Raw genomic sequence first — 131,973 nt, 5'->3', positions numbered from 1 at the left:
TGAGAGGTAAGTAGGTGTTATCTTCACTTGAAGTTGACAGCTGAGGAAACTGAGGCAGACACATCAAGTGTGACTTGCCCAGGCTCACAGAACTAATACATATCTGATACCAGATTTGAATTCATGTCTTCCCAATTCTAAGCCCAATACCCTATGCCATCTACCGGAATTTTTTTCACAGCAATAATTATATATGAGGCAGCTGGGAGGCATGGTGGATAGAGTGCCAGGCCTGGAGTCAGGGAGACTAATCTTCCTGAATTCAAATCTGGCCCAAAGCATCTATTATCTGTGTAACTCTGGACCAGTCCCTTCACCCTGTTTGTCTCAGTCTCCTAATCTATAAAATGAGTAGGAAAAGAAAATGGCAAACCACTCCAATACTGCCAAGAAAATCCCAAATAGGGTCACAAAGAGTCAGACATGACTGAACAACATAATAATTATATGTACAAAGCAACGTCCCACATTAGTGAGTAAATACGAAATACAAACATATTTGAGTTTCACATTCCTTCACTATTATTTCTTAAATTATCTCAGGATTTTTCTTTTTCATCTTATGTAATGCAGCAGCATGATTATATCATAAGAGTACTCAGGCTGTATTCTTTCTGGCCCCAAATGCTGTCTTTTGTGAGAAGGAACCCCATAGTTCTGGATCACAAGCAAATTTACTGGCAACTGTCCCAGCTGTTTTTTTTGGAAAATGTTCAAGGAACATTCTGTTTGTATTTTTGTACAGTTATGGAGAGAGGATGTGTGGCAATGTAGAGGCCTGGATCCACCTACTTCTGTATAATCAATGGAGATTATAGGACTCAGAGTTAGAAAGAAAACAACAAAGGATGCAATCAGTGCCCTGAGAGAGAAATGAACCTGTTCAAGATCACCCAGTGAGAAAGTAGCAAAGCTGAAGAACTCAAAAGCAGAATTCAAAAAGGGAATCCGAACTTCTAACTTTAAATCCGTTGCTTTCTTCTAGGTACCCCAAACTGGCCCAAGAGTACAATATATTCATGCATTCAAATCTGACTTCCTATCAGCTACCCATCCGTAGGGCCTGGGGGTCTGGGCTGTTTAGTAGGATTGAGAGCAAAACACAAACAAACAAACAAACAAAAACAAACAATAAAACAACTTAAAATCTTTTTTAACCATTAAAAGAAAACTTTCTTCTTTTTATCCCAGCTTAAAAGATAACTCTTCAGAGTTCCACCTTTCTATCAACATTCTCTATACAAAAATTCTTTTTCCCTTTCTGGAAACCTGGTGACTGGAATAGAAAGATGAATTTGTGGAAGATGTCACTAGACCCAGCTTAGCTTCTCTGTTGCCAGAGTGAAACTTGCTTGCAGTAAGAGGCCCCTCCTCTAGGTTGGTCATCTCCTTCTTGCATGCCCCAAAAGGCTAGGATGAGAAGAGTGTCCTGGAGCCTCACCAGAGGAGGTCAATATAGGACTGGATGACTTTGGGGTGGGTCAAGATCCAGAGAGATAAACGTTTTAGGACTTATGAGAAAGGAGGAGGCAATCCACAAATGATAAAGGATGGGCAGAGCTGCAAAGGAAGAGAATAAATATGTAACTGGAGAAGTTAAAGGGCTGAGAAGTAGGGGGCAAGAATTCAGGACTGCAAGAAAGAAAAGCAAAGGGAATTGATTTCACTATGACAAGGCAATGGAGCCTATAGGCGAAGGGACAAAGTGGAGACACTGGCCAGGACTTAAAAGAAGAAAATTCTAAAAGAATTGATGAATGTGATGTCAGATGGAGAGAAGATAGGGGAGGGGAAATAAGGAGAATGAAAATAGGAAAGCAAATTGGAAGGTGGTATACTATGAGAGGGAATAGTTTTAAGGAAAGGAAATAAATGAGAACTGGGGACAAGAAAGAAAGAAGGTAGAGATGAGTTTAAATGGGGTCCAGAAGTCTGAGTGCAAGTCTTGGTAGGTTTGGGAACCTGAAGTTAATGGAGGTTGAAGTGATTTTCCCAAGTTATATAGCAAGTAAATGTTTGAGCTCAAATTCAAATTCAAATTTCTTCAAGCTCAATCAAAATTAATTTCTTTCTGTCCACTATATTTTACCATGCCACTTGTTTAGATTGGTCCTTTTAGTAAAATCACACTTAGAATATGGTGTTTAGATCTAGGCTCTACCTTTAAGGTGAATATTGAGAAATGGAGGCACCCGAGGGAAAATATGACAAATGGTACTAACCTTGTTAAAAACAATTAAAAACTCATATTGGCTAACATTTACAAAAAAGGAAAATGATAAAAGTTAGAGGGGATGTGGAAAAAAAGGAACACTAATACATTGTTGCTGGAGCAATGAACTGATATTCTGGAGAGCTATCTGGAATCATGCCACAAGGGCCATAAAAATGCACACCCTTTGACCCAGAAACACCACTGCCAAGACTGTATCCCTAAGAGATGAAAGACAGGGGAAAGGATTCTACTTGTACAGAAATGTGTGTAGAGGTTATTTTTTTGGTGGCAGAGAATTGAAAACTGAATGAATCCCCATCAATTGAGGAATAGCTGAACAAATTGAGGTATATGATTGTAATAGAATACTATTGTGGCATAAGAAATGACAAATGAGGTGATTACAAAAAAAAAAAAAACCTGGAAAGATTTATGTGAAGTGATGTAAAGTGAAGTGATCAAAATGGTGTTTGATGATCAACCATGAATGACTTAATTATTATCAAGAAGAAAAGGAACCAGGACAGCTCCAAGGAATTCATGATGAGAAAGGACATCCACTGCCATAGAAGGAACAGATGGAGTCTGAATGCAGACTAAAGTATACCATTCTTCATTTTATTTCCTTCATGAATTTTTCTCTTGTGTAAATAATATGTGTTTTATTTCACGTGATGACCATTGCAATATGTATTATATGATAACATATATATGATCTATATCATATTCCCTCTCATCTTAAGATTGTGAAATGTCAGAAAATGATTATTAAAAATTGTATTTATATGTAATCTGGAGAAAAATAAAATAAAAGCTCAGAGAAGTGTTTTAAAATTTACAGAGCATTTCACTTTTAAAAATCCTATAAAGGGGGCAGCTGGGTAGCTCAGTGGATTGAGAGTCAGTCCTAGAGATGGGAGGTCCTAGGTTCAAATTTGGCCTCAGACACTTCCCAGCTGTGTGACCTTGGGCAAGTCACTTGATACCCATTGCCTAGTCCTTACCACTCTTCTGCCTTGGAGCCAATACACAGTATTGACTCCAAGATGGAAGGTAAGGGTTTTATTTAAAAAAAAAATCCTGTGAAGTATTTAGTCAGTCAGCAAGCATTTCTTAGGAGCATTCTAAGAAATAGGTACTGAGGATATGTGAGGAATAAAGATCAGCAAGGAGCACCATGAAGGATATAGCCTAGATCTGAATGATTGCATAATTCACTCCAGAATTTTGTTCTCCTCCCTCCCCCTGTTATACCCAGTGAGTGTGGTCTCATAGCAAAGATTAAAATTGAAAACGGTTTATGAAAATTAACCTTTGTTTTGACTATTTGTGACAAGTACAATGCTTCAAATCTATAGCTGCGCAGCCTTCACTAAGAAAGGGGTTTATTTGCTTCACATCTTCTCTCCTTGCCATGGGCAGCTAGGTGGCACAGTGAATAGAACAAGGGGCTTGGAATCAGGAAAACTCATTTTCATATGGTAAAATCTTGCCTCAGATATTTTCTAGCTGGGTGCCCTGGGAAAGACGATTATCTCTGCTTTCTTCAGTTTCTCATCTTTAAAATGAGCTGGAAATGGAAATAGCAAATGTCTCCCATATCTTTGGAGATCATGAAGAGTCAAAAACAGCTGAACAAGTTCTCTCTCACCAAACCTGTTTTGTATAATTACATAGTTTAATTTGATTGCTCTTTCTGGTTATACTATTATAGCCTAAATATGTTGTTTTCCATGGTTTTGCTTAGTTCACTTTGCATTAATTTATATACCCTTCTCATATTTTTGAATTCTCTATATTTATTATTTCTTATACCATAGAGTATTTGCTCACATGTATATATATATGAATAATGTGGTATGTCTATTATAAAGAATGTAGTATATATAGTATATAGAATATAGAATATATATCATATGTAATAATATAATATATTAATTATATAATATATCATCGTAATATATATAATGTATAGACCACATTTTCTTTATCCATTCCCCAATCTATGGACAGCCACTTTGCCCCTCTTTGCAAAAGAAAAACTTTTTGAAGAATATGTTTTATATATGGTACCCTTCTTTTTTGTCTTTGACCTTCCTTCTAAAGATATATATATTTAGCAGGCAAATATCTGAGTTGATAGGTATGAATACATTGGTCACTTATTTATTTTGTAAATTTCAAATGATCCAGAATGGTTGAATCAATTTCCAGTTCCACCTAAAATGTCATATGACTCTCTTTCCAACAGCCCCTCTCATATCAACTACTTTCAGAGTGTATTTTTGACATTGGACAAGTGTGAGGTGAACATCAGAACTGTGCATTACTATGCTTTGGAGCAATCCTTGATGTGGCTGTTAATCATTCGCAGTTTTTAAAGAACCTGTTTTCATAGACTTATCATTTTATCCTTAAGGAAATAACTCTTGGACTTACATATTTTTGTTATATACGTATATTTTAGCTATCAAACCATTACAAGAGATATGTGATGTAAAGATTTCTCCACCAGGAAACAGTTCACCATATTATTATGTTGTTCTTGTATAGGGCTACGATGGAGGCATCTGAGTTCTGGGGGCATGTCTTTCTCTTCCCATATGCTGGTCAGCACTATGTGGAATGCCTGGAGCACCTTTCCATTTAAGGCCTTGTACACCTTGGTTGGGATCCCGTCTTTACCGGGTGCCTTGCCTGCACTCATTTTTTTAATGGCTTTATGGACTTCCTCTATTGAAGGAGGGATGTCAAGTTGTTCAATGCAGTGGTTTTGAGGGATCTGGTCAAGGGCGCTTTGGTTGACTGAAGAGGGTCGGTTGAGAAGCTGACTGAAGTGTTCTTTCCACCTGTTGCTGATGCCTTTTTTAGCTTTTATGAGAGTGTCACTGTCAGAGAATAGCAAGGGAGTGGTGGTGGGTTTTAATGGCCCATAGACAGTCTTGAGGGCACTGAAAAATTGTTTGTAGTTTTTCATATCAGCAAACCGCTGGATTTCTTCTGCCTTTTTTCCCCACCATCGGTCTTGCATCTTCCTGATCTCACGCTGTGCCGTGGCTTGAAGAGACTTGAATCTGTCCTTTTTAGGAGCAGAGTTTGGGTTATTTTGCCACTCCATAAAGGCTTTGTTCTTTTTGCTCAACAGGTCTTCAATAGCAGTGTTGTTCTCATCGAACCAGTCCTGGGGGTTGCGTTGTTTGGGGCCTAGGACTGCCTTTGATGTTTCCTTCACTGCGTCTCTGAACTAGTGCCATTTCTCGGTTGAGCTTCCAGTGAGTGGTCCCTTGGCAGACAGCTTGTTGTCCAGGCAGGACTGGAATGTTTGCAAATAAGATGGATCTCTAAGACGACTCATGTTGTAAAATGTGCGAACTGTCTGGGCGCGTTTTGGATGACGAGGCGCAATGCGCATTTGAAGAGTCGCTCTAACCAATCGGTGGTCTGTCCAGCATTCAGCTCCTCTCATGGCTCTGGTGATCTTTATATCCTGGATGTCTTGCCGGCATACAATGATGTAGTCAATGAGATGCCACTGTTTTGATCTTGGGTGCATCCATGTTGTTTTATATTTGTTCGCCATTCTGAACACAGTGTTTGTGATGGTGAGTTCAAACTCTGAGCATTTACTGAGTAGCAGTAGGCCATTGTTGTTCATTTTGCCCACGCCGTGTTTGCCGAACACTCCCTTCCATCTTTCATGGTCCTGGCCAACGCGGGCGTTGAAGTCTCCCAGTAGTATCAGCTTGTCATTTGTGGGCACTGAGTGCAGGACGGCACTCAGGTCAGAGTAGAACTGCTCTATGGTCTCCTCTGTGCTGGTCAGTGTTGGGGCATATGCGCTGATGATTGTGGCATACCGGTCTTTGCTGAGAGGCATATATATATATATATATATATATATATATATATATATATATATATATATATGTATATATGCATATATATAACTGTTCTATTTATATATCAACACTAAATATGTATGTGTATCAGTATTTATATATTATCAGCTATGGTACTTTTTAGGCACAATGTAGTTTACCTTTTTATCTCTCAACACTGTATATTTTTATTTTTGCTTTGAAATCTTAATAGCATTTCTTATTGTTTTATCTTTTCTATAATCATGCCATCTATAGGGAGAAAATTATTTGAGTTCTCATTTATTGCATGTCTATTTTTAGATGATTTTCATGTGCAAAAAAAACTGGTTTTGTTTTCTTCTTCATTCTGCCTCTCTCTTTTCTTTCATTGGATTCCTTTGATCTTTGTTGTATAAGGTTATAATTTCTGGGCTTACATGTTTTTCATTTATATACTTTGTATTTATTTCTTTTTATCTCTTTATTCTTTTAAGGCAGTAGTTGTTATCTGTGATTAACCAGTAATATTGCTTATACTAGGCTGATGTTATCTATTCCCTTTACATTTTTTACCTGCCCCACCATCTGGTTTCTGCTTCAACTTGTGGGGTGAAGGAATGTTCGGACTTTATCATTGCTGATGGGGAACAAAGCAAGTACAACTCTGCTTATTTTGGCTATGTTGAGGGTATGTAATTAACTGAGCATGAGCATAATGAGGAAGAACTGTTTCATCTGATTGAATAATATCATATCAAATGATATTCCATCAGGAAGTATTTGTCTTGTAGGGCATTTTTGTATTGCATTATGAATTCAGGAACACAATAATGCAATACGAACTAATCTACCAACTTGGAGGTGATGTTTATTTTAGTAGTGTTTTGTAGTCTGTGAATAGAATTGGATAAAATAGATGGTAAGGATACAGGTTTGGAGAATGGCATAGACTATGTCAAGGGGTTTATAGAGTCCATCATTTTAGTGATTGTAGCATTTAAGGGATGGACCATAGAGTTTATTTTGGTTGACAAATAATTATAGTAAAAGAATACAAATGAACTGGCAAGATTGGAAGGTTCAAACAATAAAAAATCCTAGAGAGAAACTAATGAGAGACTTAGAAGATGAAGAGGTTATGGTCAGAGAGAAGTTGCATATATGTTGATCTCTCAGAGATGGAGTAGTAATGTATTATGACAAAATATACTATTGTATAAATTGTAATATTAGATTTAGTGACTTCCATAACACACTTTTCAACCTTTCACATTTCAGAATGTTTAATATGCATTAAGTGTTCTTTTTTCTACAATCATTTTTGTGCCATTTGGTATGAAAATAATAAGGTTTTTCTTTTTTGATACATTTTAATTCTTTTTCAAGAAAGCTACAAATCATATCAGATTTTAAGAGTGTCTTTGATGAATAGCCCATTTTACCAAGTAAAGCTATGATTATAATTTATAAATTTTCAATGGGGTCTAAATCAGATGAGTTCTCAGGATTTTGAAGCAGGTTCTCAACCCTTTGAAGTATCTGAATCTCTTGGATACTTTTCTAAAAATTCATGACACATTTATGGGACATGATTGTGTTGCTGTATTCTATCTCTATTTGGGAATTTCTGTCATCTTCAATGGAGATAAAACTTCCAGGCCCACAGGAAACTTAAAACTATATATTCTAAATCATTTTGGGGGACAAATTATTTGCAATATTATAATCTTTCTAATTTTTTTAATATTTTATTTTTAAAAACTCACTTGGATTTCTGATACTAGCTTTGCTTTAGTTTTGAATGAAAAAAAAAATTCATCAGTAAAAATGCCTCTCCAATCTTTAGTCTTCCTGTCTTTGTACTGTCTTTCCCATAGGATGTATTTGAAGTTAGCATACATTAAAAATGAGCCTAGAGAAGGTGGTTTTGTGTCTTGGGAGTAAGAATTTGAAAAGCAGATGGTGTAAGTTACCCAGTGTTGTTTTATAGGGCCACAGGTTTTAGGGTCAGGAGCCATATGTAAGGTCAGCTAGTTCTATTTCATTTTTTTAAAAGCAAAAACCAAGACAGAAAAAGGTCAAATGTATTGCTCAAGTCATTATATAGAAAGGGCTTCAATTGGGAGTCAAGATTCAAATCCAGGTCTTCGCATTCCAAATCCAATTTAATTCAATCTGACAAGTAGATATTAATTCCATTTAACACAGTTTATACTCATCTCAGATTTCAGCTTTAAGTTAATCCACAAGTAGTAAACTGTTTTCTAGTCCACTTTTCCTGCCAAAAATGATTTATTCATTAACTAAGGATTTAAGTTCAAATTCTAAGCCTTCATATTCTAAGGTGTTATAAATATGGAATATTTTCTTTTATTTTTCTTTTCTCTCTCAGTTGGTACTTTAAAGAGCCTAAGTGTCTATTATATGGAAAAGCTAAATACAAGAGAAGAGACATGAGAAATATAGTCACTGTCTTCAAAGAATCCTTGTTACCAGAAGAAGCTTATATTACTTAGATCTCAAATGACAATTCTGAATTGAATTTGAGTTGCTAAGACAACAAGCAATGATGGGAGGATTGAATAGAATATTTTTGCCAGTTTGAGATTATTGTATTTCATTGCATACTCTCTGCTACACAAAGCATTCCCAGTCTATAATAACTGATTCTCTGAGTCCAATGGGCACGATAAGATAAATTGTATTTTGTCACGTTAACAAAAAATGATCAAAGGTTACAGTGTAAGTATGGAAGTTGGAAGCCAAATGTATCAAAGAGCATTTAACCTAAGACCCATGAACTTAATATTTTTTCATCAAAACCATGACTATTTGGATATCAAGTTGTGCAGAAGCAAGTTATCACAAGAGATCGATAGTTTCTAGGCATGAATCTAGTGAAATTATGTAAAAACTATTGTTTTGCAATTGTGTACCCAGTCAAAAACTTATTTTTGTGAATTGTTGTGAAGCTGATTTTCTGAAACAAAACTAGTATGTACATAATTTATTTTAGTTCTAAGGAAGAGGAATTGAAAATTAGAGGGTAAGAATCAAGGTTTATTCGGGACAGACTGAGTTTTGTACCTACTACTGGGATTTCTCCTTCTGTATCTATTAATTGTATTATGTATTATGTAAATTATGTATTATGTAGTATGTATATGTATGTAAAAATTATGTATTATGTATAATGTATTAATTACCCAGGGTTCCCAGTCCTTGGTAGTTAGATGTTGTAATGGAGAGAGTATAGGGTTGAGGAGTAAGAGTGTAAAGGGTAAAAATGAGGGTTGTTGACTGAATATATTATACTAGTCGTCACCAGGGATTAAAATTCAATCCCAATAAAATAATCAAGTCAGTTTGGGGTTTTCATGGTGGTTTAATTACAATAGTAGGAAGAAATTAAGAAGAAGATAGAGAGGAAAAGGAATTGGACTGCTCTAGCAAGCCAATGGGCCTTCTCAATCTAGCTTGGCTTCCAGTCTCGAAGCCTCCTCTGAGATGAGGGGCCGCCTATGAGGATAGCTCTTTAGGAGGTAAAAGAAAAGAGGAATCAACTGAAACCACTCACCAAGCATGCCAAGAACACTGCCACAAGCTCCCAATACTGAAAAACTCCAATGTCTCCACAAGCGCAAGAGCAAGAGCCAGAGCCAGAACCCAGCAAGAGGATTTGATGCAAAATATATAGGCAGTTCTTTACATCACTTCCTGCATCTCACATGTACCAATGGTAGCTTAAGCTTGCCTTCGGACAGCCCAGGGGATTTGTCAGTTTTTTTTTTTTTTGATCTGTCACTTGCTAGCACTTGTCAGTCATAGGCCATCCTCCTCCACACTTAATCCTTAAGTAGGGGTGTATACCTTCCTGGTTGCTAGAATTCTAAGACTAAGCAGGGTGGAGTAAATCTAAAATTCACAAGAAAACCTAAGTTAAAATTCAGACTCAGACAGTTACTAGCAGTGTGACCCTGGCAAGTCATTTAACCCTGTTTGCCTCAGTTTTCTCAACTGTGAAATTAGTTGAAGAAGGAAATACCAAACCATTCCAACATCTTTGCTAAGAAAGCACCAAATCAGTTGAATAATTCAGCTGAACAATGCCAACTAAGTGCTAGGCACTAGTTTTGGAAATATAAACCCTGAAATAATCCTAATATACAATTAGCCAGAGGAAACAAGTACTTATAAAAGTACATGATGCATAAAAATAAAATTAACAAATACAAATATAGACAAGAGTTTTTAAATATAAGATTGAGAATAAGAGAATGACCAGTTAGGGAGATCTGGAAAGGTTTCATACAGAAGATGATATTTCAGGTGCATCTTAAAGAAAGAGGACAGAGGTAAAGAAGAAATGGATTCCAAGTCTGGGAGACAGTAATTGCAAAGTCAAAGAAATAGGGAGATGAAGTTACATGAATGAGAAAAAAGGAAAAGGCCATTTTTGTTAGATCATCACAGAATGAAGAAAAGAAAGGTAGGAAGATACATTAAAGACTATTGTGATGATATCTCCTGAAATAAGGAGATACCTTTGTCAGTCAAGTGAAGGGTTCAGATTTGAGAGACAGCTTAAAGGTAGAAAAGGCAAAATCTGTCAACCAATTGGATTTGTGAAGAGAGAGAATGAGGAGTAGAGAAAATGTTAAACTTGTAGACCTGGGATACTAGATATTATGGTTCTATCTTTAAGAGAAAAGGGGAAGTTTAGAGTTAAGGAAATATAATGCATTCTGATTTAGACATATTGCATTTAAAATGTCTCTGAAGTCTCAGACATATAATGAAAAAGAAGAATTTGCTACAAATATTTGTACATGACAAATGTGGGATTTTTTTTTTTGCTTGATCATGTATATTTGTTAGAAAGTTTCTGCTTTTCTTCTTCTTTGGAGGTAGGATAAGGTTCTGTTTTTCTTCTGTTTTTCTTTCCTCTTTGTAGGATTGAAGATAGGTGGAAAATAAAATAAATGTTTTTTAATTAAAAAAAATACTTTAAAAGAATGAAAGAAGTGTCCCATAGTCAAATGGTGATGGAAGGCTGAAAATAAAGGGAGAGAGAAGAACTGATTTTATAATTCTGAGAAATCACTTGTATAGAAATGATATTAAAACCTTTAGGAGTTGCTGAGCTTACCAGAAAGTATAGAGGGAAAAGAGAAGAGGGACCAGATAAGAACTTTGAAGAACAAGTCCAGTTAGATATGTATGTTGAAACAGCAAAGATGACTGAAGAGAGGATAGATGTGTAGGAGGCAAACTACAATTTAGTTAGAGAAAGAAAGAAAGAAAGAAAGAAAGAAAGAAAGAAAGAAAGAAAGAAAGAAAGAAAGAAAGAAAGAAAGAAAGAAAGAAAGAAAGAAAGAAAGAAAGAAAGAAAGAAAGAAAGAAAGAAAGAAAGAAAGAAAGAAAGAAAGAAAGAAAGAAAGAAAGAAAGAAAGAAAGAAAGAAAGAAAGAAAGAATAATCTAGGGTAGAGGAAAAAAGAGAGTATCAAATGCTTCAGATAGGTCAAGAAGGATCAGGATTTGGGGAAAGCCATCAGATTTGACAATTAAGATATCACTGATAATTTTAGAGAAAGCAGTTTCATTTGAGGGATGAGATAAGAAGTTACAAGGCAAAGAATTGAAAACTAAGAGAGAGTAGTGTAGACAACTTTTTCAGAGAGTTAAGCTGAGGAAATAAGAGAGAGAGAGAGAGAGAGAGAGAGAGAGAGAGAGAGAGAGAGAGAGAGAGAGAGAGAGAGAGAGAGAGAGATTGAGAGCAATGGTAAAAGGAGTCTAGTAAAGGCTTTTTTTAGGGGAAATGGGCATATTTGAAGGAATAGGGAAGAAATCAGTTGGTAGGGAAAGGTTGAGGATTTGAGAGTGGGAGGATCTGATTGAGGAAACAATGAGACTAGAAGGGATCAAGTGCACATGGCCTTGGCAAGAAGGGGCATTTCATTGGCAGAGACTGATGAAAAGGAAGAATGAATGAGAGGAGAAAAGAAAGCTTACATAATTCTAAAAGAGTGTTTTCTTCCCCGAAATCTGGCAAAGTAATACAAGTATTATCATACCCACAGTGCAGAAAAGGAAACTAAAACCCAGAAAAGGGAAAATGATTTGTCCAACTGATATCCAAGTTGTCCAGGTCTTGTCAGGATGCCTTCCAACTTCAAGTTCTGTACCCTTCCACTAGCCATGCGTCCACTAGCTACCATGCACAAGTTGGCACAAAGTCTTGGTGTAGTTAGAGTTTAAATATTTACTTTGATCATTCAAGGCCACAGCAAATTTCTGACTCCAAAACGCTTAGTCATTATGATTAAGGTTTGAAAGAGTGATAAGCAGAACTATTTCTGTCCCCCACTCAAAGGAACTAGCTGAGCAGAGGCAATGAGTGCCCCACAGTGGACAGGAGATACCCAAATCACCAAGTCTCAGTTTCTTCATTTTAAGGAAAAGGGATAACAGTATCATCTCCCTCAAAGTAGGGAGACTCAGATGAAATAACATGTAGAATGGGCAGTCTTTTAACTGAAAAAAAAAAAAGAAATATGGATCTTTTCCCCCTCCTAATTTCCAGAAATAGGAGCAGAAAAAGATTTCTGCCTTGTTCCTTTTGTTGGCATTTTGCAAAGAAATAAGTTCCACAGTAAAAGAAAAAGGAAAGGGGGAAGAGAGGAAAGGGAGAATGATCTCAGTTTAAAGAGCCAAAGCAGCTGCTTACTATTGCCAGAGTCCACTTTTGCAAAATTGTGAATTCATTTGCAAGAAATAAACTGTCTTCCTGACCTGCTACAGGTTAAGTGAAATGTTTGTGTTGTTTTTTTTTAAGATTATAAATGTAAAATCAAGGCCTTCTTACCTACTGTGTTGTAAAAGAAGTCATGTCATTTTCTGACTCTTAGTTTGGTTCATCCAATCACATTCCAGTATGCAAATGACCCTCAGTCAGTTCAGAGAAAAAGGAACTATAAAGCCATGGGTTCTGTCAGAACAAAATTGCTCAGCCTGTCTGCCACTGAACTTCCCCTGTCTGTCTAAGACAAGCCCAGAAATGTCTTCTAAGAAACAAACCCCAGCGAATCCAGCAGAGGGGACCCTACCCGCCCCACTCAGCAACTTAAAAATTCAACACACTAAGGTGAGTAGAATCATACTGCACAATGGGTACCTGTCCTTGGGCAGGCTTAAAAAAATACTCATTTAGAAGTAGGAAGGTTCATTAAAAAATACCCTTATTTAAAGCATCTTATATAAATAAGTACTAGTTATGCAAATGGGGATTTGGTAAAGAATCTTACCAAATACAAGATATTAAACTGGAAAAATAACCTTATAGGACTTTCTTGGGCTCTTCTGCTCCAATCATCCAGTTAACAAGTCTTTTTATAGGAAGTTTATAGCAAGTTATTTAACAGGCATAGTTAATCCCTGTGTAGCCTCGTATGGATGTACCTGGGAGAGCAGGAAATATTTTAGGGAGGATTATTTCAGTGAGCACATCTGAGGGGAAGAGTTGAAGGAAACCCAGCATAATGCCGTATGCATTATGAAAATATTTATCTCACTAGCCAAGCTTATTGCTATTGGAGCAGATGTCCAGTAGCTAATTAGTCAATGTTACTAGGAACATCAGCCACAGCAGGCCTGGAACATTTCCACTTAGGAAATGAGGGCTAAAGTGAAAATAAGATAGAGATCCAGCTTTATTACGCCTACAAATGTTTCTGTGATGTGTGCTCATTCCATGTTGTTACATAAAAGCTTGCAAATCAGATTGTAGGGTCTCTGAAGAAAGATTTATTCATTTCCTATCCTGTTTCTCAGAACTGGGGATGGTTTGTTATATAATTTGAAATTCTCACTTTAGCTGCAGGGCAAAGCTAAAAAGGAGAGTATTATATCTAGAGATCCCCATTTTGCTTTCTGAACAAACCATTTTAATAACAGAGAAACTGGAAGAGGAAAAGGGAGGGACTCGTTTTAAAGCTTGAAAAATGTTGGCATTTTAAAATTTAGCATGTTTGTTTTCATAAATATTGCATGAAACAACTTTGATTAACTCAACATTTTCTTTTCTTTTTTGGAAAGTGTATTCCATTCCTTTCAGAAGTGCTTTATTTAGGGGTATAAATTTACTTTTAATTGTAAATCAGGTTTATGGATGCCGTTTATAGAGTGAATTCAGTAAAAATGTGTAAATATTAGAACATGATATTTTTAAAGTATAATATCTCACCAGATAACTGACTTAATTATGGTTGCTTATTACAAGCATGTCTGCCATAAATAGATAAGTGAAATGACATAACACCATAAATCCTGAATTCTCTTTTTGTTTACAAAAATGGAGTTAGAATAAATATTATTTGTCCCTTCTGATTTTAATGTTTTGATGATGTTGGATCTACTTCTGGACTCGTGTTATGTTTTAGTAAAAGCTTAACTTGCTATCCAAACTTATATGCATAAGATGCAGCCCCCTTAATAGGTGGGGATGGAGAAATGGCAAAACTTTGTTTGTGGTCATTAAGAAACATCTTGGTAATCTGTAATTTTTTTTATATCCTTACCTTCTGTCTTAGAACCAGTATTGTGGTTATAAGAAAGAGTGATCAGGGCTAAGCAGTAGGGTTAAGGGACTTGCCCAGGGTCACATAGCAAGGAAGTGTCTGAGGCCAGATCTGAAGCTAGTAGGGTCTCCAACCTCTAGGCCTGAGTCTCATTCACTGAGCCATCCAGCTGCCCCCAAGCTGAAACATTTGTACAACAGTTTGGTTTGCTAGTTTAGGCCAAGAAGAGTTCATAAAATATTTTTTTTTACTTTGCTTATATATGTCAAGGAAACTTTAATATTATAAGTTTTCATCTTACAAAAAAAAAATAACAATACATGAGACTTCCAGATTATATGACTGGCTAACAAGATGATAGATTGGACATTTACTGCATAATGAGTACTAAACTTTCAAAAAGAATAAAAACTCTCTTCACCAATATTATAAGACAATGGCAAGTAAATCAAAGCCTGATTAAACAGAATCCTTTGGATTCTCAAGAGAAGAATAAAGAACAAAAAGCAATTCCAGAATGATTCCAAATGATAAAAAAAAGAAGGTGGGAAAAGACAAATGTCAGAATCTGTGCTTCTCATGAAAATAATTAGGTTGGGGAAAATTGAATTCAAGGTGGTAATATTTTTCAAAGAAGTGAAAAAGAAAAGGAAAAGATAATAACAGAAAAATCCAGAAGTGAAAAAAAAAATCTAGCAGGCAAAAGGCCAAACACTAAGAAAAACATGGTATCTATATATTTCAAAGGCAATGATGTCAAATACAACAAGCACAGATTCAATATAAGATTTTGGAAAGGAGGAAAAATCCCTGAAATATGTGCATACTATTTTGTATTACTATAGCACATTAGCAGGGAATTTCTGAATACACAAATTAGAAAATGGCACTCAAAGATCATACACTTGTGTAATCTTCAATTCTTTGAGGAACACAAAGAAGCTCAAAAAAGAAATGAAAAGTCTCTTTGAATCAAAGAACAAAAAGTAAGATTATAAAAAAAGGAAAGAATTATGGAAAGAATGAGATAAAAAATAATTAAGAAAAAGAATCAAATGAACTTGGAGAGAATAACATGGAGATTTTTAGCTACTCACCTAAGTGATAGAAACTAGGGAAAATTGAGAAAGAATTAGATAATTTAGAGAAATTAGGAAAAAGAAATCAACACATTAAATATAACACCAAAACTAGGGAAAAGGTTTACAAACAGGAAGGGTAGTGAGATGGGGGAGGAGATCTTGTAAAATAAATGTTTCATCAAATAAGATTAAGAAAAACTAACCATTGGGACAAAGTACTAGCCCAGGAAAAGGAATTTTTTCTTCACAGCAGTACTACAGACACAAATGTAGGAGAATATAAAATTAACTCATAATTTTAATGGTATTTTTAAAAACCAATTCAATAAAATGATAGTGTAAATGGGGTAAGAAAACAAACCAGTAGCTTACAAAAATATATCTAAAAATGAATACATGCATAAAATAAAACTGATAGGCATTTTAACTATAAATGAAGTGAATCCCCTGAAGCAGTTGCAATTATATTACCAAACCAAGCAAAAACACAAAATCATAACAGAAATAATTGAGGAAATTGCTTGATAATTAAAGGAACTATGGATAACAAAGCGAATAACAAAATTATATTTTCCAAATGACTTGGCATCTATGCCAATAAGGGAAATTATTTACTAAATTAAAAATGGTTTATATGCTAATATCATAAGAACTTAAAATTTTCATGTTCATTTCTCTCAATTGAACAAATGTAAAAGAAAAATAAAATGGAAAAGTAGAATTGAATGAATTGTCAAAGATTTAGAGCTGAATGATTAATGATGCCTCACAAAAAGAACCACTAAATAATATACATATCAATCAGGACTACATGATATTTTAGAAAAGTAGACTATGTTTTAGGATATGTAGAATTTGCAAATAAATATAAAAAGAGCAGGTGTTAAATATATGCTTCATAGACCACAGCACCATAAATTGTAATTTATTAACTTAGCACAATCAAGATATATCATGTAAACTATGAAAATTCAAATGGAGACTTAATCATAAAATTCTAAAGAATGATTGGGTCAAAGAGCAAATAGTATCTAAAAGATTGAGAACTATAAAAAAAAACAATGCTAATTATGGACCAAAACAGCAAAATTTTTGAGATGTGGCTAAAACAATCCTTAGAGGGGAATCTACAACACTATGCCACAGAAAAGAGAAAGGGAGAGATTTTTGAAAATAATACAAAATCAATAAAACAAGAAAGTCAAATATGAAAATAATCATAGAAAAGAAATCTTAAAATTAGAGGAGAAATAGATAAATTGGAACTCAAAAATATAGAAGAGATGAAGCAAAATGATTGCTATTCTTTGAAAAGACTAAAAATATGGTATAGTGAATACTTGACCAAGAAATTTCATAGATTTTTTTCCTCAATCAATCATCTCTAAGCTTTTTTTAAAAATTTCATATGACCATTCTTGTTTATTTCATTTTTAAATTATCATAACCCTTTGGTTAAATTTTAACTTCCATGTTGGTTACAAGTATATTGATTCACTTTAGATTTTTATTTTATGGCCATTAATAGAGATCGGCAAACTGTGATCCAAAGGCCAAATTTACCACATATTCTGCTTTTGTCTTGCCTATGAGCCAAAAATGTTTTCCAAATTTTAAAATAAAGTTTTGTTGTATTTTAAAAAGCAAAATTCATATTTATATCCTGTCTTTGTAATACCAGGTGGCAGGCTAAATTTTGCCCATGCATTTGACCTACTTGTTTATTTTGAATCTATCATTTAATTTAGTTTAAAATGTTGGTCTAACCCTAATTCCTGCCAGATTACTTTTTGGTTTCTTATATAGTGCTTATCAGAAAGTGAATTATTTCCTCAATAATTATATCCCTATATACATACATGAGCAACATTGAAAAAAGAGGATTAATAAGCTGAATATGCATTAAAATTTGAAAACTAAAAATAAGCAAACCCTAAGGAAGCAAAAAAGATAAAATCTTGAATTTTAAATTCATTATTATATTAAATTATATTTCATTTTATGTAATTTGATTAAAACAAACAAAAAAGAATGTATGTAATTTTTATTTAAAATAATTGATATATAAAATTATTTACTAGAGTAGATGGGATGGAGTAATAAAGTCTGTAGGTCAGTTGTACTACTTTGCTTTCTTTACCAGAAAGATGGCATATAGACCTGAAAGGGAAACAATGAGAAGGGAAAGGCTTTTGAAATTCTCAGATTCTTAGCTTCTGTGCCACTGGCCTTTTCTTATTTTTCTATGAAGAAAAACTTGTGGTACCTTCCATAAATTTCAGATTGTTTTAACTCATATATTAAGGGGGAAGGGATTTTTTTTTATACAGATGTTCTCTATGATCTCTGAGCATAGCCCACTCCTTAGGTATGTATCTAACTTGCTATAAAAATTGATTTTACTGTTTCTGTCTCTATGAAGATTTATCCATAAGCAGGGAATGACGTAGAACCCTTAAAATATCTGCCAACTATGTTGGCAATTCTACAGTCAGAGTCACTCCTTTCAATTTTCTGACATCTTCTTTCCCATTGCAAAGGTCCCTACAAAGGGAAAATGTATTTATTCCAATGTGCACTGATTCCATAAATCCCATATCCAGAGTTGGATAGCAAGCTTCATCATGAGCTTTTTGGAATTGAGGATGGTTGTTGTTCCATTCAGTGTTGTATGTCTGTCATATTGTTATTATAAAAGTTGTTTCTCTGGTTCTGCTCTTGTCACTTTGCATCAGTCTATACAAGTCTTCCCAAGCTGATGCATTGAATTCTAAGGTTAGAAATTTCTTGACATTCTATTTCAATTCACAGAATACAAGTGAGTTGTCAACTTGTAGTCTCTCTTTGATGGCAGGCATGTTTCTCTGCTCAAAAAAAATGGAATGATCAAAAGTACAAACTTAAAACAAAAATAAATTAACTCATGAAACAAATTAATAACCATTCTTGGTACAGCAAGGTGGCTCAATGGATAAAGAACCAGACCTGGAGATGGGAGGTCCTAGGTCCAAATCTGGCCTCAGATACTTCTTAGCTGTGTGGCCTTGGGCAAGTCACTTAACCCCATTTACCTAGCCCTTGTCATTCTTCTTCCATGAAACAATTTGTGTCTATTCTAAGACAGAAGGTAAGGGTTTTTTTTTTTTTAATAACCATTCCTAACTTTGAAGAATTTCAAGTAGTCCTTTAAATAGCATGGCCCCTAATGAATTTAAATGGCTAGCTATAGACTGGTACCTGCTGGAGAGAGAGATAAGAGTTAGAAAATTGAAACTGAATTATTAGAAACTACTTTTATTGGAAGACTAATTAGAAGTTGAAATAATATAAACCTGAAATCATAAATTGAAAATTAATGAATAATCCTTAATATTTGCAAATTTGTCCTACTTGAACCTTCCTGGGTGTGCAACTACATTATATAAGTTGAGGGATGCCTATATCCTGGGTGACTATTCCACTTTATAGTTATTTTTAGCTCCTGAAAAGCTCAAAAAGACAGTGCATACAGTTGTTATTTTAATTACCAAAGGAATAAAAGGGGACAGCCAGAGCACAATCCAAAAGGACTAGACTTAAAGAGCTCTATGGCCAGTCTCGGTTGCATACATTACAGAATTGTTTATGTCATTATGCATTACAATTAAAGCACATGCCCCCAAACAGTTCAAATAAAATTCATATACTTGCCTAAACTTGAGGTCCCATTGTTTTGATTTGCTCCTCTGGATTCGGAGGTGTCAAGCTTTTTTTTTTTTTTTAAATATATTTTATTTGATCATTTCCAAGCATTATTCGTTAAAGACATAGATCATTTTCTTTTCCTCCCCCCCCCCCCATAGCCGACGCGTAAGTCCACTGGGCATTAGATGTTTTCTTGATTTGAACCCATTGCTTTGTTGATAGTATTTGCATTAGAGTGTTCATTTAGAGTCTATCCTCTGTCATGTCCCCTCAACCTCTGTATTCAGGCAGTTGCTTTTTCTCGGTGTTTCCACTCCCATAGTTTATCCTTTGCTTATGAATGGTGTTTTTTTCTCCTGGGTCCCTGCAAGTTGTTCAGGGACATTACACCACCACCAATGGAGAAGTCCATTACGTTCGATGATACCACAGTGTGTTTGTCTCTGTGTACAATGTTCTCCTGGTTCTGCTCCTCTCGCTCTGCATCACTTCCTGGAGGTTGTTCCAGTCTCCATGGAACTTCTCCACTTTATTATTCCTTTTAGCACAATAGTATTCCATCACCAACATATACCACAATTTGCTCAGCCATTCCCCAATTGATGGGCATCCCCTCGTTTTCCAGTTTTGGGCCACCACAAAGAGCGCGGCTATGAATATTTTTGTACAAGTCTTTGTGTCCATTATCTCTTTGGGGTACAGACCCAGCAGTGCTATGGCTGGGTCAAAGGGTAGATATTCTTTTAGCACCCTTTGGGCATAGTTCCAAATTGCCCTCCAGAATGGTTGGATCAGTTCACAGCTCCACCAGCAATGAATTAATGTCCCTATTTTGCCACATCCCCTCCAGCATTCATTACTTTCCTTTGCTGTTATGTTAGCCAATCTGCTAGGTGTGAGGTGATACCTCAGAGTTGTTTTGATTTGCATCTCTCTGATTATAAGAGATGTAGAACACTTCTTCATGTGCTTGTTAATAGTTTTGATTTCTTTATCTGAGAACTGCCTATCCATTTCCCTTGCCCATTTATCAATTGGAGAATGGCTTGATTTTTTGTACAATTGATTTAGCTCTTTATAAATATGAGTAATTAAACCTTTGTCAGAGGTTTCTATGAAGATTTTTTCCCAATTTGTTGTTTCCCTTCTGATTTTAGTTACATTGGTTTTGTTTGTACAAAAGCTTTTTAGTTTGATGTAGTCAAAATTATTTATTTTACATTTTGTGATTCTTTCTATGTCTTGCTTGGTTTTAAAGCCTTTCCCCTCCCAAAGGTCTGACATGTATACTATTCTGTGTTTACCCAATTTACTTATGGTTTCCTTCTTTATGTTTAAGTCACTCACCCATTTTGAATTTATCTTGGTGTAGGGTGTGAGGTGTTGATCTATTCCTAGTCTCTCCCACACTGTCTTCCAATTTTCCCAGCAGTTTTTATCGAATAGTGGATTTTTGTCCCAAAAGCTGGGATCTTTGGGTTTATCGTATACTGTCTTGCTGAGGTCGCTTTCCCCCAGTCTATTCCACTGATCTTCCTTTCTGTTTCTTAGCCAGTACCAAATTGTTTTGATGACTGCTGCTTTGTAATATAGTTTTAGGTCAGGGACTGCAAGGCCCCCATCATATGTGTTTTTTTTCATTATTTCCCTGGATATCCTTGATCTTTTGTTCTTCCAAATGAACTTTGTTATGGTTTTTTCTAAATCAGTGAAGAAGTATTTTGGTAGTTCAATGGGTATGGCACTAAATAGATAAATAAGTTTGGGTAGGATGGTCATTTTTATTATATTGGCTCGTCCTATCCATGAGCAGTTAATGTTTTTCCATTTGTTCAAGTCTAGTTTTAGTTGTGTGGCGAGTGTTTTGTAGTTGTGTTCATATAGTTCCTGTGTTTGTCTTGGGAGGTAGATTCCTAGGTATTTTATTTTGTCTAAGGTGATTTTGAATGGGATTTCTCTTTCTAGTTCTTGCTGCTGAGCTGTGTTGGAGATATATAGAAAAGCTGATGATTTATGTGGGTTTATTTTGTATCCTGCAACTTTGCTAAAGTTGTTGATTATTTCAATTAGCTTTTTGGTTGAATCTCTAGGATTCTTTAAGTAGACCATCATGTCATCCGCAAAGAGTGATAACTTGGTCTCCTCCTTGCCTATTTTGATGCCTTCAATTCCTTTATCTTCTCTAATTGCTACTGCTAGTGTTTCTAGTACAATGTCAAATAGTAGAGGTGATAATGGGCATCCTTGTTTCACTCCTGATCTTATTGGGAATGCATCTAGTTTATCCCCATTGCAGATGATATTAGCTGTTGGTTTTAGATAAATACTGTTTATTATTTTTAGGAATGACCCTTCTATTCCTATGCTTTCTAGTGTTTTTAATAGGAATGGGTGTTGTATTTTATCAAAGGCTTTTTCTGCATCTATTGAAATAATCATGTGATTCTTGCTAGTTTGCTTGTTGATGTGGTCAATTATGTGGATGGTTTTCCTAATGTTGAACCAGCCCTGCATCCCTGGTATGAATCCTACTTGATCATGGTGAATGATCCTTCTGATCACTTGCTGGAGTCTTTTTGCTAGTATCCTATTTAAGATTTTTGCATCTATATTCATTAGGGAGATTGGCCTATAGTTTTCTTTCTCTGTTTTTGACCTGCCTGGTTTTGGAATCAGTACCATGTTTGTGTCGTAAAAGGAGTTTGGTAGAACTCCCTCTTTGCTTATTATGTCAAATAGTTTGTATAGTATTGGGATTAACTGTTCTCTGAATGTTTGATAGAATTCACAGGTGAATCCATCAGGCCCTGGGGACTTTTTCTTAGGAAGTTATTTGATGGCTTGTTGGATTTCAATTTCTGATATGGGATTATTTAGGAATTCTATTTCCTCTTCTGTTAGTCTAGGCAGTTTGTATTTTTGTATATATTCATCCATTTCTCCTAAATTGGTGTATTTATTGCCATATAATTGGGCAAAGTAATTTCTAATGATTGCCTTAATTTCCTCCTCATTGGAGGTGCTGTCCCCCTTTTCATCTTTAATGCTGTGAATTTGCTTTTCTTCCTTCCTTTTTTTAACTAGATTGACCAGTACCTTGTCTATTTTGTTTGTTTTTTCAAAGTACCAGCTTCTTGTCTCATTTATTAGATCAATAGTTCTATCACTTTCGATTTTATTAATTTCTCCCTTAATTTTTAGGATTTCTAATTTGGTTTTCTGCTGGGGGTTTTTAATTTGATCGCTTTCCAGTTTTTTCATTTGCATTTCCAATTGATTGATCTCTGCTCTCCCTTGTTTGTTAATATAAGCATTCAGGGATATGAATTTACCTCTGATTACCGCTTTGGCTGCATCCCAAAAGGTTTGAAAGGATGTTTCGCCATTGTCATTTTCCTCGATGAAATTATTAATTGTTTCTATGATTTCTTCTTTAACTAAACGGTTTTGGAGTATCATATTGTTTAATTTCCAATTGGTTTTAGGTTTGGTTTTCCATGTACCATTACTAATCATTATTTTTATTGCCTTGTGATCTGAGAAGGCTGCATTCATTATTTCTGCTTTTCTGCATTTGTGTGCTATGTTTCTGTGACCTAATGTATGGTCAATTTTTGTGAATGTGCCATGTGGTGCTGAGAAGAAGGTGTATTCCTTTTTATCCCTATTTATTTTTCTCCATATGTCTATTAATTCTAATTTTTCTAAGATTTCATTCACTTCTTTTACCTCTTTCTTATTTATTTTTTGATTTGATTTATCTAAATTTGATAATGGTTGGTTTAAGTCTCCCACTAGTATGGTTTTATTGTCTATTTCTTCCTTCAATTCTCCTAGTTTCTCCATTAGAAATTTGGGTGCTATATTATTTGGTGCATACATATTGATTAATGATATTTCCTCATTGTCTATAGTCCCTTTTAACAAAATATAATTACCTTCCCTATCCCTTTTGATCAGGTCTATTTTTGCATTGGCTTTATCAGATATCATGATTACCACTCCTGCCTTCTTTCTATCAGTTGAAGCCCAGAAGGTCTTACTCCATCCTTTAATTCTGACCTTGTGGGTGTCAACCCGCCTCATGTGTGTTTCTTGAAGACAACATATGGTAGGGTTTTGGATTCTAATCCATTCTGCTATTCGTCTACGTTTTATGGGTGAGTTCATCCCATTCACGTTCAAAGTTATGATTGTCATTTGTGGACTCCCTGGCATTTTGATTGCCTTCCCTAATTCTAACCTTTTCTTCTTCGGCTCTACCTTTTAGTCCAGTGATTTACTTTGAAACAGTCCCCCTTGTCCCCTCCCTTGATGTTTCCCTTTTTAGTCCCTCCCTTTTTGTTCCCTCCCCCTCCCCCCTCTCTTTCCCTCCCTTTTTGTTCTCCCTCTCCCCCTCCCCCCCTTGGTTTTCCCTTCTCCTTACCCTTGTTGGGTAAGATAGAATTCAAGATCCCAATGGATCTGGATGTTTTTCCCTCTCAGAGCTGATTTCCCTGAGATTGAGGTTTAAGTAACGCCCCCCCTCTCTTCCTCTCCTTCTTATAGGAGTTTTCTTCCCCTCCCCTTCCCATGTGAATCTTTGTGTGAGAATGATTATTCTATTTGGTCTTTCTTTACCCCCTATTTATACATTACATTTTTTCCCCCACATGTTAGTATACATAGGTTGATATAAATGTAGTCCTTATAGAAGAGAGTTTGAGTAAAAGAAGAAGATAACATTTTCCCCTTTCCTTAATATTTACCTTTTCAGGTATTCCTTGCTCTTTGATTTTCGGTATCAAACTTTCCACAGAGCTCTGGTCTTTTCTTTGCAAAAAGTTGGAAGTCTTCTATTTTGTTGAATGTCCATACTTTCCCTTGGAAGTATATAGTCAGTTTTGCTGGGTAGCTGATTCTTGGTTGGAGACCCAGCTCTCTTGCCTTTCTGAAGATCATGTTCCATGCCTTACGATCATTCAGAGTAGAACTTGCAAGGTCTTGGGTGACCCTGATTGGCATTCCTTTATATCTAAATTGTCTTTTTCTGGCTTCCTGTAGGATTTTTTCTTTTGTTTGATAGCTTTGGAATTTGGCAATTACATTCCTGGGAGTTGTCTTTTGGGGGTTTAGTGTAGAAGGTGTTCTGTGAGCTCTGTCTGTGGCTGTATTGCCCCCTTGTTCTAGAATCTCTGGGCAATTTTCTTTGATTATATCTTGTATCACCATGTCCAGTTTGGTGTTTATTTCTGGATTTTCTGGGAGTCCAATTATTCTTAAATTATCCCTTCTCCCCCTATTTTCCAGATCTATCACCTTGTCGGTGAGATATTTTATGTTCTCTTCTAATTTCTTGGTATTTTGGCTTTGCTTTATTGATTCTTGCTCTTTTACACGATCGTTGTCTTCCAGCTGCCTGATTCTGGCCTTTAAAGCCTGGTTTTCTTTTACAGTTTGGTCAAACTGGTTTTGTAGATGCGTGAATTTCTTTTGCATTATTTCCAACTTTTCCTCCCAGAAGGCTTCCATCTTTTTGGTCATTTCTGATTCAAATTCTTCATAGGTTTGTGGAGAGTTTCCATTTCCTTTGGAAGGTTTTGGAGCATTTTCTTTTATATTATCTTCTGTCTGCTCTGTATTTTGTATTTTGGCTCCATAGAATGTGTCCAAAGTCGCCCCTTTCTTCTTATTTTTCTTGGTATTTTGGGGCTTCTGTGGTTCTGTGGAGTTTGCCATTTCTGAATGTGGAGGATTAGCTTTTCTTATCTCTGGTGATCCGAGGCTTTAGTCCTGGGCAGATGTTGGTTCTATGAGCTTTCCCTGGGTTAAACTGAATATGCCTCACTGGAACTGGAATGGAAGGGTCAGACTACGAGGCCACACTCTCCCCCTAGCTCGCTTTCAGGAAGTTGCCTTCAGAATCGCTGACCGTGAGGCTGTTTTGTAGGCCTGCGGGGGGATGGGCTGCAGCTTTCCCAAGCTCTAGGGCAAGGACTTTCACTGCGACTTGGATAGCAGGATCCAGTCCGTGAGGCTGTCTTGCCCGCCCTGAGGGTTGCTGTTGTTTCGACCAGCTCTCTGCAGCGGAAGCCCCAGGCAGTAACTTTCACCCGGACTCGGGTAGAAGGCCCTGAGGGTTCTGCTCTCTGAGCCCGGCAGGGCTGCGGCTTCCGGGAGCCTTGGACTCTGCGCTCCTACCCCTGAGGTCCGAGTGATCTCGGGTTCTGGCTTTTGAGGGGAGCCGTACCTTTTGAACCGGGTCCAGGTCCAGGAGGAGGGTTCCCAGGGTCTGTGCTGTTGATCGTTTTGAATTTCGGCGCCTTAGGAGCTTATCGTTTGAGATCGGTCGGGAAGGGTTTTCAGGAGATCTGAGCTTTAGCTTTCTCTAAGCCACCATCTTAACCGGAAGTCCTCGGTGTCAAGCTTTTAAGTAAATATTCTTTGTAATGCTGGTGTAGAAAAGATTTTTGTACTTTTGGTCCTATTATAATCAATTTATTTTCATTTTGACTGTGTAGCTTTTAATTGAAACATACTAATTGGGCTATAAACTCCAAAGACTAAAAAGGAAGAAATTATGACTTTAAGACATTTGGAATATAGATACCAGCTTTTTGCTGGTACAATTTTGTTCTATTTTGTCAGGCACAGGATAGATGGATGTGCCTCCCAAAGAGAGAAATTATTTTACTTCCCTCTCCTCTTCCCTGATGAGCTAAAAAAAGGATAAAGGATTGCCAATTTGTTAATGTTTAATTTAAAAAAAAAAAAACTGAAAGTGTTGTTTCGCATTTGCCAAATTTTTGTTTTCTTACATTTTCCTCTATTTTCATTCCTTCTTTTATTTTCAATATTTTTGGTTCTTTTTCATTTTATATTCCTCATTTTGTCCTTTTTTCCATACTGTTTTCTTAGTCTTGTTGTTGCTTCCTTCTCTGATTTTTTGTTGTATTCTTGCCCTCCATAAGAGATAATTAATGATTTCTGGCAAAATCAATAATCAGAATAACACAGTTTATCTGAATACAGATTTAAAGCTGGAAGGAACTTTAACAGTGAACTGATCTAATCCCTTCATTGTTTTAAATGAAATAGTGTCTTAGAGTTGAGTTAGGGATATAGTAGGCAAAATGGATAAGGCAAAAGGCAGAGCTAGGTAAAGTACAAAGTGTCAGAAGCAGGATATCAACCTAAGTACTATAACTTTCCTCTGTACTACTTGAATTTTAGTCTTCCTAGTGTGGTGCAATAGAAAATGAATGGGATTTGGAGTCAAGGAACTTGGGTTTAAATATTAACCCTGTCATTTAATACCTCTTTAACCTTAAGCAAATAAATTTTCCTCTGGAGCTCAGTTACTTCATCTCTATAATAGATTTAATTAAATGCCTCAAAAGTGCCTTCCAGCATTAATCTATAATATGTAAAAAAGTGCTGCTAATCAATCAAACTTGCTTTTCTGATTTGTTGTGAGGGTAAAATGCCCTAATAGGTGATAAGTAAGCAATGGTAAGACTTTCAATAATATTTAATAATTTTCAACACATTTTCTTTCCAATAGTCATGTTCAGGGCTTTGAACTAGAAGTCCCTGAAGAGCCTCTCCCAGTTCTTTCTATAATCATATTATGTCTCCATTAAACTGAAGTTAAAGCCTCTATACATGTCTGCTGATATGTTGAGAGACAGAATCAGATGAGGGACCCGACATCTATGCTCCCTCCCTTTGCAAAGTCTAAAAACCATACTTCCCCATATCTGAAATTTATGAATGCTTCAGGAAGCTTGAACCTTCCATTAACAAATGCAATGCAAACAATGAACACAAAATAAATAGCCCCATCCAAATGAAAGAGAGATTTTCTGTAATAGAAAACAAGTGAACTCACAAAAAAAAATCTATTAAAAGTTCCTCTTCTTTCCTACTTTGTGTTAAACTCTAATAACAATAATAATAGCTTGCATTTATAGAACCATATCAGGTTTTTAAACAATATTACCTACATTATTACTTTTGATTCCTACAATAACCTTTTGTGATAGATACTGCAGGCATTATTATAACAGACAGTTTTACAAAGAAGGAAACTGAGGCCCATAGAGTGTAAGAATCTTGCTTTTGTTGCATGGCTAAAAATGGCAAATCTTGGTTTCCAAGTTGACCCTTCCCAACTCTAGTTCTGTAATGTTTTCCACTGTACTGCTCTTGTCTAAGTGATTGCCTCTCTAGTCTACACCTGGTCCTGCCTATTACAATCACCTGCTCTGAGTTTTGGTCCCAGAAGCAGACTGCTATGTGCACCATACAAGTACCACTATGTAAACCCTAGGAGCCTCAGGTTCTTTGTTTGTAAAATGGGATTATTATACTCCCATTTTACTTTATGGGATCATGCCAAGTTTCAAGTAAGACTGTATATGTGAAAAGGCTTTCATGAACAGTAAAGTATTAAGTAAACATAATGTTCACAGCTTTTATTTCTTTCTGGATCTTGATTGAACTTAAATGAGGCTAAGGTTCCGTCTTTCCCTTATCATCTATTTGTCACGTCTCAATATTTCTCTATTCATTCTTGTACTACTTAGCCAGGGAAAGCTGATACTTCAATAAATGACTTGAGGTCTCCCATCATTAACTTAATATAATTAGAAGGTCCGCACAAACTTCATTTACTAGATAAATATTGATATTCTCTTCCTGGTACAGTGTAGCCCAAATTTTAGTGCCTGTGAGAAGTGGGCTATCAAGTTATGCTGCCTGGGAGAAGAGAAGCTGTAAAACTACCTGCCTTCCCCTGAAATAGATCACTTAAGTGATATGGAGGTTGCAGATGAGCCAGCCTGATCCTGCTGCTTTGGGCATTGCATTATAGCCCGTCTCTTTAGAAAAGGGCCAAGAGATAGAAGGTTTTCTCCTAGCAGAGTTCATTTCCCTGCCTTTAAGTATACTTTGAGAAGAGGATCCGGCTACAATTTAGACCAGGTTGGCCTCTATATGGCCCGGGAATATCTTCTCTTAAGCAGGCCATAGAAGTAAAGCAAGTGGAGTCACACTTCAGAAGCAAAGATTGAGGCCCAAAACACTGAGCATCAGGGGAGAAAGGGAACAATGTTCAAAACAATCATCGGGAATGTACAAAACAGAAACAAAAAATCAAAGGAATAGACAACATGAAGGTCTGATACAGGAATGCCTCCCTCAGACATAACCAAAGAAAGAAACTCCTTCCCCATTAAAATAATAGATTAGATAGCCATAAATATTTTTTTTTTTTCAACCCTTACCTTCCATCTTGGAGTCAATACTGTGTATTGGCTCCAAGGCAGAAGAGTGGTAAGGGCTAGGCAATGGGGGTGAAGTGACTTGCCCAGGGTCACACAGCTGGGAAGTGTCTGAGGCCATATTTGGACCTCCCATCTCTAGGCCTGGCTCTCAATCCACTGAGCTTCCCAGCTGCCTCCCATAAATATTTTTCAATGTGACAAGGACAAGCAGCCTTGATCATGCAAAAAATAAAATCTTTTGAGCCAAGTTCCGGAAAACAAAACTGAAAAATCCAAAGACTTTATGGTGTTGCATAACAATAATCAATCAACAAATATTTTGACAGACGCCAAATTGGAGGCTACATGGCAGAGATGGATAGCTGTATTGGCCAATAGTGACCTCAACTTACATCCCAGATCAAAAAAGACTAATAATGCTCACCTATAAATCCTATTCCAAATGCCATAGAAAAAAGAAACTGTGATGAAACTTAAAGTTGTGAAGATTATGTGTGATATCCAGAAAGTAAACAGAAGGGTAACTGAAAACTTGGGCAGTGTGTTGGCCTTACATGTGAACCTGGAACAAGCACATCATTCTATACCCGTGAAAGCTTACACAATAACTTTGAATATATGGACCAAGAGCAGACCTGAGATCTAGTCAGAAATGCATTTTAATGGTGAGACCCCTCCCTTGCTTTCTTGCTCCTGGAGTGGGGATGGAATTTTCAGCACCAGCATCAGACACAAGGAATGAGTAGAAGTACTAATTCTCACTGAAGATCAAAAAATACTTTGGAGGCACTTTGAGGTAGGAAACCACAGTCCACTTAAGTTGATAAGCAGAAGAGATTTTTAATAAAGATAATTTAATAAACTAACATGAATCAAGACCCTTGACATAAAAAAATAAGTTTGAAAGCCAAGAATCTAGGGAACATGGATATGTATTATCATGTATACCATATGGGCCCCTTTTTCATCCTTTAGCAAGGACATTTAGGGTTCCTCTTTGTCTCCAATATCCTTCAAATTGTCTGTGAGTGGGATATTCCCCTAACCCACCACCATTATCTGCTTACATGTGTATGTCTAGCTGGAGACATCTGTCTTGTATTCCTCTTCTCAGAATTCTAAAAAAAATCTAAAAAACTCATCTTGTTATTAAGAACATAAAGTACAGTAGAATCATATGCAATTATACAGGTGGCCTTAGCCCTCCAAATCCTTGCAAAAACTTGAAGAACTGAGTGAAATCATTTTGGAACTTTATTTCACCATTATAAGACTTGTCTACAGTCCGAGATGACATTTTCAAAGTAGATATTATGGTTTACATTTTTATGTGCCCAAAATGAAGTAAAAGGAAAACAAGGAATTGCATAACTGTAATATCTTTGAGTTGGAAGGGTAGGAAAGTGATGTCACTGAGACATAAGAGGTTTTGAGTGTTTCAACTTTAATCACTATGGGAAACTTTCCAAGGCTACTACTGTAGGTACATAACTTTGATTTCCTTTTATATTTTCCAATAGATATTCATAAACAATGAATGGCATAATTCAGTGAGTGGTAAGAAATTCCCAGTCCTGAACCCTGCTACTGAAGAAAAGATTTGTGATGTGGAAGAAGGAGATAAGGTGAGTTTTCTTACATGAGTTATAAGAAAAGCTTGCTTTCTGTCTTCAGTCTAATTTTACAAACCATTGTGTATTGATCATATCATTAAAAATAACTCAGTGTACTGGGCAGGATGTGATTTAAATTTGGAAGAAATAGAAACCAGAGTTGAACACCCTTGCTTTTACAGATAAAGAATCTGAAGCCCACAGTGAATGACAACTGCTCATGGGCAGCAGTAGGTACCAGAGAAGGTTTAAAGTATAATTATTTTTACTCAAAGTCCATTTACTCAAAGTCCAATAAAACTTATACCTACTAGAAGGTCAACAAATATTTATAAATATCCTAGGCTTTTCCTCATAGATAATTTGTCAATAAATAATCCTCTTGATATTCTTGATTGTTTTGTTCTTCCAGTTGAATTTTGTTTCTATCTTCTCTACTTCTCTAAAATAATTTTTGGTAGTTTGATTGGTATAGCACTGTGCCTGACATAGAGTTGGTGCTATGTAAATACTTATTCCCTTCCCTTTAAGTCTCATAAAATAACATTTTTAGCCATTAAAAAGCAACAAAACATAAAGATTTTCAAATCTGATCATTTACATCTCATTTTTCCTACTGGCATACTAGATTCTTTTTGTTATTACTAATTACTAATAATTACTGCTCTGGACCAATGTTGGTAAGAATAGATGGTAAAACATCATTTAAAACACTGAATATATTATGGTATGTTTCCTTGTACCAAAAGATGTACCAAAGATGTATAATGCACCCAAGAATTAACTCTTTTTTTCTCTTTGTAAAAGATGAGAGAATAGACACATCATTAAATAAAGGAAGGAAGAGTCCTCAGTTTGAATCCCAGTTAGGATTCTGAGTGGGAACTGAGCCATTGTCCTGAGTTCTCAGATTTGAACAGAATAAATTAAAAAAAATATAGATGGGCCTCATCTCCAGTCTACATGTTTCTATTATCCATTCTGGTGAAGCAAAATGGGAGGGTAAAATACAACTAACTTTAGAAAGAGCTATAATTGCTTTCCCATAGGATCATTTTAAAGATATATATATATATATATATATATATATACATATGTATACATATTTACACATATATCTATACATTCATTTATAGGCATTTAGATATATATGTTATTTTTATGTGTAACCTTTATTTCTGAATATTTTTATCCCTATTTCCTAGTCAGAACCATCCCTCCCTTGCAACAAAGAAATTTTAAAAGAGCCCTACCTGAGTGCTACTGCTGTTCCTCCACAAATATATTTGTTCCTGCTTTCATGTCTATTATTTAGGTGTATCAATTGGCAAGCATTTGTTAACTGACTACTGGGTGTCAGATACTCTGCTAGTCGGCCATTCAGATCTGTTCATGCACCTCCAGGCACTTACAATCTACTAATGCAATATCTATTAGAAAACAGAAATTCATTAGAATTCCAGAATACCACAGATTTTCTATAGCCACAATTGAAACAGGTAAAAATTGCTTTTTGAATTACGAGACTACATATTCAACCACTGCCCTCTTTATAGCCATGCTGTCTTATTATAATGTTAACCAGAGGAAGGCAGGAACTATTTAATTTTTTGTTTTTGTATTTGTAGCACCTAGCACAGTGCCAGGCACATGGTAGATACTTAATAAGTTCTTTTTTTTTTGTTTCTTTTGGTTTATTTTTTTTAAAACCCTTAGCTTTCATTTTATAACTGATTAATATTAGTTTGTAGGCATAGAGAGCTATAAACACTTAGCAATTGCAGTTCAGTGACTTTTCCATGATCACACAGTGAGGACTTGTCTAAGGTCAGATTTGAACCCAGGATGTCTTGTCTCTAGGCTTGGCTCTTACTCCACTGAACCTCCCAGTTTCTCCTCAATAAGTGCTTCTTAAACTATATCAAATAGAAGATTTCTGATTCATTTGAGAAGACTGTATGGAAGGGTGCTGCCTTCTTTATTGTTCATGGCTAGGAAGGCCAATAAGCTATAGCTGTGTTGAGGTTAGGTTCTTTATGTGGGTAGCAGTGGTAAGCAGAAGTGTAGTCAGAGGACCTGAGTTCAAATCCTAGTTTTCTACATATGACCTTGGGTGACTCACATAACTTCACTGGACCCCAATTTGCTCATCTATAAAATTATATCCTTGGGCTAGATTACCACCGAGATCAGTGATCTTGAAGAGTAACTGCATGATTTGTGCTTATCTACCTTCTCTATCAGTGTCATTCTTTTCTCCTAACACCTACCAATCTCCAGATACTTCAATAATAAAGTTTCCCAACTATATTAAATCCTATAATTGCTATTTCTTGGTGATATTTGCATCATAACTCAAATAAAGGCACCTCTAATAGTGAAATGGCAAGCAGTGCCATGGATGTTGAGGCAGCAGACCCCCTCGAAACACACTACAAATGTCACCTGTTAGTAAGGCTAACCATGGGCAAGAAGACAAATGGAAACCTAGAACTCCAAGAGAACGTGAGAAACCATTCTAGATGCCCCAATAATGGGTTTATTCTGATTGAACAAACTTATACAAAGAATATCATCAGATTTCTAAGGTTTGGTGTTCTCTAGCACTATTTCTTTAATACTAATAAAGAGTGCTTCTCACATCAAAGAGACCCTCTAAATTTACAGAAAATAATATCTGCTATAGGTCAGTTTGACAGTTTGCCAGTCAGGAGGGGTGGTGTGATTAGAGTGGATAGAGAATTGGCCTTGGGGATAAGAAGAGGTGGGTTTAAGTCCCAGCCCTGTTACTTACTGGTTTTGTGACCTTGAGCAAGTCCCTTAACCTCTTAGCTCTTCCAGGCACACAAACACACACACACACACACACTTATAATTATTATGTGTTATTCTGTTATTATATGAGATATATATCTTAATATTATATATTATATGTAACATTCCAGGTAGTTATATAAGACTAAATTCTAAAGCAGGTAGAGGTTTTACTTTTAGAGAGTGAATGTTTTCATTCAGGAAACCCCATACCAATAAAATCATAGGACTCCAAGGACAAAAGGATGACTATTAAAAAATATATATTATAAGGGGCAACATCCCAGTTCCTAAGATCTATAGCATCAAATGATAAGTATTCCAAAGTACCTGCTATATGTAGGATATGATGTAACTCTAAGGTATATAATTTGGGGTTTAGGCTTTAAAAGATTTAATGGATTTTTAAAAAATGAAAAATATGGAAATAGGTTTGGAGCAATAATACATGTATAACCCAGTTTGTCAGCTTCAGGAGGGGAGAGACTAATGGGGAAGAAGAGAACACGAATCTCATAACCTTTGAAAAATATTTTTAAATAAATAAATAAGATGTGACCCTGAGACTTGCCTAAAATACTAATATAGCTGAATTTGCCTCAGAGTCCTAGAAGTCCTGGTTACCATTTTGTCATTAAGATGGTTATAGATTACTTCAACATCTAAAAGTTAACTTGCACAAAAAAATCAAATGATCTGGACCACTTTCCTATTAAATCCCTCAAGGCATTCAATTGTTCACTTAACACTCAGTACTCTTCCTTTAGTTTTCACTGTTCAGAGACAGTCTAACAACTCAAAAAAAAAAGTAAATGGTTTCCTTTGAGCACATAGGTAGGTTTGCCTTCTGTCCAATGATTTTGCAGACACATGTTCAATGATAATTGCTGTTATCTGCATTCTGCATTGCTTAATGACATATGTCAATTTGGTAAATGGGCCAGTCATTGGAAACTTAATATTCTGGAAGTGACTCTAGATACTATGCCAAAATGTTTTAACTAATTAAATTGTGGGTAGAGTAGAGCTCACAAAAGCCTATATACAAAGTTTGTTTTGTTTGATTTTGTTTTCCTAAAGTAGCTAGGGACAGGGTGGAGAGGAACAAATAGAAATAACAAAGTACCCACTGAGATGTGGGTTGAAATTTTATCTTTTCAGTTCAATACTTCCTTCAGGTTATATTAACTAATTCTGAAGGCAGCTTATAATAATGCTATATGACTTCTTTTACTTTCCACATAATCATCAAGATCCAAAGGGAATACTCATTTTAAAAAGTACCCATTAAAAAAGGAAATGTCTGTATCAGGTGTAAAGGGAATCAATAAATGTGGTTTCAGAAACTATTTTTTAAAATAAATTTCCATATTTAGTTTGACTTTAAATGATTTTAGAATTATTTTAATAATTATCCTAGTGACATCTCTTCAGTGTTAATGTTTTTGTAGATGCCTTATTTCTCAATTCTAAATGGAAAAAATAACACTGAAACCCTCATGTAATATGACTATGCAAGAAATATTACAAATAAAGATTAATAAGAGATAAGCTATAATAATGGTGTGGAAAAGAAACAAGACTAAGAATTAAATTAACTAGAGCAAGTCACTTAACTGCTAAAACATGGTTGTCCCATTTTAAAGTTAATGTAACACATATCAACTTCCCATTGATATTTTGTAGATAATACTAGTACTAGATAGTACTAGAGATAAACATGATGAGAAAATATGAAAAAAATCTTCTATAAGTGACCATGTTACCCTCCCCACCCCCTCACTACCCAGTAAACTTCCATAGTTTCTATTTCCTTCAAGATCAAATATGAGATAGCCTCCTTGGCATTCAGTCCTTCATAACCTAATCGCAACTCCCTTCCAGTCTTCTAACACTGTACCCACTGTCATTTATTCTGCAATTCAATGACATTGACTTTCTCACTTTTCTTTCTTTGCATTAAAAAAACTTTATCATACTTTGAATTCTTCAGATTAATTAGAAGATAAGCTTAAAACAAACAAAAGAACATCAGATTAAGGAAAAATATAAAACAAAAGTAAGATTATATATTGTATAGTACACATTTTATTATATAATATAAAAATACATTATACATATAAGATGACCTATGAACATTGGTCAGTATGTCAGATGGATAAATAGGCATATAATTTAGAATCTGTTTTGTTCTGTGTTCAAGGGATCCTTTAATTTTTGCCTTTGTGGGAATTAGAGAATAATTGTGGCCAAGCACTCATTCCTTCATTTTCCTATCTTCAAGAGCTAAAATTTGGGTTAAAATTTTATCTATATGCTATATTTAAATATTTTTAGTCTACAAATTCAATGGTCTTTTAGGAATATCAGAATAAAATAATTTCAGAATAAAAGCCACATTTCCTGAACACTCTAAAGGAAAGGGTATGACATCACTTATTCTTGCTTCTTCCCAAGTTAGAGAAAAGATAAACACAAATATTTACATTAATATATTTACAAAATATTAGCACAAATACAATATCAAATAAAAAAACAGTAAATAGAAGTCACAAAAATTATAGAGATTAAAAGAGTAGATAAACTATTTAGTAATTTTCAGTTTTGTATCTGACTCCCGATTATCCCATTTGGGGTTTTCCTAGCAAAAATACTGGAGTGGTTTGCTATTTCCTTCTCCAGCTCTTTATGCAGATGGAAAGCTGAAGAAAACTGGGTTAAGTAACTTAACTAGAGGTAATATAACTTGGTCACATAGCTATTAAGTGTCTGAGGCCAGATTCAAACTCAAAAATAAGTCTTCCTGATTCCAAACCCAATGCTCTGTCTGCTGCATTACCTAGTTGCCCAGCTAACATAATACACAAAAGTAATTGAACTCTTTAATTTAGGAAGAATATTAAGTCAGTGCAGAAGTCTCCACTGACATTGGGAATTATGAGAAATAATAGGAGAAAACATTCCCCATGTGTCTGAGGTTCAGGTTGCTCCCCTTTTCTCATGCAAAAGTTCACACCTATTTAGTACATCTCTGTCAAACACTGAATCTCCAGAGTCTCTTCACACTTAGTGAATTTCAGGGACTAAAAGTTCTCCTAGACAATCAGGAGTCACAGTTCTCTCAAAGGTAGCCTTACAGGACTATCCTTTAGGAATTGCTCCAACCCTGTCCTTGGGCAGGAATATCATGCAATAAAGAATTTTTTTAATTATTTAAGATGCAGAACAAACAGCTGCAAAATATTCATATCACCACAGAAGATCACTATTATAGTAATTAAGTAAAATATGGGGAAAGAACTCCAGTGATATTTTAAAATTATATTATTGATGTCTCTGGAAATCACTTCTGATAAAAATGTATATGATCCACTTTTTAAAAATGTTTCCCCTCTCAAATCTTTGAAATATAATATGAATAGTATTTTATATTCCCTCCATGAATATATAGATAATGTTTTATTTCTTATATTTGTAATTTGTGATATCTGATATTTCTATATGGATGGAGATACACACACACACACACACACACACACACACACATATATATATATATATATATATATATATGTATGTATTTGTGGCAGATCTGATACCCTTATGTAGATATTGCTATCCTTATTGGATATCCCTCCATTTCAGTTAAAAGCCTAAAATTTTTTTGGGAATTGGAGTCCTCATATTTTTTACCTTTGTGTCCTCAGTGCTATGAAATTATAAGTTACTTGATAATTGTTGTAGAATTTGAAGTAGAATTTAATCTACCCATGAAGATGGCAATGCTTATAAATGGGCATGAATTGCTCTGGGTGAAGCTTCTTCCTGGGGTTCATTTTAGCATGTCTGTCTCCTTATCAAAACATTTTCCTTATAGAACTTCCTGCTAGCATTATTTAGAGGATCAAATGAGATAATATTTCTAAAGTGTTTCTCAAAATGCCTTGCACATAGCAGATGCTTAATAAATTTTTGTTTCTTGATTTCCACCAGCTAAAGCTACCTTATCTCTCCTTCAAGGAATCTCTCCTTGCTACGAACTTATCAGATGCAGCCATTTCAGTCCAGAGGAGAAATTAATATTTCTAAACACACATGTCAGGGCATGGTGGAGAAGTCAGAGATTTCCCAGAGTAGTACAGCCAAGTGAGAAATGAGGATCTTCCTTGCTTTTCTCATACAAGGCACTCCATCTCTATCCTCTAGGCATTTTTCAGTGGATGTCCTCAATGCCTGGAATGCTCTCCCTCTTCATCTTTGCCTCCTGGCTTCTCTAACGTCTTTCAATTCCCAGTTAAAATCTTGTCTTCTATAGGACACCTTTACGATCCCCACTAATTCAGGCACTTTCCCTGTCCATTATTTCCAGTTTAATTTGTTTATAACATGTATGTACACAGTAGTCTGCACAGTCTTCTCCATTAGATTGTAAGATTCTTGAGATCAAGGATTGTCTTTTGCATTTCCAGCAAACCCAAAGCTTAGCATGGCATTTGGTACATAACAAGTATTTGATGAAAATTGATTGATTGATATGAGACTCAAGTGTCGATGAAATATGCAAAACTTCACATATTATGTTAGTTTTCATTCATATCTGTGAAAAATATCTGAATCTGTAGGATAATGACTCAAATCATCATCCAAAACATAAACTATATGCAAAGAAAGCTTAACATTACTGTGAAGGGAACATAGCATTATACTGACTTTAGTCTATAAAAAAAGAAAACGTAGAAAGTATATGTTGAGTACATTGAGCAGAGGGGAAGAAGTGGAAAATGATTAGGAATTGTGGTGGTTCATTGCTATCATGTACTACTTTTCAAGACTGATTACTTAATTTCAGTTGTGTAGCAAGTCAGCAGCAAGGCAGATGATAAAATGCAGGTCCCCTTATTGACTTTTCTTTAGCCCCCATTTATTTATGCTATTTTATTCCTTCCAGAAATTTATAATAATTACATTGTATTAGTGTGGCTATTATATTCCTCATCTAAGTGTGTGGAGTAAAACTCTGGGGGGGCCTCATTCCCCCATGAATCACTCTAATGAACAGACAGGAGATTTGATGCTGCCAGAGTTCACATGGCTTTATTCAGATTCGTGGGTGTAGAGGGGCAAGGGTGAGGAAACGCTGCCTGGATGTAAGTGGCAGCATCCTCACAAGGGGGGGATAGGGAAAGAGAGAGAGAGTGGCCCCACAATTTGAGAGGCCTTCAGAAGTAGTGGGCCCAGGTGTCTAGATTTCCTCAGATTTTATAGGGATCCAACACAATGCTATCTCCACCTTCCCCTCATCTGTATCTTATTCTACCCTTCTTCTTCTATCCTCCTTAATCTTTCTCAACACTTCTACATGTCTTTTCTTTATCTTCCAACATTTCCAAGCATGTGGGAATATTCCTTAGGTTTGCAATTTTTAGTTGAATCAGGTTTTTATGCCTGTCCAAGGATGTGAAGCTTTGCAACAATTCAGGCTGAAAACACTCTTTGAAACATTTCTCTGGGTTTAGCATAACAACATTCCTTGGGTTATGCATTCAGGTTGAAACATCTCTTGGGCTATAGCAACATTACTTGGGCTGTAGTAGTCATTGCAATCATTTCTTGGGAACATGTAGTCAAGATTATAACTTGTAAGTTTTGAGATTTCTCTCATAGAAATTTGGGACACCCAAACTTCTTCCCACAGGAAAGAAGAAAGGGGAAACAGTCTCTTAGCCACATTTGAAGAGAATATCAAAGGCCTATAGTAAAATTGATATTCTCTTCAAATGTGGCTGAGAGACCGCCCCCCTTCTCATATCAGTTTATATAATATCATATATGTATATACATACATATATGTATATATATATATATAAAGCTACTTGGGGAGGGGGTTTCTTCTACTCTTCAAAAGGAGAGATTAATATCTCCTAGTGGAGGGCACCTAACTTCACTATTTTTCTATAGGAAGTTGCCAATCTATGATTACTAATACTAATCAATGTATATTGGGGAATAATGCACAATTTCATCCCACACATAAGGATGAGAATTCTTAATTTTAATTTTGTCATCTTTGTCCTAAAAAACTAAATAACTTTATTTTGCAGTGGATAGATCTCAGAATTTAGAGTCAGGAAGACCTAAATCCTAATATTGCCTCAGTTATGCATGCTATATGACTCTGGGTAAGTCACTTAACTACAAGGAAAGGTACAGGTTTGTTTAGTAAGAGAAGTATAAGATGTATTCTCTTGTAGCATTCATTATGTTCTTTCTGTTCTCGGTGACTTACTTTCTTTTTCCCTATGAAATGGAACAGAATCAGATTGTATTTAACATAAAAAGAAGCAGAAGGTATGAAATAATGCAACATAAATATCTATAAAGGACTGTTGTAATTAAGGTTTATATTCTACTGTGTTTCTTGCCTATCAGTTCTGCCTTGGGTTGTTTTAAATGTCTCTCTAGGTGCCAAATTAAACTGATATAAATACTAATTATCCTAAATATCCTAAATTATCCTAAATAAAATGTTAAGCAATAAAATGTAGTTGTTTAATGCGATGAATAGATTTTATATTTGCTCTTAAAATCTTATCATTGAATTAGGCTCAATTAAGTGATAGATATGATAGAGCAAATTGAGAAGAAAAAGGAGTGTGAATTTTCTCAGCTGCTCTCATTAAAACTGATTGTGTATTAGAACATTAAAACCCCAAACAAAATGCAGAAAAGCAGCAAAATTAAATATATCCTTTTCAAAATATAATGAAACAAAAATTACATTCAAAAAAAGGTCTTGGAAACATAGATTAAAATTAGTTGGAAACTAAATATTTCATTGTAAGGAAGGAATGAATCAAATCAATAATTTCATTAAAGATAATGACAAAATGAGACGACATACTAAAATTTGTGGGATCCAAAGTATGTCATGTCACAATTTTCTAAGGAACACTGATGTCCCATGCTATGTGTATAGCTTTGATATGAAGAAAAATCTCAATGTAACAAATTCCCCCTAAAATATTAAATATGGAATTCTACATACAAACATATGTATATGTGCACATTTGTATGTATATATATACATGTATATATGTATACATATATATACAGAGAGCGAGCGCAACAAGTTTTGAGTAATGGATGAACACAGCATCTCTCATGAAATAAGCACTGCATCTGAAATCAAAAGATTTGGAATCAAATCACAGTTGTTCCACTGTGTAATATGGACAAGTTCCTTCAATTCTCTAGGTGTCATTCCTCCATGGTAAAAAAAAAAAAGGAAAATAGGCTTTTACAAGTCCATTCTAGATTTGCAACAAATTAACCTTAGAGAAATAGTAAACTTTTCATGTAAAAATAGAATCAAAATTGTCAAAAGGTCCCCTCTAGCTCAAAATCTATAATCCTATGATTTGAAGTTACAAAAATTGACATCCGGATAATCAGCAAATCTGTGAAAATAGATATGATGTTTACTCTTTTTCTATGAAATTTCTTCTAATGCTCTTTTGTCTGAGTGCTTTCATATTTCTTATCCATCATATGAGTTCCACCACTATGTACTGTGCCAAGGTCAAATTATATTGGAAAATGTTTCAAGTATTTTTCTTCTAAACTTAGCTTTCTTTAACTTTTAGGAGGATATAAACAGGGCAGTGAAAGCAGCAAGGGAGGCTTTTCAGTTTGGGTCTCCATGGCGAACAATGGATGCTTCAGAGAGAGGACGGCTTCTGAACAAACTGGCTGATTTAATGGAAAGGGACCATCTGATCTTGGCAGTAAGTATACACCAGATAAAGCAAAGGATTGGTAGAAGTCTTCATTGTACTCTTTCTGTCAGCTAGTTTTATTTGCAATGATGACTTCATGATCTCAAAAAAAAAATCTTATTAAATTAAAAGGAATGCCTTTTGAGAATATATTCTTTTCTTTTCTCTGATGAAGGAAATCTTACTGACCATTTCTCTTCTAAATATTAGTAGTAGTAGTGATAACTAACTGCTTATATGGAAACTTTAAAGGATTATAAAGCACTGTGGTTATAAATCACAGAATTTGAAGTGTTTTGAGAGTACCTAGTTCAATCCTTCCACAACTTTTCAAAAAATGTCATCCAATTTTGCTTGAAGACCTGCAACCATTACTCCTAAGGAATTCCATTCTATTATTAGTTAACTTTAATCGAGTCTAAAATTGCCTCATTGAAACATCAGAAACCTAGAACCAACCAGAAAAACAAGTCAGATTCCCTTTCCATGAAGTTTTCCTTCAAACGCTTGAAATCTTGGCTATCACATAAACGAACTGATACAGATGGACTTTTCATCCTACCAAAAGGTCTCAAATCCTGTCAAAAAAAATTGCTTTCTAGCTCTATACCTTTCATACTTTTTATCTGTGAAGCTAATTCTTTAAGAGCTCTTGTCTATGACAATATTGTTTCTGTTTCTGCCTCCATTGTTTGTAATCAAAATATTCTCCATTATGTTCTTCTTCTCTCTTCAAGAATTTACTTATATAATTATTTCTTTTTAAACTACTAGATTCCTTTACCTCCTTTTCTGTCTATCCTCTTTCTATGAAAAAAAAAAGTTTCATTTTGCATACATATTTTTAGTCATGTACCTCCTCATTTTTCCTAGATTTGGTGGTATCTATGAAGTCAAAATAATCTATTTACATTACACTCTCCTGTTCAAATCGATTGTACCCATATGTTGTATAATACTGTATAAAGGCTTGAAGCTATGTATTCTATTGCTTACAGTTTTCTTGGATTCTGTGTTCTTTGAAATTCTGGGCAAACTACTAATATTCTTTCTAAACTGTCACTCTATATGGTAGTATTAGTTTTGAAAGCAGTTTGGTCTCTCTTTTCAGTCAAACACTCGATCAGATTTGCAAAACTTAGACAACTGATTTTTAGCAACCCTTTTTATGTATATCTCGTCTTTAACCAAGATCCCATAACTTGAATTTTTTAAGTCATGCTCCAGATATAAAGCCATTTAATCCAGTTTTCATACATCTTAATAAGATTTTTACTATCCTTCCAATGTGAGATTGGTTTTAATTAAAATTTCACAGAAGAAATTCAGTTTTAACAAGATTATAACTTCTTTAAAGTTTATAGCATCAGCAGATTTTAATATGGGAAAAATGTTAAAGATCATTTACTCCCAGATGTCCTTACTTTCTAGATAAGGAGATTGAGAATCAAAGGGGAAAATAACTTCTGTAAGCCCACAAAGGTAGCAAGTAGTAAAGGTATCATTCAATTCAGGTGATCTAATTCCAAATCCAGTATTCCCTTTATGTATAAGGAGTAAAAGTTAGATTTTATCACATTTATTCACCCAAAGCATTATATAAATTATCAAGAGTCTTACAAACATTTTTGTCCTTAGAGATGGTAAAATAAAATCAATAGATGAAAAAATATAGATCTAATTTGAATTCATAATGTGAGTTTAAGTCTGTAAATTGTATCTTTTGGGATACAGATAACATTTTAATTACTTAAAGCTTGGCAGTAACAAATTAAGGAATATGACTCCCAAAACCAAATCTATGGAACTTCTAGAAATTTAGAGCTGAAAATTATCTTAAAAGACATGTAGCTTGAAACTCTTACTTTTTTGGGAAGAAAACTTTTTTTTGTGAAGAAAGCATGCTTAGGGAGTATTCTCATTGAATCTTCCCTCTTCCTCTCAGGAGATTTTAATTAATCCATTGCACAAATCATGCATTAAACTCTTATTGTGTACAAGATGAGACACAGAGTATTGACAGTACAAAAAGAAAATGAGACTTAGTCTACTAAAACAATAAATATTAGAAATGCTAGCTATCTTGTCTACCAAAGATATTGTCAATATCAATTGGTGTATAAGATCAAAGGGAAGAGCATGAGGATTTATTTAGTACCTATTATGTACCAGGTAGTTTGCTGTGTTTTTCTTTTTTACACATATCATCTCACTTGTTCCTCAGAACAACCCTGTGAAGTAATAGCTATTTTAGCATTTTACAATTGAGAAACTGAGGCAGACACAGGTTAAGTGACTATGGTAATATGGGTAATAGATGTCTCAGAGTGGATTTGAACTTGGGTTTATCCAATTTCAGGCCTAGAATTCTATCCATTTTACCACTAGAGACCTGACAGTTGATCCATTAAAGCAATTAATAAGAAAATAGCTTATAAAGTGTAAAGCTCTTTATAAATATTATTAGTATTATCAACAACTTTGCAAATCAATTGCAATAAAAACTCTACCCAATATTTTATATGAAATAATCAAGATATAATTTTAGAAATTATGAATCTTCAGAATGCAAATTATTCATTTTCTGACTTTCAAGTGTCTGTTATGTTTGAAGCACTGTGCTTAGCAGAGGAAGAGATACTACAATACTCTAATTATGACATAATTGCTTTCTTTATTAAGTTTACAGTCCACTAAGCTGAAAGGGAGAGAAGGAGAATATGTCATATATAGTAATCTTTCTTATTGATAGACCTGGTCATGTAATCCTCAATAGTTCCTGTTACTCACCCTAACTATCCATCAACTGCTACCAAAGCCATCTCTAATACTGCTTTGTTCTATGTATTTTCCTGTCAATACGTGAAGAGTAAAAGATCATCTGATTACATACTTCAGCACTGATGTGTCTCTCAGGGCATGAAATAAGCCCCTAAAGAAGTTTTCTAGAGTAATCACAACAAAGAATATGTGATTTCATCAGTGGAAGGAGCTTCTGACCTGCTAATTCCCTCTGTCCTATAGGTGATTTATTTTGGAGTTAGGAGCTACAGTATTACTATAAGCACATAGAGCTTGAGACATGACCAGGGAAATGCTACTATTAGAAAGTAAAAGAAAGAGTTAAATCTAGTTCTTCTTGAATCTAAGCCTCCCACTCTCCCTGGTACTCTGTACTCTCCCTTCATTACAGTAGATTGTTGTCTGAAATAGTATTAGTTTAATATTTCATTTTAATATATTGTTAAGTATATGAAACTCAATTTGGGGTCTAATCTTTCTTTCTAGACAATGGAATCAATGAATAGTGGAAAACTCTTTTCCATTGCCTATCTATTGGAAGTAAATTCCGCTGTGAATACTTTACGCTACTATGCAAACTGGGCTGATAAAATTCATGGTCATACAATCCCAATAGGTAAGTCAATTTGAGAAGCACCTTAAAAGTATCTATATTAGCATTTTGAGCTAAAGTTATTTTTGGCATAATCTCCAGCCCTTTCTTCCTTTTCTTCTAATCCGTCCTCCTTTGCTTAAGGATTTTTGGAAGTTTCCTTGTCAAGGCCAGCCCCTGCTACATATACACTAGATCTGTGGTGGCAAATCTATGGCACACATGCCAAAAAGGGAATGCCAAGTCTTCTCTGTGGGCACACAAGCCACCTGCCAGAGTTCCTTACTGGAAAGTCAGAAAGATTCAGGCAGAGCTGCTCCCTTACCCCTCTCCACCATGCCTGATGACATTTTTCAAATCACCCACCTCTCTGCCAAGCAACCCAATGGGAGAAATACTTTCTCTGTCTAGGGTAAGGGAGGAGGGCACAGGGCCCACAGAAAGCTGTCTGTAGGGACGTGGGGTACATACAACACGTGTTCTGGGGGGATCATGGCATGTTGTCTCTAAAAGGTTCTCTATCACTACACTAGATCTATTCCTTTCCATTATATACAGCTGGTAGTATTCTACATCACCTCCATTCTCTCTTTAACCTTTGATTTAAAAAATAATCAAGTCTCCTTCATCCTTAAAAAACTTTCACCTGGGGGCAGCTGGGTAGCTCAGTGGATTGAGAACTAGGCCTAGAGATGGGAGGTCCTAGGTTCAAATCTGGCCTCAGACACTTCCCAGCTGTGTGACCCTGGGCAAGTCACTTGACTCCCATTGCCTAACCCTTACCACTCTTCTGCCTTGGAGCCAATACACAGTATTGACTCCAAGATGGAAGGGAAGGGTTTAAAAAAAAAAAAACTTTCACCAGATCTTAATACCCCTCAATGTATCATCCTCTATTTCTCATTCTTTCTCAGCCAAAATCCTAGAAAAATTATTTACATTAGTAGCTTTCAGTTCTTCTCTGTTTACTCCACAGTCTTTGCTATGTTCATTCCATCCTTGTCACTAAACTAAAATTGTCTATAATTGCCAAATCTCATGCCCTTTTCTAAGCCCTAATGCTTTTCATTAGCTGAATTTCACATCATTAAACCAATGTCTCATCTTGGATACTCTCTCCTCTCTGCATTTTTATGATATTATTCTCCTTTGATTTGACTCCTACTTATCCATCTAAGTGGTCATTCTCAGTTTCCTTTGCCTGATTTATCCATATCACATCTTCTATGTATATTCTTTAAGACTCTTATCTGACACCTCTTCTTTTCTCCCTATATGTTCTCTTTTGGTAAATTCATCAGCTTCTATGGATTAAATCCATCTCTAAATAGACAGTTCCCAGATTTATATAGAGTGAGAGCCACAATCTATCCCCAGAAATTCAGTTCCATATCACCAATTACCTATTGGATATTTCAAACTTGATATAACAGAGATAACAAATTGAACACATCTAAAATTGAATGTATTATCTTTGCCCTTAATGCCTCCTTTTACTGTCAAATGTACCATTCTCCTTCCTCTATGTCATATTCATTATCTTGAACTCCTCAGCTCACATACACAATTAGTTGCCAAATCCTTCCAATACTATCTTTATGACAATCATTGCACCCAAACTCTTCTCTCCAGTCACACAATTATTGACTTGGTTTAGGTCTCGATTATCTCTTCCCTAGATTATGGAAACAGACACCTGATTGGTCTACTTCCCTTGAATCTTTCCTCACTCTAATCCATGCTATACATTATTGCCAAAATGATTTTTTTTAATTGCAAATCAGACCATATGACTCCTGTATTTAAACAACTCCAGTGGCTTCTTAACTCTTTAAAGATCAAATATAAACCCATCTATTGAAAATTTAAAGTCCTGGGTCCAACCTATCTTTCCAATTATATTAGACATCCCTTTCCTATTCTATGCATTCTAGATAAACTGATATTCTCTTTTGCTCACTCATGACACTCCATATCCCTCTTTCTATATACCTCTGTAATGGCTGTCTCATAGTCACATAAAACATTCTTACATTTGCCTCAAAGAGGCCTTTTCTTCTTTAAAATTTAGTTCAAGCTCCTACATGAAGCCTTTCTTGGTCTTCCCAAATTCTTTTGTCCTCTCTGCTAAATTATTTTGTGTTTACATATTTTGTGTGATTATTATTATCATATATGATATCATCTTTATATGTAATACACCCAAATATAAATATATTTCTATTTATTCATTTTACATTTATGCTACATATAATATGTGTACTAGTTGTCTCCCTCACCAAAATGTAAGCTCATCACAATTAGGAATTTTTTCATTCTTTGCATGTTTTATTCCAAGATCCTACCTAGTCTGTCACAAACTGATGCATAATGACTATTTGGGGAGGGATTGTTGATTAATAATGACAAATTACAATTGCCAGGATATGTTAAGTTTTATTTCAATCTTTCGAAAAATTCAACAAAATTATGTCACTAAAATATTTGGAAATATTTTAATAAATATTAAATACATTAAAATAGAAAATATACTGAAATACTATAATTACTGAAAAGGGTAGCATTTGAAACATAAATATACACCCGCACATGGGTCAAACTTTTCACCATTTATATTAAATGTTATGTCTCAGTTTATGAGCTCTTTTTCATTTTTAACCTGCAATGAATGATGCATTATGTTTATGTATCAAGTAATAGTTATCTGACATTCATTCTTCCCTTGCTCCAATAACAGACAGAGAGACATAACATTGGCCTTGTTTGTACTGCTGATTAAAACTCTTGCTGAAAGTTAATGAGTCTGAGGCCTTGAGTCTCAATTTATATAGATGTGAAAGAATGCATTTTTAATTTATTTTTGGAAAACAAGAACTGTCAGTAGAATTAACTAAGCTAGAATTCAGAAGAGAACAAACTTAAATGGCATATGATATTCTAATATATTGAATTACATTTATTTCTGGGTTTTGAGGCTCAGATTTGTTCTTCATATCACTGTACTTATTCTATTTTTTTCCCTTGAAAATTCAAGGAATATCCTACCGTAGAGTATCTTCCATTATAGGATGAAAGAAAAGTAGGATTATGGGCTCTAGCTTGCCCAGGAAATAGGAACCAATTTAGGCCAGGTGTATCTGCAAATAGAATAATAGAGTCTGATGGACGTTGTACCACTACCAAGGGAATTTTATCATGAATATTTTAGAAATCTTGAATTCTCATTTGAAGTCAAATCTTTGATATACAACTTCCAAAATGGCATCTTATCATGCTCCCTTGTCTACTTGGCTCCTCATATGCATGTCATTCCCTGGTTTTTTTTTCTATTTATTTTCTAAAAATCTATGCAAATATGTTTCAGAATGGTTCAGTGGTTGGGTTACACCACCTTTTGGATCCTATCCAGCATCTATCTATGTAGTTGTTCTGACATGACTTGGATTCATGCAAGTTACATGAAATATTATACAGAATCATAAAAACCCCAAGGGCAGAACAACTGCCCTTGTTTGTTTTCCCTCATTATTTCAGAACAATATATGTCTGATATGTGTTTTGTTGTCCTTTTCATTTATTTTAGATGGAAAGTTTTTCTCATATACAAAACGGGAACCTGTTGGTGTCTGTGGCCAAATCATTCCTGTAAGTTGCCTCCACCTATAAGACTTTGAGAACTCTTTCATTAAAGAGTGAACCAGTTTCCCTCTACTGCACAAAGGGGTGTTTAAAACTGTAATAAAATATGTAAGCTGTAAAAAGCATGTGCAATTAGCATATTGTACTTTATTTTCCCTTTGGCTCAATAATTTCCAGAATATAAACCAGGAATCCTTGAAACTGTTTAGGTCACTAGAGTATTTTCTAAAGTTACAAAATCATTGCATCTAATTTATAATCTTATTATAAGCATAGAATATTTAAAGACTTATTATTTCAAAGGTGGATTTGTTTGTTTTGATTTAAGTGATCTTTGTTACATTTCTATTCAGTGTGTTTCAAATTTGCAATAAGTTCTTTCAATTTAGTGTGAGGTAAGGCAATAAGGATAGAGATTGGATCTAAGATTTCACTGGTAGAGACAAGAAGGTGTCTCAGTGGATAGAGAGTCAGGAGGACCTAGGTTCCTATCTGGCCTCAGATACTTCCTAGTTGTGGAACCTTGGGCAAGTCACAATTGCACTTTTCTGCTTTTATAGTGGAATTTCCCTTTGCTCATGCTTGCTTGGAAACTTGGACCTGCACTTTGCTGTGGAAACACTGTGGTTGTTAAACCAGCAGAACAGACACCTCTCACTGCTCTTCACGTAGCATCATTAGTCAAAGAGGTAAGTGTGCTAAGTCAGTGCTCAAAACAATCTACTGTATTAAAAACTGGATTACTGCTCTCCCTAAGAATCATTTTTCTATCATCCAAAGCCCTTCATTTGTATTACATGAAGCCTATACTTCCCCTATCTGCAAATCGACCAATGGACCCTGGCCAAATATGAAGAAATATAAAAATCATTGATGCTGACTTAGGATAATCAAGACAAATGTAACATCATGATGAGCATTAAAAGAAGAGCAAAGAGGAACAATAGAGGATAAAAAGATAGATAAATAGATGGATAGACGGGGAGAAGGAATATGTATATACCATTCCCAACTCACTCCCCTTTCTTGCATAGTTACTACTGTCTCTACTCTATACTTTCCCAGTAAAGGAAAGTGAAAAAAAAATATTTTATCTTCAGAACTCACTGAAGATTTTTGCCATGAATAATTAATGAATGAAATCATAGTTGGAGAAACAATGATCATCCCTTGGCCAATCTAAATTTTCTTTTTAAACATATTTTACTCTTCAAGGATAAAATGGACAATGAAAAGAAAGCTAATTGATAGAGATTTCTTACTTGGGATAGTTATCTTCTATAATTAAATTACAAAACTTTTTGTATCTGTTACCATATTCACATTTCCTTTACTTAGTTTGATGGCTCATGATGAAAATATATTCAACAATTGTTGTGGCTAATGGGCTTGGTACACTACTGTAGGATGGAGTGTTTGGGTTCTCTTCTTTCATCTGTTTGCCAAATCCCTCACAGATAAATGTTTCACTACTTTAAAGGGAGTATGAGAATACTCAGGAACATGAACCAGTGGATCAAAAGTGAATCCTCCTAATCAGACCTATGCATAATAGTACTAATGCCACGCACTGCACATAGAATATTATTGGTATTCAAAGCATTTCTACACGTGTCTCCTTTAGCCACTTGTGAAATTAGAAACTTCCATGACCATCTATCTGAATGTGACATACTACCACAGGAAAGAATAGAAACTCTTTCTAAAAATGCAGCCTTCAAGTACCACAAATAAAATATATGGGGTGGGGGTAAGGAAAAAAAGAATGATAAATAGACATTTTGAGGTGTTTTTTTTTTCTTCATGGGGAAGACTGGAAGCAAAGTGTCGTGAAGGAGAAGTGTTAGACAAGGAAGTAGGAATATCTGAGTTCAAAACCTACCTCAATCACTTACTAGCTGTGAAACTGAGCAAATCATTTTAATCCTCTCAGCCCCAGTTTCCTCCTCTGTAAAACAAAGATAGTAATATCATATAGTTTGCAGAGTTATTTTGAGAATATAATCACATTCCATGTAAAGTGCTTTGCAAACCATAAAAAGTTTTATATAATTCTTGGTAATAATGGCTGAATAAGTAGTGGTATATGATTGTGAAGGAATATTACTGTCATGTAAAAAATGATGAGCAGATTAATTTATACAAAACATGGAAAGACCTACATGAAATAATGAAAAGTGAAATGAGTAGAACCAAGTGGACATTAAAATGTGAAATGTAATATAAAATACAGCTTCAGAATTCTTGCTTGAAAAATAACTTGTGAATGTCTACATCTAGAGAAAGAACTGATAGACAAAACACAAAAGGTAAAGTTTATGTATATATATATACATATATATTTGATAGATATATTATATTGTGAACTGATCCCTTCTCTAGTTAAGGGAAATAAGAGTGGATGGAAGATAGTCTGGGAATTTTAATGTAACTAGCAACAAATTAAATTTTTTCAAAAAATAGATTAAAAAGGGGATGGTGATAATCATGATGATGATGATTATAAGGTGTTTTTCTATCCATTATAGTTTTAAATCTTTCTTCTTAAGGATTAATTTGACTTTCAATCCTTTAGGCAGGATTTCCACCAGGAGTTGTGAATATCGTGCCTGGCTATGGACCCACAGCTGGAGAAGCCATTTCTTCTCATATGAATATAGATAAAGTGGCCTTCACAGGGTCCACAGAGGTAAGACAAGTTACATATCAAGGAATCCCCAATAGTTAGTTTAAGTAGCCATTTTGGGGTTAAATTACATTTAAATTATATTCTTTTCTAATGCTTTCAAATATGGTTTGGAGTGACAGAGTTTAAAAAGAGAACAATCCTCAGTTTAATTCAACAGGCATTCATTAAAAATTTTCAAATATTTGCAAGACACTGTGCTAGGTCTGAGAGAATACAAGCCCCCTGAGGGCAAGAGTTCTCTCTCCTTTGCATCTATATTGTATCTAGCACAAAAATTAACATAAAGTAGACATTTAATAAATGTTGCTTAATTGATTAATGAAGACGCTGCTATTTCCCATGCTTCCTCTCCCATACCATCATGGACAGACAAGCATCAAAATAAGCATGAATTCTGTGAGCCTACACCAGCTGATAGAAGTCTAAGCTGGGTTCTCCATGTTACTGGACGAGTCACATATGGATATATAAAAGCTGACTGTGATTGCCAGCAAGACAAGGTTATGGCCACAAACTGAGTATTTATGAGGAGGGTTATAATATAATAAGAGATACAGTGATGGACACACAATCGAAGACTTGGAAGTTTTAAATGATGTCTCTTTTTAGCTTTGGGATGTTATTTCAAAGGGATTGTTTATCAGGTCTAATAAGCTCTTACATACCTCTGGTGCATTAGAGATGTCAAAACTTACTTCTCACAATAGCCCTGCAAAGAATAGCATAAGCCTTGAAGTCAGAAAAGTTGGGTACAAGTCTAGAGTCTGCCAAAAGTAACTGTACAGATCTGGCAAATAATCTCCTCTATATAATAAAAAGATTACGTTAGATAAACTTTAAAGCAAAGCCCCTGCCTATTCTAATAGTGTGTGATTTGGGCATATGCAATACCCAGAATGCATCCACTGTGCTAATATGTCCATTTTAATCATTTTTTTAGTTATAATACCCATTCTAAGCTCCCATTATGCTCTTTGGAAACATAATTCTACCTATGTTATTTTGTGAGAGTTTTTAATTTCAAATTCATGCTGTGCTTTACACAAATTATCACATTTCATCTTCACAAAAATCCTGTGGGGTAACTACTACAAAGATTTCTTCCCTCATTTTGCAGAGGGGGAAACTGAGGCTCAGAGAAATTTGAGTGTGTTATAACCACAGATATTAGAAGTACTGGCAAAGGGCAGCTACCACAGCAGCATTTAGGGACATCTAATATTTGAATTAAAACATTAAACTAGTTTAATGTAACTAGTAAGACAAACAAACAGATCCAAGAATTTTGTGATAGTCTATAATAGCAGTTAATAAGTTACTAGCTTTGATCGATCCATTATCTAACTGGTAAAGGTGGTTCTTTAATTGGCACAAATCACAACCCCTCTATGCCTTCTTATTCTGTACATTTCTTGTACATTTTTCCCATAGAAGATTTACTCAAAGTGCTAGAGGACCTTCATTTGTTACTTTAGTATATTCTCACACACAAAATGGACTTTCCATCTGTTGTCTCTTAATCTTCTTACCTACCCATTTCCTTTCCTAATCCTACATGACCTCAGTTTCATTTCTCATACCTCCATGAGAATCATTGTTGGTGATTTTTTATTCCCACTTATATTTATATACCTTATATCTTTCTAATGTTCTTTGGATTATTTATAATTCTAATTCTTTTGAGAATATTGTTGATGGAGAGAGGGACCTTTTCAGGAGCAAACCACTTGGGATTTATGAAAGCACTATTCATTTTCCCATATGCAATCCAGTCTGATCTCTACTATTCAATTCTCAGTCTAACTCATAATCTATCTACAGTGATTGCTGAAATTATATGTACAATCAGACTTATTCAACAGACTTACTTATACAGCTCTATGACATAACAAAGAACACATATATTTTCATATGCTTTGCTTTTATTTCAGTATTAATGGACAATTACCATACAAATTAAAAGCTAAGCCTTTACAACCATTCATTCATTTTTTCCTGTTGTTTGAATTAAAATGGAAAAGTATTACTAAAATATAGCATTCTGGGCATTAATTGGTAATTAAGAACTTTCTGTGTTCTTACACCAAAACTGAGTTTTGAAAACAACTTATTAAGTATTAGGTATATAGTAGAAGCTGTTTTTCTGGTATTATATCATAGCAAGATTAAAAATAAAAACAGAAATATCTGAACGCAACCAAAAGACATCTTATAATGCTTCCTTTCTATGTGTACCCTATTGTGTGCTAGTGAAGAGGTGATTGAAATAGTGGACTCAGAGAATGAAGGAGATGATAGAATCAGACAGTTTTCAATTTTTTTAAGATATTGAAAATCATTTGGTCCAATTTACCATCTGAGAAGATAGAAAAGAAAAAATCATTTAAATGGGAGAATTTTATGAAAAATCCCAAACTTAGAAATCTGAGAATTATGGGTGGGAAGTAACCAATTTTTCTATTGGGAAACAATTTCCTTTTTATGTTCTTTTTCAGGTTGGCCTGCGAATCAAAGAGGCTGCTGGGAAGAGCAACCTGAAGAGGGTTTCACTGGAGCTGGGGGGGAAGAGTCCTTGCATTGTATTTGCTGATTCTGATAGTTAGTATCATCAGTATTTTTACATTCTTTTAATTTTACCATACTTCAAAACAATCTTTGACTAATTTGAGCTAATTATTTCTAGCTAGATCCCTGGGATGTCTTTTCTTCTTTTTTTACTCAATAAACATTTCCCCTTTTTATCATTTTCTACATTCAAAGTACTTTGGTTCTGGAAGAAAAAAGACAAAACTCAAAACAATTGTTCCCTTATAAAGTCTTATTTTCTACTTGAGTTTCTATTAGAAGGAAACAAATACTACATATTCTTTCTTGAGTGAAAATAACCAAATGAACTAGACCAAACCAAACTAGACAGCACTAACTTATACTTTGCTTGTCTTATAGACCTAAGACCAGCAGGAACACTGATTTTAAGTGTAAAAGATACATGATCGTTTGACTCATGATTCTGTATGATGTGTTTTCTGGTACATGTTCAGCTTTTTATATAAAATTATCCTATTGCATTCTTTGTACCAATCTGAGTGATGCTTATTTTTTAACTCTTTCCCCCAAAAAATTAATTGAGAAGAAATTTAAGAAAGTGAAAAAAAAATTCAATCAAATTAAAGAAAACTGAGTCCTTAGGCTATTAAAATAATGATGATGATAATGATGGCAATAGCAACAACAGCACTAATTGGAATTTATATAACACTTCAAGGCTTGAAAATGATTTACAAAGATTATCTCATTTGATTGTCACAACAACTCTGGAAGATAGGTGCTATTATTACCTACATTTTACAATTGAGGAAACTGAGTCTAAAAGACTTGCTCAGGGCCATACAGCTAGTGTTAGAGGTTAAATTTGAACTTAGGTTTTCTTTATTCTAAGCTCATTACTTTTTCTACTATGCCATTTATTGGCCTTTAAGCTATCAAAACATATTATGGGGAATCTCTGAAACTGAACACTAAATAGAATGCATCACTTTTGAACTTGGAAATAAGTCAATCTTAGCAGTATAGAAAAGTTTAAAAATATATGTAACACCAAAGTTAAGCTTCAAGGAAATATATTTAAAAGAATACATTCTAGAAAAGGATACAACAGAAATTAGATTTGGACCAACACCTCATGCCATATATGAAGGTAGTGTCAAAATGGATACATAATTTAAAAATAAAAGGTGATACCATCAATAAATTAGGAAAGCACAAAATAATTTACCTGTCACTGTGGATAAGGGAAGAATTTAGGTTAAAACAAGACTGGGAACATTATGAGATGTAATATAGATAACGCTGACTTTGGTAAATTTTAAGAAATTTTGCACAAACAGAATAAATGCAACCAAAATTAAAAGGCAAACAACATTGTCTTTTAATTAGAATTAATGATTTTTTAAAAACAACCATACGGCCTTTAAATTTGCATTTAACTGTCTCAATAATGTATGAGTATTTTGAAAAAGTAGATGCATTTTTAGTTAATTTGCATTTCTGTCTGGGGATCAAAATTAAAAGATTGCAAGTCAAGAAAGAAATTTCAGATTTTATTACAGTTGTCCCTTTTGCCTTCGTCAGAGAGCAATTACTCAAATATTTTCAAAGCAATGTTTTGATGCAATGGAACATTGGAGACTAGAGAGTCATTTCAGGTTTCTCACACTTTATCCCACTTTATCCAGGTCTAATGTCACCTCAACAAATATTCAGCAACAAGGTCCCAAGGAAGCTAGAAACTATGTGTTGTGTATTTTAAGGATTAAAAACCACTTCCTCTTTTATTAACAAAAAAAAAAAATCCTCTTTTAGGAATACATTCTTTTTTGACTAATCTGGGTGATTTTTCCTTTATAGTGGATACTGCTGTTGAATTTGCACACCAGGGTCTGTTCATCCATCAGGGCCAGACCTGTACTGCAGCCTCCAGGCTTTTTGTGGAAGAATCTATTTACAATGAATTTGTTCGGAGGAGTGTAGAGCGTGCTAAGAAATATGTGCTGGGGAATCCTCTGAATCAGGAAGTACAGCAAGGCCCTCAGGTTGGTAAATAATGTAATGTACACAAAAGAAAACAAAGATGAATAGAGAGAATGAAATTGGTTCCTATTTCCTTTCTCTGGATGAATTTGATTCTGTCTTGCTGGTTTTCCTGGACTGGACTGGAATAGATTGAAAAGACATTTTTCAATCAAGTTTTCCCAATTAAGAGGAGGAAAACTTCCTCTTTGTGCAAGCATAATCTTAATGACAAACTAATCAAGGAATCAAAGCTAGAATTAAGACTATGAAAAAGTTTATTTAAAATATACATATATGTTGTGTGACACGCCCTCACTTCTTGCCCTTCATGTAATTTTTGCCTACTGAATTAATTTTTCTCACAAAATGAAAGCTGAATAAAATATTCTTTGTTGTTCTTCCACAACATCCTGTGGATAGATGACAAAATACTTAAGAGTTTTGGGTTGTTCAGTGGATATAGTGCCATTGAACCTGGGTTCAAATCTGGCCTGAGATACTTCCTGTCTTTGGGACACTGTACAAATCAACTAACCCCAATTGCCTGGCCCTTACATGTCTTCTAAATTAGGACTGATATGAAGACAAAAGGTAAGGCTTTAAATTAAAAAAAAAAAAAAGAACTCTGGGCTGGAGTCAGTAAGACTTGACTTGAAATTTTTCCTCAGACACTATGTGACAGTGGACAAGGTTCTCACCCTGTTTCCTCATATGTAAAATTGGAATAAAAATAGCACCTACCTCATTGAGGATCAACTAAGAAATCATACATAAAAAGAATTGATAAATAGAAATAAGTAAGATATAGTTATATGTGTGTGTGTGTGTGTGTATCTCTTTGTGTCAAATGATATCTTCTCTAATGGGGAATTAATCAAATGTTTTGATGTTTTGGATATTACAAACAAATGAATGAATTTAATTAAAAACAAAATACTGAAAAACACATACACTAGGTAAACCTTAAAATGCTATACCAATACTATTGATATTGTTATTATTTCTCCCTTTCAGAGTATTTGCATACTTTCTTTTCTATATTATTTTGCATAATGACCTCATCAGCTCCTTTGACTTTATCTTCTCTGTTCTGATGAATCTCAGTTCTACTTCTCCTGCCCTATGCTTTCCCCTAAACTCCACACTCACATCTCCAACTGACTATTAGATATCTCAAACCAGATATCCCTCAAACATCTTAGATTCACCTTGTCCAAAATTGCATTCCCATTTTCCCTTCCCAGGCCCCAAATCTATCATTTTCAAAATTCTCTGTTACTGCTAGGGTACCACAATCTTCCCAGGCACTGAGGCTTATAATCTACACATCATTTTAAACTCCTCACTCTATATCCAACTTATGGTAAATCCTGTTAATTGCATTTTCCTAATATCTCTCTTAAATACTCCCTTCTCTTCTCTGAAACTGATACCCCTTCTGTACAGGTCCTTATAATCTCATACCTTGACTCTTGTAATAGTCTGATGGTTTTTTCTACCTGCCTAAAGTCTTTTCTCATTCCAGTCAATCCTCTTCTCACCTCTCAAATTATTTTCCTATAATTCAGATTTGATCTTGTCACTCCTCTTATTCAATAAACTACAATGGCTTTGTATTACTTCCATTATCAAATGTCAAATCCTCTATTTTATGTTCAAAGCCCTTCACAAACTGGTCCTTTCCAAACTCTCTAGTATTCTTACATCTTACTCCCTTGCCTCAATTTCTGTAATCTTGTGACACAAGCCTTTAAGCTATTTCTCAAATAGAATATTTTTTCCAGCTGTTCCCATTCTTGGAATACTGTCCTTCCACATTATACTTCCTTGATTCTCTGATTTCCTTCAAGGCTGAGCTGAAATCTCACTTTCCACCAGAAACCTATCCCAATCACCCTTAATGTCTTCCCTCTTCCCTAATTATCTCCAATTTAAGTTGTCTCTGCCTTGTTAATACAAAGTTATTTAACCACTGTCTTTCTCATCAGAATGTAAGTTCTTTGAGAGTAGGAAACATCTTTTGCTTTTCCTTATATCCCGAATGCTTAGCCTCCCTTTCCTGCTTCCATCATAATCTTTGCTAGTGAGTACCCAAAGACTTGGGTTGTCTGTCACATTTCACAATTTTATAAATTAACTAGAAGTTCATTTCTCACTTTGTTGACCCAAGCCAATTCCTTGAAGAAGGCTTTTTCTCCCTTCTAAGCTATATAGTACCAAACTCAACATACTCTGTAATTTCCTACTCTTTTTCCTTTCTTAGACCTCATCATTTTCCTTATTATACTGCTCATCTGCTTCAGATTCAGTCTACTTTCACTTCATTACACATTTATACTCTCCCTGTATCTAGGATCTATTCCAATTTCCTCCCTAATTTCTGGCCTTCATTTTAATCACACCCTTTTTTCCTCTCTCCAGTTTTATTGTTCATTTAGACTCAGACACTCTATTTTTCCATTTTTAAAATGATAAAAATAAAGCTCCATGACTACTATGACTTTTTTCTTTCATTGTCACCCAGCAAGAAACTCCTAGAACTTGGAAGGCTCTTGATAGATAAGTTAATAGCCTCAATAAGTACAAATTGTTTAAATGAGGAAATGTTTTTATTTTGACTCCTCAACTTTCCAATTGACTGAGTTTTAGGGAAATTAATTCGAGACACAAGCAGAGGATTGATTGGAATAGGAAAAGACTTGAGGCAAGGAGAAACCATCAGGTCATTAAAAGAGATACTTTCAAAAAAGGTAATGAATCATAAACAAATATAGCAGCTTTAGTGAAGACTTCCAAGATATTGCTTAATTTCAATTTATGTCTCAGTCTTCCAGATAAGAAGAAAATGTCACTAATAAATATCTCCTCTATTTTTAATGGATTTTATTTGTTTGATATTTGGGTAGATATTCCAAAGAAGAGTGGGAAGGGTGCCAGGGAAAGGAGGAATCTTTTAATCATAAGGCATTCAGTCTTGGGTGATTCACTGTGGAATATATAATGAGTTTCTCTAGAATTAAGAGAGTTCTTGAGTCAAGGGTATGTTGCATCAAAAAAAAAAAAAAAGATGTAAGCCTCTATGAAACCAAACATGCTTGTGAATAGGCTAGTGATTTAACATTTTAAAGAGAAGTACTTTTAGACCTTAATCCCTAAAAATAATGAAATGAAAAGATTATACCATGTATTTAACCAAGATGTGCAGATATTTAAAAAAGAAAGATAGAAATGCCCCCAGGGGCTTCTTCCACACAATTTCAATTCCTTTTGTTGTTATTGTGGAAAAGAATTGAAGATACCCTTAATTCACTTGGAATAGTTGGCTTATCCTTTCATTCTCCCATTAGTTAGGTCAACTAAATCACTTTCATGTGATGTGTAAATAAAAGATAAATGTTTAATAGCTTTTTTAACCAAAGAATATAAAAGAAGATCCATAGATAATCCACAGTGAGCTTATTGAACAATAAGTTTAAATCATTAAGAATTGGGTAATGGTGAAAGACTAGATTTTTGATAATGAATGATTTCTTTGCATTGGACTTGCTCTTCTATCATATTGTGAGTAAAATAACAAAGACAACCCCCCCCCAACATTTTAGAAGATAATAACATGGTATAAGATGGAATATATGGGGGGGTGGGAGAAAAGTCAATGATGTCCCAATTAGTCTGGCAATCTAAAAGAATATCTATACCAGAAATTTGAAAGGAAAACTAGTCTAGGAAACAAAGGAAGAGTTCAATAATGACGTCAGTTGAGAAAGAGCATAGAATTTGATCCATAGATCTCTTCCTTCCGCCTTACTATCTCTATGACCTTGGATCTATCATTTTGAAATCCTTTCCACAAAATCAGTATTTAGGAGTGAATCATATTCATTGGTTATATGATCAAAGATTCAGAACTGGGAAAGATCTTAAAATTTTGGAATACAGTCCTAGATAAGGACTCTGAGACCTATAGAGCACAAGTGATCTGCCTAGTCTCATACAGTTTAGTAGATGCCTAACCCCAAGTCCTAGATGATCCCCTAGGTTCTTTCTAGTTCTAAATCAATGATCATACTATCCTTCTCATAAGTTAGAAATATGAAACTTGAGAACACCTGAACTTAAGATGTCCATTTGTACATCACTATAGTGTGGTTGTCAGAAGAGAATGGGAAAAGTGTTTCCAGACTCAGGTGTGAGTATTCTTGTTCCTAGATAAACTTATGAATGTGATCTAGACTGAAACCATAGGAAAGGAGTCATTTATTAAAAAAATTACAACTGAAGACCAGGCTTATGAAAATGGCTAAAGAGGAGTTTTTTCTCCCCTTTAATTTATTCAAATGTCAAAGAGTCATTCAAATTAGCTAGTAATAAGTTTTTTCAACACAAACATTTTATAACAATAATCACAACTTTCATTTCTATAAGAACTTAAAGTTTACAAATATGGAATTAATTTTTCCCTTTCAGAACAGGGAATCTATTTAGGCATATAACATTCATAAAATCTAGTCACTTTTCTGTTTTTGTATTTAATTTCACAAGTTTGAAGAATCATTGTCACTCAAAACTTTTTCCCCTCTTTTCTCTTGTTCTTCCCTCTTTTGCCCCTCATATTTTCATGTAGATTGATAAAGAGCAGCACACCAAAATACTTAAACTCATTGAGAAAGGGAAGAAGGAAGGAGCCAAACTGGAATGTGGAGGAGGACCATGGGGAGAAAAAGGTTACTTCATACAGCCCACAGTTTTCTCCAATGTTACAGATGATATGTGCATTGCCAAAGAAGAGGTAAAATTTGGTTACATTCTGTTCCTTTAGTTACTTATTATTTTGTCTACATGCTTGCACACAAAGGGTCCATTTTCAAGATACAACTGGTTGAATAATTTTCACAGTATGTCCTTATTTCTCCTTCTATTTTATGTTAATTGGCTTGTCTTATTCATTAAAGTATTTTTAGTTGTTATCATCTAAACTAAGGAACATGAAGCACTCCCAAAACAACAAGCAATAATTACTAATTACCATATGGCAATTCTAAACTATTTTATACTCAAGTATTAAGAAGAGAAAATATCTATATATATATTCAAAAAACAACCTTAGAAATCATAAAAAGTGTAGTGTTCATTAGTGTTATCCTCTTTTCAATAATTGGGTACTTTAGTAATAATTACCCTTAGAGAAATCATTGTTAGTTTTATTTACTTCATTTTATTAAATATTACATAAGGCACTGATACCATTTAACTATCAGAGATCTTGAAAGCACTAAGAGACACCATCTGATACAGAGCAGTCTTCAGGCTTGCAGATAACTAAGCTCCATAACAAATTGTATTTTTTGTTCACTTTTTTTTATTGCAACAATATTTGGATAGATGCCTTACTGCATCTACTAGCATTCTCATCACCTTGACTATCACAAGTTTTTCCCATCTATCCAACTCAATTTTTGCTAATTGCTAATATTTAGATAGCACTCTAAAGATTACAGAGTACCTTGTGTATCGAAATCTCTATCTCTATCGTTATTATTATTAAATCATTGCCTACAGGGTATATTGGTTCCAAGGCAGAAGAAGCACCTACCTGCCCCTCCTTACATATATTATTTAACAGAAACATAATGAACCACTAGTTATACTTTCCTTAAAAGATAAAAAAGGGGGCAGCTGGGTAGCTCAGTGGATTGAGAGTCAGGCCTAGAGACTGGAGGTCCTAGGTTCAAATCTGGCCTCAGACACTTCCTAGCTGTGTGACCCTGGGCAAGTCACTTGACCCCCATTGCCTAGCCCTTACCACTCTTCTGCCTTGGAACCAATACACAGTATTGACTCCAAGATGGAAGGTAAGGGTTTTAAAAAAAAAGATTAAAAAAAATATCCTTGGAGTTACTCCCAGTTACTCTTTAGCTTTCCCTTTTTAGGTCAGGCATACCCATTGACTTCTGCCTTTTCCCACAGAATTATTTTTTTTCATACTTTTAACTATTGGATCATACTCTTAGGATAATAAGTTCATAGATCTATAACTCTAACGGACCCTGGAAAAAGTGCTTCATTTTCCAGATAAGGAAACTGAAACCTTGAGAGAATAATGACTTGCTCAATATCACACAAATAATCAGTAGAGTAAATGGGCAAGGTGAATTCATGTCCTTTGACTCCAAAGCCAATGAATGGTCTTTCCACTGATCCACTCATCCCTCTCCAGTTTCTTAATATCTTAATATATGGCAGAGATGAAAAAGACACCATATTTGAACATAAGGATCTGATTAAAGGATAATATAATAGAAGTATTGCTCCTTAGCCTTAGAATATAGTAGTTTATCAATGTCTTTCAGTGGTGTGGCTCCTGAAAACTAGTTCATCCTGAACATTTACACCTTCAAAAACAACAAACCTTACAAATGATTGTTTGATTTGTTGTTTATTGACTGGCTAGACTTAAGGAAGTAATGAAGGGAATGTTAATAATTTAAAGTAAAGTTAAAAACGAGTCACTATTTTCAAAGACACAGTTGCAAATATTTCCTAATATAGCCTTGTGACCTGTCCTCATGAAGCTCATTTAATTTTTCAGAGGGTTCTCGAATTTCTGATCTCATTTTATCATTACTCACATCAAGATATCATGAATAAGTGTTAGGCTCCTAGTTGGAAAGACTTAGTTTTAAATCTTGCTTCTGACACTTACTAGCCATGTGGACACATCATTTAATCTCTGTGTGATTCAGTCAACTCCTTAGGACTTACATACTAAATCAGATTCAATGATGATCTTTTTTTGTTGGAGTGAATTCCCCAAAACTGATAAATGCCTCAGGGGAAACCATCCCTGGTGGGGTCAGAGGTCCTTGTCCAGTGTGACAGTGTCAGCAAAAATGAAGAAGATGGGAAGCAGTTAAAGTTTCCCACTACAGCCAGGCATCCCAAGAACTGTTCTGCTTTGGCTTGGACTGATCTTTATTTTTATACCCTTGGTGGTTAGGTTACACATATACTTGGCACACAGTTTCATTTTTCAACATACATGCTTCCTTACAGGTAATGGAATAAGCCATACATTAACTTTTAACAAACCATTTGATTGACATTCAATAATTATCCTACATACTTTGATTCCATGGATTCTAACAACAAACACGAATCTTTACAGAAGATATATATTTTCTCGTCATGGGATTGACTTAACCAGAGGTCACTTTTTCATTAACACATGAGGTACCAGACATGAGGTTAAGCTAAGAATAATTATTCATTACACTAACTAAATACATAAGCAATCAGATTTCTAAGGATACAATCAACACAACATTGTTGCAAAGTCAAAGCGTACAATCAACATAACCCAGTTTTAAGTATTATTTCAATATCAAGCTTTCATTTTCTAAAGTTTTACTAAGGTATCCAAGATATATTGCTTAGTCAATAGTTCACAAAACAATCCAGTGAGGTGGGGTGGAACATACCAGCCTCTCCACGAAAGGCAATTCATATACCAAATCTGGGAGGCTTCCTCAGTCCCCTCTCACATAAGTCATGGATGTCACTCCTTTTGTGTCTCTCTGGTTGGACAGGCTCAGACATACTCAGTCTCTGGCAGAGCCCAGTTTTCCAGAGCAAGAGTTATAAAGGACTAGGGGTCAGTCTCTTCCAAGATCCAGGGAGTCATGAGGCTTCTTTGTACAACATTGTTCTGATTCTGTTCACTTAATAGATGTCTTTCTAGTTTTGTTTTGTTTTTTGTGATCATTCTATTCTTCATTTCTTATGGCACAATAGTTTGAAGTTATTGTTTCTAACCTCCTCATTTTATAGATAAGTAACCTGAGAATGAAAAAGGTAAGTTGATATGTGCAATATCAAACACATAAAAAGAAGCAGAGTCAAGATTAGAACCCAAGAGTAGAGTCTTCTGGTTCTTATTCTGACATTCTTTCTACCATTTTATAGTCCTCCTGACATATTTTCTATTAGGATATTCATCCAACAAAATTTAATAAATGCCTACTATATGCAAGGTACTATATTAGTCAGGGAAATACAAAGGCAAAACTAAAACCACTCTCTGATCTTGAGAAGCTTACATTCTATTGGACAAAAATTGCTTGCCACGAATGGTAAGTGGAAGGTACACAATAGAGAGTGCTGGGCCTGGAATCAAGAAGAGTTATCTTCCTAATTTTAAATATGGCCTCAGATACTTACTAGCTGTGTGACCCTGGGCAAATCATTGGACCCAGTTTGCCTCAGTTTCTCATTTGTAAAATGAGCTAGAGAAGGAAAAGGCAAACTACTCCAGTATCTTTGCCAAGAAGACCCCAAATAAAAGTTTGAAATGTCAGGCACAACAGAAATGGATAAATAACACCAACTTGACATTTATAAAGTTCTAAAACATGAATATGATAGCTGTTTTACTCCAAAGTGATTTCATGTTATTCCAAGAAAATATCTACTCATGATGAATTTCCTAATTCATATTCTAAACTAATCAACAAACAAGCAAAAACAAAAAGTTCATAAAACAAAAAAGCAGAAAGCTTCATTTAATTTATATTTGCATGCTTTCATTCCCTCCACTTCTCCTCTCTCTCTCTCTCTCTCTCTCTCTCTCTCTCTCTCTCTCTCTCTCTCTCTCTCTCTCTCTCTCTCTCTCTGTCTCTCTCTCTGTCTCTCTCTCTTTCTTTCTCTCTCTCTCTCGCGCGCAGATTTTTGGACCAGTCCAACAAATTATGAAGTTTAAAACTATAGATGAAGTGGTCAAGAGAGCTAACAACACTAGCTATGGCTTAGCAGCAGGCATTTTTACCAAAGATCTTGATAAAGCCTTGACAATCTCCTCTGCCCTGCAAGCTGGAACTGTCTGGTAAGTCAAACCTTATCTATGTGGGTTTTTAGGGAATTTTATCACATGTAAAATCACATTAATAGAAACATTTAGACATTGAAAAACAACACTTTTCTCCCTTTTAAACCAGATAAGGCTGCTGCATTGTGGTCTTTGATTATTTTCTGAAGTACTGATAATTTTATAGATAAGAGATCATATAATTTAATTGAGGTCTATCTATATTATTGATTTATTGCCTGAAAATATTTTAAAGAAATTTATTGCTTGATAGAAAATATTGTATTAGTAATAATGTTATTCCTAATAATAAATTTGTAGTAATATATGACATAAATAAATCATACAAAATATAAAACTATTAATATAAATACCATAATATATAATATGATGTGATAAAATTAAATAAAAACTCTAATAATTCTAGGTAATATTTATATAGAGCTTTAAAATTTGCAAAACACTTTAAAATGATCTCATTTTATTCTACCAGCAACCCTGTAAGTTAGGCAATATAATTAGCCCCATTTTAAAGATGAAGAAATGGAGGTAGTTATATAAACTCAGCCAGGATCACACATCTAGTTAATATCTGAGAATCAATCCTACTTTCAGAAACACTAAAGTTTACATCCTTCTTCTGGCAAACATTATTTGTATGGGAAGTTATAACAAGGCTAAAAACCTCTTGTGTTACCTAAACCACTTTTATGATTATGTTACAGCATTAGCTGCCTTGTTCCATCAGAGGAGAGGATTTCCAACAACTAAGAGTGGAAACTAAACTGGTGAAATTACCGGTCTAGGACAACAAGAAAAATTTTAATTATCAATAAATATTAATTAGCACCTACTATATATGCAGTGCTATATTAAATGCTGTGGAATACAGTATCATATGTTAGGTTTACATATTCTTATTTGGGGACTAGACCTTTGATTTTATTGGTCTAAGGAACTCATGATGGAGAAATCCCCATCCCCAAACAATGCAGATTAGCACCTGCTCTACAACTTGGAGAGTTGCCTGAGAGGCATCTTCAAGAGTTACCAATGGCATTGAGAGTTAAGTGACTTGCCCAGGACCTCACAATCGGTATGTGTGAGAGGCAAGATCTGAACCCTAATTTCTTGGTTATATTTGGGACCTTGTAAGCTGAAAGGGACATTAGGGTTCATTTTGCCCATACTCTGAATTTGATAGATAAGAAACCTGAGTCTTAGAGAAGTTAATTAAAAGCTGAAGTCACACAGTAAGAAACAGAATCAGGATATGAATCCAACTTCCTGTACTCTACATTCAGTTGTTTTCCTAATCAGTACTTCAAAGTGATAAAGTAGTCTTAGGTAACTAATCTCTTTCTCTTCTTTCTTTTAGAATTTGCCTATTATCAGATTAGATGTTATGTCAGACTTTTTAGGATTATATTGAAATTTTGAAGTGCCCACCTCCTAGATATCTTTGGCCTTGCCTTAGGCTTGAACAAGGAATCATTCCTGTAGTTACTCCTTCATCCATAACTATTTCCTCAGTACTTTCTCCTATCCACACTCTCCAGTATAGCCAGATGCACTTAAAAAAATAATTCTACTGGCATGAGATATTTAAATAGACTTTCTTCTTAGTAGGATTCCCAGCTCTCTGAGAAGCATTATCCTAAGGAATTCCTGGAACCAAGAGGTTTCTCCCCTTTTTTACAGTGATTTCATCATCTTCTCTATAAGAATTTCTTAACAACTAAAAGTCATCTGTCCTTTTATTTCTTTAATAGAGTGCTCGTGCTTCCCTATGATGCAGTGGAAAGAATGAGGGTTTTATATTAGGGGACCTGAGTACAATTCCTGAATCTCTCACTTACTATTTGTGGTCTAGGACAAATTGTTTGACTTCTCTGACCCTCATCTGAAAAATGAGGGATTATACTAGATGAAATCTAGGATTCCTTAAGGGGCTAAAATCCATGATTATACTGCCAAATATCTCCTGTATAATTCTTCTGTCACAAGTTGAAGCTTGTTTGCTGTTTCTAGAATGGAGTTCTTAAAAGAAAAACTCATCATTATATTTTTAATTTTTAACACCTTTACATTCCCTAGAAATGAACATTTCTAAGTTTCTTTCTTTACAATGTTAACTTGCCTCCTAAGCATTGTACCTAGATATAAGAATGAATTCTGTCTCCCTCTTATGCCTATTAACTAATTAATTAATTAAAATGACAGAGTCCATAATAACAGGATATGTTTTTTTATATGCCTGCCAGATGAAGCAATGTGGCATGAATTATCAACTATACCTGTATTTGGAGTCATTGCTCAGATAATTTAATAGTATTGAAAACTGAGTGTCACACATAGTCTGTGTCCCTGAACAAACTAGCAGTTTGGGTCTTTTCTAGCCAACTCTTTTATGCCATGGTAATCTAGGTCCTCACTAATGACTTCAAGGCAAGGCAAAAAAAAAAGTCTTTATTAAGTACTTACTATGTACTATCTACTGTAATAAATTCTGAAATTAAAAATGGTATGGTCAAATAAAATATTGTTTTAAAAAAAAGAAGTACAAAGGCAAAAAAAAATGGTATGGTCTAGGAACTTTTATGGGTGGTTCTGAAAACAGAAATGAACATTAAAATCTACAGGCCCAAAATTATGAATTACCTAAAGAACATGAGTTTTCTTGGCTCAAATGGTCTTCTGGCAGGTTTTTGTAAGTATACACCCACTCTGCCCAATAGGTACTGAGTCCTTTGATGGGAAATTAAGATTTAGGTAGTACAGTGGAACTTAGAGTCAGAAAGACCTAAGATCAAATGTGGTCTCGTACATTTGTTAGTTGTGTGACCCTGGGCAAATTCCTTAACCTGTACTTGCCTCCATGTCCTTATTTGTTAAATGAGTATAATAATAGTCCCTATATTCTTGGATTTTTGTGAGTATATTTGATCAAATGAGATAATAATTATAAAGTGCTTAGCAGAGTACCTAATATAAAAGTCAATAGTAGTAGTAGACTGTAATTGTGTTTTATTGTTCATTTGTTTGCTTTAATATATCAGAACCTGTGGTGTTTTTGTTATTTATTTTGTCTTGTATTATATATTTTGTCTTATTATTATATAAATGGTTTTATTTAAGACTCAAATGTATTATCACTATGAGTGACCGGTTTCTGATTAGTGGGGTTTAAGAGCTAACATAATGAATATAGAAAGTGCATATCCCTCAAAAATGCTTAAACCTAGGACCTTGAGACCTACTCTGAGCCTTGCAGAAAGGTATTGTGGCCCAGTAGATAAAGAGCTGTCCTCAAACTCTTGAATACCTGGGTTCAGATCCTGCCCCGATATATAACTGTCATAACTCTGAACAAGTCATTTTATCAGTTCTTGTGCTAGGAGAATTCAGAACTCCAAGTTGCAGATATATGCTTTGGTAGAGACACTTTTTTTAACTGGGAGTTCTATATCCCAATAACATCACAGGTCCAATTCAAAAATCAAAGGATATAATATTTGTAAAGTACTTAGTATAGTGCCTGGTACACAGTACACCAATTTTATAAACTCTTACTTCTGTCTTAGGATCAGTTCTAGGGCAAGAGTTCAGCAATCAGGGTTAAGTGACTTGCCCAGGATCAGGCTGCTAGGAAGTGTCTGAGCCAGTACATAATACTCCTTTAATAAATGCTTGTTTTCTTTCCTTCTCTTTCAAAAAATGTAATAAAATGTACCTCATATGTAATATGTACTAAATAAATGCTGATTTAATTTAATTGAAATGTCAGCATAAAATACTCTTGACTTTACAGGGTGAATTGCTATGGTGTAGTTTCTCCTCAAACCCCTTTTGGTGGATTCAAGATGTCTGGAAATGGGCGAGAACTGTAAGTAAAAAACCTTTAGGCATTTTAGGTGGGATGTCTACTATATGCATTTAAATGTGTCTCCAATAAGTTATTTTAAAAGACTCATCCTTGTGATACTAGTGGATGTTCCCTGTATGTTCAGGAATACATTTAAAGTCTTCTTTGTCATGTTCCCTCCTTCCTCTTTCTTAGGAACTTAAAGTCCAAATAGCTCATTGAATCTTAGTATGCACAGATTTGCATAATACAAAGTAAGCAAAGAGGTAAAACTACAGACAGACAGACAGACAGATAGATGGATGAAGACACATATATGAATTGTTTCTGGACAAAAACAAAAATCAAAATTGCATAGTATTCATATTATTTTAAAGGATTATGCACTATATTTTTCTTTATAAACTCATCACTATAAGAAAAATGTACTAATTTGGCTATTGTTTTAACATATAGGGACTATGTTAGCTGCTCAGTGTTCTAAACAACTGTAAATCCGTAAGATGCAAAGAATTGACAGTTCTTTAGTAGAAGGAAATTTCTCACTGAAGAGTTCTTTATACCAATGAGTTCACAGTTGTAATCCCTATCTTTCTACCATAGAACATTGATGAATATTTCTACATAGTAGCTATGATTCAATTTGTAACTTTCCCCAGCACTGTAGAATTAAAAAGAGCTCTGAATTTAGAATTGGGGATCTTGGGCTCAAATTTCAGATATGCCATATGTTTACTGTGTGATTGTAGACAAGTCATTTAACTTCTCTGGGCTTCAGATTTCTCATTCTAAAAATGAGTTAATTAGACTAGATTATCTTCAATATCCTCTTGAGCAACAAATCTATAATCCTAAAATTATTCCCTCCTGTCCTAAAATTTGATTCTGATACATTAATGCATAGTCATAGATTTGGAAATAAAAAGGATCTTAAATGCAATCTAGTTAGATGCCCTCAGTTTATAGATGAGTAAACTGAGTCCCAAAAGAAGTTAAAGACTTGTCAAAGATCAGACTTATTTTAACTGGCAAAGTCAAAATCAGAACCTAGGCCCATTTGACTCCAGATCCAGAATATTTCCCAAAGGAAAATGCTCCCAGGTCATATAGGATTAATTTATTGGGGGAATCTTTGATTACATTTTGAGTTCAGCTTTTTATATATATATATATATTTATATATATATATATTTATATATATATAGATTCTGCCCATCTAAAGGGAAAATAGATTCCTGAAAACACCCTACATTTCTTTTATAACTAGCCTCAAAAAAATATTTCATGAACCATCAAAATTATACCTTTTACTTCTTTCTGAAACCATGATAAGCAACTTTTGAGAATAAAGCATTTACATTACCATTTTGAAATCTCAGATCAAATTTTAGAGAGTTTTAATTTCTCAGAAATGATTTCATTCATATGGAAATATAAATCAAATTGTCATAGTGGGAAAAATGTCACATTATATCATGCAAATAATATGTGGTTGAGCTTCATGCCTATTTTAGGAACAGAATATTAAAATGACCTTCACCTAGTTCCCTGATATCTTCATCAGCAAGAGGAAAAAGATTTTAAATCTATAACCTAGGGCAAAATTTAACTCTAACAACATTAATTTATGATGAATCACACCATGTCTTTTGTGGAGCTTTTAAAGACTTGTATGGTTCAGATGATATATATTGAAAGAAAAAGGGTAAAATAAAGAGTAACATTTGGAGATGTGAGAAGGGTTGGGCCCATACCAATGGATTAAATACCTAAAATCAAAACACTTTTCAGTGCTATAGATAATCTAATCCTTTTTAACTAAGAGACTAACTGACAACCTTAGTAAATATGTGTCAGAAGCAGAATTTGGATTCAGGACTTCTTGATTCCAATGCTGGCACTCTATTCATTGGTCCTTAATGTTGCTCAAGGAATAACACAAATTTATTTCCAAAATTATAGTATAAATAAAATTTGTATGCATATAAAAGTTGAGAGGCATAAAGATATTTTTAAAAATACACTGAATCTGATAATAGGCTCTACTTCATATTTTATTTCCAATCTACATAATCTTATATGTCAGATAACTATGCAGACTTTAGTATGTTGATCAATGAAATATTGTAGTCCCATATATTATTAAAGTTAGACTTCATATGATTCCCAAATAAATATTTGCTTTTTATTTAAAATGACTTACTTATCCATATCAAATCCCTGATTAATACATACTCCTTCAATTCAAATAAATTCAAGAAGCATTTGTTAAGCAATTGTTGGTGTTAGGTGCTGGAAATGCATTGACAAAAAGAAAAATACTCCCTCCCTTTATGGAACATAGATTTTTTAAAATCAAAACTATACCTCAGAGTGTATTATGATTCATTTTTTTTGGCTCCACATTGCTGAATTGCTTAAGACATTAATGGGAAAAATGAAAAATGCAATCCGGGAATTGTCTTCCCATCTTAGCAGGCATTCATGATCTTAGCCACCTTCATCAAAAATGAAAATAACCCCAGAGCAATCTCAGTGAGTTGCCATTTAGAAAACCTTTTCAGAAAAGCAAAGAGAAATTTCATGTAAGTTTTGGAAATCACTGTATCCATTGCAATTTAAATATTGTGCCTATGAAACATTACTAGAGGGGACCATTAGATAAACTTTGTGGTCTCCTCTAGTTCTAAAATGCTGATTCTAAATTCATCACAAAGCCTAGAAAAGCTGAAAGTTAAATGGCAAATAAAGCCAAGGAATAAAAACTACATAAAGATAGACTAATCAGAAGTATACACAGTTTCATCATTGAGCTAATACAGAAGGACAAAGTACAGTGAAATCAAGTAACAGAGATAAAACAAATACAAAGTATTTTAACTGATAACAGGAATCTCTTTATGAAGCAAAAAGTAACTCAATAATTTCTCCCATAAATCTTCTGAGATTTTGACTCTGGCTCCATATAACATTATTGACTAAATTCCCCTAATAGCCAAGTTTGGGAAGTTTGACAAATTATCTATTGGAGAATACCAGAACAGATCAGAATAACTTCATGACTTTTAAACTTAAAAAATGACAATTGGACAGTTGGGATTTCAGACACCAAATATTCAAAGGTTTGATATTAAAAACAATGTAATTTCAACACATATGCAATAATTCTACTATCTAGGTTCTAGCCAAAGAAGGTAAAGTAATAGCATGAAAAGACTCTAAATATAAGTAGAGTTGTAACCAGATGAGCTTCTACTATTAAGGAAAAGAAAAACTTACAATAACAGGATTTCCATTAAATGTGTTTAGAATATCTTAAAAGCTAATGGACAAATCAGGAAGACAAATCAGGAAGGGTTCCATGAACAAGGTATTTGAACTGCATATTAAAGGGAAGAGGGGAGTTTTAAGAGGCAGAGATACAGAAGGGTTTCATTCCAGGTGAATAGAACAACTAGTGCAAAGTTATAAACTTAAAGATAGAAAGTCAAGTGAGAAACAGTGAGATCAATAGGACTAGATTGTAGAGTACACAATAGGGAGAAATATCCAAAGTGTTACTTATCATGATTCTTTTGCTAGTCTAAACAGGCTCCGAGAGTGCATACAAACTCTTTCAGTGTGAGCAGTAAACCATTAGAAAGAAGAAATTCAGATTAACTCTAATGAATTGGGGGAAGATGGATATGTCTACATAAAGTGTGTTCAATTATGTTTTGAAGGGAGGTAGAGGTAGCAGGAGAGAGTGACTAAATTCAGTTCTAAAGAAAAGGATGGATTTCTGTTTTCTGCTATTTTTGCAAGTCACAAAACATGTAATAAGGTGATTTTTAAGCCTTATTTGTATGTGGGTGTGCATGTATGTTTGTGTACAGATGTGCCCCAAATTTTAGAGGCAAATCAAGTTCCTTTTGTTCCTTTCCAGCCAACAGGATAATCCTATTATGTGATATTGTTGGCTGGTAATAAATACGTGAGCATTTAATTCCCCTGTATTTGCTTATTTAGAAGTATTGCTATCTTCTTGGTTTTTTACTGTATCCATTTTGTGTTGTTTATTTGAATGAGTATTACAAATTCTCAAGGTTAAATTTGGTATTGAAAAGTCATCTTCAATTTCATGATGATTTAATAATATTTTGATGATCTCTGTAAAATGCTTCTCAGTACCATGAAAATTTAGCTCCCTGTACATTACTCACTTGTGTTTTAGAGTCCCTCTCACCTAGAGATATAACTAGGAAAGGTAGCTAGGATATTGCCCAAGATACCAATGTGAAAAGAAAGGCATAATTACTCTTTCCCCATCATATATTGGGATATTTCCCAATATACTCTGTCTCACTGACTGCTAACCTGCCCTGGTTTAGGAGTTTGAAGTTAGGAGATGGGCACCAGGTGATGGAATATGTCACAGCTCTTAGAGAATGGACAAGGAGGCAGACAACCCTTTTTCCCATTGAAATTACAAGTAATTGAACTGTGATCTCTATACAGTGTGTGCCCTTGTTCCCTTCAATTGTTCCTTGCATTGTGTTACCATCTCACTCCCCTCAATCCCCTGCCAGTTATTTATGTAACAATTCATTTTGGAAACATTTCCTAGACTGACAACACTGTCAGACGAAGTAATATCTGTATTACTTAACTTTAATATGAAAATCAGTGTCAAAACTTCCAATTTATAAAACAATGTAACTGGACAACCAAAAGGACTATAACTATTTATATGATTTTATATGAGAGGAATAATTAGTATATAAAGTGCTTTTAATATTTATTATATCTATTCTTGAGATTTCTGAGAAGATTTAATGCTTCCGAAAGTCTGAATCCTATTTTTAAGTGTCCATAGCTGGGATTTGGTATATAAGAGGAATTGCCATTAAAGAAATATCTTCTACTGACACGAATCAGCATCTCCTCTTTAGTTTATATTCTTTCAGATATGAGGCTCTTAGACACTAAACACCTTATCCCTGGTCATATAGTTAGCTTAATTTAGAGATAGGACTGCCCTGTAGCCACTACCCTACCCTCTCTTAAATCTACCCTAATGATAATGTCCAAGTTCATTTTGAGATATTGACTATAGTGTATGGATAATAGTAACTCAGATGCAATTTTGAATTTCTTTCTCTCTAGGGGAGAATATGGTCTCCATGAATACACTGAAGTCAAGACTGTCACAGTCAAGATTTCTGAGAAGAACTCCTAAGAATGTCACAGGAGATGATGTTCTGTGTCGTCAGTGGCTTAGAATCCCTTACCCTAAACTATGAGAGTTATTATAGCTGCTATTTTTCCATTATTATTTTAAACATTATCAGAAAAAAAATTCTATCGAAAACATGCTGTGTGCCTTTTTATTCTTGTGCAAACATAGTGAATCTCTTCTACCTGAAATTTGGGGAGTGTAATTAACCCAAGATCTCTTAAGTATTAGAATGGTCATCTTTTTTAGTGTTTTTTTAACTAAAAAATAGTCAGTTTTTTAGCCTATGATTCTAACAGAATTCAGCCTTAAAAAAAGTGAAAGGACCCATTTATTGTTTAACATTCTTTTTTTCTGTTAATGGTTAATTGAATTTTACAACACATGTTAAGCTACAAAATAAATGTACTTTGTTCACTAATACCATCAAGTAGTCTTTGCCTTTGAAAATAATCAATTTTGGAAATAAAAACTGTACAATAAAGTAATAATCACTCTGCTTAGCTGTTATTTCAATATCACATTCATTAAAAACAATTTTATATAACTGTTTGTACATGTTGACATTTTAAAAAACTGATCTTCACTGGAAAAGGTTCAACCACAAAATATAAGACATATTTTGTGTTGAATTGGTCACGTGTTTTATTTTTTTAGTTGGACTTACAGGCTCTTGGGCTCTTCCTCATGAAGGAGGTGTATTATTTCTTTTTGTTTCTTTTTTTAAATTTGACTTAAGTCCTTCGATGTTGAAGAATGTGTTGAAGAATTAATGAGCAGAATTGATGAGCAGAGTGTTTATAGAGGTATACCAAAGGAGATACAGACAGTACAAGTTATCAAAGTTATACTCTCTATAGAAATCCAGAATTATATACATACAGAATTGAAAGGGACTTCAGAAGTCATCTACTCCAGTACCCTCATTGTATTGACAGGGAAACAAGACAGAGAAAGTCAATAGTTATTAAGACCCAAATGTGATAAAGGGCAGAGTTGGAACTTGAACGTAGGTCCTTTGGTTCCAAGCCCAGCATTCATTCCCACTGCTCCATTCCTACAAGTTGTGCAGAAGAGGGAAGTTGGCAGCTGGTTTAGATATAAATCCTGATAAAGCTTCAAAGACAATTTATTGATTATGATGAAATTATGGAAAGCTCTGGTCTAAGCAATCATAAAAGGCATTTCCTTTACTTGTCATCAATCCTTGTCCATCATGAGTTTCCTATAAACACCTATGTCTTCCTATTCTTATAACTTGCCATATGAAATTTCTATCTTTGAGGAATTCAATGTCTTCTCTAAGAAGGAGTGAGTGAATTCATAGAATTACAGATTTGGAACTAGAAAGAATATCCGAAATCATTTATTCCAGTCCCCTCATTTTATAACTGACAGACTGAGGCAAAACTATTTGCCCAGGATTATAGAAGTGATGAGTATCAGAGTTGTTATTAAAATCCAGGTCTTCTGACTAAGAGCTTGGTTCTGTCTACTCTGGATGAATGTTTCATCAAAACAAAACAAAAATGAAGGCTAATACTTAGTTGTCTAGTATTGAAAAAAAAATCTAATCTTTCTGTGCAAAAACTTTTCAGCCTTACATGGACTTATTTTGTACTCTGAAAATTAGTTTGTTTTACTATCATTTGAAGCTAATCACTTTCAGTGATTTTGAGGAACCGAAAAGTTGAGAGAATAAGCCCCAATAAACATTAAAACTTAGTTTAAAATGATAATAATTTACAACCTAGGAAGGAAAAGAGTTCCAGTGCACATTCTTAAATTTCTCAACACACACAGGGTATGTCCCAATCTTATGACAAGTATCTTGAATGATGTATAAAATATATGACTTGCTAGCTAGATGATAATGCTATGGTATTCAACCAGAAATTTGCTCCCAAGAAAATATATAAAAGATTATTGACTAAAGAACAAGACTGATGAAAGCCAAAATGTATTAAACATTTAAAAATGAAGACTTCATTGTATAAGATATTAAATAATTGTACAGAAAACAATCTGTTTATTATTTGCTTGTATTGTCTATAATTGTACTTTTGGTCACAATCATGATCAATTCTATTTGCTACAATTTAGTTGTTACCAAATGCTTTGATCTCCAAATTAATAGAAAAATTCTGAAAGAATGCCCCTTTTTAAAGCCCAAATCTTATCTATATTTCATCTTCCCATTGCCCATATTGTAGTAAATAAGATATAAGGATATAAAATTTAGTGTTAGAAGGGAACTTTGAAGATATATAGTACAATCTCCTCACTTAGGAGAAAGAGTTACAAAAATAAATTATAGCACAATTTATGGCATTAAGACTTTTAGAACAATGCATTTGTTGATGAGGAACTAAGACTCCAAGAGCTTTTTGTTGTTGTTCATATCTAAACTTCTATAAAAAGTCTAAACAGTCATGTAGGATGGTCTCATTGCCATAATATTAATTATGTTAAGTAATAAAATTTATGTTAAAATATATAATTAGTTGGCTAATTAAAAAACCAACATTTTATTATTTTATCCTATGATTATCTTCATTAGATGGACTATGAAACTGATGGAAAACAATTTAAATGGCTTTCCCAGAGATACTAGCTAGTAAGTGACTGAGGTTGGACTTGAATTCTAGTCTCCCTGATTTTATAACTAGGTTCTTTCTACTGTACCATGTAGTTGTAATCCCTGCCTGATTTGGAATTCTGGCTATGATATAACTGGCTTGTTTTTATCCCCTTTTCACTTGGAAAATCTCCTTTGATGGGAAGCTCACTACCTTAAAAGGTAGCTCATTCCACTCTAAGAGAGCTCTAAGCATTAAGAAATCATTCTTTATATTGAACTAAAACTTTCTATCTGCAACTTCTAACCTCAGCTTCTAGTTCTGCTTTCTGAGACCATCCAAAACAAATCAAATGCTTCTTCTATATACAACCTTGCAAATGCTTGAATAAACCTAATAGGCATGCTTTAAACCTTCTCTTTTCTAGGATAAATATCTTTTAACTTAAGCATTTCTTTAACAACTCATAAATACTACATCTTACCTGTCATCCTATTCACAGAATTCCAAAAGGTATAAATAATTCCCTAAAATCTCAAAGTCTTTGCATACAATGCAAACATGAGAAATCTAAAAGAGGAAAGTCCATTTAATTTGCCAGTCACTTGTGTGTATATTTATTCAAATTTCACAACTCAGTTGATGATGACATTCAGTTAAATAGTTTTGTCAATAACTGTCTTCACAAAATCTAGGATGCTCACAACATACTATCTCTCTGCTGGAGAGAAAGCGCAGCATAATTTGGCCTGCCCTAGCCCTAATTACATCTTGATGTAGTTAAGGAGAACTTCTGTTACCAATGAAATTACATATTTAAAGTATTTTGGCCCAGTGAAGTGTTATATGAATGTAGCATGTTGTTAACCATTCAGAAAGATTGGAAGGTCTGCACATTTCTCAGATTCCTCAAATGAAATGAAATAAACATTTATTAAGTGTCTACAATGTGCCAGGCACTTTGTTAAATCCCGAACGAATATTATCCTCATAAAAACCCTGAGAGGTACTATTTTTACCCTCATTTTCAGATGAGGAAACCGTAGTACACCGTAGTTAAATGACTTACTCAAAGTCACACAATTTGTAAGGGTCTAAGGCCCTATTTGAACACTGGATTTCATGTCTCAAGACTCAATATTTTTTTCTTTTTTCCCATATGTTAGTGTCCAATTTTTATTTAGTTTTTGCTTATTTTATATTGACATTTATTTATTTGTTACATTAAAATGTCCAATTAGTTCCCTCCCTTCCTGCCCTCTCCCCTACTGTAAAAACATCATTTGACAAAAAAGATATATGTATATATGACTATATCTTACTTTTTTCTACTTATTAATTCTTTCTCTGGAGGTAGATATACATGAGTCATTCACCAAACAATATTTCTGTTACTATATATAAAGCTCTCATGGCTCTAATCATTTCACTCTTCATAATTTCATGCAGGACTTTCTGTGCTTTTCCCAAATTTACCTGTTTGTCATTTCTTACAGAACAGTAGTATCCCATCAAATTCACAACTTCTCCATTCCTGTATTTTAATCACTTCACCACCAATAGGTTCTAAATGAATCTTGTAAGCTCTAAAATCATATCTACAAAATGGCCCCCACTTCAAATGCTGATGATTGGTACATTTTCTTAGCACCCAAATCACATTATAATACCCATTTCCTAGTATTTCCTCATTTTTCTATCTTCTTAGAGAGCAGATCCTAATACAAACTAGATCTGAGATGGTATATCGAGGAGTCAGTTAATCATTCAATAAATATTTCTTAAGGGTTTGTATATTCTACTTTTATAACATCTCTTATATATGCCCCTTTCTCACCTCTAATATTAAATCCTGTCTGACCATGTAACTTCCTTATTCAGTAACTTCCACTGGCTTTCTGTCTTCCCTAAGGACAGAGAAAATCCTCTGGTGCTAAAAGTTCTTCAGGATTCTCCCACTAGCACAGTTGCTTTCCACAAAGTAGGGGTTTGATAGATGCTTCTTGATTGATTACCTTGTCCATTTTCTTATACCTTAACCACCTACAAATATTCTGAGATTCAGTAACACTGGCCAGCATACTATTGCTCACAAAGGCTATTATGTCTGTCTACTCTATGCATTTTCAGAGGTTGTTTTCCTTGGTTGGGGTTCTCTCCTCCTTCATCTCTGCCCTTTGTCTTCCCTGGCTTCTTTCAATTTACAACTAAAATCCCATCTTCTACAAGAAACGTTTGCTCATTGCTTAATTTTACTGATTTTCTTTTATTGATTATCTCTACAATCAATACCCAACGTGTCCTAAAAGTCTTACTGCAGTTCAAACTATTAAAGTTTAAACTATGCTATCTTGTCATTCAAAGCCACAGCAATCTTACTCTTGCCTTCTAGTGATTCAGTTCTTCATCTAGCTCAGTTCCCTTTCTATTTAACTATGGATGTAGTCAAATTCCTATCTTATGAGGAAAATTTCTTCAACTTTGGGAACTTTATAGCATTGTGTGAACCTCTCCCTGCATGGCTGTAAAGCTAGACAACTTCTACCTGTTGACCCTGAACTAAGAACCTAGATTGTGCTGACTAGAAACTTGCTTGGATCTAAAGATAGATGCAGTTTTCTCATGATTATATATCTCAAGCAACCAATATCTTTTACTTGAAAACTTGCCCTATCCTGGTAAATCAGTTATTGCTTCTGTGTTCCTCTGATTAAATACAGACACTTGTGGGGAGTGAGACACCCCTTTTTCTGATTCCAGGGAATTGTATCTCTATAATATCAGATGCAGTGCTGATCTTGAAGTTGGTTTCTCAGGGTGAGCTCTTTGAATTCTTGGCTAAAAGTGAATCCTTTACTGAGGAGGAGGAGGGTATCCAGTTCCTTAATTAGATCATTTTTAACCCTTACCTTCCATCTTAGAATCAAAACTAAGTATTAGTTCTAGAGCAGAAAAGGGGTAAGGGGTAGGCAATGGGGTTTAAGTGACTTGCTCAGGGTCATACAGCTCAAAAACTTCTGAGACCAAATATGAACTCAGGATCTCTCATCTCTAAAACTGGTTGCACTGAGCCACCTATGTGCCCCCCTTGTAGATTCTTGTACTCCAAACATATTTGTTCACTTTGACTTAAAACCAGATAGCATCATGCTTCTGGATAAGAATGTGTCCAACTCTTGAATTAATCTCATTGTTTTGGCATTGGCTACAAAATTGATGCAGAAAACAAGTTCAAGAACATTTTTGGAACCTCTGAATTTGTGGCTCCTCAGATTGTGAAAAGAATGTTCACCAACATTCTTTTGAGTAAAGCATCTTTATTCTAGGGACAAATCAGGTAGAAGACCCTCACTAACATCTCAGCTGTCAACTCTGACTTTGATGAACAGGATTTAGGTAATACCAGAGAACAGGCCAAAGACTTAAAGTACTGATGGCTTGTCAAAGGCCCCCAAAAAGGATGACATCAACTTGGAGTTTTTTCTAAGGTTCTAAATAAGGTGGCAACAGCTAAAGAGGACTTGTAGGAATTAGAGTGAAGCAAGAAGCTTTTGCATGAAGACACTGAATGTCTAACTAACAAGAGAAAGAGTAGGAAAATGAAAGCATCGGCCAGGATATAAGGCAGCTAAACTAAATAGAAACGCTGAAACAGCGGTCCCAAGAGGAGACCATGGGGAGTCTGTTAGAGCCAGTTGGGATGAAGGACTGCTTCAACCAATGGAGAAGCACTTCAAGGCCCTAGAAAGACAGTTAGTGTCAGAGAAGAGGTTTTGAAAGACTTGATCTATGCCATTGAGCTGGAGAAATTGCAGGATGGGGACTGCAGTGTGCATTAGTGGTTTGTTTTCCAGGCTGGAGGAGAAGAGATAAAGATGGGATATGAGTCAGATTTAGTGTCCAACAGGTCTTTGAGGCAGTGGACAATAGTGATTGATACCTGTATGAAGATAGAACTTCTGGGATTGGTTGTTCTCCTATACCCCTATCTAGCAAAGAGTAGATATGGTACTAACATTCCTTTTTAAAAAAACCCTTCCTGGGAAGTTCTGATTTATTTTTGAATCAAATTCGTATATTCATGACACAGAGAAACATTCTAGGCATATGGGTCAGTGCTACTGCTACCACCACCTCTTTGCCAAGTAGAACAGAAAAATTAAAATTGCTGATTATGCCACTGGACAAATAGGGGATTGTCTTGTGGTGGAGTTTTGCTCTAATAGATTCTGTCAAAAACCTCCTGAATGGACAACACATGAGCAGTGTCTGTTATATTCACCTTAGAGAAACTCTAAAGAAGGACTTCTTACCTTAAACTAAACTTACTTAAGAGACAATTGTTAGCTAAGGATGGCAAAGGCACAGGCTACTTGTAGCCGTAAGCCATAATGAAAACATGAAGTTCCATGAGAATAAAATAGAACAAACTAAAAAAAAAGGAGTGGGAAGGTTAATTTAAAGTAGCCTTATTTAAAGTGTCATATAAATATAAAGTAGCCATACATAATGGATTTGGATGAAGAATCCTCTTAAATAAAATATATTAAATTAAACTCACTAAAATAACCTTCTCCAACTTTGCTTGGATTCCGATGGCTCACACTGTTCTGTTAACAAGTCTTTGGGAACTAGTGAAAATTATGTAACAGGCATAGTTAACCACTGTGTTGCCTTGTTTATGTGGCTTTGGGGAAGCAGGGAATGTTTAAGGATAATTATTTCAATGACTAAATCTAAGGGGAAAAGCTGAAGGAAACCCAACCTACTGTAGTGTGCACTATGAGTACATTGATTTATGTCACTAGGTATGTTTATTGCTCTTGAAAAAAATGGCCAGTAGTAGCAGATTAGTCAACACTATTAGGAACAGAACCAAAATAGGCCTCTACCATTCTTATTTAGGGAGTTATGGTAAAAGTGAAAATAAGATATGGTTCCAGCTTTATTAAATTATTAAATTGTTGGAGGCAGTTGGGTGACTCAGTGGATTGAGAGCCAGGCCAAGAGATGGAAGGTCTGATTCAAATCTGGCCTTAGACTCTTCCTAGCTGTGTGACCCTGGGCAAGTCACTTAAACCCCATTGCCTAGCCCTTACCACTCTTCTGCCTTGGAACCAACACAGTATTGATTCTAAGATTGAAGGTAAGGGGTTAAATTTTTTTTAATGCTTCTTTGATGTGTGCTCATTCCACACTACTATGCAGGATCTATGAAGACAGCTTTTTTTTTCCATTTAACTCTCTTAAAGTTTTCTATTTGTTCTTTAATTTTAAACTCTGACTTTAGCTGCAGAGAAAAACAGAAGATGAAAATGCTTGTGTCTGAACTCTATAGATGGACATTTTGCTTTCCTGAACAAATTATTGTTAATAATGGAGAAATGGAAAATGACTGTTTTTGGCCTCCAAGAGATTAAGCATTGGAAAATTTAGCAGGTACACGTGTTCTCATAAAACTGAATGTTTTGAAAAATTTTTGGAAATTGTCAAATTCTGTAGATTTTATTTGAGGATTATAATTTTTCCTTTAGTCTTATTGCAAGACAGAGTTATTGAATTTAGTAAAGATATGCAGTAATTGAAACAACTTTTATATTCCTACCAGCTGCCAAGTCCAAGGTTATCATACATTAAAGACAATTTCCTTCCCTTTCAAAGTTGACACCTTAAAGTAACATTTAAAAAATGTAATATTCTACATAGTAGTTAGCTTTGGTTCAGGTAGATTGATATAGAGTTTTCTGCTCCTTGACCCTTTCTTTTGACACAGACTGAGATGGAATAAATATTACTTGTTCCTTTTAACTATAACATTCTGACAATATATGACCTATTTTTCTATTCTCATAGGCTTTTAGTAAAAGTATATCTTCCAAATCCAAGCTTATGAGCAAAAGATAGAGCTTGGGGCAGCTGGGTGGCTCAGTGGATTGACAACCAGGCCTTGAGATGGGAGGTCCTGGGTTCAAATTTGGCTTCAGATACTTCCTAGCTTGTGACCCTGGGCAAGACATTTAACCCCCATTGCCTAGCCCTTACCTCAGTCTTCTGCCTGAGAACCAATGCACAGTATTGATTCTAAAATAGAAGGTAAGGATTAAAAAAAAATACAGCCTTCTAAATTGGTAGGAGTAAGGTGGGAGTGGAGAGATGAGGAAGCTTTATTTGTGGCTATAAAGAAACCTTTGGATTATTGATGACATGTTTTGTTTTTAAACATTTTACAACAATTTCATTTGATAGTTTTGCCCTATAAGAGTCCATAAAACATTTTTCATCTTGCTTATGTATATCAAGAAAACTTTAATGTTAAATGTTTCCACCTTATCAAACAAAAACAAACTCTTTTTAATCAAACTTTTCACTCCTTTGACTGACTAGCATGATGGTAGACTATATATTTCCTGTAATCCAGATGAGCTTTAAATATCTTATTTAGGAAGAAAAGGAATTCTGTGCCTAAGCTAGAATAATTTCTCCTGAAATTCACTGGAAAAGAGAGAAATCCAACAAAATAAAATCAGTCTGAATTAATTCTGGAGAATGCTAATCCTTAAAGCACACTCTTAATTTCTCTCCACAAAGTCTCCACAAACCAATCTATGGGCTTCTGCCTCAGTCCTATAGTTGGACTGTCTTTCATCAAGATACTGATACTGCTGCCATACACCCTGCCTCTACACGTGCCACTCTGTAAGGTAGCAATTGATTAAACCAAGGCATATGAACAGTATTGAAATAGGGGAGACTATTTTATACCTGATTGTGGCAGGGCAGAGTAGAGACTTATGATTATAGATATTGTCTCCAGAACACCCCTTATGCCCACCTTTGAGCCTACGAAAAAGGCACAGGAATTGATTCAGTCCAGTCAGAGAATAAAAGGATGAGAACCAAGGGAAGAAATGGGTAATAGGCCAACATGATGTGCAATAACTAGACTGAAAGAAAAGGAAATTAAACCCAATTGACAAGAGAGTGTCACAGAAATAAAGACAGAGAGGATACTTAAAGCAGAAATATTAGCAGGTAAAACCTAAATCTCCCACCACTGGAGAAGAATGAAGCAGATTTGCATTCAATTACAACCCCTTTTTTCTAAGTGGGAAGAGTCTGGTGTTAAATGATGCTACAATATAAAGGAAAAAGGATGAAATACTAAAGATTTCAAGAGAAGAAAATGCAGCTAAAGATCTAGAGCTCAAACATATGCATCCTAAAAGTAGAAGGAAAAATTAGCCCAAATATTCAAATAGAATAAAAACTCTCTTAACCAATATGACAAGACAAAGGAAACTGAACTAATGCCTGATGAAACACAGAACCCTCAGGACTCTCAAGAGAAGAATGAATAACAAAAAACAATTCCAGAATGGTTCAAAGGAAAATTAAATCCTTAAGAAAAGATAGTGGAAAAGAACAGAATTTGTGTCTCTCAAAGCAAAAATACATAGATTAGGAAAATAAATTTGAAGTGCTAATTTTTCTTTTAAAGAAATGAAATAGAAAATAAACATTTGTAGTAGAAAAATATAGTAGTGAAAAAAAATCTAGCAGAAGAAGGCAAAAACAATACATTTAGGGAACAAATAGTATCTATATAAATCAAAGGATGACTTCAAATAAAAGAAGCATAGATTAAGTGTAAGATTCATAGATCATCTAGAAGGATAAAAAAAAAGGAAAAACTTTCACAGTATAATTAAAAAAAAATAACACAACAACATAACCCAGAACTTCTGGATACCAAAATTAGTTAAAAGTCAGAAATCAAACTTCTACATCTCCTTTCTTTTTTTAGCATTTCTTTTTTCCCTCTACATTATATTTTTTATAATATTTTTCTATGGTTACATGATCCATGAGAAGTGCCCGGTGAATTAATCCCAAAGATGAAACGATAACTAACAATGTAACACACAGGAGGGAGTTTATTAACAAACTGCAGTTTGGGCTCAGCACTAAAAATGGCTGTCCCCAAATCTGGGGCTTGCAGGTTTTTTATACACTTTTGTGGTAGAGGGAGTGCAGAGGAATTTCTGGGGTGGGAGGAGTGAACAGGAACTCCTGGGGCTGGGTTGTTATCAGTTCCTGGCAAATGTCAGGAGGGGGAGGGACAAGAACTCCTGGGGTTAGGGGTCATTATGGCTCCTGGCATATGTCAGGAGGAGGAGTGACAGGAACCCCCTGGTGTTAGGGGTCAGGGAGGGGAAAGAAGGGGTTTGGGAGTTGGCTCTTCACATGTTCTCTCCTTCCCCTCTTCTCTCCCCCCTCCTGGAGCTGACAAGCAATTCCACTAGTTTAAACATGTTTTATTACTCAAAACATATTTCCATATTATTCATATTTAATAATCTTTTTAAAACCACAACCCCAAATCATATACCCATATAAACAACCAATAAGTCATATGTTTTTCTTCTGTATTTCTACTTCTATAGTTTTACTCCTAGCTGTGGATAGCATTCTTTTTCATAATTCCATGAGATTATTCTTGATCATTGCTATTAGTAGCAGTGTCTATTACATTTTATGATCCCATAATGTTTCACTTTCTGAGTACAGTGCTCTCCTGGTTTTGCTCATTTCACTCCACATCAGTTAATGGACATCTTTCCAGTACATATAGAAATTCTCCAGATCATCATTCCTTACAAAACAATAGTATCCCATCACAATCATATACCACAATTTGTTCAGCCATTCCACAATCAAAGGATACCCTCTCATTTTCCAATTTTTAGCCACCACAAAAAGCACAGTTATGAATATTTTTATCTCTTTGGGGTACAAATGCAGTAGTGGTATAGTTGAATCAAAGGGCATACAATCTTTTAAAGCCCTTTGGGCATAATTCCAAATTGCCCTCCATAATGGTTGGATCAATTCACAACTCTTCCAGCAATGCAATAGTCCTCAAATTTTGCTGCATACCTTCCAACATTTATTATTTTCCTTTACTGTTATATTGGCCAATCTGCTAGGTGTGAGGTGGTATCTTAGAGTGTTTTTGATTTGCATTTCTCTAATTAGGAAGGATTTAGAACACTTTTTCATGCAATCATTTATAGTTTTGATTTCTTCATCTGAAAATTGCCTTTTCAAATCCCTTGACCATTTGTCAATTGGGTAATGACTTGCTTTCTTGTAAATTTGACTTCATTCTTGATGTATTTGGGAAATTAGGCCATTGACAGAGAATTTTGTTATAAAAATGTTTTCCCAGTTTTTTGCTTCCTTTCTAATTTTAGTTTCATTGGTTTTACTTATACAAAAACTTCTTAATTTAATATAATCAAAATTATTCATTTGTAATGTTCTCTATTTCTTGCTTGGTCTTAAATTTGTTCCTTTCCCATAGATCTGACAGCTAAACTATTCTATGTTCACCTAATTTACTTATGATTTCACTCTTTATATTCAAGTCATTTGACCATTTTTAATTTATATTAGTATAGGGTGTGAAATGTTGATCTAAACCTAACTTTTGCCACACCGTTTTCTAATTTTCCCAGAAGTTTTTGTCAAATAGTAAGTTGCTGTTCCAAAAGCTGGGATCTTTGGGTTTATTGAACACCAGCTTACTGAAGTCATTTACACCTAATCTATTCCACTGATCCACCCTTCCATCTCTTAGCCTGTACCATAATATTTTGATGATCACTGCTTTGTAGTACAGTTTAAGATCTGGTACCACTAGGCCTTGTATATTTCTTAAGCTTCACTAATATATTATATATATATATATATATATATACACACTTGTAAGGAAGTGTGTATATGTCTGCATACTATACACACTATATATAGAATGCAAATTAATAACACAAGAAAATAGTCCAAAACTTCTGAATACAGAAACTGGTTATGATAGATCTCAAGCTTAGTAGACTTAATAAGGTTTCATTTTTGAGGAATGCAAGAATATTTTCAATGTCTAATATTGATTGTGAGAAACAGGAGACACTGGCACAGGGGCTTTCTTTGACATAGATAAGGTCTGTGAGTCAGTCCTGTGCCAGTCTCCTGTTTCTCACAATCAATATGAGTTCTTCAGAGAGATGTTTAAAGTATTCTTATAGCATTTCTTCTGACATCTGTGAGAGTGCTTGCCTTTGTGAATTCTCTGTAAAATAGGCTTATAGGCAAACATACATTTGATATTTGAAGACAATGTGTCCTACCCATCAGCTGAATAGTAAAGTCTGAATGCTTGGCAATTCAGCTAGAGAAATGACATGAAGTGTTTGATTCCATCTCTAGCCAAGTGGTCGTCAGAATTTTCCTAAGATAATTGAAGTTGTAATGATTCTGTTTCCTGTATGGCACTTGTATAATATCCAGGTTTCACAATAAGGTCTTTAATTTTGTAGGCAACCTAATAACAGCTTGTATCTTTTACACTTTCCTTGGAAGCCTCTTAAATACTAAACTAGCTTGGGCAATCAACTCATCAATATGTACACACCTAGAAAATATCTTGCCAAGTTAAGTAATATCTATAGTATTCAAAATTTTTCATTTCCTGTAACTGATGGTTGCACATATGGACTATGTGGTACTGACTAGTGAAGAACCTGTTATCTTGCTGAAAAGTTAAAAAAGATGAATGTTGTAAATATATAATTAAGAATAAAAGGGAAAATAATTTGAAAATTCTGCCTTGCCCAATCAAAAGTACAATATTTTATGATAATATTTGTGTTATATGATCATTTTATTTGATCTTTAATAAACTGAGTCCCCCTCATATTAGGTGATCATGTATTTATTAATGCCTATAATACTATGTTCTTGTTAAATTCTATCTTCTATAACTCTTACCCTAACTTATCATAGTCTTCAAAAAAGAATGTTACATCTCATGTACTTTCAGTTATTTCCTAATTTTAAAACAAATTGACCTCCCCAAGGTCAAACTGGAAACTGAGAGAACTTTGGAATTTACTTTTCTTTGAGTTTGAATCTTTTTATAAAATTTGCCTTATCATTGTTTCCAGGAGTAACATCTTGAAATGCCAATATAAGAGGCTATAATAGAGTTTTCTTGGTTGTTTAAAAGCAATAAAGAACAGAAAGATAAATAAATTCTAACTTTGCGTATTTTTTCTCTTTTGGAGAAAAAGTGAAAGTAGTTTAAAATTTTCATATTATGACTTTTAATTAGAAAAAAAATCATGTTTTCACTTTGCAATAAATCTGTCATTCCCTTTAAGAGCAAGTTTTAGGTATAAAAAAGAATTTTTACTTTTGAAAAAAATTACAGTTAAAATTAATTCTACCCAAAATTTCAAACTTTGGAGGCTAAAAAACAAATTATTTTGAAATTTTTCTATTAATCAGAAAGCAGAATTGACTGCTCTTCCTATATAAATAAGAATAGCTCAATTAGAGATACTCATAAAAACATTCAAAATCATAATTTAAAAAAATTTTAGTAGAGAAATTACATTTTAATCACATATTTAGTCTCTAATTTGTGTTTCTACCTGTCATTAATCTCTGCAATCTATAATTTGGCAAAGGTTAGAAGTACAAAGAGACTTGTTTTTTTTTTTAATTTCCAGAAAACTTTTGAAATTTCACTTTCTACATCCTTTTTCCCCTTGCCTTATCAGACCAAAGGAAAAAACTAGGTGGAGATATCAATTCATAGAACAAAACAATGCCTGGAAAACATTTCCTGGGATAGATTACCAGAAAGCACAAATAAGATAGAGTCTCATCCTCATATTCTTAGTGTGTAAATTTGTATTTAGCTCCTCCTCGTATTTCATGTTTATTTTTATTCCATAAGTCCCTCTGCAGTCTCTAGCAAAATGTCCCCCTTTTGATAATGAAAAGCATTCCCATTCCCTGAAGTTTCCTTGCAAGGCTTGAAAAGGAAATAGAGATATTTAGGCAGTGGCCAGGTTTGTCTGAGGTTTCTACCTAGGTTTCTTCTTTTATCTTTTCCTTCATAATGGACAATTTATGCAGTAACAAGATAGAGTTTTAAGGGTGTTATGTTTCTGAGCTGAGTGGCTTCACGCATAAATCTCTTGGTAAGAAAAATCACCAGCAACCTGACTCTCTTGTCCAAAAAAGGTTAGATCTCTTACGCAGTGGAAGAATAGGGTGATGGAGCAATAGAAGTGGACTCTTTAAGGGACAGTGGATACACCCTACTTGACAGCACAGCTGAACACCAAATGTACACAGAATTCATTTCTTTTGTGTGAGATTATTCAATTGGTATTCTTAGATTTTCTAGGGTGTGATAACCAAAATTGTCAAATTTAAGTCAAATTAGTTTACCAAATGAATTTCTAGTGGTCTTAGACCAAAGGTTACTTAATTTGCTAGTATGAGCCTTCATCATTCCATTTCATTCAGAAATATTGATTTCAATTAGGCTCACTGATTAGATTCAATTTTTCTCAGTAATCAAAGAATATCAATTTTCGAATTTCACAATGGACTATTCAAGTTATAGGTGAAGGAAATGGTAAATCAATCCAGTATCTTTGCCAAGAAAATCCCCAAAGGAGTCATGAAGAGTTAGATATAACTAAAAATGACTGAACAACAAAAATGGAAAATAATATGAAATAAAGTGGAATAGATTTACTCAATTTCACATTAAAATACCAAATGCCAAAATTCTCAAGTAATAGAGTTAACATTGGAAGCATTCAGATAGAAAACATTTGAATACCATAGAGACACAGTGAGAATAATAGATTTAGCATCTACCAGTTAAAGTAGCAGAGGACTTGAGATATGTTATTCCAGAAGTCAAAGGAGCTAGTAATTATATTTAATCATATCTATGAATGTGAATGGGATGAACCCACCCATAAAACTACTGTGGACAGCAGAATGTATTAGAAACCAGAATACAACAATATATTGTTTACAAGAAACACACTTGAAACAGAAAATACACAAAACATATAAATTCATCCATTCATATATACACACATACATATATACATAAATATTTTTAAATGCCAAATGGTATCACATGCAAGTTTTCAACAAAAATGTTAAATAAATTTCAGGAGGAAATACATCATAAAATTTTATTAGTGGAAGATCTCAAACTTTTCCTCTTAGATATTTATAAATAAATTAAGGAGATGGGTAGAATTTTAAAACAGTTTTATATAATAGACCTCTGGAGAACATGAACTGGAAATAGAAAAGAGCATAACATTTTTCTCAATTGTAAATGGTACTGACACAAAAATTGACCACATATTTGCCCCCCCAACCTTACAAACAACTGGACAAAAGTATAAATATTAAATGTACCTTTTCCTGAATATAATGTAACAAAAATCATGTTCAATAAAGGCCCATGAAAAAAATTAATTTGTAACTAAATAATGCAATCTTAAATAATGAGTGAATTGAATAATGAGTTAACCAAAGTGAACCAAGCCCACTGTTCTAGAAAACTCTGTTTTACACTATATAAATAATTGTTCTATTAAAAAACATCCATGCTAATAATCTATTTTTCTCTCAGAATATTAAATATGAATTTATACATGTATCAAAAGATAAATAAATTTGGGGTAAGGGATGAATGAATCATATGCCATGGAATGAACTTTGCTTTTGAAGTCAGAAGATTTATATTCAAAACTTCAGTTGTCTCATTTTGTGATTTTGGTGAGTCCTTTCATGCCTCTGGATTTTCATGTTCCTCTGCAGTAAAATAAGGAAGTTGGACAAGATACTTTTTAAGGTTCATTCCAGATTCACAACATATAACCTTAAATCAGTATCAATTTTTCACATAAAAATAGGATCAGGGTGCTAAAATTTCCTTTTACACTCAAAATCTGTAATCCTATGATATGAAAATATGTAAATCAACATCTGGAAAATATGAAAATTCTTTTAAATAATTTTAATGCTTTCACTTTTCCTATAAAATTACTCTTCATGCTTATTTGCCTGAGTGATGCTTCATACTTCTTAGTATGAAATTTCAATTAAATGTTATTACATGGCCAAATTTTATTGGGAAATAATTGCCTTTTGAGTATTTTTCTTCTGAAGCTGGCTTTCTTCAACTTCTTAGGAGTGCGTGGACAAGACAGTGCATGATGCAAAGAGCCTTTTCAGATTAGGTTCCCATGATAGATTACAAATGATTCAGAAAGGACAGCTCCTGAGCAAGCTGGCTAATTTAATTATAAGAGTCAATATAATTTTGTTAGCCTGTTTGTACCCTATGAAAAACAGGCATTGTTGGAAACCTCAATTGTATTCTTTATTAGAAGCTGTTTCTATTTGCAGTGATGATTCTGTCTGTATGTCTATCTCTCTTTCTCATTACACAATACTTTTAACAATTCCATATATGTATTTTAAAAGTCTCTTAAAACCAGTTCTTTTGCTAATTTAAAAACTAAATTTTATTTACATGAAGGAAAGGAAGGAAAGATTCTATTTAAATAACAATTGATCTGGATATTCTTACATAATACAAAACTCTTCCACTGGATTTGATGATAAACTGGTCAACAAGTCATCCTTAAAGCATAAATTATAATTATTCTAAATGCAACAGAGAAATATGTTTATGGCAGGCATATATTCTTTTCATAAATTTATATTAAAAGTTTTATCTTTACTTGTAGTAATAGCTTTCTTATATTTGTCACCAAAGTCCAGAGAAGAACACTGAGCTATCAGAAGTTTCACTTCAACTCCTTCCCTCTGTGCACACTACTGCAGAAATTTTTAGGCATAATTTAGGCATGCATTCAAAAAAGGAGCATAATTTTCCTCATAGATAAAATTGACATAGTAGGACTGAAACACAGGAACTGAAAAACTAGGTAGTACAAGTCCTTCTCCAGCTGATTAATTGTATAACCAAAGGGACAAGAATCAAATAAAGTTTCAACTAATGAGCTGGGACAGACATTCATCATGGAGTTGGATCATAGATTCTATTTTTGAGCTATATTTAAATAATTCCCTTCATCTGAATTAAGAAGATTATTGGCAATCCATGCTACAAGTTCACTTTCCACATCAGCTCCCCATTAATCTTCTCCTTTACACTAATCTTTAATGGCAAAGTTATTCATCCTATTTTGTTTTAGTTTGTAATATTGTGAATAGTCCTATTATATTAGCAAAAACTGAGAGTGAAATGCCTTCTAGCTTTGGAAAATTATGAGTCCTTTAGAAAAGTGAGAACTAGGTCAGAACTTTCATAAGGAATAAGAGGGACAAAGAACATGTTGGAGAGAGAAGAAGGGGATGAATAGGAAAAGAAGAGGAAAAAGAGAAAGTAGAGGACAATGATGATATATTGTGTATCTATCTATCTATCTATCTATCTATCTATCTATCTATCTATCTATCTCTAAATTATAGGAATGCCTTTTCAGAAAATATTTCTTCTCTCCTGTAAATGCTGAAAGAAATTTTAATGACAGTTGCTTTTATTGGTGGTGGTGGTGATAGTAGGCATTAGTGATAATGGTGGTAGTAGTAGCAGTAGCAGCAGCAGAACCAGAATTAGTAGTAATAGTGGTTGTGGTAATAATACTAGTTAATATCTCAAAGTTTATATGGCATCTTTAAAGAGTTATAAGGACATTAATCATGGAAATGGAATGGATCTCAGGAGCATATAATTCAACTCTTCCACAACTTACTCATCTAGATTTTGCTTAAAGACCTTCAAGAAGGAGGAAACTACTCCAAAAACAGTCCATTCCATGCTTTGATAACTTTCATTTTCTAAGGAAGATTACATCTTTACATACAATTCCTCCCCTTTATTCCTCAGATATTTGTAATTCCCCTTCCACACTCCTTACTCAACTGGTATTTTTACTCATTGCCAAAGTGAATGGTCTTTTCTCAGGCCTAATCCTTCTCCACTGATTTGCTAAGGTTCACATCATTAATTCTTCTCTATTCTTTTTTTTTAAAACACTATTTTATTTGGTCGTTTTCAAACATTATTCATTGGAAACAGAGATCATTTTCTTTTCCGCCCCCCCTCCTCTTGCCACCACTCCCCTAGGCTACATGCGATTCCACTGAGTATCACATGTGTCCTTGCTCCGAACCCATTTCCTTGTTGTTGGTATTTGCATTAGGGTGCTCATTTAGCTTCTCTCCTCAATCATATCCCCTCCACCCCTGTAGTCAAACAGTTGCTTTTCCTCAGTGTTTTTACTCCCACAGTTTGTCCTCTGCTTGAGGATAGTGTTTTTTTTTTTTCTCCTAGATCCCTGAAGATTGTTCAGGGACATTGTATTGCCATTAATGGAGAAGTCCATTATGTTCGATTGAACCACAGTGTATCAGTCTCTGTGTACAATGTTTTCCTGGTTCTGCTCCTTTCACTCTGCATCACTTCCTGGGGGTTGTTCCAGTCTCCATGGAATTCCTCCACTTTATTATTCCTTTTAGCACAATAGTATTCCATCACCAACATATACCACAATTTGTTCAGCCATTCCCCAATTGAAGGGCATCCTCTCATTTTCCAATTTTTGGCCACCACAAAGAGCGTAGCTATGAATATTCTTGTACAAGTCCTTTTCCTTATTATCTCTTTGGGGTACAAGCCCAGCAGTGCTATGGCTGGATCAAAGGGCAGACAGTCTTTTATTGCCCTTTGGGCCTAGTTCCAGATTGCCCTCCAGAATGGTTGGATCAATTCACAACTCCACCAGCAATGAATTATTGTCCCTACTTTGCCACATCCCCTCCAGCATTCATTACTTTCCTTTGCTGTCATGTTGGCCAATCTGCTAGGTGTGAGGTGATACCTCAGAGTAGTTTTGATTTGCAGAACTCTTCTCTATTCTTGGATATTCTCTCCTCTCATCCTATTCTTTGAGACTACTCTTTTCTGGTTTGACTTTTAGCCATCTGACTGGTCCTTCAACTTCTTTGCTGACTTATCCATATCACAACTAATTCTGGGTATCTCTTTTCTAACATAGCTTCTCCCTTTATATTTTCCTTCAGTTGCTTCATCAGCTTCTATCCCTGTCTCCAAACAGATATTTGTCATTTTTATATATTTAGCCATAATCAGTCCTGATATTCAGATCCACATTATCAATTACATATTGAATATGTCAGATTAGATATTATAGAAATATCTTAAATTTAACAGGTCTAAAATTGAACTTATCTTTGTCCCGATACCCTTTCCATTTCTGGAATTTCTTATTTTTGTCAAATTCCTCATTCTGTTGCATCATGTTCATTATCTCAGACCCTTTATCCCATGTACTCAATCTTGTCATTTATATATATAGGGGTGTATGGGGTGCTCAGGGAGGGGTAATATCTCTGGTATGGAGGGCTTGTTGTGCCCTTCTAGGGCAGCACTCCAGCCTCAGACCCTCACCTGACACCCAGCTCTCACTTGTGGCTCCCAGTAGCTGCTAGCATACGGCAGTGGCCACACCCCAGGCAACGGCTTCCACAGGCCGGCTAAACCTTGTGAGGGTAGCCATCGGGTCGACGTCGACCCCTGGTGAACTAGGGCTTTGCTCACCCAGCATGTGAAGACTGCTTCGGCAGAACAGGCGGAAGAAACCAACAAGAAGGTTCAACGGCTGAGAGGGCGATGCAACAAGGCACTGTGGAGTGCTTAGGGTGTGATGGAGCACAAAAGACAACACGACTATCCAATGCAGCTGAGGAAGTCTCCAGGTGTCTCTTTTCGTGCCACTGGACCCAGTCTTCCAACGCCGAGAGACTGGGACTGTCTCTGTGCATCAACTTTTCCACTTAAATCTTCAAGCATGGGTGTCTTTGTGCACAAAAACGCACAGACAATCATCTTCCTCGGTTCGAGAGACAACCAACACACATTTATATCTTTCCAACAACCTTCTTATCCAAAAACTTGTCTCCACTCACAAAACTACTACTTAGTTTAAGCCATCATCACCTATTGACTAGATAAGGGAAACAGTTTTCTAATTGGTCAACCTCACTAAAATCTTTCCTCAACCCAGTGCATACTATGTGCTGTTAAGAAAGTGAATTTCTTAAATTGCAAAGCAGACCATAAGACACTTCTATTCCACCAATTCCAATGGCTTTCTAGTTCTTTTAGGATTAAATATAAACTCATCTATTGAGCATTTAAAGTCTTGAGCCGAGCATGTCTTTCCATTTACACTGGACACTACTCTCCTTCTGACACTATGTGCTTGAAATGAACTGGCCTTGTCTTTTATGATCCTCCGTACTCTTCTCCATAACCTTTGTAATGGCTATCTTCTATTCCTGTAATGCATTCCCTCCTTACTTTTGCCTTACAGAGTTCCTTTCTTCTTTTGTTTTTTTATTTATTTTGAAACGTTCATTCATAAAATTTTTATTCCACTTACATCAACTTAATACATATTTTCTTGACAATTGTGCTTGTATTGTTCAAGAAAATTTCATAAGACATTAAACAAAACTAGCAATCATCTCAAGTTATTTCCCTGTTAACTATTTTTATAGCACATGCATGTTAAGTAAGTATCAAAAAAAATCTCAAAAGCAAAAAACCTAAAAAAAGTTAAATACATGGGCTTTTTGTTTTACTGCTGTGCTTGATATATAGTGACTATGAATATCAAGCAATTCATTTTTACTGCATCTTCACTTGTGTATTTGTTCTTAGGTTGCCTAGCCCATTTAAATACAAATAAAATGAGTGTAGCAAAAATAATGCAAGCAAACAGCAGGTAACTACAAATAATGGAATGTGAACTATTTCTGCCCTTCTTCAGAGTGAATTGACTGGGTTAAAACTACCTTAAGGAACACTTTTGCAACTGCAATCATAAAGGTGTAAATGTTGAGATTTGTATATACCACAGATGAACATGGAATGGCATGTAATATCTATGGGACATCCATTTCTTCCACAGCCATGAATGCTCCAACCCTAAAGTACCCCACAATGACTACACCTGTGGCTGGAACCAATTACCTCTTTTCCCCCCACCATGACAGGCCAATATGTAGTTTTCTTTGCTTGGACAAAGAAGCTGTTTTAACACTGGCCTTGTGAAATCATAATGTACCAAAAGTACTATGCCAAACATGTAAAACATATATAAAAATTTCATATCGCTATATTGACCACCTCAGATGAAAACAGAAAACTCTCTAAATGTTAACTGACTCTACTCCTCTGATATTAAACATAAAAACCACAAGGGAAATATAGAAATCAAAACAGAAATAATATAAATCTGTCATAAATTGTAAACAAAAACTATTTGTGGGACAGTACTGTGTAGATTTTAGAATGAGGCAGACAAAAGTTGGAAGGCTGGTTAATTCTCCCCTCCTTCTCCTGCTTCAATTTCATCTCTGCGTGTCCAATGTCCACTATGTCAAGTTGTCTCTTGGTAATTGCATTGTTAGTGTGCTGTCTTTGTATGATTCTCACTTAATGTATTAAGTTTGACACTGGCTTCATCAAAAGCTATCTTTGCAAGGGAGCAGACTCTCTGGAGAGTTCAGGATCTCATAAAAGAACACAGAAAAATTCAAGGCCAGACCCAATCTTATAGACTGTGTTGGTTGCAACTCCTTTTTGCTAATTTCAAATGCTTCTTGATATGCTTGTCATGATTGATCCACTTATACCTTTCTTGTCATCACCATCAGCAACCTCAGCCAAGAAACTGTTTTTAGTCTCCTTTCATTTTCAATGAGAAAACTGTCTTTTTGCTTATAAAACATTAGGAATCAAGAACTTTTCCAATAGAGACAGCACATCATTGCAGATATCTCTTAGTTCCATCTCGATTTTCTCTCTATTCTTGGGCCATCTGCTGTTTTTTTCTCAGCACCTTCTGTCTTTTGTTCAATACTTTAAATGACCCTCCAAGATGACCTTTGGGCATCTATGACATTTTTGTAAGCAACAAAGAGAAGATTCCTCTCCTCATTGGATAATTCAGCTCCTTGTTCAGTTACAGACTTCATGCAGGATGCCATGTCATCATATCTCTCAGCCTGCTCAGCCAATTTGCCCTTTGGCACCAGCTCATTTTTTTCCATGACTGAATATTCTGTGCCTGGAGTGAGTGGTAGCAGTGGCCAGATGAATAAGGAGTTCAGCAGTCTCTGGGCGGTCATTGTGGTCCCTTTCTTCTTTTAAAATGCAATTCAAAGTTCTGTAGGAAGCCTTTCCTGATATCCCCAAATTGCTCTGTCCTCTTCTCCAAGTTACTTCATATTTAAATAATATATGTATATTAATATATATTAGTAATATTAAATAATAAATATTTATCATTATTCTATATGTTTTACTATGTATTATTTAATAATTTAATAATGAAGAATGTCTACTAAAGGAGTCTGTTAATATTTATTATATGCCTTTGAAAAACTCAGCAAAATTAGGTCATCATGAGGCTATGGGATTGTTTTTTTTAATATTAAATACAATATAAAATGGAATATACTATAAGTATTAAAAAGAATGAAGTTAAACACACATATACCCATATAAAGGTAAATCTTTTAACAACATATTTCACATAATGCCTCAGTGTTTTGTTTCATTTTGTTTTTAATCTACAATGATGTGTTATATCTACAAATTAAGCAGTAGTTAGCTGGCATACTTTCTATGATCCAATATCATTTAGGTACAATTATCTACCCCTCACCTTGCTTTGTATTGTTACTTTAAACTTCTGCTGAGAACTGTTGACTCAGAGAAAGATAAAAATGAGTCTATAGCCACAAATATGGTTGGGAGAAGTAATGCATCTTTTGGATTTTTATTTGCTTTTATCAATGGGCAATACAGGTAACATTATTGAATGATAGTTAGAAACCTAGAAAATAGGAACTGTCAATGGAATTCAAATCAGCTAGAATCCAGGATACAAGAAACTGAAATGGTAAAATGGGTCTAAAAGTGAAGGAGATTACAGTGTGAGCAGAAAGTTTACAGGATCAGCTAATTATTAGTCTAAAACCTCTTTCTAAAGAGCAAATGGAGGAAAGTTTTACTCAAGACATGCTCTACTTCCAACATACAGGACTAACTTCACTCTCTAGCTTAATGAGCCTGATAGTTAAAGATTTGATGGAAATTATCTTTAAGTTTCCCAAAGGACTTAAAATAACCCTAGTGACACAGAAACTATCTAACAACTAATAAAGGAGCTCAGCCAAGATGAACTACAGATATGAGATGAGGACTAGACAGGTCAGAGGCAGTGAATCATGGATAGGAATAATAAATGAGTAAGGAAAAAGTGGTATACAGAGATGTAACTAATTTGGGGATCTAGTTTCTATTTTGGTAAAAGGGGAAAAGGAATGAAATATATAAATGGATTGGAATGAATAGGTATGAAAATGTGACAAATGTTTATTAAGCACCAACTATGTATAAGATGATTACTTTGCTAGGTTCTTGGGGAAATACTAATTTTTTTTAATCAGAAGGAAGGGAAAATCAAATATTAAGCACTGGGAAATTGAATCAAATTCATATTTAAAGCAAATGTATTTGGGGAGGAAGAGAGAAAAAGATGAAGGAATATTTGTGAGTTTATGGTTTTTATTATTTAATTCATTTAGAACAGGCAACTACTTTCCACCAGCAATGGAAATCAATCATGAGTATTTTAGGAACCCTGAATTCTGTTTTGCTATTAAATCATTGGTATACAACAAGACCTAGAATGGAATTTTATCTTGTCTCCACCCTTATTCTGACTTCTTCAACATAGATGCCATTCTCTGTGACTTTCCTATTCATTTTCTGAAACACTTTGCAAATATATTTCAGAATGATTCAAAGGCTAGGTTATATGTCCTTATGGATTCTTTCCAATACTTATTTATATAGATTTTCTAATATGACTTGGATGCATTGTTTGAATAACATCAAATATAATCAAATATTATAAAATTGTCTTCTACAATAGAAAAAAATTGACTTTATTTCTCCTGGCTATTTCAGGACAACATTTGTCTGATATGATATATTTTGTTATATATTGGGGGGGGGTAATATTTTTAGATAGAAAGTTTTCCTCACATGTAAGACATGAACCTGTTGATGATTGTTGTCAAAACTTTCCTGTAAGTTACCTCTACATATGACTAAAAACGCTTTCACTTAAGATTAGACCAGTAATACTTTATCACATAAAGCAAAAGTTTGTACAGAAAATTTTAATTTAATGTAATCAAAATCATCTATTTCATTTTTTGTAGTTCTCTGTCTTGTTTAGTCAACAATTCTTTTATCATATAGGTAAGCTTTTCTGTTTCCCTATTCTGTTTAAGATGTCATCCTATTTCTTTTTTTTTTAAACCCTTACCTTCCATCTTGGAGTCAATACTGTGTATTGGCTCCAAGGCACAAGAGTGGTAAGGGCTAGGCAATGGGGGTCAAGTGACTTGCCCAGGGTCCCACAGCTAGGAAGTGGCTGAAGTCAGATTTGAACCTAGGACCTCCCATTTCTAGACCTGGTTCTCAATCCACTGAGCTACTACCCAGCTGCCCCCCCCCCCATCCTTTTTCTAAATCAAAAAAAGTATCTATTTTGACTTTATCTTGGTTTTTGGTGTGAATGTCAATCTATGTCTAATTTCTGTTATATATTTTCTAGTTTTCCCAACAGATTTTGTCAAATAGTGAGATCTTTCCCAAAAACCTTGGGTCTTTCAGTGTACAGAAAAACAGATTAATATGGTTGTTAACTACTATAGGTTGATTACCTAATTTATTCTATTGACCCACTAATTATCAGATCATTTTGATAATTACAAGTTTTTAGTAAAATTTAAAGTCTGGTACAGTTAGGCCTCCTACATTATATATATATATATATATATATATATATATACTTTTTTAAAGAATGTTCTTGATATTCTTTGGTCCTTTGTTTTTGTGGATGAATTTTTTATTTTTTTCTAGCTCTATGAAACAATTTTGGGTAGTTTGATTGGTATCACACATACTAGATGAATTAATTTAGGTAAGATTGTCATTTTTATTATATTAGCTTAGCTTTTCCATCATCAGTTTGTTTGTTTGTTTGATTGTTTGGGTCTGACTTTGTCTGAAAGATGTTTTGTAATTGTGTTCATGTAGTTCCTGGGTTTGTTGTGGTAAGTATATCCCAGGTATTTTAAGTTGTATATAGTTATTTGGAGTGGAATGACCTTTCCTTTCTCTTGCTGTTGTGCTTTGTTGGTGGTATACAGAAATGCTGGTGATTTATGTGGCTTTATTTTGTATCTGGTAACTTTGCTAAAGTTGCTAATTACTATTAGATTTTTTGGTTGATTCTCTAAGGGTTCTCTTTGTATGCCATCATATCATCTGTGAAGAATGATAACTTTATTTCTTCATTTACTATTCTAATGCTTCACTTTCTTTCTTTGTACTTATTGTTATAGCTGCCATTTCTATAATAATCTTAAATAGTGGTTGTAATAATGGGTATTCTTTCTTCATTACTGATCTTATTTGGAAGGGTTCTAGTTTATACCTATTACAGATAATGTCCACTGGTCATTTTAGATAGATGTCATTTATTACTTTAAAGAAAACTCCATATATTCCAAGGTTGTCTAATGATTTTATAAGGATTGGGTATTTTCTTTTTTCAAAAGCTTTTTCTGCATCTACTGAGGTAATTTTATAATTTCTGTTAGTTTTGTTACCAAAATGGTAATTATGCTCATAGTATACCTAATATTGAATCATTCCTACAATCCTGCTATTAAACACACCTTATCATGGAGTGTGATCTTTGTGATATAATAATCTCCTATAAATAAAATTACACTTTTAAGTGTAATGTCTTTGCTAGTGTTTTATTTAAAATGATTGCATCTATGTTCACTGGGGAAATTTGTCTAAAGTTTCCTTCCTCTATTTTAGCTTTTCTATGTTTAGGCATAAGTAACATATTTGTGTCATAAAAGAAATTGGAAAGATTCCTCCTTTCCCAGTTTTTCCAAATACTTTTTGTGGCATTGGAGTTAATCGTTCTTTAAATGTGCATCTATCACTTGTGAATCTATCTGGCTCTGGGGTCTTTGTCTTAGGGAATTCTTTGAAAGTTTGTTCAGTTTCTTTTTTGCACTGTAACAAGGTTGTATAAAATTTTTCTCTTTTATTAATCTAGGTAATTTATGTTTCTATTTATTTTTCCCAAAATCTGTTGGGAAAACTAGAAAATAGTATGACAGAAATTGGGTATAGATCGACATCCACACCATATACCAAGTTAAAATCAAAATAGATAGAAATTATTTAACTATTTCACATAGATTATAAGATTTGTTGGCATATAGTTGGGCAAAAACTGAATAACTGTTTTAATTTCTTCTCCATTTGTTGTGATTTTGACTTTTTTCATTTTTATTATATTGATATTTTGGCTTTGTTCTTTTATTTTTAAGAAAATCAAGTTAACCCATGATTTATCTATTTTATTTTTTAATAAAACCAGTTCTTTATCTTTAATAGTTCAATAGTTTCCTTAAATTCAATTTTATTAATCTCCTCTTTGTTTTTTAGGATTTCCAATTTGTTCCTTAATTGGTGATTTCTCATTTTTCTTTTCTTTTGTTTTGTTTTTTACTACTTGCATATACAATTCATTGATCTGTTCTTTCTCTATTTTATTAATCTAAACATTTAGAGATATCATATTCTTCCCAAGTACATCTTTGACTTTATCACACAATTTTTGGTGTGTTGGCTCTTCATTGTCGTTATCTTTAGTGGAATTATTGTCTCTGTTTTTTCTTTGACTTATTCATTCTTTAGGATAAGATTTAGTTTCCAATTAATTTTTAGTCTTTCTGCTGTTCTTCGTTGAATGTAATCTTTATTGCATTATTGTCTTAAAAGGATGCATTTAACATTTCTGCTTTTTTTACACTTGATTTTGAGGTTTTGTGCTTTATTATACAGTTTTTGTGAAGATGTCATGTACTGCTGAGAAAATGCTATATTATTTTCCATTTCCATTCAGTTTTCTTAAGAAGTTTATCATATCAAACTTTTCCAAAGTTCTATTTACCTCAACTTATTTCTCATTTATTCTTAGGTTAGATTTATCTACTTCTGAAAGGGGAAGGTTATGTTTTCAAACCAGTAATGTTTTACTATTTCCTTCTGTAATTTTATGACTTCTTTAGGAATTGAGATATTAAGTCATTTGGTACCTATATGTATAGTATTGATATTGTTTCATTGTTGATGCTTCCTTTTATCGAGGTGTAATTTCCTTCCTAATTTGTTTTGATTAAGTCAGTTTTTACTTTTTCTTTGAGATTATTATTGCTACCCCTTATTTTGTTTTGTTTTTGTTTTTTACTTTAACTGAGGCAAAGAAGATTCTATGTTAGCCCCTTTCTTTTACTCTGTGTGTACCTTCCTCTTTTAAATGTGTTTCTTGAAGACAGTATATTGTGGAATTCTGTTTTTAATCCATTCTGCAGATGTTTTACATTTTATCATGAGTTCATCACATTCATTGTAAGCATAGAAGGGGAGTACAAAAGGAGATAGGAATTTATCCATAGGTGTCCTGCTTTGGGAAACTCATCCTACACTCTTTGGCTCACTTATAACCTAATAGAGTTTAATGAAATAATAAAAAATAACTGCTTATGCAGTAAGAAAGATGAATGAAAATATTAATATCTGTGTTACTTTTTAAGTTACAATGAATAAAATATACCAGAAACTATTTTTATTTTTAATTAGTAACCTGAATTTGTAAGAAAATACTCATAAAACCAAAACCCCAAAAGAAAAACCCAAATAAATTAAAGTGAAAAGTTCTATATGATCTGAATTCTGACTCCAACAGTTCTTTCTCTGAAGGTATGGAGCATTCTTTGTCATAATTTCTTCAGAATGGTCCTGGATCTTTGGATTGCTGAAAGTAGACACTTCTTTCACGTTGCTGTGTACAATGTTCTCCTGATTTTGCTTATGTCACTCTGCATCAGATCTTGTAGGCTTTTTCAGCTCTTTCTAAAATCATTCTGTAAAACCACTCTCTTGCTTTGTTCCCCCGCCCAAAAACAATAAAGATTTAAATACTTAACAAAGGAACTAAACAGTTAATAAATTCTTCTTAGGATACTCTTGATGGCACACAATAATGTCTCTGGTAGCAACCATGATAGAATGCTAATGGGAAACAATTATATTTATATAGTGTTGGCCATTACCAAGTAACTGACTTGGAATCTCTACCTTTTCCAGTCAAAGTTATCATTTTAAGCTTCTCTTAATGAGTTTTCCCACAAACTTTATTGATTTCAGGGAAGTGTGTAAATATATTGGAAACAAATATTCTACCAAGTTGTTGGCCCAGTTTTTTATTTTCTTTTGCCAAATAAGAAGAAACTTTGATTAATGGAAACTTTAAAATTAATTTTGTTAGAATGTACTATAGTTGAAAAATAATTTGACAAAATTACATTTTTCATTTACATTACATTACATGTTTCATTTTCCTAAGTCTTTTGATACAAGATGGCTTAGAATTTAAAGCTACTATATTTTGATGGGCATTTATTCTTTTTTTTATAAAAACCCTTACCATACATTTTGGAATCAATACTCTGTATTGGTTCCAAGGCAGAAGAGTGGCAAATGCTTGGCAATGGGGTTCAAGTGTCTTGCCCACAGTCACATAGCTAGGATGTATCTGTGGTCAAATTTGAACCTAGGACCTCCCATCTCTAGGCCTGGCTCTCAATCCACTGAGCCACCCAGCTACCAGCTAATTAATAAATAGTATTTATTCTAAAGTAACTGAAGACTGCCATGTGAAGATGGTTAAACAGAAAGTTTCTTTTGCTCTTTATTTTAACCATATGTGAAAGACTTGTTTTAATTATTCAGTCATAAAATTTCTGAAAACAAATATTTTTATAAATAATGCTAATAACTTACATTTGTGTAATACTTTATTGTTTACAAAGATAAAGATTATATTTTTTTAAAAACCTAATTTTCAGGTATGGAAAACTATTTAGATTTAACATTTGTAACAATTAATCGTTTCTTTTTAAATCACAAGTGTGAGGAATCCTTCTCTCTCCAAATGTTTGTTTCCCCTTTCTTTTCTCGCATCCCTACCTCTCCTTCCTCTATATTTTCAAGTACATTGATAAAGAACAGTATACTTGACCCATTGAAAGTGGGAAGAAGGAAGTAGCCAAATTGGAAAGTGGAGGACCTTTGAGATAGAAAGGTTACTTCATCAAGCCCACAGTTTTCTCCAATGTTACTGTTCAGATACATGTCAGCAAAAAAGAAGTAAAGGACTTGGATACTCTCTGTTCCTTTCTTTTTTGTTTACATATTTGTAAACAAAATATCCACTTCCAAGGCACAATTGGTTGAATAACTTTCCCAGTATGTGCTTATCCCACTTTCTGTTTCACATTCAGTTGTTTCTTTTTAGTCATTAATACTCTTTTAGCTACCCTTATTTAGGCTAGAATACACTGAGCACCACCCAAAACCATCTGGCAATAATTACTAATTATTACATGAGTTTCAAACTATACTACACACAAGTAATAGAAAGATAAAATATCTCAGTGTACTAAACATATACACAGTCTACAAATCATAAAAAGGCACTATATTCCTTGTTTTTTTTCTATTTTCAATGATAGGGAAATTTCACACCACCTGCCCTCATGAAGGCTATTATTGCCTTGATATCTGTTTGTGAAGTATTGTTTACATCATTGATACCCTTTAAGAATCATAGACCTTAAAAATACCAATGGAGACCATGAAATCCAGAGTACTGCCCTTTGTGTTGTGGAAATCTAAGTCATCCAGAACAAATTATCTTTACTCTTGCAATATCTGTAGAGATAAAAATTTGACAGCATTTATTAGTATCCTTGTTATCCTGTTAAGAGATTTTCTCTTCTATCCAACTGAAGTTGATAGAATCTTTTCCTTTTATTTTTATCAAATAACAACAATGATGATAATTGCTAACATTTAGATAGTACTTTAAGGATTACAGAGTTTCTTACATATATTATTTAATAGGAACACAGAGAACATATTAGTTACATCTTTCTCATAAGACAAAACAAGTCTTGGAGTTACTCCTTAGTTTTTTTTTTCTTTTGTAGGCCAAACACATCCCATTTGCTTCTGCCTTTTCCCATTTTTTGCTACATTTTGCTTCCTTATTTTTGGATCATACTCAGGATTATAAGCTTATAGGTAGAGAGCTGAAAATGATACTAGAAGACTTTAGCACCCCTTTGTTTTCCACATGAGGAAATTTGACTGAGCAAGTGACTTGCTCCAAATCTTATAAGTAGTCAACCTTAAATGAAAGGTATGAACTCACATTTTTTTTTGCACTAGGCTATAAAATTGTGCATATATTTTCATCCTGTAATGGCACTACTGGGTCTATATACCAAAAGAGGTCATTAAAAGGGTGAAAGGAAAATTTTGTACCTGCTTGTACAAAAATATTTATAGCAGCTTTTTTTGTGGTTTCAAAGAATTGGAAATTGAGGGGCTGTCCCTCAACTGAGAAATGACTGGACAAATTGTGATAAATGTTGATGATGGAATACTATTTTGCTATAAGAAACAATGAGCAAGATGATTTCAGAAAAAGCTAGAAAGATCTACATAAACTGAGACAGAGTGAAATAAGTAGAACCAAGAGAACAATGTCAACATCTAAGACCTACCACCAAAATAAGTTGTCCTCTCTAAGATGTTAGGAATTAGCAGGGGCATATTCCAGGATCACCCTCCTGGTAGATAGTAGAGGAAAGAATTAAGCACAGGTCTTCCTAACTGCAAATCTGTCTACTATTCTGCCCTCCTTCATTACATTAAATTGTTCTCTGAAATTGAATGAATCTGAGACCTTTTTTTAACAATGTATGAAACTTTATATCAGAGCCTGATATTTTTTCAGACAATAGAATCAATGAATGAAGAAAGTATTTTCTGATTCCTATTTGATAGATTCAAGTTCTTCTATGAATGCTATATACTACTATGAAAGCTGGACAGATAAGTTTCATGTTCATATAATTTCAATAGGTAAATAAATTTTAAAAACGCTTTTTAAAAATAAATTTAGAAACTTGATTTTTAGAATTTTTTTAGTATATTCTTCCACCCTTTCCTCTTTTTTACTAGTCTCTCTTTGCTTGCTTCAGTCTCTAAAAGACTTGGCTGTCTCCTAGACGCTATCCTATCCTCTCCTACCAGATTGTATTCCACAATCATCCTCTATCCTAAATGTAGAAATTTTGCCTTTAAACGGGTTTTTTTCCCCTATCCTTAAGATACTTTCACAATCCTCTACCATCCTCTCAAATTATCATCCTTTCTTAACAAAGAAATTTCCACCCTTTCTTAACAAAGTCCCGAAAAAACAACTTCATATTAATTGCCTCCAAGTACTCCTCTTTTTCTCTTCCATTCTTTGCAATCTTCTTTTCACCTTCCTACTGAACTGCTATTGTTTTTAATTGCTAAACCTAATGTTTTCCTCAGTCTAACTCCTTCTGTACTGATTTGCTGAGTTTCACATCATTAACCATCCTTTCCTCCTGGATATTCTCTCCTCTAAGTTTTTGTGGGACTTGTCTCTCTTGTTTTGACTCCTACCCATTTGGTCCTCAGTTTTTTTTTTGTTAACCTATTCACATTTTCTAATTGTGAGCACATCCCTTAAGATCATTTCCTGACACTTCTTTTCTCCCTTTCTCTTCACTTTTAATCACTTAAATTTGACCATATGACTCCTCTATTCAGAAAACTCCATTGGCTAACTTGTTCTCTAAAGATTAAATATAAACTCACAAAGTCAACATTTGACATCATAGGTCCAACCTATCTTTATTATAGTGGATGATACTCACCTTCCAACACCTTGCACTGTAGATCAATCTTCTCTTTCACTCACCTATGACAATCTATAGCCTTCTCTTTGTCTTTGTAATGGCTATCTCCTATTCTTGTAGTGCATTCTTTCCTTATCTATGCCTAATGGGGTTCTTTTCTTCATTTAAAATTTCTGTATGAAGCCTTTTTTCATCTCTGCAATTTCTCATGCCTTCTTTCCCAAGTTACCTTACATTTAACTATATACATAATTTATGTATCATATATTTTTCTTTTCACTAACTTTACATTTATAATGTTTATAATTTTATATGTACTTATTATCTCCCCCACCAGAATGTAAGCTCATCCCAACTAGGGAGTGTTTTCTTCTTTTCTGCACATTACAAACATACTGTTTGATGCCAAATGATGCTTAATAAAAATTTATGGAGTGATTGGTTTATTAATAATAAAGAATTATAGTTGTAAGAGTCCAATAATATTTATTACATAATTTTGAAAAACAGCAAAATTATGTCATTAAAAGTCAGAAATATTTTAAAAATAATAAATGCAATAAGAAATATATTAAGTATAACAATTATTGAAAGGGAGAGAATTTAACTCACAAACATATACCTATCTACAGGTCAGACTTTTCAAAACTAACATTAAAACATTGCACCTCAGTTTTTTATAATGTTATATTTAGCTTATGTGTCAAGTCGTACTCAGCTTACAGTCTTTCAGGAATCCAATAACATATAGGCATCATTTGCTGCTAGCTTTGCTTTGTACTGTTGATTTAAACTTTGGTGAAAGGCATTCAAGCTTTGTATTGGAGATGTGAAAAAATGGACTTTTGGATTATTTGGGGGTTTTTGTTTATTTTTTTAATTTGCAACACAGGCAACTTTATGAAATGAAAAATACTTAGGAATCAGGGAAATAAGGGTTGTTAGTGTAATTCAAATTAGTTAGATTCCAGAAAACAAGGAATAAAAATGACAAACTTGTTTAAAATTACTTACTAAGAGAAGATGGGCAGAGTTTGAGCAAAAAAGCTGCAAGATCAGGTGATTGTTAGCCTAAAGCCTGCTTCTAAAGAGTAAATGGAGGAAAGTTGTTCTCAAGACATGCTCTACTTCCAGCATATAGGACTAACTTCGCTCTCCAGTTTAATGAGCCTGATAGTTGAAGATTTGATGGAAATTGTCTTTAAGTTTCCCCGAGGATTTAAAATTACTCTAACAACACTAAAACTACCTAAAAACTAATAAAGAAATTCAGCCAAGGTGAACCACAGATATGAGATGAGGATTGGGCAGGTCAGAGGCAATGAAATAGAATGTGAATGATGAGAGATTAAAGAAATCGTATTATGCGGACACAGGGCTTATTTGAGAGATCTAGTTTCTACTTTGATAAAATGGGAAAAGTAATAAAATGTAGCAATGTATTGAAATAAATGACTATTGAAATGTAACAGATATTTATGAAGTGCCAATATGTGGAAGGTCATTACTGTGGTAAATTCTTAAGAAATATAAACAGGAAATTTAAAAAGATTAGCAAGGAAGACAAAATTTAATATTAAGCAAATGTAATAAAATAAAACTGATTCAAACCATGTCTTTGAGGTGGGATAAAAAAATGAAGAAGAGAAAAAGTTTGTGGGTTTATGTCTTATTATTTAAATAACTTATGGCAGGCCACTGATTCTCTTTTATGTTAAATTATAAGTATACTACAACTTCCAGAATGCATTTTATCATGTTTTCGGCCTACCCCACTTCACATACATGTCCTTAGACATTTCCCCATTCACTTTCTGGAATCCTTTTGCATTTGAAAGGCCAGATTTTGACACCTTTTATATTCTTTACAACACCTATCTATGTAGGTGTTTGGACATGACTTAGGTGCATGGTTCAAATCACACAAAACCCCTACTATATGATAAATATTGCTGAAAAAAATTAAATATATTTAAAGAAATAAGAATTTAAATTTCCTGTAAATATGAAAATAATACCATATAATATTTTAGCATACCCTATTAAATAAAATCCCCTTTTTCTACAGAGAAAATAATTTCTTTGTTTCTATTGGCTATTTCAGAATAACATTTGTCTGATATTCCATATTAAAATTTGTATTAGATGTAATTTTTTTCTCAGATATAACACATGAAATTATTGATATTTCTAGCCAAATCATTTCTGTAAGTGGTTTCACCAAGTGAGACTTTGAAAACTCATTTGTTAAATATGAACCAGTTTCCCTCTACCACACAAAATGGTATTTCAAACTGCAATAAAATATATACTTTAAAAAGGTATAGACAACAAATCATATTGCACCTTTTTTATCTATGGCTAAATGACTTCCTGTATATAAACTTGGGATCCTTGAAGCTTTTTAAGTAACCAGAATGTTTTCTAAATTTGCTATATGGCTGAATAAATTTACTTACTCATTAACCATTTAAATTCTTAGTACTATAAAGGTGTTTGATTTTTTTTAAATTTAAATGACCTTAATTATATTCAGTTTGAATAAATTCACTTTATTCAATAGTTTTCCATAACCAATATATACCACAACTTGTTCAGCCATTCTGCAATTGAATGGCGTCCCCTCATTTTCCAATTTTTTTTTTTTTTTGCCACCACAAAGAGAGCAGCTATGAATAGTTTTGCACATGTCTTTTTCCTTATTATCTTTTTGGGGAACAAAACCAGCAGTGCTATGGCTGGATCAAAGGGCAGACAGTCTTTTAGTGCCCTTTGGGCATAGTTCCAAATTGCACTCCAGTATGGTTGGATCAATTCACAACTCCACCAGCAATGAATTAATGTCCCAACTTGTCACATCCCCTCAGCTTTCATTACTTTCCTTTGCTGTCATGTTAGCCAATCTGCTAGGTGTGAGGTGATACCTCAGAGTTGTTTTGATTTGCATCTCTCTGATTATAAGAGATTTAGAACACTTTTTCATGTGCTTATTAAGAGTTTTGATTTCTTTATCTGAAAATTGCCTATTCATGTCCCATGCCCATTTATCAATTGGAGAATGGCTTGATGTTTTGTACAATTGATTTAACTTTTTATAAATTTGAGTAATTAGATCTTTGTCAGATGTTTTTGTTATGAAGATTGTTTCCCAATTGGTTGCTTCCCTTCTAATTTTGGTTACATTGGTTTTGTTTGTACAAAACTTTTTTTTATTTTGATGTAATCAAAATTATTTATTTTATATTTTGTGGTTTTTTCTAAGTCTTGCTTGGTTTTAAAATCTTTCCTTTCCCAAATGTCTGACATGTATACTATTCTGTGTTCACTTAATTTACTTATAGTTTCTTTCTTTATATTCAAGTCATTCACCCATTCTGAGTTTATCTTGGTGTAGGGTGGGAGATGTTGATCCAAACCCAATCTCTCCCATACTGTCTTCCAATTCTCCCAGCAGTTTTTATCAAATAGTGGATTTTGGTCCCCAAATCTGGGATCTTTGGGCTTATCATAGACTGTCTTGCTGAGGTCACTTAACCCTAGTCGCTTCCACTGATCCTCCTTTCTCTCCATATTGTTTTGATGACCACTGCTTTATAGTATAGTTTGAGATCTGGGACTGCAAGGGCACCTTCCTTTACATTTTTTTTATTTTTTTCCCTGGATATCTTTGATCTTTTATTCTTCCAAATGAACTTTGCTATTTTTTTTCTAATTCAGTAAAAAAGGTTTTGGTAGTTCAATGGGTATGGCACTAAATAAATGAATTAATTAATTTGAGCAGGATTGTCATTTTAATATGTTAGCTAGTCCTACACATGAGCAATCAATGTTTTCCCAATTGTTTAGATCTAGTTTTAATTGTACGGAGAGTATTTTGTAGTTGTGTTCATATAGTTCCTGTGCTTATCTCAGCAGCTAGATTCCTAAGTCTTTTATATTTTCTAGGGTGATTTTAAATGGAATTTTTCTAATTCTTGCTGTTGAAATAGGTTGGAGATACATAGAAATGTTGATGACTTGTGCGGGTTTATTTTGTATCCTGCAACTTTGCTAAAGTTGTTGATTATTTCGAGTAACTTTTTGGTTGATTCTCTGGGATTCCTTAAGTAAACCATCATATCATCTGCAAAGAGTGATAGCTTGGTCTCCTCATTGCCAATTTTAATACCTTCAATTTCTTTTTCTTCTCAAATTGCTACTGCTAGAGTTTCTAGTACAATGTTAAATAATAGAGGTGATAATGGGCATACTTGATTTACTCCTGATCTTATTAGGAATGCTTCTAGTTTATCCCCATTGCAGATGATGTTTGCTGATAGTTTTAGATATATACTGTTTATTATTTTTAGGAAAGGCCCTTCTATTCCTATGCTTTCTAGTGTTTTCAATAGGAATGGGTGTTGTGTTTTATCAAAGGCTTTTTCTGCATCTATTGAGATAATCATGTGAATTTTGTCAGTTTGCTTGTTAATATGATCACTTATGTGGATGGTTTTCCTAATATTGAACCATCCTTGCATTCCTGGTATGAATCCTGCCTGGTCATAGTGGATGATCCTTGTGATGACTTGTTGGAGTCTTTTTGCTAGTATCCTATTTAAGATTTTTGCATCTATATTCATTAGGGAAATTTGACTATAGTTTTCTTTCTCTGTTTTTAACCTGCCTGGCTTTGGGATCAGTACCATGTTTGTGTTGTAAAAAGAATTTGATAGAACCCCTTCTTGGCTTATTCTGTCAAATAGTTTGTATAATATTGGGATTAGTTGTTCTTTGAATATTTGTTACCATTCTACTCCCTGTGAATCGTGAAATTTCTCAGACTTGTGAATGTTAAAAAATTCCCCAATGGGGAATTTTTCATTGGGACAATTCCCTATTGGGACCATTCCCCATTTGGACAAAGAGAACTCTAATTAGATCAAAAATGTGAAGACCTCTACTCCACCCATACTTAAGCCTGCATTAGGGGAGAAAATTCCTTGCTGAACAATGAAAAGTACTTAAACCCATACTTAAGCCATGCCTATATTTAGAATTAATACAAAGGGGTGCTAAGTACCTATAAAGGTCAGGCAACTTGTGAACTTACAAGGAGCAAAGAGGAAAAAACTTACACAGAGATTCTAACCTATTCAGGTGTGGATTACTAAAAGGATTAATCTACTCAGGTGTGAATTCAGAATGGGCTGTCCTTTGGAAAACGTCTACTGTGATTGGTAGATGGAAGAACTTAAGGGAGGTAACATAGGAGAAAACCCGCTATGTAAGATAAAGGACAGACTGTTCAAAGGAGATTTCTTGAGATATACAGGCTCTTGAGAGACAATCTCTAAGGAGGTCTTTCAAGGGAGGCTGATTCTGACTGGAACTCCCTCTGGGGAGACTCTGTCCCCCTGAATCCTCGCTTGAACAGATCTTATGGTGAGTGATTAGGACTGACTGTTCTTTTTTTTTTTTTTAGGGCTTAGGCCTGGGCTGGCCAGGGCTGCCTAGGCTGTCCTGTTCTTTTCTCATTTATTTCCTTTTTCTCTCTCTCTTTCTTTGATTCCTCATTGTACTATTAATTAAAAATCTCTATAAAACCCAGTTAACTTGGGTATATTCATAATTGGTAATATTTCCCTGGCGACCACCTTAAATATTTGATTTAACACAAGACACTGTGGTGAAAACATATTTCCTGCAGTCACAATTTACTCACCCACTCTTATATCTATCACAAATGAATGGCACAAATCTATTTCTGCCCCAGTGGATTGGATTGTTCTTCCCTCTTTGGGTCAATTTCAATGCACATTAGAGTTGACTATTTCCTATATCCAACCTCTTTACCCTACCAGTGTATTGATTTTCTTCCCCCTCCCACCATGAGCTTTTTTGTGACATATAAATTTACCCCCATTTGTTTCTTTTCCCATTTCTTTTAGTATTAACCTATTTTAAGCTCTAGTTGTATGTATATATATGTATATACATGTATATGTATTTATGCATACATATATCTATGTACATATTTATGTCTTGTTATTTCATACTATACAGTTTGTCACTGTTCCCTCTAAGTGTAATTCTTCTAGCTGCCCAGGTGATAGCAATAGTTTTTAAGAGTTATCAATGACCTCTTTTCTTATAGGGATACATATCATTTTAACTTATTGAGTCTCTTAAATAAAAGTTTTTTGGCTTTTTTGTTGGTGTTTTGTTTTGTTTTGTTTTTTCTTTTTTCCCTCTTTTTTAATTACCTTTTGATGGTTCTCTTGAGATCTGTGCTTGGACATCAAATTTTCTTTTCAGGTCTGGTCTTTTCTTTACAATTCTTGGAATTCTTCTATTGTGTTGAAATACCATACTCTCTTGTAAGAATATAGCCAGTTTTGCTAGGTAGTTGATTCTTGGTTGTAGACCTAGTTCCCTTGCTTTCTGGAGTATCATATTCCATGCCTTTCAGTCCTTCAGTGTGGATGCAGCAAGATTCTGTGTTATCCTCACTGTGGTTCCATGGTATCTGAATGACTTCTTCTTGGAAACTTGTAATATCTTTTCTTTGGTCTGATAGTTCTTGAATTTGGCTATAACATTCCTGGATGTTGTCATTTGGGGATTAAGTGCAGGAGGTGATCTGTGGATTCTTTCAATCTCCACTTTTCCCTCTTGTTCTAGAATATTGGGGCAGTTTTCTTGAATAATTTCCTGTAGTATTATGCCCAGGCTTTTTTCTTTTGTCATGGTCTTCTCGTAGACCAATGATTCTTAAATTGTCTCTCCTCATATGATTTTCTAAATCTTCTGTTTTGTGAATGAGATGCTTCATATTTTCCTCAATTTTTTCATTCTTTTCATTTTGTTTTATAGTGTCCTCCTGCCTTGTGAGGTCACTTAATTCTAGTTGTTGTACTCTGGTTCTTAAAGACTGGATTCCATCCCTGGATTTTTAGTCATCTTTCTCCTTCTGGTCTGATTTTTTTTGAAGGTCATCTTTCATCCTCTTTGCCTCATCTCTCATCTCCTTTGCCTCATTATCAAGCTGGTTGATTTTGGCTTTCAAGACACTATTTTCTGTTTCCAGATGACTTATCTTAGTTTTTAAGTTCTTTTCCCAATTGTCTTCAGTCTCTCTTAATGGTGTTTTGAATTGCATTTTGAGTTCTTCCTCAGTCAGTATCCAATCTTCTGGAATTTATAATTTATTGTTTAATGAGCCCTCCTCCTCTGTTCCATTTGCTCTTTGTTTGTTGACTATATAGAAGCTGTCTTTTAATTTCTTTCTTCTTTTTCTGTTGCTTGCTCATATTTACCCCTTCTTTACTCACTGTATTTGTCTGTGCTCTTGTTCCTCTCATTTTTTTTTTGGTTTTGGGGTTTTCTGTCTGTCTCCCCTCTTGGAGCATTGACAGAAGATCTCTGGGTGCAGTCTGTAGTGGAGGGGTGTTGGAATTTGAGCTTCCCTGTCCTCTGGAGGCTTTTGATTGGATTAACATCCAGCAGTCTGTGGGGGAGGGGTCTTGGAGTTTGGGCTTCCCTGACCTCTGAAGACTTTTGATGGGATTAAGTTCAGCTGGGTTGGGCTGGATATGCTCTGAGGCCAAAACCTCCTGGAAGGCAGGAGCAATATGGAGGGTCTCAGCTGCTGTGACCAGGCTGCCCACTGTGCTCTCACTCTCCAGCTCTTTCCCCACCACCTGTGTTCGATGCTCTGAGCCTGGCACAGTCCTGCCCAAAAGGTACACCCTCCAGACAAGCACCTTTGCCTGCCCAGAGGTTCACACTGCCTCTGGAGGCTTATCACTCTAGGTGTGTGGGGGGGAGGGGTCCTGGGACCTTCCTTCTGCCTTCCCCTTAAACCCGAGTGTTCTTGAATTTTGGCTTTTGGGGAGCATACCTTTTGGATTGATTCCAGCAGGAGGGTTCCTTGGCTCTGTCTTGTTGTTAGGTTTGATTTTCAGTCCCCTAGGAGCATTTAGTTGGTAAAGAAGGGTATTCAGAGATCTGAACTTTTGCTTATTCTACACTGCCATATTGACTTCACCTCTCTAGTAATAGTATTGATGGATCAAAGAAGATTCACAGTTTTAGAGTCCTATCAGCTAGTTCCAAATTGCTATCCAGAATGGTTTTAGCAGTTCACAACTCTAACAATAGAGAATTAGTGTCCCAATTTTCTACCAGTCCCACCAACATTTTTCATTTTCTTTTTAAGTTATACTAGTCAATTTGATAGCTATGAGGTGGTCCTTCAGAATTGTTTTAATTTGCATTTCTCTAATAGAGTGATTTAGAATTTTTTAAAAATATGAACATAGAGAGGGTTAATTTCTTCATCTGAAAATAATCTATCTATATCGTTTGATGATTTTTCAATTAAAAAATGACTTTTATTTTTATAGATTTGACTTAGTTCTCTATTCTTCTTTCCTTCTAATCTTAGTAGCATTAGTTGTGTTTTTATAAAATTTTAAAAATTTAATATAATGAAAACTATTCATTTTACATTTTTTGATGATCTCTATTTTTCATTTGATCCTATGATCTTACCTTGTCCAAAGATCTGGCAATTAGACTCTTCTTTGCTCCTCTGATTTATTTTTGGTATTACTTTTTAAATTTAAATCATGTACACATGTGTTTATTTTGGTATATAGTGTGGGATATTTGTTTAATACTTGTCCCTGACATACAATTTTCCAATTTCAATTTTCCCAATAGTTTTTTGTCAAATACTGAATTCCTGTCCCAAAAAGTTGGAAAGAGTAATAAGTTGCCTTATTTCTGTACCTCACACAAAAGAACTAGCTAATTTAGAAATTCTGTGATCTATACTGATTCTACTTTATGACTCAATTCTAGATCTAGTTCAATTCCATTTCTATTTAATTATGTATATAGTCAAATTTATATCATATGAGAAAACTTTTTTTTTCAATTATGGGAACATTATGACATTGTTTGAAACTCTCCCTGCATGGCTGGAAAACTGAACAACTTCTACCCATTGACCTGATAAGGTCCTAGATTATGCTGACCAGATACCCAGGGTGATCTGAAGACTGATGCAAATAATTTTCTCACAGTTATACCGTACTTTAAATCAGTTATTTTTCCATGGTCATTTGATTAAAAACAGACACTTGAAGGGAGTGGGATACCTCTTTTCCTGATTCCAGGGAATTCCAGCTCTGCTACATCTTTGAGAATAATTTAAACATAGTGCTAACCTTGGGACTGGTTTGAATTTTAAAGTATAACATGTATCCAAAAAGCCAGTATAATTTCCTTCATAGATAATATTGTTATAGTAGGGATGAAACAGAGGAACTGAAAAGCTGGACAGCACAAGACTTACCTGCTAATGTTGTATAACCAAAGAGACAAGTCAATTAAATTTCAACTATTAAGATGACTCACTCATCTTAGAGTTGGGACATACATCATATGTCTTCAGCTATATTAAAATTACCCCCCTCATTTGAATTAAGCATATCATTGGCAAACTAGGGCACAAGTTCACTTTCTCTGTGATCTCCCTATTCCTTTGTTACTTTACACTAATCTTTAACTGCAAAGTTTTCTTCTTTCTTTCTTTAGTTTCGAATCTTTTATATAGCTCTATTCCATATGCAAAAAAAAAACTGGGAATGAAACTCCTCCTAGTTTTGGGAAATTATGAGACCAACAGAAAAGAGAGGATCAGATCAGGACCTTCATGGGGGAAGAATAAGTGGGACAAAGGGCACTTTGGAGAGGGACATGGAGAATAGAAGAGAAAGAAGAGAAGAGTTGAAAGAAGAGGAAAAAGAAATGAGAAAGAGGAGGAACACATTATATTTATATGTATGTATATACACATATATGTGTGTATATGCAATGCCTTTTCAGAAAGTACTTCTCTCCTGTAAGTTTTAAAAGAAATCCTATTGATAGCTGCTTTTAGTTGTGGTGGTTGTGGTGATGATGGTAGTAATAGTAGTACTGATGATAGTTGTGGTGATAGTGGTGTTAGTGGTGGTAATACTAGTAGTAGCAGCTAATAATAACTTAATGTTTAAAACATTTGTAGGGTACAAAACTTTAGAGTTATAAAGGAATTAATCATAGTGTAAGAGAAGATTTGTAAGATTTGAAGAGAGAAACAGATCTCACAAGCTGGAGAATTCTGCAGGAACTGGGGAAGGGCAGGAAGGAGAGAGAATTTTGAAGAAATGAGAGGAAGTGAGCTGATTTGGACAGTTGGAGAGATTCTTCTCATCTCTGAGAAGCTACCAGGAATGTGGATTTAGTGGATCTCTGAACCAGCACTCATTTCCTCCTGTGAAAACTTGACGCAATACTCCAAGAAAACAATGAAGTGAATAGAACTTCAACTGGAAGCTATTCACTAGAAGGAAGATTTTCTCCAGACCCCTTAAGTCCTAGAGTGGTTACAGTTGCCAAGGCAGTTAGAGAACCAGGACTTCTTCATTAACTGACCCAAGGGGGTCAGATAAGCAAAGCCTGATCTACCAGACTTTGGGGAGAAAGGATTTAAGTTATTCTAGGGACATCCTACTCCCTCTTCCCTTCTGCCTCATTTCTAAACTCATCTGCCCTATCTCTTTCCTTGTTCTCTTAGAATAAACATCTAGAGAGACACTTGAAGTTGAGGGGAGGGAAGTGACATTCCTCTCCCCAGGGAGAAAGAAGCTAACTATATCAAGCCTATTTACCCAAGGTCTCTGAGGGAACAGAAGTTAAGGTCTTGAAAGGCAACCAGAGAGGGGTTTGCCAGGGAGAGCTGAGAGGGAAGACAATCCATCCTCTCTCTCTCTGCTTGACACTACTCCATATTTACTCCTCTCTGGTCCTGACCCAGCAGGGAGGGAAGACTCCATTCTCTCCCTGCCCTCATATTACAGTTGCATCACACCTTCAGTGATTTCATTAGCTTTTATAGGGTAAACCCTTGTCTCTAAACAGATATTTCTCATTTTTATATATCTAGCTACAATGTGTCTTGACATTCATTTTCAGATAACCAATGACCTATTGACGATTTCTAACTAAATATTGTAGAAATATCTCAAATTTAACAGGTCTAAAATTGAACTTATTGTCTTTGTAATCCCTTTCCATTTTCAGACTTCCTTATTTCTGTCAAATGTACTTCCCTTATTCTGCAGCATTTTATTTTTTATCTTGGATTCTTTACCTGATATACTGAATTAATTTGCCAAATCTTACCATGTCTACATTATGACAGTCTACCTATCTAAACTCTTCTCTCTTCACACAAAAGCTGACTTAATTTAGGCCATCATCATCTTTTGATTAGATAAGTCAACAGCTTTCTAATTGATGAACCTCTCTAAAATCTTCCATTGCTCCAGTCTGTTATATACTGTTGCCAAAGCAATTTTCTTGAATTGCATATCAGACCATAAGAGTCCTCCATTCAACCACTTTATTTTCCTAGTTCTCTAAGTATCAAAGGTAAACTGATAGGGCCAGTCTATCTTTATAATTACACTCTTTCAAATGAACTCCCCTTCTCTTTTCTCACTCACCTTGCCCCATGGCTCTGCAGTGTCTATTTCCTATTCCTGTAATGTATTTCCTCCTTACCTATACCTAACAGAAACTTTTTCTTCCTTTAAAATACAGTTCAAACTTCTGTAGAAAACCTTATCTAATCTCCTTAAATTCCTATGCCCTCTTCTCCAAGTCTCTCCAAGGGCAGACTCTAAATGAACACCCTAATGCAAAAGCCAATAACATGGAAATGAGTTCGGATCGAGGACGCATGTGATACCCAGTGGAATCGCATGTCAGCGATGGGAGGGGTGGCGGGGAGGAAAAGAAAATGATCTCTGTTTCCAATGAATGATGTATGAAAATGACCAAATAAAATAATGTTTTAAAATTTTAATAAAAGAGAGAGATAGGATTAGGGATAAGAGCTATGGTTTCATTCATAAAGAGGACTCTCTGACATTGAAATTCACCTTGTCAGTGTAGTTCAATTACTTTCTCTACAAGATATAGTCTTACAAAGCTGCCTAAGGAATTTAGAATTAAAGTAATTTACCCAAAGTCAAACAGAAGGGTATTAGACACAGATTTTGAATTGGTAGTCCTGTCTTTGAGGCTGGTTCTTTCCACTAGACTTTTCTTGGCTAATGAAGGTGTTAAGGAACTTGTTATAGAAAAATGGCAATTACACTCTAATCACAAAGAAATTCTATCTCCAAGTTTTGAAAATTCTAAAAAGAATTTTCTGAATCATAATGGAGATAGAAATCTTATAGGACAATAAGATCAGAGGTTTGCAAAGTATTGTCCATTTTATCTCATGATTCAAATGATTTAACCCCTGATTCAGAACCAAATATACATTTCCCCCTTTAAGCAAGAGTCCATTCCTTTTAAAATTACCTTTAAAGTGAAAGAAATGTCATCTGGATGATTTATCACTTGTACTTTCTAGTATTACATTCAGAAAAAGAGAGAGAGTCATTGTTGATGGCTGCTGACTTCTCAGGGTAGTGGTTGCTGAAAATAAGACAGCACTAAAGTTTGAGAGGAGAGAGAGAGAGAGAGAGAGAGAGAGAGAGAGAGAGAGAGAGAGAGAGAGAGAGAGAGAGAGAGGGAGAGGGAGAGAAAGAGAGAGAGAGAGAGAGAGAGAGAGAGAGAGAGAGAGGGGGGGGGGGGGAGAGAGAGAGAGAGAGAGAGAGAGAGAGAGACAGAGAGAGAGAGAGAGAGAGAGAGAGAGAGAGAGAGAGAGAGAGGGAGAGAGAGAGAATAGCACCTATTGCACATGGGAAAACAAAAATAGTAGTACTAGGTAAACTGTAAAATGCTATGAAAACATTATTATCATTACTTTCCCCTTTCTCTCAGAATGTGTGTAGCCAGTATACATTTGAATATTTCCTCTACACTATTCTACCTAGCAATCTCATCTGTCCCTTTCAATTTATTTATCTTCTCTATGCTGATGTTGACTTCTCCAGTTCTAACTTCTCTCCCCAGTTCTGACTCACATCTCCATCTGTCTATTAAACATCTCTAACTGGATGTCCAAAAAGCACTGGAGGACTCTCATTTACTATTTTAATATATCCTAGGAACTCACACATAAAAGGAATTTTCCAACTGCTGTCTCTTATTCTTGATACTTCCCCATCTCCTTTTCTGATTACCTGTGACCTCAGCTTCATCTTTCATAACTCTATGAGAATCATTGTTGGTGATATTATATCCCACATATGTATACTTAATATCTTTTTATAGTTCTTGTGTTATTTGTAATTATAATTCTTTCAACAATATTGATGATCAATGGATTATTTCAGGAGCGAGCCATTTGGAATTGTTAAAAGCAAAGCATATTTTCCCAGTTACAAATCCAGCCTCATTTTTTCCTACTATTCAATTCTATATCTAACTAGTTCTCCATGTTCAGGAATTGTTGAAGATGTACATGTAGTTAGACTTATTTGACAGGCTGTTCATCTAACTGTATTACATACATTTTCATAAGTTTGGTTTTCTAATAATGAAGGATAATAATTATACAAAACAAATACTAGTATTTAAAAACAGTTATTTTCCTCCTCAATTAACTGAACTGAACTATTTTTCTAAAATAAAATGTTATGGCGTCAACTGGAATCTCTCTCTTCTTACACCAACATTGAGTTTGGAAAAAAAAAACCCTGGCTAAATATTAGTTATTATAATCAAAACTGCTTTGGGGAAATTGTTATACAGTAAGATAAAATACAGAGATATCTGAATATAATCAATAGACATTTTTAAATATTCCCTGCTTGTTTCCTTCCCTATATATTTTTTGCTTATGTATTTTTTATTTTCTCCATCATTACATAATTCACAATTTCTCCCTCCCTTCATCCCTTCCCCATTCCAAAGCTGACAAACAATTCCACTGGGTTATAGAGATAGATAGATGGATAGATAGATAGATAGATAGATAGATAGATAGATAGATAGATAATTATCATTCAAACCTATTTCCATATTATTCATTTTTATAAAAGAGCAATCCTTTAAAAACCAGAAACCTAAATCACATACCCATATATACAAGTGATAAATCATACATTTTCTTCTGGATTTCTACTCCCTCAATTCTTACTCTAGATGTAGATAGCATTCTTTATCTATATTGTAAGTCCCTCGGAATTGACTGTGATCACTTTATTGCTTTTAGTTGTAATGTCAATCACATTTGACCATCCTACAGTGTTACAGTCTGTGTATAATGTTCTCCCAGTTCTCCTTATTTCACTGCAGGTTATAGTGAATAAACTTTATAATAACTTCCTTCAGTCTTTTTGCTAGTATTTTATTTAAGATATTTGCATCTATGCTCATTAAAGAGATTTGTCTATAATTTTCTTTCTGTTTTTGCTCTTCCTATCCTATGTATCAGCACAATATGTGTTTCATAAAAAGAATTTGGTAAGACACCTTCATTGCTTATTTTTTCAAATATTTTTGTTTCAAAAAAATTTGTTTAGTATTAGGATTAATAGCTCTTTAAATGTTTAATAGAATTCACTTGTGAATCCATTGGGCCCTGGAGAACTTTTCGTAGCAGTTCTTTGATGACCTAGATTGTGTAATATTTATTGGGAAAGGAAATAGGAAGATTGGAAAACAGGGGGATAATGGGAGGTTTGTATGGGGTATGGAGGAGTTAAGGGGAGAGAGGATATATAGCTTGGTGAGTTAAGGGAGGGAGATGTCCCCTGCTGAGAGGAAACAGCAGGGGTCCAATGAGGTCTGTTTGTCTTTGAATGACTGAAACTGAAGTTCAGCTCCCTCTATGACCAGAAATGATAGTCCACGTATCTGGCTGCGAATTCAAATAATATAAAGTTTAATAATCCAGTTGGAATTGGAGTTTTTCCTTAGCTTCAGAGTATAGGGCCAGGCCCTAGAGGCTGGTGGAGGGTTTTCCCACTTCTGTCTCCTCTATATCAGTCCAGTTTTGTATAGTTCAGAATGTTAGCAGTAGATAGAAAGCAAATAAGAACAGGTCTAACCTTCAGAAGCGACTGGGCCTGAATCTTCCGGCTGAACCAAGAAAGAGGTGGCACATCACACCAGACTGGGCTGAACAAGCTCCTCTCTCCTCCAACACCATGAAGCAAGTCCCACACGGCAGGAAGGAAGTGCTAGTCACAAGACCCAACTGCCACACCCGGCAGGAAGGAAGTGCTAGTCACAAGACCCAACTGCCACTCCCAGTCGGGCCCTTCCCCCACAAACTGTCAATCTTTTTTCCTTTCCACAATCATCCCCTTTTTTTTGTTGTGACCTTCCCAAGGTCACATATTTATATTATAGTTACCAATTTACTAAATCTACTCTAAGGAATTCTTAGCAGGAAAATTAGGGCAAGGGTAGTTTGGGGGTTTTACAATAAATTCAGTACAATAAATGTTGAACAAACTATTACAAGAAATTTGAATCTTACTGCTAATACCACTTACTCTACATTAACTAAAACTAATATCTTATTTACAGAAATTATTTACATATAATACAACAATATACATTGTTCCACATCATAATGTCAGTCAACTAGAAACATCTATTGATCTTTCTATTTGCCCAAGACCTTATGGAACTAACTATATACATATTTACATTTTGCATAAATATAATTTCAGACACTTGTTTATATAAACAAGGTCTCTCAATATGTTAGTGATTTTGTGTTTTGTGTCTAATAGTGTTGTGTTGAATTAATACTTATTGAGTTTCTTCAGATTTCCACTTCTCATGTTGACTGATGGATCTCTTCTTCCATGTTATGCAGTGATGCATGCTATTTCCCTAATATGTGAAATTACTTTTGTTTTATTATTTCAACACACTCAGTCTTACATATAAGTCTCATGTTCAATCTGTCCTCTTCTTATATAAACAAATTTACAAAGTTCAAAGTCTTAGCTGTCCATTTCAGCTTTTCTTCTTTGTTTCTTGTCTCTAGCATCTTTTCTTGATGTTTTTCCTCTGGGATGGTTTAAAATCTTTTCCTCTGGGATGCTTTTCCTCTGGGTTGCTTTTCCTCTGGGATGCTTTTCCTCTGGGTTGCTTTTCCTCTGGGTTGCTTGTCCTCTGGGCTGGAAAGTTGTCTCAAACATTATGTGTCACTATTATTTCTTTGTGTTGTACTTCTTATGTTAATCAGTTTTTGTTTCCTTTTCTCAGCCCTATCTGTTGTCTAATTATCTTCGATGTCTGTTACAGTGGTGTTGAACTTTTTCTGGTTTCACGTGGGAACAGTGAAACCATGAGTCTTTCCCTGCAACTTTTATAGCTGTTGGGGTAGTAAGCAATACTTAATGTGATCCAGTCCATTTTATGTCTGTAGCCAATTTTCTATTGAATTTTTTTAAGTATACTATGTCTCCTGGTTTGATGTTGTACAAATTGTAATCCAGGGGTACTGTTTGTTGTATCAAGCCCATTTCATGCAATTCTGCTATTCTTGTCTGTAAAGCTTGTATATATTTTGTTAATTGACAATCTCCACCTATCATGGTAATATAAGCTGGTTTACAAGTCCTTCCTTGCCAAATTGCGTGTCCATATAGCATCTCAAATGGAGAGATGTGCAAATCTCCACTGGGTCATGTTCTAAGATGCAACAGAACTAATGGCAGAATGTTTGTCCATTTTTGGTGTGTTTCTGCACAAAATTTTCCTACCAATGTTTTAATATCTTTATTTAATCTTTCCACTTGCCCTGAACTTTGGGGATGATATGGTGTGTGGTATGTTGCTTGTATTCCTAGATCTTTATAAATTTCATTTAATATTGACTGAGTAAAGTGACTTCCACGGTCTGAGTCCAATTTTGAGGGAATCCCAAATCTAGGTATGATTTCTTTTAATAGGATTTTGACCACAAATGCTGCGTTGTTCTATTTGGAAGGAAAAACTTCTGGCCATCTAGTCAGTCTGTCTATGATGACAAGGCAATACTTAAACCCTTTGTCTTTTGGCATATTGATAAAAATCTATCTGTATGCATTCAAATGGAGTATATGCTAAGGGACAACCTCCTAAGCCTTTGGTCTTATAAACTCCCTGATTGAATTACATACAAATTTTACATTTTTGACAAATTCTTATGGCATATGAGGATATTCCTGGTGCAGTCCAAAATCGTCTCACTGAATCGATCACAGCTTGGGTTCCACAGTGTCCTTGTGCATGTATTGCATTGCACATGTGATAAAATAAATTTTTAGGCAGGATGGGCTTGCCTAGTTGCAAAAACCATATTCCTCTTATTTGTTTTGCTCCTAAGTTCTTTATCCACGATTGAATTTCCTGCTCATTATAGGCATCAGTTAGATTGTCCTGTTCAACTATTGAGAAATTCAATACATGAAAAGGTCCTTCACTAGCTCCAAATTTTGCTGTAATGTCAGCTCTATGGTTTCCTAAAGACACACGATCATTAGCCCCTGTGTGTGATCTACAGTGGATTATTGCCACTTCCTTAGGAAGTTGTACAGCCTTAAGAAGTTGCATTATTAGTTTGGCATATGCGATCTCTTTACCTGCACTTGTCAAAAATCCTCTGTTTCCAAATTTCTGCAGTGGCATGAATTACTGAAAATGCATACTGGGAATCTGTGTAAATATTGACCCATTTATCTTTGCCGATTTGCAAAGCATTTAATAAAGCAACTAGCTCTGCCCCTTGAGCGCTCACGTGCTTTGGTAAGGACACATACCATAATGTCTCTGTTAGTGTTACTACTGCTGATCCAGTATACCTTTCTCCATTAACTATCGTGCTTGAACCATAGGTATACATTTCAATGTCGGGTTGTTCCAGGGGGGTGTCTTTTAAATCATTCCTTGGCTTTTCTACTACTGATATTGTTTCTTGGCAATTATGTATGGGTTCCCCTTCTAACGGCAGATCTGGAATCAAGGATGCCGGATTCAATGGTTGGCAACGTTTTAAAGTGATGTTTTATTTGCTTAGCAACACAATTTCATATTGAGAAAGTCTTTGCTGTGTGAAAGCTTGTAAATGACATTTCTTCAATATGGATTCTAGTTGCTGTGCAGAGTAGACATTAAGTTTTGATCCTAATACCAAATCAGATGACTTTTGGATCATGGTTGTTGTGGCTGTGATTGCTCTCAAACAGGGAATCATTCCTTTCTCAATTATATCTAGCTGTGTACTATAATATGCCACTGGCCTAAAATTGGGTCCTAAAGTTTGGACTAACACTCCAGAAGCTATGCCTCTTGCTTCATGTACAAAGAGATGGAATTCTTTGTTGTAGTCTGGAATACCTAAGGCTGGAACTGTTATGATTGCTTCTTTGAGCTGTGCCAAGGCTTGGAGATGCTCTTTCATTAGTTTCAAAGGTTCTGTGACTGTGTTTTTGGTTAAGTCCTTAAGGCATTTTGTTATTTGGCTATAGCCTAGGATCCATTGTCTATAGAAACCTGTCACTCCTAAAAAGGCTCTCAGTTGTTTCTTAGTCTGGCACACTGAGCTTCAGTATGTTTTCTACTCTTTTCTTGGAAATTTTTCTCATCCCCTTTTCCAAGATAAATCCTAGGTATTCCACTTTAGGCATGACCCATTGTAGTTTTGATTTGGAAACTTTGTGACCTTTCTTATATAGCTCTAGGAGGAGTTTTTACTGTCCTGGTAACACACTTTAGCAGATGGGTATGCAAGAAGAATGTCATCCACATAGTGCACAATTTTGCTTTCCTTGAATCGGATGTTTTGTAAATCTTGTTGCAAGATTTGGCAAAATGCAGTTGGGCTATCACAGAATCCCATTGGTAATCTTCCCCATGTCATCAGAGTCCCATTCCAAGTGGAAGCAAAGATTTTTTGGCTTTCCTTTGCAATTGGAATGCTAAAATAAGCACTACACAGATCAACAACAGTATAATATCTAGAGTTACTTGGGATTTCTGAAATTATTTTAGATGGGCTTGGAATGACTGCATGGGACTTTTTCACAAAGTTATTTACTGCCCTTAAATCTTGGACCAGTCTCCACTGAACTTTTCCTTCAGAGTCACTTTTTGTTTTCTGTATAGGTATTATTGGTATATTATATTCTGAAATTGTTGGGATTAAAATTTTCTGATCCAACAAGCTTTGGATAATTGGGTTGATTCCCTTGATGGCTTCCTTACTTAGTTTGTATTGTGGTATCCTTGGTGGCGTCCCTTCTTTAACTTCTACTTTTACTGGTGTTACTGACTTTAGAATCCCTACATCTGAAGAATGTGTAGCCCAAAGTCCTTTGGGTATATCACTTGGTATTTCAAATATTGTACCTTCATTCTGAATTTGTTCATCATCAACTTGCCCATGAACAGCAATGGATAATGTTTTAAAGAGTCTTTGGGTAGAAGTAGAAAGATTTTCCCCGATTTATCACATTGAATAGTTGCTCCAATTTTACACAAAAAGTCTCTCCCAAGAAGGTTGATTGGGCATTCTGGGATTAACAAGAATGTGTGTTCTGTTGTTAGGGGTCCTAGTGTTACCATTTTTTATTTTAGTTTTGGTACTCTCTGTTTTTTCCCTGTAGCCCCCATTATTTGTATGTAACTTGTGATTTGGCTGTCTTGGGAGATGTTTTTAAAACAGATTTAGTTGCTCCTGTATCAATTAGAGCTGGGTAGATCTCATTACCCACTTTTATCATAACCCTTGGTTCTGTGTTCTCATTTTGTTGGCACACTTGGACCAGAGGTGCCTCTATTTCTATTTTACTCAAATCCCAGTTTTGTTCTTCTTCTACAGACTTTTCTTGTTGCTTTGAACATTCATTTTGCAATTCATCATCAGTTTGCACTGGAATTTCATTATCATGGAGACTTAAGGATGGCATAACAATGTTTGTGTTTGCTTTTTCTTGTGCAGTTACTATTGGTTGGAATTCTTCTGCATAAGGATTTAAGGTTGACTTTTCTATTATGTCAATGGTATTTTCTTTTGTAATATCTTCCCTGCTTTCAGAGTCATTGTCTCCAATAATCTGAATTGTCTGATAATTTGAATGTTCTCTGTTATTGCATTTTCCTCCTCATTGGACCCTCCTGTTGTTTGCTCATATGCTTCAATTAATTCATTTACAGTTTGTGTATTACAGACTGTTGCCAGTTCTGTTTCTTCCTCTTTTTTTGTAGCTCGTTCTATTGTTCCAAAAATTTTCTCTTTAATCTCTGTTACATCATTATCCAATTGAATTTCTTCTTCTATCTGTTCCTTAGTTTTATTTTGTGCTTTTGTAACCTCAAGTTCTATTTGCATGCAGTCTCCTTCCTTTTCATTTTTCCCTTTTCCTTTCCCATTTTTCCTTTTTTATGTTACTCCCTGTACCTGGCTTCATAACCGACTTTGTTTGGCAGCACCTGAGACTACTTGCGAATAATGTGGTTTTGCTCCTTGTTGAATGTACCTCTCCATGGTTTCTAAATTTGGTGCTTGCAATGATTTCTTGCAATTACAATCACAACATTTTGCATTTGTTTGTGTATTATTGCTGCTATATTTTACATTGCTTTTCCAAGACCTTTGTTTGTTATAGCTTGGAATAATTGTGCCTTTAAATAACAGTCTCGGACCATGTGACCCATTTTTCCACAGAGGAAACATCTGGGTAAATTTCTCCTTTGAGTGCTTTGTATGTAATTTCTTGTGGGTTTGTATGATTGCAGAGTGTCTAGATGTTTTTATTTCTTCAATTTCTTTATATTTACTTGAGCTATTTGCCTCCTTGAACTTGGCTTTAAGCTCTTTTATTATTTCATCCTTTTCCTCTAGCATTTCTTTATGACCTGAAAATATGTAAGTTGCAGTTTTTCTTAAATCTTTCAGATTTACTGTTTCCCAATCTGGGCATTGAAGTTTAAAATATGACCTTATAGATGTGTTACTGCCTTTCACAAATTGTCTCCTTATGTGTTGGAGATTTTGTTCAGTTAAATTTTCAAATCCAAGCACATCCTCTGCTACTTCAATCACTCTATCGAGGAACTTAGATGGATGTTCCCCACATTCCTGTCTCAATTTCTCAAAATTTCCCCAAGTATCTGGTCTTTTTGAAAAACTTTTCATTGCCTCTAATAAATCTTCTCTGGCCTTTCTTAGGTAATGTAGATTTTCATTATTAGATAACTCTAAGTCTGTTCCTTCCTCTGGCCATGATGTTAAATTTGGATTTTTTTCTAGTTTCATCAAGGAATTGTTGTTTTTCCGTTTTTGAAAATAATTCTGAGAGAAGAATTTCAGTGTCCTGGAAATCTGGATGATAAAGCCTAATTGCTCTTTTAAATTCTTTTAAACATCTCATTGGTTCTGAAAACCAGGAAGGCATCCATCTTTTCAGGCTTTTCAGCTGTTGTAAATGGTTTATGTGTTTTAATATGAATTATGCCGCTATCTGGTTGTAGGGTTGTCTGATCTCTTAGTGGCAATAATGGTATTCTACCTTCAGCCCCATCTGTATTTTCTTGCTGAACTACATTGTTATTTTTAGGTATATCTTGTTGTGTGTTAATTATCTTTGCCACATTGTATCTCTTCACTCAGTTGCTTCATCATTTCCTTTAGTTGCATCATCTCCTCTTTTATAGATAAAATCATCACAGCCATTTCATTATCTTTTGCTTTTTTCCCAAAAATTAGATGCACACCTATTTTTATGGCATAGTATAATTTGGTTACGAAGAATAATGCTCCAGCATATGTGGGAATGAATGAAATCAAGCGATACATACTTATATTCAGCCATTGCAAAATTTCATAGATGCTAAGCAGAAAATAAATATAATCCAGAATCGTGACAAAAAATAAGTCGTAAAACATATACAAGAAATACGCAATCTAAGCTAGATAACCCATGGCAAGAAATAGTTTCTTTGCCTTCTTGTATCTTGAAAAGGTTTTTGTAACAGAAAAAATCTTTTTAAGTCTGGCCCTTTAAGAGTTGCCTCCTCCCTTCAGGAGGAGTAGTTACTTTTGGGTGTGGTATCACTAGGCAGATTAGTTGCACTCAACACTGCTCTCAAAATGGTTACTTTTCACAGTCACACAGGCTTTTGAAATGTATGCAGGCCCAACTTCTCTGAAACCTCCAACTGTCTTTTTTTTTTCCAAATTCTTGACAAAATAGGTTGGAAAACCTAGCTGGCTCTGCCCTTCCCCCACAAACTGTCAGTCTTGTTTCCTTTCCACAATTGTCATTTATTGTTATATAATTGGGCAAAATAGCTCTTAACAATTGGTTTAGTTTCCTCTTCTTTTTAAAAAATTAGGTTAACCAAAAATTGATCTATTTGGTTTATTTAAAGAACCAGCTTCTAATCTTATATGTTAGTTCAACAGTTCTTTTACTTTCCATTTTATTGATTTTTCCTTTGATTTTTAAGATTTCCAATTTAGTTTTTTATCTAAGATTTTTAAATGTATTCTTTTTCTAGTTTTTTAAGTTGCACCCCCAATTTATTAATCTCTTCCCTCTCTATTTTGTTGTTTTAAGCACTCAGGGATATAAATTTTCCTCTGAGTACTACTTTGGCTGAATGCCCTAGATTTTGATATGTTGTCTCCTCATTGTTATTTTCTTCAGTGAAATCAGTATTGCTTCTTTGATTTGTTCTTTGACCCATCCAGTTTTGAAGAATTAGGTTATTTAGTTTCCTATTAATTTTAAATTTGTCTTTCCACAAGCCTTTATTATGATTTTAATTGCATTGTGATCTGAAACAGTTGAATTTATTATTTCTGATTTTCTATATTAATTTGGGGTGTTTTATGCCCTACTGCATGGTCAATCTTTTTATAGGTACCATGTGCTGCTGAAAAGAAGGTATATTACTTTTTATCCCTATTCAATTTTCTTCAGATATCTAGTAACTGTAATTTTTCTAACATTTCATTCACTATCTTCTTTCTTATTTATTTTTTGGTTTGATTTTTCTGGTTCTGACAAGAGAAGGCTGAGGTCCCCCACTAGTATGGTTTTACTATATATTTCCTCCTTAATTTCATTTAGTTTCTCCTTTAAAAATCTAGGAGCTGTATCCTTTGGTGAATATACATTGAGTAATGATATTTCTTCATTATTTCTACTACCTTTTATCAACATGCAATTTCCTTCCTTATCTCTTTTAATCAAATCTATTTTTACTTTTGCTTTGTCTAAGATCATGATTGTTTTTCTGCCTTCTTTGTCTCAGTTGCAGTCCAATAGATTAATTCACAGTTACAATTACCATCTATGTATTCGCCTCCATTTTGACTTCCTTCTTTAATCATAACCTTTCTCCTTTCACTCTTTCCCTTTCCTCCAGTAGTTTGCTTTTAGTCATTCTCCCCCCTGTCCCCTTACTTATGCCCTTCTTACTATAAGGCTTTTTGGTTGCCCCACCAACCTCTCCCTCCCTTGTATTACCTCCCCATTACCCCATTTCTTATTCCCTTTTTATTTCTCTATAGGGTAAGATACAAAATTTCTCTTTGAGCCAATTCCAATGAGAGTACAGTTAAAGTATTACTTGTCACAAACCTCTTCCTTTCTTCCATTATATTGGTCTTCTCCCAAACCCCTAATTTCCCCCCATCATTATTTTTATGTGATATATTTTACCTCATTTTACCTCTCATTTCCCATTTCTCTTAGTATTATCTTCTTTTTCCACCCCTAGTTTTATATTTTTGATGTATCATGTATCATCCTAAATAGCTTACTACCACACTATACTTCCTCTAACTACTATAATAATGATAATTATAACAATTTTAAGAGTTAAAGATATCATATTTCCATGTAGGAATATAAACCATTTGACCTTATTGAAGCTCTTAAATTTTTTTCTCTTTCTTCCTTACCTTTTTGTGCTTTTCTTGGATTTTGTATTGGGACCTCAAATTTTCTATTTGTCTTCTTGTTTCTTTAGGAATTCTTAGAAATCTTCTATTTTATTAAATGATTATATTTTCCCTGAAAGAATCTAGTCAGTTTTGCCAAGTAGTTGATTCTTGTTTGTAGACCAATGTAAAATTTTAAATTATATCTCTAATTATAAAAATATTATAGTTTTGAAGGCTTATTAAAAATCATTAGAAATCAAGGAATTAAGAGGATACAAAATAAAAGCCACATGCCCATGACTGTTAGCCATTTTTAGCCATTCCCACTCACCACCATCACTGCTGATTCTACATTCTGCAAGAAGAGAAGATGTGGAAGGCATTACTGTCAGTTAAATACCAAAAATGTGATCTTGCCAATATGGATACATATGAGAGATTATAGGGAATTCTGGAAAATACCAAGGACTTCTGCGGAATGAAGTCTAGGGTTCAAAAATCTCCATTTATACAACCCCCCCTAAAACCCACGGAAGGCTAGTCTCTCCAGTGGGTCTTATAAACATACCAGCTATGAAATTACAATAATTTCTAGGCATATTTTAAAAAAGCCAGTTAAGGGACAGGCCCCTTCGGCTTAAGAGTATACATATAAAACAAATGTATTTAAACTCCACACAGTTCAAATCACCACCTCCCAAAGTTCACTCTGGATCTTCTGGTGCAGCATATGGTCTGTGGAGGCATCTTCATTGTGCTTTCTCCAAACAGTTCACTTTCTGGATTCAGAGAGGTAGCAAGTTTCTTAACCTAAAATTACTCTCAAAAAGAATTTAAACTTTGAAATTTCAAATAATTATACATTCCCCCATGAAGAGGGTGTTGAAAAACACAGAGATCACTTTGGGATGCATGGCTGAGTTGTGAGGTATATGAATCAATTGGCAGAGAAATCAAAACATCAAAAAAATAAAAATAAAAAAGATAATTTATGGGTAAACTATAGACTATCAAAGTCCTATGTGTAAAAATTCTAAGTAAAAGAAAAACATTTATAACTGGTCCTTGAATCAGGGCCCAATTTAAATGATTTAAGCAATTATGCATTTACCCAGTAAGTAGCCAGGAGAATAGAAAGTTTGACACACCATGAAAAACAGGAAAGGGACTAGATTATAGGAGCCAGGTAGGAGCCAAATTTGAGATACTTGGTAGAATGTGGGGCAAGGGAGATCTACCTTTAACACCTGTTAAAGAGTGCAACCTCAAACACCAACCAAGTTCAAATCCTCTTGTCATGGCTCAAAATTTTCATCAATTCCATTGGGATTGGTTTGTCTCTTCCTCCAAAACCATAATATTTTTATTATTAGAGATATAATTTAAAATTTATACCCAGTTCCCTTGCCCTTTTAGAATACCATATTCCATGCCTTCAGGTACTTCAGTGTGGCGGCTGTCAGGTCCTATGTGATCCTGACTGGGGCTCCATGATATTTGATTATTTCTTCTAGCTGCATGTAGTATTTTGTCCTTGACCTGAGATCTTTTGAATTTGACTATTACATTCCTAGGAGTTGTTATTCAAGGATTTAATGCAGGAGGAGATCTGTGGATCTTTCCATCTCTATATTACCCCCCTTCTTCAAGGATATCAGTGCAGTTTTCTTGGATAATTTCCTTTAGTATGATGTTTAAGCTCTTTTTTTTTTTTTTTGGTGATGACTTTCAGGTAGTCAAGTAATTCTTAAATTGTTTCTCCTGGATCTATTTTCTATGTCAATAGTTTTTTTTTAAGTTATATTTTATTTGATCATTTCCAAGCATTATTCATTAAAGACATAGATCATTTTCTTTTCCTACCCCCTACTCCCCCCACCCCCCATAGCCAATGTGCAAATCCACTGGGCATTACATGTTTTCTTGATTTGAAACCATTTCAATGTTGATAATATTTGCATTAGAGTGTTCATTTAGAGTCTCTCCTCTGTCATGTCCCCTCAACCGCTGTATTCAGGCAGTTGCTTTTCCTCGGTGTTTCCACTCCCATAGCTTATCCTTTGCTTATGAATAGTGTTTTTTTCTCCTAGATCCCTGCAAATTGTTCAGGGACATTACACCGCCACTAATGGAGAAGTCCATTACATTCGATTATACCACAGTGTATTAGTCTCTGTGTACAATGTTCTCCTGGTTCTGCTCCTCTCGCTCTGCATCACTTCCTGGAGGTTGTTCCAGTCTCCATGGAACTCCTCCACTTTATTATTCCTTTTAGCACAATAGTATTCCATCACTAACATACACCACAATTTGCTCAGCCATTCCCCAATTGATGGGCATCCCCTCGTTTTCCAGTTTTTGGCCAACACAAAGAGCACAGCTATGAATATTTTTGTACAAGTCTTTTTTGTCCATTATCTCTTTGGGGTACAGATCCAGCAGTGCTATGGCTGGATCAAAGG

General features: G+C 34.5%; 1 protein-coding gene and 1 pseudogene across 1 annotated transcript; one reads left to right on the top strand and one right to left on the bottom strand.

The window, feature by feature from the left end:
• Nucleotides 1–13,034: 13,034 nt before the first annotated feature.
• ALDH1A4 (aldehyde dehydrogenase 1 family, member A4) lies at nt 13,035–73,619 on the top strand. Its single transcript, XM_056806329.1, has 13 exons — nt 13,035–13,220; nt 30,205–30,309; nt 40,755–40,895; nt 44,175–44,304; nt 47,864–47,925; nt 48,480–48,608; nt 50,495–50,608; nt 53,104–53,206; nt 55,016–55,200; nt 59,805–59,969; nt 63,901–64,058; nt 67,852–67,926; nt 73,051–73,619. The coding sequence occupies exons 1-13, from the start codon at nt 13,134–13,136 to the stop codon at nt 73,121–73,123; spliced, it is 1,527 nt and encodes a 508-aa protein (XP_056662307.1). The 5' UTR covers nt 13,035–13,133; the 3' UTR covers nt 73,124–73,619.
• Nucleotides 73,620–95,024: 21,405 nt separating this feature from the next.
• On the bottom strand, nt 95,025–95,757 carry LOC100020824 (14-3-3 protein zeta/delta-like; annotated as a pseudogene).
• Between the last annotated feature and the right edge of the window lie 36,216 nt (nt 95,758–131,973).

This window comes from Monodelphis domestica, chromosome 7, assembly GCF_027887165.1.
Source record: "Monodelphis domestica isolate mMonDom1 chromosome 7, mMonDom1.pri, whole genome shotgun sequence".
Classification (NCBI taxonomy): domain Eukaryota; kingdom Metazoa; phylum Chordata; class Mammalia; order Didelphimorphia; family Didelphidae; genus Monodelphis; species Monodelphis domestica.
The sequence above is the reverse complement of the archived record's forward strand: the minus strand, read 5'-3'. Positions and strand labels throughout refer to the sequence as shown.

What these genes read in the sequence shown, in the direction of transcription:
- ALDH1A4 (XM_056806329.1), top strand. Translation starts at nt 13,134, where the DNA reads ATGTCTTCTAAGAAACAAACCCCAGCGAATCCAGCAGAGGGGACCCTA. An exon ending in GGGACCATCTGATCTTGGCA is followed by an intron (nt 40,896 to 44,174) that starts GTAAGTATACAC and finishes CTTTCTTTCTAG; the next exon opens with ACAATGGAATCAATGAATAG. An exon ending in TAGCATCATTAGTCAAAGAG is followed by an intron (nt 48,609 to 50,494) that starts GTAAGTGTGCTA and finishes TCAATCCTTTAG; the next exon opens with GCAGGATTTCCACCAGGAGT.